This window comes from Phaseolus vulgaris, chromosome 7 (assembly GCF_051622355.1).
Source record: "Phaseolus vulgaris cultivar YP4 chromosome 7, ASM5162235v1, whole genome shotgun sequence".
Classification (NCBI taxonomy): domain Eukaryota; kingdom Viridiplantae; phylum Streptophyta; class Magnoliopsida; order Fabales; family Fabaceae; genus Phaseolus; species Phaseolus vulgaris.
In genome coordinates this window covers 6,852,254-6,996,432 of record NC_143504.1, presented here as the reverse complement: position 1 = coordinate 6,996,432, position 144,179 = coordinate 6,852,254, and the positions used below count along the sequence as shown (strand labels likewise).

At 31.2% G+C, this 144,179-nt stretch overlaps 11 protein-coding genes and 1 long non-coding RNA gene across 15 annotated transcripts; 6 read left to right on the top strand and 6 right to left on the bottom strand.

The window, feature by feature from the left end:
- Positions 1-12,334: 12,334 nt before the first annotated feature.
- LOC150025756 (uncharacterized) lies at positions 12,335-14,798 on the bottom strand. The gene is made up of 5 exons (XM_090304377.1): positions 14,646-14,798; positions 14,495-14,575; positions 14,025-14,098; positions 12,416-13,748; positions 12,335-12,340 (listed from the first exon to the last, which is right to left on the bottom strand). Exons 1-5 carry the CDS (start codon positions 14,796-14,798, stop codon positions 12,335-12,337), a joined length of 1,647 nt encoding a protein of 548 aa, XP_090160503.1.
- A 10,408-nt stretch (positions 14,799-25,206) lies between these two features.
- On the bottom strand, positions 25,207-27,448 carry LOC137829486 (cytokinin hydroxylase). Its single transcript, XM_068636292.2, has 4 exons — positions 27,099-27,448; positions 26,758-26,987; positions 25,962-26,576; positions 25,207-25,863 (listed from the first exon to the last, which is right to left on the bottom strand). The coding sequence occupies exons 1-4, from the start codon at positions 27,379-27,381 to the stop codon at positions 25,429-25,431; spliced, it is 1,563 nt and encodes a 520-aa protein (XP_068492393.1). The 5' UTR covers positions 27,382-27,448; the 3' UTR covers positions 25,207-25,428.
- A 7,295-nt stretch (positions 27,449-34,743) lies between these two features.
- On the bottom strand, positions 34,744-46,230 carry LOC137828381 (RNA polymerase III subunit RPC82 family protein). Its single transcript, XM_068634917.2, has 15 exons — positions 46,109-46,230; positions 45,905-45,976; positions 45,679-45,832; positions 45,324-45,442; positions 45,158-45,239; positions 44,445-44,593; positions 43,641-43,797; positions 43,470-43,534; positions 42,533-42,644; positions 40,180-40,320; positions 39,992-40,029; positions 39,801-39,893; positions 36,512-36,595; positions 36,267-36,416; positions 34,744-35,051 (listed from the first exon to the last, which is right to left on the bottom strand). The coding sequence occupies exons 2-15, from the start codon at positions 45,971-45,973 to the stop codon at positions 34,911-34,913; spliced, it is 1,554 nt and encodes a 517-aa protein (XP_068491018.1). The 5' UTR covers positions 45,974-45,976; positions 46,109-46,230; the 3' UTR covers positions 34,744-34,910.
- A 23,858-nt stretch (positions 46,231-70,088) lies between these two features.
- Positions 70,089-70,541, bottom strand: LOC137830128 (uncharacterized). Its single transcript, XR_011084159.2, has 3 exons — positions 70,472-70,541; positions 70,302-70,397; positions 70,089-70,224 (listed from the first exon to the last, which is right to left on the bottom strand). It is a non-coding gene; the product is annotated as an uncharacterized LOC137830128 (long non-coding RNA).
- A 9,989-nt stretch (positions 70,542-80,530) lies between these two features.
- Positions 80,531-81,677, top strand: LOC137828903 (PAR1 protein). The gene is made up of 3 exons (XM_068635650.2): positions 80,531-80,687; positions 80,798-81,124; positions 81,255-81,677. The coding sequence occupies exons 1-3, from the start codon at positions 80,612-80,614 to the stop codon at positions 81,425-81,427; spliced, it is 576 nt and encodes a 191-aa protein (XP_068491751.1). The 5' UTR covers positions 80,531-80,611; the 3' UTR covers positions 81,428-81,677.
- A 3,713-nt stretch (positions 81,678-85,390) lies between these two features.
- Positions 85,391-89,844, top strand: AAE3 (AMP-dependent synthetase and ligase family protein). The gene is made up of 4 exons (XM_068633619.2): positions 85,391-85,687; positions 85,802-86,852; positions 87,533-87,636; positions 89,326-89,844. The coding sequence occupies exons 1-4, from the start codon at positions 85,484-85,486 to the stop codon at positions 89,512-89,514; spliced, it is 1,548 nt and encodes a 515-aa protein (XP_068489720.1). The 5' UTR covers positions 85,391-85,483; the 3' UTR covers positions 89,515-89,844.
- Positions 89,845-91,699: 1,855 nt separating this feature from the next.
- Positions 91,700-98,114, bottom strand: LOC137827464 (pescadillo-like protein). The gene is made up of 13 exons (XM_068633617.1): positions 97,976-98,114; positions 97,353-97,438; positions 96,837-97,085; positions 96,626-96,751; positions 96,339-96,423; positions 96,154-96,264; positions 95,824-95,917; positions 95,442-95,731; positions 94,227-94,334; positions 94,007-94,128; positions 92,513-92,735; positions 92,208-92,408; positions 91,700-92,011 (listed from the first exon to the last, which is right to left on the bottom strand). The coding sequence occupies exons 1-13, from the start codon at positions 97,997-97,999 to the stop codon at positions 91,925-91,927; spliced, it is 1,806 nt and encodes a 601-aa protein (XP_068489718.1). The 5' UTR covers positions 98,000-98,114; the 3' UTR covers positions 91,700-91,924.
- Positions 98,115-106,578: 8,464 nt separating this feature from the next.
- Positions 106,579-109,330, bottom strand: TUB8 (tubulin beta 8). The gene is made up of 3 exons (XM_068635632.2): positions 108,315-109,330; positions 107,622-107,891; positions 106,579-107,511 (listed from the first exon to the last, which is right to left on the bottom strand). The coding sequence occupies exons 1-3, from the start codon at positions 108,706-108,708 to the stop codon at positions 106,826-106,828; spliced, it is 1,350 nt and encodes a 449-aa protein (XP_068491733.1). The 5' UTR covers positions 108,709-109,330; the 3' UTR covers positions 106,579-106,825.
- A 7,588-nt stretch (positions 109,331-116,918) lies between these two features.
- LOC137828906 (uncharacterized) lies at positions 116,919-120,325 on the top strand. Its single transcript, XM_068635658.1, has 5 exons — positions 116,919-117,290; positions 117,383-117,524; positions 118,662-118,753; positions 118,874-118,976; positions 119,886-120,325. Exons 1-5 carry the CDS (start codon positions 117,006-117,008, stop codon positions 120,062-120,064), a joined length of 801 nt encoding a protein of 266 aa, XP_068491759.1. The 5' UTR covers positions 116,919-117,005; the 3' UTR covers positions 120,065-120,325.
- A 1,567-nt stretch (positions 120,326-121,892) lies between these two features.
- Positions 121,893-129,221, top strand: LOC137828905 (uncharacterized). Of its 4 annotated transcripts, none has more exons than XM_068635655.2 (7): positions 121,893-126,146; positions 126,312-126,413; positions 126,574-126,712; positions 127,226-127,314; positions 127,576-127,604; positions 127,763-127,802; positions 128,819-129,221. In XM_068635655.2, the coding sequence occupies exons 1-6, from the start codon at positions 122,028-122,030 to the stop codon at positions 127,767-127,769; spliced, it is 4,485 nt and encodes a 1,494-aa protein (XP_068491756.2). In that variant the 5' UTR covers positions 121,893-122,027; the 3' UTR covers positions 127,770-127,802; positions 128,819-129,221. The 4 variants fall into 4 exon arrangements, with proteins under 4 accessions (XP_068491756.2, XP_068491753.2, XP_068491755.2 ...); XM_068635652.2 differs by having other exon boundaries at positions 128,816-129,221; XM_068635654.2 differs by having other exon boundaries at positions 128,813-129,221.
- A 2,351-nt stretch (positions 129,222-131,572) lies between these two features.
- Positions 131,573-133,554, top strand: LOC137828907 (actin-depolymerizing factor 7). Its single transcript, XM_068635659.2, has 3 exons — positions 131,573-131,704; positions 132,578-132,837; positions 133,192-133,554. The coding sequence occupies exons 1-3, from the start codon at positions 131,702-131,704 to the stop codon at positions 133,343-133,345; spliced, it is 417 nt and encodes a 138-aa protein (XP_068491760.1). The 5' UTR covers positions 131,573-131,701; the 3' UTR covers positions 133,346-133,554.
- A 3,250-nt stretch (positions 133,555-136,804) lies between these two features.
- On the top strand, positions 136,805-139,770 carry LOC137828846 (receptor-like protein EIX2). Its single transcript, XM_068635583.2, has one exon. The coding sequence runs from the start codon at positions 136,886-136,888 to the stop codon at positions 139,715-139,717; it is 2,832 nt and encodes a 943-aa protein (XP_068491684.1). The 5' UTR covers positions 136,805-136,885; the 3' UTR covers positions 139,718-139,770.
- The last annotated feature ends 4,409 nt before the right edge of the window (positions 139,771-144,179 follow it).

Here is a 144,179-nt window from a genome sequence, read left to right as displayed (position 1 = left end):
TCGTGTATTGAAATTAGCATCCAGAGACCTGCACCTGTCATACTACTGCTGTGAAACCCACACAGCCATGCACATAATTATCTCAATATCTCATCATCTCATCATCTTCATATGACAGGGTAAATCCATTTGATATGCTCTGATCAGTTCTTTCAAACCTCAGAATCAGCCAAATGGACCTCCTTCGACTCTCACCAACTGAATAACTTCATCTATTTGATTCCATTATATCAGTAGAGTCAGGATCGTCTCATTCACAGGACACTCACAAATCAATACACCCTAATATGTATTTCCTTTCCTGAAAATACTACGTCTTGATCACACTTTAACCTCATTAAATACATCATTTAACATATCAATGCACCAATCAATCACTTCATATATATATATATACTTTCTAAACAATCCAAATATATCTCAAACTTTACTTAAAACACATAATTAATTCCAAATATATGCTCTTTAAATCAATCATCATCTGAAATCACACAACCACTTCTCATCAAACATCTCACTTAAGTAATTCAACCAAAATATTCAAAAAGAATAGTTCAACTCATTTATATTATCATTCAAACACTTTCAATTCTCAATCACAAACAGTTTCAACAAATTATTCCCAGATTCAAAATCAACCATTCCAGTCAATATATTACTTTACTCTTCAAGAGAGACAATTCTGCAAGCAAAAACAATTAGAATTGGTGACCACGTCACCTCCACGCCCAGAATCTTCTAACCTAGGGTTTTATTGAAAATAATAAGACTAGCTTCCCTTACCTGAACTTTAGTTGATGCTCATAAGAGCTCCAAATCTACCCAAAAGCTTAAAGGTAATTAACAGAGATTAACCCTAAAGCTAAAAGAGTCACATGTAAAACTCATGTAGACAACCTATCAAGTTCAAAATTTGACTCAAAGAAAAGGCCAAAAATGAACTTACTCTATTTAGGATTTTGATCGGGCAATCTTGTAGAGTTCATTGGCAGGAGTTCAATGGCAGACTCCGATCGTCAAACAGATGAACAAGGAGATCAGAATCTTAGAGAGAAGGGAGAGAAAGGAAAAGGGAAACTTTTTTAGAGAGATGGTGGTTATTTTAAAATGAAACCTGGATAACTGAATTTTCTATTTATATGTCATTTTCATTTTAATAATAAAATATTCAGGTATCATTTAAAATATATCACTTCTACTCTAAGGTTATTTTCTAGATCCTTACATTGTCAACCTCTTCTCCAAATTCGCCTCCAAAGCCCAAAACGACAACAATAAATGAGTATTGGACATCAACATCGTATTGCTTGACGAACCAAAAGACGAGAACCAAAAAAAGTTGAACCTGCACAAACTGTGATTTCGGTTATGAGTTTGGGATTAGGGTTTGTATGGATGGAAAGGTCATATTTAATTGTGAGTTTGGGATTATGGTTTGTGTAGATAGAGAAATAATATTCAAAAGTTAAAAATAAATATAATTAATAATTAATTATAAATGTGGCATAGTACATGAAAAAACCTATACATAAATATACATAAGAAAGCAAATTACATTTTTTTTATCAACAATAAATAAATAAATTGAAAGAAACTCTTCATAGATTCAGAGATGTTCCAACTCTTATACAAAACTCATATCCACAACTACAATCCAAAAAAATCACATTCATAAAAGGCATGGGCTTTTGCTTTACCAAAAACAAAGAGAAAAAACTCTACGTGCTCTAACTTATGAAGACACAATTTCTAATTTAATAAAGCAAAGATTAATGATATATTAACAATCCTACTTTTTTATATAACTACATTATAATTCTCAATATTATTATTTTAATATTTTTTATATCATTTAATTATAAAATTATCTTTTAATATATATTTATATATAAATCAATCCCATCATATATATATATAAGTCTTACAATTGCCAAAAATTTCTCTCAAAGCAAATATGCAACCCAATAATGCAAAAAGAGGGGCTGCATCAGAGAGTTTGGCTGACGTCTTGTGCCCAAATCTGTTTTTGGTTTTCCTTGATATTAGTAAAAGCTGCCACACCATTTATGTATGCTATGTAGCTTGCCCAAACCACAAGGACAATGATATATGGACAACCTCAATTTTCTATACAATCACATTATAACTTCCAATATTATTATTTTAATATTTTTTTATATTATTTAATTACAAATTTATCCTTTACTATATATATTTATTTCTATACCTATCACATCAAGGATTGTATACAACTTCAAGAATTGTTAACCTATTATTTTCTTTCTGAGAAATAACGTCCTTTTAAAGTTACTCCTTCGTAAAAGCATTCACTACACCCATCTACCTCTCATGTTATAGGAGCTCCAGATTTAAGACCTAGAAAAATTTGGGATCAAATTGATTTTTTTGTTAAAATCAGTATAGTAAATTAAATATTAGTAAAGATAATTATAAAAAAAAAATATTGTTAGTTGTTTTAAGAGTTAAAATATGTTTTTGTAACTTTAGGAATTAAACTAAAAAAAAAAGTATACATAGAGCATAGGTTTTTGTCCTAAAGGGAAGGAAAAACAAGAAAAATTTGCAAGAAAAATTGTAGGAAATAATAATTATAGGACGAGGTTTTGTATGGGCGGTTTGAATTGAAATATCATCCTATTGTTATATATACTCTATAACATACTAGCGAAAACATTATATTAAAAAATATATATTTAGATAGTTTTCTTATTTTTATAATTTTCTTATTTTCATAAATTATTAATATATATATATTTAATATTTTTTTAAAATAGTATTTAAAAAATTATATAAACGTTATTTTTAAAAAAAAATATTTAATTATTTATTGTATCAAATAAATAAATTATTTGTATTTATTAGAATATAATTATCAGATAATTTTTTTATTATAAATAATTATCGAAATGATAAAAAGATAAAAAAAAATTGTATATACTAAGAACAATCTTCTATTAATTAATCTTATAAATATATAAATTAAAGATTATATTAAAAAATAAACAAGTTAGTTATATTATTCTAGAAAAATGTCCAGGTTATATTATATTTTGTACAATGAGTTAAAGGTTATTAATGAAATTATTCTTTTCTACAGTGGGAAATAACATGAACCTTTTTAAACTATCTTTAAGTCTCCCAATAAAACTTGAATACATTTAAGTAAAATTAAATGAGAGTTAGAAAAGAATTGATAAATAAAATATAATGTTTGAGTTGACGAATAATGAAATATTTAAATATTTGTTTTGTAGTAAGTAGAAATATAGGGTGTATATAGTATGGTTATAGAGCAGTAAAGTAGAGTGATAATGTGGTCGGCCAAATCACCTATTTTATCGGAGTGGCGTAGAAACGTTTCTATTTAGGAACTACTTCAGATCAACCACTATCTATTACAAAACATTGCAAACGTGTTTCTTCTTCACACGGTTATATATTATATATTACCTTTTATATATATATTAAAGTTAAATATGATTTTTATCCTTATATTTATATATAAATTTTTTTTTATTTTTAGTTCAAATTTTAAATTTTTTATATGACAAACAGATTTATAACATATGTTAAAATATTTTATATTAATTCATAATTAATACAATTTAAATTAAAAATTCATTTATTATATAAAAATAATAAAAATAAATTTTAATAAAAAGTCTAAAATTTAGATTAAAGAAATAAATATTTTTACAAAAAAAAAACATACCATTCACCAGTATCCTTATTTTTATATTGTTTCCCTAGCATCAGATTAATTGCATTTATTAGATTTTATGCATTCTATACAGAGGTCCACACCTCATATTTCAAATACTATATTTCATAAACGATTCGCACCAGACAAAACAACGTGCTAAATTTTTTCATTCGATTTTCTAATGGTATAATATTTCATAAGATAAATTAATTTGTATTTTCTGTTTACCAAATAAGGCATAAACTAATTTAGCTGATATATCTTTGCATGTAAGTTCCTTTACTTTTGTTGTTATTATTATTTAGAGAGCACTTAAACCTTTTGCAACAAACAAATTTGTTGAAGCAAAAATTTTGGCAGTACAATAGACTTTTTTGTTCTTTTATTTTTATTTTTTTTCATACACAAATTCTAATTATTGGATTGAAAAGACATCAAACACAAATCACCAAAATCAACCATAGTGATGACAAAAAAATTTAATATTAAATATAGGGGTGTCTATGATTTATGGATGTCAACATTTAAGTGAAATTTTGAATTTATATTTTTCAAATAATTTTTAAATTCAAATTTTGTGAATAAAAAAAAATATATAAAAGATGATCCGCCAACTCTTTACAAACATTAATTATTTGAAAATTTAATAGATATAATCCAATGATAAAAAAAAGTATATTTACGAATCAATAAGCTCTAAGAAAGATCAAACCGCGACTAAAACGTGTTTGTATAGTTTTTTTTTTTAAATTCTGCCAAATCTACAGTCATTTAGATTGTTTTATTTTTTTCATTTTACCAGATTTTGATTTATATTTTTTTTAATGGTGTAGCTTAAAGTCACTACTTTGAACTATAATATTTTTAAAAAAAATAAATTTGTGTTGTCCATATAAATAAAAATTAAATTAAATTAAATTAAAAAAACTAATAGAATCACTATTACAAGAAAATCACTAAATAGAAATCAATTTTAGAAATAAAAAATAATTAGTTGTTATAGTGACTAAATTAGAAATAATTTTATAAACTAAAAAAATTATTGGTTTCTAAATTAATTTATATTATTGATGAATAGTTTCTAAATTAGTATCTAATTAGTAATCAAGAATTTTGCCACCAAATTTAGAATCTAAATATTTGAACATTAAAATTTCTAATTAAATAAAAAAAAATTATATATCAATATTATAAACTAATTTATAAACCAATAATTTTTTTAGTCTCTAAAATTTTCTCTAATTTAGTCACTATAATAACTAATTTTTTTTTTCTAAAATTGATTTCTATTTAATTATTTTTTTAATGTATTATAATTTTTAGTAATTATAATACATTAAAAAATTATTTTTCTCTTGTATTCATCTATAAAATTAGGGTTTTAACCATTAATTTGTCCATCAATTTATAAATACGTTTAGATAATTTTTTTATTCTTCATAAATTTGAATATTTTATATGAAGATTTTATACATGATGATGGATATACTTGATACCTTTTTTATTATTAGTAAAAATTTAATTTTCTTTTAGATTTATCAATATCATAGTATATTTGTTAACTAAGGTGTTGAAAGCTAAGTAGAATTAATATATATATATATATATATATATATATATATATTTATTTTCTTTTTATTTCTAATAAATTTTTACATTATACTTTTGATCCCCAATAAAAAAATTTATTGTGGTAATTTAAAAAAGAAATATTTCTATTTTGATCTTTATCCATTATTTACATCTTTAAGTAATGAATTGTTGCTTATGTAACTATGCCAGTATCCGAATTAATCATTTGAAGGAAGAATTAATCAATGTGATGCAAATTATATTATTTGCCTTTGGTTAAGATTTGCATATTTTTTTTAACATTTAAAGATGGTGAAGAATTTGAGAGACATAAAATCTCCACTATAACGACAAATTAAATTAAAAAGTAATACAAATTATTTAAAAGACGACTCATTTAATAAGTACTCTATTTTATTGTTTTGAAAAATACAAATAATGTATTGAATCTCTCACCAGCCAGTTTTGAAATGAGAACTGCAGCTGAAATTTTTTCCAGATTACTAAAAGCTATTATTTTAATAAAGCATTTCTTCATTTTATTTTTTAACAAATTCATATAAATAAAATCTTTGAAACAACGTTGGCGTTTCTGTGTAAATTTTTCAAAATAAAATCAACATTATGCGAAATTTTATAATTTTATAATAAAAAAATAAAACTAATTAAGCATGCTCTAAAACGCTCACGTATTTTTGTAATCGATCACCGTTGATGGTGTTAAATAAAATAATTGTTTGTTTCACAAGAAACCCTTTAATTAAGCAAAAGCTTTTATTAGCAACACAAGTGCTCCAACTTTATTATCCAATCTTTATTTTACGAAGTCTGCGGAATAGGTCGTGTTTGTCATGATTAAAATACCATAATTGTTACAACATTGATGAGACCCCAAAATCACACACTTAAATTATCATATTCAAAGATTTTTTGTAATTAGCAATAATGGAATTAATCTGTTAGAGCTTAACTTCCTTTCTGTCCGATTTTCACCTTCTCCCTCTGTCTCGTTAACGCATTTTTTTTTCCATGTCTTGCTTTGAATCGCAAGCGTTTTTGTTGGGCCTTTTCTTTTTTCTGTTTCCTGTTATGGGTTTTTTTTTTAAATCCTTTTTTTTTTCATGTACGTAAAATAACTCTTTCATGCAATAAGAGAGTTATGTGCCTTTTCTTCTACACTTTTCATCTTCTTCTTCTTTTAACATATGCAGAGACTGGGTTAATCCTGCTTTATTGCGCTAATTCTTTTTTTTTTATTTTTATTTTTCTCTTTTATTTTATGTTCTCCTTCTTTTTGGTCTTTCTCAGTTCATCATTGTTTTTTTTCATGGAAAGTCACAAAATCCATCAATTCCATTTTACTTGCATCTTAGTGAGAATATAGAGATTATTCTCGTACTCCTAAGTCAAACGGAGAAAATAAGATTTTTGAATGTATTCTCTTATGCTCATATCTATGAAAATGCATGAATTCAAGAGTTTGTAAATGTATTTTTTGGTTGAAACTTTTTGAATCGTATTTCATAGTCACAAACACGTTCTAAACCTAATTTTTTTTTTAATTTCTCTTGTTTAGCTTACGCATGGAATGCTAAACTTTTTTGGTTGATTTCTTTGTAATTTCTCATTGAGTTCTCAAGTTCTTATCAATAAAAGTTTAGTTTTTCAATTTTCTATAAAAAAATGTATTTTTGTTGATTACAAAACTAAAACTAAAAGATATTTAGTCCTAGATGTTAATACCAGGAAAGTTTGCACATCTTGAAATGTTATCTTTCATGAATTGCGACTTGTTTGCTTACATTCTTCCCCGTTAAAATAAATTAACAATAATTAAGAGAAAGAAATCTTTAACTTCTTTTTGGATTTTCCACATCATCAAAACACTAAGAGTATGCAAGACATTGAACAAGTCGAAAACACATAAGTTAAAAATCTACACAAATCTAATAGAGAATGTAGAGCTCTAGCATTTTTGAATGACTATCACCATTAAATTTACATTTCTACATAAGGTAATTCCATTGAAGACTCTAACAAGATTCAATTTCCTATAAATTTTGTTTTGTCTTGTGAAAAAATATCTTTAAAACATTTGCATTACACTCCTTCCATATCTTAAAAAAGGGAGTCACGATCCTGTAACACCCTTTCTTTTGAATGGAATACGATCATGCAAGCTAAATAAGTGTTTGAAACTAACAATGTGTGGAAAATAACTAATCTTTCCCATGGTAAAATTCTCAATGGATGTAAATGGGTTTACAAGATCAAATATAAAGTCAATGGTGGCATAGAAAGATATAAAGGTCACCTCATAACAAAAGAGTACACTCAACTCGAATAATTGAATTACTTGGATACCTATTGCCCAATTGCTAAACTTATTATAGTGCGACTTCTTCTTGCTCTTGTAGCTGCTGAAGGTTGGTATTTATAACAACTCAACTTGAATAATGCCTTTTTACATGGAGACATTAATGAAGAAGTCTATATGATTCTCCCACAAGGTTTGACATCTCCTAAACCAAATCAAGTCTATCATCTTACTAAATCTTTGTAAGGGTTGAAGCAAGCTAGTAGGTAATGGTTTGCCAAATTTACTTTTCATTTACAAACTATTACCTTCGTTCAAACTAATTTAGATCACTCTCTCTTTGTTAAGAAAACTTATTCTTCTTTTACGGCCTTGCTTATTTATATTAATGACATAATCTTAACTCAAGATAATATGAATGGCATAAAAGTAATTAAAGATCAAAGATCTTGGACATGCTAAATATTTTATTGGTTTAGAAATAGCCCTCGATCACGCAATAAAATACATATATGTCAAAGAAAGTATGTTTTGGATGTGTTTGCAGATACATGTGTGCTTTTTGCAAAACCCTATTTTATTCCTATGGTGAAGAATGTGAAGATGATATTGAACAAGATTTTTATATATAAGATGTTGAGTCCTTTAGGAGACTTATTGGATGCCTTTTATATCTTACCAACACTAGACCATATATATATTTTGTCATGCCATTCCTAAGTCAATTTCTACGAAAACCATCAAGATATTATCACCAAGTTAGTCATCATATATTGAGGTATATCAAATCTTCTCTTCACAAGGTATCTTCTTTCTCAGAAGCTGAATATAGAGCTCTAGCTGCTACTACATGTTAGGTTAGAGTAACTGACATATCTTCTACATGAGTATATGTCAATGATCATCTCCCACTACAAAATACAAAAAGATTATTAAATAGAAATCAATTTTTAGAGATAAAAAATAATTAGTTGTTATATGAACTAAATTAGAGACCATTTTAGATACTAAATAAATTATTGATTTCTAAATTAGTTTCTATTATTGATAAAAAGTTTCTAAATTGGTATCTAATTAGCTATCAAAGTTTTAACTACCAATTATTTAGTTTCTAAATTTGGTAGCAAAAACCTTGATAGCTAATTAGATACTAATTTAGAAACTATTTATCGATAATAGAAACTAATAATTTTTTTAGCCTCTAAAATGATTTTTAATTTAGTCATTATAGTAACTAATTATTTTTATCTCTAAAATTAGTTTTTATTTAATTATTTTTTTGTAGTGTCCCTACCAATCTTTATGTGACAACTAGGCCGCTAGACACATTGCACTTAATTCTACCAATCACTTCAATTATGGAAGTTTCAAATTAGGCACATTCTCCCTGCACCCAACACATTATAACTGGCACCCAATCATCTAATAGTAAAAGACAAATATACCCTTAATGAAATTCTGAAAAGTATAATTATGATATGCACCCAATTTCCTGCACCAACCAATTCTTCTCTTCTTCCATTCCATTGTGCCTAAAGCAGTGCCGCAACCACCGAGCCACCGTAAGCCACCGTGTTGTCTAGCCACCGTGAGCAAGCTTGTTGTCCAACCACCGTGAGCGACGTTCTTCTCCATTCTTCTGCACCCACCGTGACCTTCATTATCACAGGCAGAGCACCAGAGTCGAAGGTACGTCATGGTTCTGGATATTTTTATCCGTAAGTGAGTGAGAGTTGCGAATATTTTTATCCGCAAGTGACTTTTGAGAGTTGCGGATATTTTTATCCGTAAGGGAGGTTGGGGTTGGGGTTTGGATATTTTTATCTGTAAATGAGGTTGGGGTCCAGATATTTTTATCCATAAGTGTGTTTTGACTTACGGATATTTTTATCCGAAATATAGTTTAGGGTTGCGGATATTTTTATCCGTAATAGGGTTATGTGTTGTGGATATTTTTATCCGAAATTTGTTGTTGTCTTGTGGATATTAATATCCGTATTAGTGTTGTTGTTTTGCTTGTATGGATTAATTTATATGTTCTTTTATGCTATATGTGTTATAAATATTTATATATGTTGGATTAAATGTTAGATGATGAGGACTAGAGGTGGAGAAAGTTCTAATTTGGACCGTGTGCGACCAACTGCATCGGTGAGAAGAAAACGGGGTGGCCCAAGTACGTCAATTCTAAATGAATAGTTTGAAGATTATATTGAACAAGAAGAAGTTGAAGTGGATGATGAAGGCTATCCAGGAGGGCCATTGGATAAGTCCTTACTCGTTAATTATGAACATCATGTAGCCAGACAGTTGTGGAATGGTTTGGTAAGTAACAAAAGATAATTTTTTGAATTTAGTATGTATCTATTTATTGATGATAAATGTTGATTATTGTAGGATCGTGGTGAGTTGAAGGTGGTTTCACATGGAAGGAAGATAAATAAGTTAGGAGAACCTCATGAACGCATACAAGCTGTTGTAGAATTGTCTGGCTTAGGTGGTTTGCTTCATGCTAGTTATGAGAGTTTAGACCGAGGACTGTTGTGTGCTTTTGTAGAGAGGTGGCATGCAGAGACAAACAGTTTTCACTTACCAGTTGGGGAGATGACCATCACTCTTGATGATGTGTCAAATTTGTTGCATTTACCCATTGTCGGACAATTTTACACGCAGGAAACCTTAGATTCAGACTCGGCGAATGATTTATTGGTAGAATCCCTCCGTGTTGATCGTGCACTTGTATCTGAAGAAACAAGACACTGCCAGGGAGCTCATGTGCGCTTGAGTTGGCTAAGAGATGTGTATGGAGACGCATGCTCAAGGAGGTAGTGGGCTGTGGCTGCCAGAGCATATTTACTTCACCTTCTCGGTTGCACTATTTTTGCGGACAAGAGTGCTACATCAGTCAGTGTCTTTTATCTTGGATTTTTTGTTGATTTGAGGCTTACCGGGGGATATTCTTGGGCAGCAGCTGCCCTAACTCACATGTATGAGCAGCTAGGAGATTGTAGTTATGCAAACACCAAGCAACTAGCTGGTTATGCGACATTGCTGCAGGGGTGGATTTATGAGCACTTCCCGTCTATAGGGATGAGACGTATGCAAGCATTGTATTCTGAAGACCAACCTCGGTGTAGGTTGTATGATGCTGGAAAAGGTACTTCAATTGTTGTTCAATCACAGTTGGATACATTGACACCAGCTTCCATTCGGTTTTGTCCATACAACGAGCATAGGGAAGAACGTCCATTCGAGTGGATTTCCTTATTCTGTGGTTATTTGAGGCTTGGAAATTGGACACAGTTGCACATGCCAGAACGTGTTTTGCGTCAGTATGGCTATACACAGATCATCCCTCGCAACCCATCTGTACTTGGACATGGTCATCCAGATACAAATGAAATTGACCGTCGATGGTTACATTTCAATGATTATGTCATAAATGACTATGCCATAGCACCTCATCCTGACGCTTGCATTCAAGAGTACATGGCTTGGTTTAGGGCTGTATCACATTTATATGTGATTAATACGGATGAGGATGACTGTTCTGTACCGATACCCTCATATGCACGTGATCACGAAGCAGTGCCAAGTCATCCTGAGGAGTCACATCTTGCTCTGGTATGCTTTCTAACCTTGTTAACGTATTAATTTGTATTATTTTTTACTAATAGTATGTCATTCATGCTTGTAGGGTATTTGTCGTAGAATTACAGAGACATTGCAGCCATTACTCGATCATGACGATGTCGTGGAGGGCAACCCTGTTTGGGAAGGCATACAAGCAGCCATTATGTTAGCACGAGGAGCGACTGATGAAAGAGTTGTTTATGTCAGGAGACATGCACGTAGGAATGATTGATTAGGATTTCTTTTTATGTAATATTTTTATCCATGACAATGTATCTGAACCTTATCTTTATGTTTCAATATGATCCTTATCGGTACTTGCTTCACGTTACTTCTATTTTAGTACACAAATCACTGGCTTACGCATATTTTTATCCGTAGACAATTTACACACTTCCGGATTTTTTTATCCGTATGCAAAAATGTGGGTTCCGAATATTTTTATCCATAGGCACAAATGTGGCTTCTGGATATTTTTATCCGTAGGCATAACTGTGGCTTCCGGATATTTTTATCCGTAGGCACAACTGTGGCTTCTGGATATTTTTATCCGTAAGCAACGAGCAGTTCTGGATATTTTTATCCGTATTCACAAACTTCCTTGAATTCAACATTGTGTGTAGGACAACTGCAAATGTACTAAACATCCATAAATCTAAATTATGCTATTACAAATGTTATAATTACAAATATCGTCTAATGGACATTAGTTGGGTATAAACTTATATCCGGCTAGTGTAGTATGTTGACCAAGTTTGGGCTATCGGATAACGATGTGATGCCCACAATATATCCGTAGGTGGAATTGGACAACCATCTTTGAGTTTGACCTATAAAGGTAATAAATATAAGGTACACAAATCTTGATTTACCACATCAATCTTGATTGGTTTAGTTTATACCTGCACAAAATGATTTCCGTGGACATGTCCAATTGCAATGATTCGGTGTTGACGGAAGTTACTTGGTGCTTGGGTTCTTAAAGGAAAAATACTCAATGATTGTAACATGGACAAATAAACAAGAATGACATTATACCGATTTGCAATAACATATCCCATGTATGGAATTGTCATCCACTTATCTGTTCATGCCTGCAAGTACAATTGAGAAACAAAGTTAAATAAAGAAATGCAATGTAAAAATGAAATGGTGTTAGTGGTTGGTACCATAGACATGTGTTCCACTAGAAGTGACTTCTTCAAGTATTCATATCTATCATCACCACCAAAGAGTTGAACATATTCTTGTCTCCATTCACTTAGTTCTTTTAACAAGTTCATTCGAACAACAACCCATGACTCCTCTCCCATTCCCAATTGGGCAGCAACAGCACGGTAGCCACAATGGCCATCAGCCTTAACATCAACAACATCAACAATATATGGATGATACCCTACAGGGAACTGATCAAGGAAAGGAATACATTTTGCTGGTACAATTTCTGGTAAGCTTTCTTCATTAGATTTTTTGCTCGCACAACTATCATGTTGTGAGTGTAAGAAATCCACATGTTCAAAATAAGAAGGGATTTGCTTAGTTGATCTCATGAATTTGGTAAGACGAGACATCTTTACAGCACCTTTTGTTTTTACCTTATGATCTGGTGCGTAAATAGATGTCTTCTCTAGAAAGGCAATATCCTGCAATTTACTTTTGATGTTAACCTTACCTGCAACATCCAACTCTTTAAACCGCTTCGCGATGACCTCAAACTCTTTATCAATTGACAACTCATATGAAGATTGTTCAGTTGCAATGTCTTCAAAGCTTAAACGAGTCCACATCACATGTACTGATTTAAGTGGTATGCTACCAACACCAAATGAAGCCAATTGACACGCACAAGGAAGACCATGAGTACATGTAAGACTACATCCACACCTACTTTTATCAAACCCCACTGATTTAACCTTATCAAGCTCTTCCGAAATAAAGTTCAAAGCATATTTAGACACAAAACCTAACAATTTTTTGTAAGCTGTAACCTTAAACCGATGTCCAACCACATGCAAACTATTTTGGAATGAAGCTTTGATTGCATTATGTTGTAAAATAATCATCTTATTGATAGAATCCCAGCAGAAACATAAATCCCCCATCGAATTCTGAAGAACTCTCTTTAGGCTCCAGTGTGCCGCCTCAACTCTGTTACTTGTTGTGTTTCCTAAGTGCATCACCTTATCTATCCATGCCTTGACAAATTTTTCTTTATGTGGACGTAACCATGTATCCATCACATAATCAACAAATATAGGCCATGGAGAACAGACAACTCGAAGAGCATTGACACGATCTTCAAAGGCCTCAACAATATCACAATCCACAACAGATCCCCACACTTCCATTACTTGATCCCATGCCTCTCTTGGATGCACCAACATTTTACATTTTGCTCTCACATTTTTATCAATGTGGAACCGACAGAGCAAATTATAAGATTCAGGAAACACCATTCTAATTGCATTCATTAAGGCAACATCTCTATCACATACCACCACCCTAGGGCATGAATCAACTCTCAAAAACAACCCTTTAGGTCTGTCAAGGGCCCAAAAAAATTATTTTCCTTTTCTGCTGCTAGTAAACAAAATGCAACGAAGAAAGTCAAATCTGTAGACGTAATCCCAACAACCTCAAGTAACGGCATCCTATACTTGTTCGTCTTGTACGTACTATCCATTAATATGACAATATTAAATGAGTTCACCAATTTTACTGAATCTGGGTGTGTCCAAAATATATCTTGCACAATATTCGAGACCTCATCACACCTACACCAATGCAAATACGTGTCTCGTTCCAGTAACAACATCAGTTGCTGCATTTCTGTTCTGTGACCTCGTTGTGATCTTCAGTGAACAGTGATTGCATTATAAACCTGCTTAATCATTATCACATTCTTTTCATTTCTCTCTTTCATGGTTAGTAAAATATTTCTTGGCTTCACCGCAGTTTTACTCATATCCTCAACCATAACATTTTCCTCTATACTTAACCTTCCAGCATACGGATGACCCACCATTGTCTCTGCCAAGTCATGATTGTGAGAACCACAAATTAATTCAACCATCCACCCTTGACCACCTTTGACTGGTTTGCCTCGCAATCTGAAAGGACACTCACATTTCCTACTTCCAGTTCGACTAACATCTACTTCTTTTTTATACCGTCTGTATTTACCTCCTCTCTCACAACCTAACAATACATAGGTCATCCTTCCTCGTTGGCCCGTCCATGTATCTAACCTTAATATAACAATGACAAACCCCATAACTATAGCCAACACTTCTCGCCCATTCTAACAGCTCATCTCGATCACGAAATACCTACAATAACATATGTCAAATTTAAAAATAATTCATAAAAAAAACATTCACAACCCAACATTGACCATACCTCATTTGTAGAAAATGCCTCACTACATTCATGTGCCCTGTGTTCATTATCTAATGCGTTATAACTTGTTGACTGCTCCATATCAACATCATCTAATCCATCCCACACATCAATCTCCCCGAAAACTCCCATGTATGACTCTGTTGTATCCATTCGGCTGTTGAAAAAAATGAACACTTCACTTCCGGATAAATTAATTCATAACCAAAAAAATATCAACAGTTAACTTCTGGATATATATATCTGGATTGCAAATACTAGTTCTGGATATTTTCATTCGTAAGGCAATTATGAACTACGGATATCAGCGTCCGGAAGCAACGAGCAGTTCCAGATATTAATATCCGTATTGAAAAATTTGACTTCCGGATATTAATATCCGTAGGCAAAAAAAAAAAAGAATTCTGGATTCCGATATTCGGGACCAGCTGAGCTCGAGAAAAAAACCAAAAACGAACGAAAATGGATTACTTACCTCATTAACTTGGCAAACGAAGCTTACACTCAACTTAGCAACAATGAACGAAGCACAACCTTCTCTTTTGCAGCTCAAAGCAAAGCTTCACACATTCATGAACTTCCTCTTCCTCACCATTCAATGTTTTCATAAATGAAGAAGACAAGGGCATTTTAGGATTTTTAAAAGTGTGTCGGGTGTCAGTCACAATTGATCGGGTGCAGGGAGCAATTGCCTTCAAATTAAATATCCGCATTCCAACTTGAGGGAATGTGTTGACACCTTTTTCTTCCATGTGTTGCTTTGGAACGCAAGCCTTTTTGTTGAGCCTTTTTCTGTTTCCTGTTATGGGTTTCTTTTTAAACCCTCTTTTTTTGCTTTTCTTTCATGTACTTAAAATAAAACTTTCATATAATAAGAAATTTATATGCCTTTTCTTTCGTACCGTTCATCTTTTTCTTCTTTCAGCTTATGCATACCATAAATAGTAATATATCCTGTGTAAAAATACCTCATCACTACCACTTTTGTGCCAATTTTATTATCTAATCGTAGAATTAATCTTAGTAATTGTAATCCATTCTCTATTTCTTCTTTTCTTTTTCAGTTTGTTCATCTTCTCCTACTATCTCATTCTTAACTTCTTTCAATTTGTCTCTGATACATGATTCTTTGGAGTCAATAATAACGTTCCTTATTTGATTTATTCCAAACCTTTCAAGAAAGACTCCATACTTTTGAAAATGTGACTGACAAACTTGAATGCATTGAGAGATGGCATTCTCCAAAGTATTGGTGAGTCTTGCTTTTGAGAAAGGGAATATGCAAGTTACCCATTAATCATAGATATTTTATTTTAATAATTCCATGGTCAAGATTGATCACCAGACTCCAAAAGTATTGCCTTTGACATGGGGAATGTCTAAGATGGAGAACTGAAAACTTTCTCAACAATGGACAAACTACCTATTAATCATAATTATCATTAATAAATAATTTAATGGTCAAAAATGATTACCAGTAAAAATGTAAAGGTTTTAAGTAGGAGTTTTTATAATTACACAGGGTATGCATGAATTCTGTATTTAAAGTATTTTTAATAAATTGTTTTCAAAATACATGTTTTCATTTGTTTATTTTATTTATATCTTGTTTTAATTAATGGTGAATGCAAAATATAATATATATATATATTATTTTTGTCATTAATTCACATAAAATGAGTATATAATTCAATATAGTTATAAAAGAAGCTTCTTTAATAATTCACTACAAGAATTGTCTTTTATTTTTTTAATTTTTTGGACTCTTAATAATTCACTATAAGAAAATCATTAAATATAAACCAATTTTAGAGATAAAAAGTAACTAGTTGTTATAGTGACTAAATTAGAGACCATTTTAGAGACTAAAAAATATTAGTTTCTATTATTGATAAATAGTTTCTAAATTGGTATCTAATTAGCTACCAAGTTTTTGCTACCAAATTTAGAAACTAACTAATTGGTAGTTAAAACCTTGATAGCTACTTAGATACTAATTTAAAAACTATTTATCAATATTAAAAACTAATTTAGAAAATAATAATATTTTGTTAATATATAAAATGATCTCTAAATATAACAACTAATTATTTTTTGTCTCTAAAATTAATTTCTATTTAATGATTTTTTTAGTGATTGAATTACAACTATTTTTTTTGAGAGACATAATTATGAAAAGGAACGTCTATAATAAATAAGTTACACTTAAAATCTGGTTATAAAAAATATAACAATTTAGATTTTCATTTTATGTTCCTTAAAATCTAGTTATAAAAATATAACAATTTAGATTTTCATTTTATGTTCCTAAAAAGATAATTTTCATATAAAAATATTTTTAAAACATAAGAACACTGAAATTAGTTAAAGTGTAAAAACTTGAAAATAGGAGATATAACTATTGAAATTCTTATATTCCACCTATTTCTTCACACATACAAACAAATTCTTTTTGCATGTGAAACAAAATACACATAAATATTATATTGTACACTACAAGAAAAAATGGTTTTAACGAGGGTTTATTTTTACATTATCTAGGGTTAAAACCTCCATTAAGTCATTTACCCAAGGTTGTAGTTTCCCCCGCTAAACCATCTCTGGGGAATGTGTTCCCCAGGGTTTTTTTAAACCTCAGGAAAAGCCTTTCAAAACTCTTGTTAAATACCATGAGTTTAAGAACCTCCATAAAATACCATGGGTTTCAAAACCTCCGTAAAATACCACGGGTTTCAAAACCTCCGTAAAATACCACATGTTTCAAAACCTCCGTAAAATACCACAGGTTTTAAAACCTCCGTAAAATACCATGGGTTTCAAAACCTCCGTAAAATACCACAGGTTTCAAAACATCCGTAAAATACCACAGGTTTTAGAACCTCCGTAAAATACCATGGGTTTCAAAACCTCCGTAAAATACCATAGGTTTCAAAACCTCCGTAAAATATAAGGTTTATATAAGGTTTATGAGAAAATTCATATTCAATATTCTTCTTATTATTATTTAATAAAAATGAAAATTTTCATTATTATTTGAAATTTGTGGAGTGAATATGAAATTGGACATGATTTGTGGAGTGAATATGAAGTTCACATGATTTGTGGAGTGAATTTTAGCATAATCAAAGGCATCTGCTAACAACTCCAATATCATTGACATTGCCTTGTCAGTCATTCTACATAGACATTTGATGTGGTACAATTTAAGCAAGAAAGAAAGTTTAGAATACTTGCCACACTAGTGCAGATATGTAAAACAAATGCGGCTATTTTAAATTTACAAATGCGGTCATAGAACCGCATTTGATCAGCACGCATTCGTAAATCTGGCATTTACAAATGCGGTCATAGGACCGCATTCATAAATCACATTTACAAATGCGGTTACCTAAAATAACCGCATTTGTATATTATTCTGAATGAGGGAGTGGGTTTGAGGTTTAGGATTTATGAATGCGGTCTTGGTAAAAACCGCATTCATAAATCACTATTTACAAATGCGGTCTTGGTAAATGACCGCATTTGTAAATAGTGTTTTTTTTTTAAAGTTCACTTTGTTTTGTGCAGAAACCATATATTTTAATAACCTGCATAATGATCAAACCCAGCCAGACAAATACAGAAATATAGTAATCAATTGAAATCATCAAAATGTACATTTACAAGTGATCAAATTACATATAATAAAACCACTATTGTTTACCTATGCTAGAGTTATAAAAATTAATGAAATATGTGGACCAAGAATCTCTAATATATGAAATGCCTTCCTCATTCATTGGTGTTTCTTCATTGGTGTTTCTTCTGTGAATAACTGCATTGCAAAGTTGACATAAATTAGTTTTTAGATATATATATGTTTAAGAATTATAAAAATGATTTAACATATATAGTACCTTTTTCCAACCAGTTTTAACACCTAGTCTTATAATGGTAATCATCCATTGCATAATGTAATAGCCACACTCATAGCTTCCTGGTTGTTTATTACACTATAATTCAATAAAAAGTAATATGTTAGTATACTGATAAACAATGATAATAGAGAAAGAAAAAAATTACAAACCTTTACTCTTATGTAGTTCAAATTATTTGAACTGGATCGACCTTTTAGGATGTTATATCCACGCCATGAACTGGTTAATACAAAAAACCTCGTTAGTAGATGGTTAATTAGTAACATACAAAGTTAAGTTTATACTATACTTACGTATCAATGATATCCTTAAATTTTGTGGGCATCTTCTTGTGTAGGGAACAGAACCACACAGTAGTCTTATCAACCATTGATAAGACAAGTAACTGCCAATGATGCCTATATGATCAATGAAAAGAGTTAGTAAATATTTAAAACATGAAATAATAATAATTGATGACATATAATTAAACTTACTCATTAATATAAGGGCATAAATAAATTTGTTTTTCCTCTTTTTCCAGGATGTTAGTGATGTATGCTTGAGTCTCAGTTGAGTTTGGTCCAACGGGATTAGTATATGCAGGATCTAAGAATCCATACATATTTTCCTTCCCCTCAGTGATACAGACTCTATGCAAAAACCTACAAGTTTTTAGTTAAAGCATAATCAATAATAATTTAACATAAAGTAAATTGAATAATAGGTAAAGATACTTACATGATAAAAAATTGAATTATACTTATATTGAGCTCCTGTTTCCCAGATATAAATTCTGATAAATCTGTGTTGTAAATCATCAGTGGCAGTTCAGTGTTTATTTGAAAAAATGTATTATCCCACGGAACTGGAAAAGGATCATTGCCAATCTGACTAGCAATGAGACGTAGGGAAGCCATAGGATCGTCAACTGGAACCTCACGCTTCTTTTTCGGACTTGGTGGCTGAAAAGGTTTCTACAAGATAAACAACATTTGTATTAAATTATATGTAATATATAAATATAAATAAAAAATAATATAATGAAACGAAATTATTACATGAGGTTCGGGCATAGATCGAATGAGCTCTTTGGGCCAGGCAACGAATGTCTGAAATGCATTGGCCACAGTGGTTACCTCATCTGAAGGTAGTGGAACACGAGCATCAGGAAATCGTACTTTTTCAACTGTTACCTTCGCCACATCAGGGGAGAGAGGAACGTTATGTATGGTGGTGGCGTTTTTATAGACTTTTCCAAGTGCCACCACCCGAGGAAGTTTGCCGCCCACTACCAGTAGCTCACAATCCTCTGTCTGCCCATTGATATCATCCCCTGATGTTGGAGGAGCCGCACAATGAAGCTACGGGGAGAAAAAAAAAACAAGAATGAGTGCTGCAATGTCAATGTAACAGTGAACCAAAACGTGAACGAAAACGAAAACGAAAACAAAAGCGAAAACGAATCGGTGCAACGAAATGGAAAACGAAAACGAAAGAGTTTTGCCAAATGTGAATGAGAAGAACGCCAACGGAAATGAATGCAAGCGCGAACTGGAAGCAGCAGAGCAACAGTGAAAACGAAAACGAAAAGCGGTGAAGAGAAACTGTTGAGGCGCGTTCAAAATTTTTAGGGTAAAAAATGATTTACAAATGCGGTCATTGGGTAAGACCGCATTGGTAAATCAAAGCGCATTGATTTACAAATGCGGTCTTACCCAATGATCGCATTTGTAAATCAAAATAATTTCAAAAATGCCACTGTTTTTTTAACGAATGCGTTTAAGCGCTGAGCCGCGTTTAATAATGAGCACTCTTTTCTTATTTTTGTACTAGTGCCACATCCTTCATACAAACTTTGTTGCCCATCATGCATAAACTTCAGATACTCAGCAATTTCATCAGGCATCATTTCGCTTGATCTAGGACGCATATCCTCATCATCCTCCACGTTATCATCATAGAAAAAATTTCTGAATGCGTCATTAACCATGACACGTATGAGATCATTACCAGAAACTTTATGCTCATTTGATTGGAAAACTGGAGGTGTTTCAGTCGTATTTTGTACAAAACTTGTCTCGCCATGTAGAAGCCAGAATGTATAACCTTTTGGAAAAGGATGAAGAATCAAGTGCTCATGTGTTGCTTCTCGAGTTTGCCATTTTTTAAGATTGCATTTCGGACATGGGCAAATTATCTTACCCTCAACGCTCTTATTAGCAAATGCAAAGTCCAAAAATTTATTCAATCCATCCATGTACTGACATGTATTTCGAGGCATGTTAATCCAAGACTTATCCATATCTAAATGGAATTGTTTGATAAAAATAAAGCAAACCTAGCATGAAAGTTTTAAAAAAAAACATGTGTCAACAAGAGTATTAGAATGCGTAAAAGAATAGAAGTGAAATAAGTGTATAAAGAAGTTGTACATGTATTGTAAGAATCCACAAACTTATTATTATGCATATATTGTAATTAAATAAACATGTATTTCATTTAGTTATATACACTGTCACTTGAGTGAACTACTTGTAAAACATTTAGGATAATGAACACTTATAAAGGACTAAATGCATGTTTCTGCTAGAATCTTACAAAAGAGAAAGCAAAACTCTTATTTCAAAAGAGACACTTACAACAGCAAGCATGGCCCATCTGCAGTGAATGAGTTCTGACTCTTTGAACCTCTCAAGATTCTCTGGTACTTCACCAAGACCAAGAGGATCGAATCCAAAGTCACTGAAACAAATGAAAGAGCATACAACTTGCATTATGCACAAATCAACATCCAAACAAAAACCATTCAAAATCACTAATGTGTCTTTGGCACACCAGGGTGATCTTTTTCACCATCAATCTGTATTTAATTTTCTTACTTTCAACTTTTGCATTTAATAAAATCAATGTACTTTTAAATCTTTCACTTAAAAATATACCAGTTTTAATTTGTAAATAAAATTTATTTTAGAGTAAATTCTTTAGGAGTTCGTATAGTTTATGAGTGTCTGAGAACAAAGTCCCCTTCCATGCTTCAGCATCACCAGAACTACATCATCCAGGGGTCCTTGCACAAACCAGCAGTTCACCACATGCATAAGAAATCTGCCCTGCAATTTCCTCCATTAGACGCTATGATTAACAACTAACCAGGACCTCCAACACACATGGTAACCATCACCCCCAAAACCATCCAGTAACTCCAACATAAACAGCCAACAGAACCAGCCAACCAGTGTTATCAGCTTCAGCGAATCACTTTTTCTACTACCCTTAATTCTACTAACATGTGCCTTCAACAATGGGGTTATGACTTCATCAAGCAGTAATAAATGGATATGGCTTTAAGAGCATGGAAACCCCCACCTATACTCTGGTATGGTTCAACCACAACTTCAGACATGGAAACCAATTGATAGCAAAGAAGAATCTTTTTGGTTCCATCTCAGCTTCTCCCATACTATGCACACACCTACAACTGTTTTGCTTCCATATACCCTGCAAACAGCTAGTCATCCGACACCCTCTTGGTACCTTTAAATCTTGGACGGAACCGTGACACTCCAGCTCTGTCCAATACTTATCCAACCCCTGCATTCCCCGACCCTTCATCCTTATTCCCTCTTCACCTTCTATTAGATCACAAGTTTGCTCATATTTCTTTGAAAAAGAAGACTTAACAGATTTTCCTAATTGACATGACTCTCACTAAGATTTGAAGTTTGTTAAGCCTAGGAACAATTTTCTTCAATTTTGACCAGAGTGGATAACCCAATCGATCATGCAAAAGTTTAAGTAACGGAAGTGCAGGAAAGGATATGGAAAAGTTGGTATTAAGATAATATATCCTCATGATACATGTCCAACATCAATTAGTCAACCCATACAACACTCCTATATGACATAAGAGTTAGCATCAAATGTTATAGAGCAACTTAATGAGTCTGTTAATTGACTCCGAAATTACATTAAAAAGACAATTAGTAACACAAAGAATAAATTATAAGTTCAAGGAAGGAGATAGATATATTTGTCTAACTAACAAAGTAGCTGAAAAGAAAGGAGCAGAACCTATTGAAGCCCTTCTAGAGAGGGAGAATAATGATCAAACCAAAAAACAGAGAAAAGAAACCCTAAAATCATGAGAGAGCATGTGTTCCAACACAAAGGTACATTGGAACAATAAAATGAGGTTAGAAATGAAGACAAAAGAGTTCGGCAAGTAAGACAAAGGTTTTGCCAAGTGGTTCTAACAACAAGAAGGTAGCATGTGGATGACAGCACCACAAATGACAGTGCGTGGCTAATCAATTGGTCCACACGCTCCTTGAGGCACACCCAACCCTAATGTTTTTTAAAATCAATGTCAACTGAAGAAATTGACAATGGAAACAGAGAAAGGATACTTGTGTTGACAATGGAAACTGAAAAAAAGAGCAAAATCGATGGTGATGACGGTGGTGTTGCGTTCGCCGGAGAGAACAATGGTGGTGGAGCGTATAGGGGCGTGAGAGAGAGAATATGTACTGAGAAAAGGAAGAAGAAACCAATTATCGTGGTGGAGCAGCAGAAGCAGGTCCGTGGTGGAGGAGGAGAAGCTCTATGGTAGAGGATGAGAAGTAGCTCTACCATGGAAGAGGAGAATAGCTCTATTGTGGAAGAGGAGAACAATAATGAACTTTTTAGTCAAAAGTTGGAAAAAGTGTGAGTATTTTCCTGATGTTTGAAAATACATTTTTGGAAAAGTTAAAAAAAAGATAATTTTTCTTTTTTTATTAAAATTATTTATATAAAATAAATAAAAATTAATTAATTTTAATTAAATAAATATTTAAAATTAAAAATATTTTTAACAAAATTTATATGTTTAAACTTACGCTTTCAAAAACTTTAAGAATTTAGTTATCAAATATATTAAAATTTTTTTTTAAATTTTTTTTTTTTTTAAATTAATTATATTTATTTATTGAAATTTGAGAAAATTTAAAATATTTTATTAATGTTTTACAATAAACATTTCAAACTTAATGAAAATTTAAAAAACTCCATTATTTTGATGAGATTTTAAAATAAATTAATGAAACTTAACAAAGGTTAAAAAACCTCAACTATTTTGCAGAGGTTTTAAAGTAAACCTTTGAAAATTAACTAAGGTTAAAAAACCTCCATTATTTTGCGGAGGTTTTGAAATAAACCTGTGGAAATTAATGAAGGTTAAAAAAACCTCAGTTATTTTACGGAGATTTTAAAATAAACCTTTGGAAATTAATGAAGGTTAAAAAAACCTCCGTCATTTTGCTGAGGTTTTAGAATAAACCTTTGGAATTTAAATAAGGTTAAAAAACCTCCGTTATTTTATTGAGGTTTTAGAAAAAAACCTCCATTAATTAAATCAATTCCTAAGGTTCTTGTAGTGGTAAAACTAATATTTCATTGTTAAATGGGTTAAGAGAGAGTTACTTTGTTTTAAGTATGAAACAAAACAGGTCATAAATGAGAAGAAACAATGAGTTTATGTTTTAATAATGAGAAGATAATGGACCGACTGAATATGAAATAACAAGCACCAACTTCTAGTGTCATGTCTCTTGTTATTTTGTAACATCATAGTGTCAACTCTAATGTAATATATGAGTATTACAATTAATAAACACAACAAAATAGAAAGTCAAAGTTTTTTTTTTTTAAATTCATGTATATTATAAAAACATATATATCACATTTTATTTCATTCACATCTCATTGACATCAAACACCATAAACATTTGACTCTAGTTCTATAAGACACATGCGTTGAATTAAATGTTGGAGATCCAAATTAATATAGACTCGAATCCAAGTCCTTTCAGTGAACAAGTAAGCATTAACCACTAGATCAGACAAGTTCTTTGGTCATATTATCATTTTTATTATACTTATTATTATTAATATAATTTATACATATTATTATTAATAATAATAATTATATAAATAATAATGATAATACTAAAGAATTTGTCTGTGGTAGTAGTTAAATTTTCTTTGGTTACGGAAGGAACCTGGTTTTGAATCCCATCTAATGCAAATTTTATTTTAGTTAAATTTTACATATGGAATTTAATTCTCGCTTCATGTAATGTTAATTTTACATACGAATTTTGATCCGTATATAATTCGGTCAGTTTTATAAGATTAAATTAAACTTAAAATTCTTTTATGACCTACTAGATAGAGTTCTTTTTCAAACTACGAACTAGGTCCCAGGAACCTCCTACAAGTCGCAATCTTATTTTTCTCTATATATAAATTCAATATTAGTAAAGTCACAATTATCTATTTTCGAATCCATTTCAATACATCACCTACATCCAAACATACTCATCCGTATACATTTCATCTCAATTCACATACTAATTAATTTCAAATTCATTATTCATCCAATTATAATAATATGTTGATAAAATGTTTTTTTAAGTGCTCTATTCTCTTTTTAAAGTTCATGGCGTAAACTGAGTTAAATATTAATGTTTCAAATATCGTGTTATACAGTGGTTTATAAGTCATTTGGTTTTATTTTACTTTGAAGCCCACACTATACTATTCCAAAAACATAAGTAATTTACTTTAAAGTAATCCTCAAATATTGCTGAACTTAAGACAGAGATTGAAGTACATGAGCGACGTTGATGCAAACATTACAGAACTTCACCATCACCACCTGAAAATTTCTTACAGTGTTTTCCCCAGTGACAAACGCATACCTTGTATATCAACAACTGAAGGAGCCGAACTATGATCAATGTCTACACATCTCTATAAAATTGAGTTGAATAAACATACTCCTGAACTTTTAATATCTACAAGGCTGAATAAACTATCAGTGTGAGAGTGTACAAAGAATTGGGTTAAATTTTCTGAAGGGGCTGAACTATGAGTGGAAGTCCATGAGTTGGCCTTAGGGAGAGCATAATAGATGGTGAATGTTTGTAATGAGGAGAAACCTTAAAAGTAAACCTAGAGAGAAGAAGGGTTAACACAATCTTGTACTCCATAAAGGTCAAATTCCTACCAACACACATTCTCCCTCCAAACCCAAAAGGCAAATACCCCATCTTGTGCTTGCATCCACCATTCACATCATCCATGAACCTCTCTGGTCTGAACTCATTCGCATCCTTTCCCCATAGTTCAGGATCGTGGTGCATGGCCACCACATCTATCCACATGTTCGTTCCATTAGGCACTGTTATATCATCAACCTTAATGTCTTCTCTAGCTTGCCTTTGCACATTTGGTGCTGGTGGGTACAGTCTTAGAACTTCATTCATCACGCACTTCATCTGCATGTTTGGTCAAGACATTTTTAGTTTACATGCAAGATCTTAATGTAGGGAGAGCATAGATGGACAAATATTATAAATACATCAACGAACGTTACCTTCTTTAAACCAGAGAGCAATGTGATATCAAGCTTGTCACCACCACCCACCACTTCTCGTATCTCATCTCTCAACTGATCTTGCCAATCTTGGTGCATGGCTAGAAGCAACAAGGTCCATGTAATAGCAAGTGCTGTGGTTTCATGGCCTCCGAAGAAGAAGGTCTTGCATTCATCAACAACTTCTCGCGATGTTAACGTCTTCCCTAACCGTCCATCAACCTGATTATTTGCTTTCAGCAACAAACCTAACAAATCTTGTTGAGAATTTTTGGTGGGTGAATTCTTCCGAGCTTCTATGATGGACAACAAGAGCTCGTCGAGTTCTTTCCCAAGTTTATTGGCCTCTAACGTTTTCTTCACATTGAAATACTTGCCAAAGGGAACCCCTACATACCGATTGCTCTTGAAGAGTGTCATTTGCAAGGCTCGTAACTTAACAATCGCGTCTCTTGCATTATCGTCTTTCATGCCAAAACTTGTTCTTGCTATGATCTCTCCAGCTGTTGCTACAATCTCGCTCTCCACGTCGATTTCAGGGTTGAAAGAGTTTATTTGGGTAACCCATCTATCTATCATTTGATTCGTAGATTCAACCATCATATTTGCCATTCCCTATATAACAAAAGATAATGCCAAACAATTAGATGTATGCTTATGGCCATTAACTATTGAACCCACAAGAATAACAGAATCATCAAAGCTACTCCAACTAAATTTCAAGTTGAACCGGATTCAATGAGTGCAGGAAATTGTGAGCAACTAAATCAAATGTAACTTAATAATGGAAAGATACCTTCAAGTTAATGGGATTGAATGCGGGAGCAACAATGTGCCTCTGACGAACCCAATCATTACCCTCAACCATGACCAAACCACTCCCAAACATAGGGTCTCTGTCATTTCTAAACACACTTGGCTTGCCCCATCTCTTGGCCATCACCACTGTCGACATTTTCTTCAGAAACTCTGCCTCTGCAATGTACAAAAATGGCTCCGTGCCCAACCAGTACACGAACACTTTACCTACACGAACAAAAAAATGCAAAAATGCATACTTAACAAGACTTCCATATCATGACGGATACGAGTTATTCAATAAAATGGACATAAATGTCCATGACATGGGAGACTTACCATAAGATTTCTGCCAGCTAGAGAAGTAAGGGAAAACGGAAGAGTGTATATCGTGTGAGAGATTTGAGGAAACAACTGAAGATTGAATGATACTGTTTTTTTTCATCTCTTCAATGTTCCCAAGTGGAAAACTTGGGGTTGGCCCTCCCAACCCACATTTCTTAAGCATCTTAAGCTTTTGGTTAGGGAAAACCCACCAAGAAAAAGTTAGTATGAAGAAGAAGAAGAGGCAAAGTAGTACATAGAAGGCAACAAGAACCCCACATAGCCCTACAAACTCCATCTCTCTCTCTCTTTGTATCTATGTAACACTTAAGCTTCTAAGATTATGGTTGTGTTGTGGAGAGGATATGGTAATGTATGTTAGTATTTATATAAGAAGGTTTTGGATAGGAGAATCAATGGGTGGCTTTGGAGTACTGTGAAAGGAAGGAGTTATTACACTTGTGCTTTTATTTTTATTATTATTATTTTTGCTGCGGTTGACCTTTTTGACCCTCTGATATGTTTGAATATTGTCCCTTTTTGGGTCCACATGTCTTTGTGTTTCAAAGGTTTTGGTCGGTTTTGTTTTGCAGGTTTTGTCAACACAGCTTAATTATGTTCGGAAGTGAAAATTTGCAGAGTGAGGAAGAATACAGAAAAGGAGTGGGAAAAAAAATGTTCCTCGTCCATCTTTGTTGGTAGTCAACGCGCTATGCAAAAGAAACAAAGATCACGTCTCTACCGTGTTTGGCTTATAATAAGCCAAACGTAGTACATGCTTTGTGAATCCGCGGTGTACGTAAATACTTAACCGTACACAGTATAGCAAACAAGAGCATCACACTTTATTTTTTGGAAAATTATGCTTTCATACCATTCTTTCACTTTACACTCCGCTAAATATTAATATTTTAATTTTTTTAATTTTAAAAATTATTTTAATATTTTACCTTTTATCTAATATTTCACTAAAAACATTTCTTTATTTTTAATTTTTTTTTATTATAAATATTAATATTTTATTGTAAAGAGTGGAATGTCAAAATATAATCATCCTTATTTTTTCTCACTATCTTTTTCCGTTAATTAACTTTTTTGTCACTACTACAATAGACACATGAGCTAGAAACATAATGTCAACTTCTAATTTATTTATTTTAAAGCAATTTTTAATTTTTTTTACTTGTAATATATTTATTATTATTATTATTTAATTTTAATAGTAATTTTTTTTAATTTTTCAATAATTTACACTACTACCTTTAAGGTAATTGTTTTAAAACATATTTTTAAGAGTCTTTTGAAGTTATATTTACGTCATTAGTTTCGGTATTTTAGACAAGAAAGAATCTTTTTAAAGTTTCATAGAAAAATCAAATATAAAAGAAATAAAAGTGAGTGATTTGGAATAAATTGATGAACATTTTACTTTGAAATAAAGTCTATACTAAGATGAACCAAATTTACATAAGTTATTTAGGTTTAATTAATAGTTTAATTACCTCGTAAATTTAAAATATTTTTAACTTTGTTTTTATTAAAAGCTTATTTTATTGAGTATTCAAAATACTTTTTATTTTATTTTATTTTTATTTAATTTTTTCATATGTTACTTTTATATTCCATTTTCAACTTGTCCGACTATTCTTAAAAAGGAAAAAAAATTGATGGACAAATTAAAAAGATAACAGAATTGATCAAAGAGTTCAAAAAAAAATTACACTATAATGATAAAAATTAAATACAATAGGTTTAATTAAAAATATAAATATTTTAAATACTTACTAAAATAAAAAATTTAATGAAAATTTATTTAAAAATATTTAAATTTATAAGATAATTTTAATTATCCATGCATATAATTGTAAGTCAGATATGTTACAATCATAGATCACTTAAATATATATATATATATATATATATATATATATATATATTATGAAAATAAAATATACTAAATAGAGAATGAAAATACCATATACTAAATAATATTAATAAATGAGATTTTTTTTACATAAATTCTTATTATTTATTTTTTAAGTAATCGTTTTTTAAACTAAAATAATTATATATAAAGAAACTACTTACAAAATAAGAAACAAATTTAAAAATTATAAAATTATTTATATTTATTTTTAATTGAAAATTTTTATTTCTAATAAATAAAAATAATTTTTTATTTTTAATAAATAAATAGTTAAATATATTTTCTTTATTCAAAATAATTCTTTTTTTAAAAATAACAGCTATATAATTTTTAATACTACTTTTAAAAATTATATAGCTGTTATATATATATATATTATATTTTAATTAATTATCTATAAAAAATAATAAAACTATAAAAATTGCAAAATTACATATATTTTAATTTAATAATGTTTCACTAGTATTATTATCATGCCTAAAAATATATTTTTTTAATAGACGGCGGAGAAAGAGGAATAACAACCAAAGTGCAAAATGATAGTCTATGGATGAAATTTAAAACACGTGAGGCACGATGAGCATAAGAGAAAGTGTTACTTTACTTACTGCAACAAATAATGAACACTTGTTTATATAAATACTATTGTGATATTTTTTTTATTGATAAATTAATTATATGTACTATTGGGAAAATAAATTACTATGTTATTTTCGGGAAAAATATTTAATTAATGAACTAGACAAAATATAATGGATAATCTTAATAATTTGTTTCAAAATGTGAGGAAAATTAAATTCAATAAAATTCCAAACAAACAAAATATGAACCGAACAAGATTTAATTAAAAGTGTAATTCTTTATCTTTTGCTACAAATATCAACGAACGTCAACTTAAATATTATAATAATAAACTTTGATTATCTCATCCTTCACATCTTTTTTTCATTTTTTAACAACCTCTCAAAGCACGCGTGCCAAAAGGGGATATCTTGACCAAAAATCTTAGAAATTAAAATAATATATTAAAAGTTTATATATATTATTAATATAATAAAAATAAGTATATAATTTAATATAAATATGATTAAAAAATCATATAGATTTAAGGAAATATTCAAGAGGATGTAAGATGTGTGAGGGATATTTGAGTGAATTTGTGAAAATGATTTATTAAAATTTGTGAGTGGTGGTTGAGAGGGAATTTCAAATAATTTTTAAATATGTAAAATGTTTACCTTGTATTTTAAAATATTTAAATAATGAAATATGAGGTATTTTTTTTTAGATTTGGGTTTCAGTTAAAAAATAAAATGATAATATCCATAATGTAATAATTTTTAGATGGAAAAAAATTTATATATTACATTGAAATGAATTATTGAAATATTCATAATTTTAAAAAATAAAATATAAAATAAATTTTCATTAAATTTAAATAATAGTAATAATTTTATAATAATTTATGAAAATAATAATAATTATTGTATACATTTTTTTTATTATATATAACTATATATGTTTTTTTATATTATAATTTTATTTTATTATTATGTAATGTTTAATAATTTTATTTATATTTTTGAAAATTATTTAATTTTTTATTATATTATATTATATTATATAATAGAATATATTGTGTATATATAATAAGATTAATAATAATAATAATAAAATAGTTATTATTATTAATTAAGAACTGATTTTGGCTTCATAATAACTTCTTCCTTTGTTATAACAGCTATGAAAATCGATTCTCCTTTCGTTGTAACAGTTATGAAAATCGGTTTCCTCTTTTAACAATAATATAAATCGATTTTCCTTTCATTATAATAACTATGAAAATCGATTCTCTCTTCACTATTATGTTTACAAAAATCAATTTTGTTCAACAACAAAGCAAATTTATTTCATTCATTTGTTGTACTTCTCCTATGATTTATTCTTCATCTTCCTCAACCTCATAACCTTCAACAAATATAAGAACCTCTCACATGCATCCACGCCCATCCTCTCAATACCATTGTCGAGATATTGAGATGGTGAATAGACTTTATATAATAAGTTATGAAGATTATTAAATTAGATTATGACTATGATGTTTTATGAGAATAGTTATTTTTCCTATAACTAATATAGATTAGTTTATGAGTTCACCAAGAGTGCAAGTTATAATTGAGCATATTAAAGTAATGGAGCAAAGTAAAGTCATGCTGACCTTTTGAGTTATCCAAAAGTTGCAAATTATTGGTTTTGGGTAAATGTTTGGTATTTTTTCTCAAGCAAAAATATAGTAGGCAAACATCATTTGCTCTTAACTCCATTTTATCTCAAGCACAAGATTTTTGCACTAGCGAAAATGGAGTAGAAAATCAATCTTACTCTTAATCCTATTTTCGCTCAATTAAAAATAGAGCATAAATTCAACCTTGTTCTCAAGTAGATTTTCGTTCAAGTAAAAAAAAAATCGTTCAGGCTAAAAATAATCATGTGAATGAATTGTAAGCATAATTATTTCAAGGATGAAATATTATGTTAAGATATTTAGATTGTGTATTGAATTTTGGAATTTTGTATGAAATATCCTAACTCTACATATATTGGACTCGCATATAACAAAATATTGGATGGTGAGATTTGAATGAGGTTTATATGACTAGTATGCGATGTGAAAAAAATTATGTCGGGTAGATAATAATGATTTACCCTATCATGTGAGTGGATTGTGTTCCTCTCATGTAACTTTATTGTGGTAACAACTTAGTGAAGATAGTATGACACTACAAAAAAATCATGAAATAGAAACCAATTTCTAAAAACCAAAATAATTAGTTGCAATAGTAACTAAATTAGAGACCATTTTAGAAACTAAAAAGAAATTTAGTTTGTAAATTAGTTTCTATTATTTTCTATTATTGTTAAATAGTTTCTAAATTGGTATTTAATTAGCAACCAAGGTTTTAGAGACTAAATTTAGAAACTAAATAATTGGTATCTAAAACCTTAGTTGCTAATTAGATATCAATTTAGAAACTATTTAACAATAATAGAAACTAATTTAGAAACCAATTTTTTTGTTAGTTTCTAAAATGGTCTATATTTTAGTTCCTATTGTAACTAATTATTTTGGTCTCTAAAAATTGGTTTCTATTTCATGACTTTCTTGTAGTGTGAGAGATATAGATCTCTGAGTCTAATTCAATGTACGTGTCTTTCGAGTAGAGTCAAATGTCTATGGTTTACGACATGAGAGATAATGAGTTGGACTTAGAGTTAGATACTTTATTTTCATAATTTTTTTTATAAATTTATGAAATGTGTATCCTTGAGATTATATGAAGGAGATTTGAATGGGTTGTATAAATTTTTAAAATTTTTAAATATATGATTTAATAAATGTATGTCAAACCCTAAAACACTAACCTACCTTGTATAGTGTGTTTGTGTGGTTATTTTTCTTAAACTATAATGATGTTATATTGGAACAACTAATAAGATGAAAAGTCTAAAAAAAGACCGAGAAGGAATATAATATATATATATATAAAGATTTATGAAATTTGTATTTTGTTGATTATTTTCTTCTCTGGCTTATGTATATGTCATAATTCTCCGGTGAGAAGAGAAGTTACTTTTAAAAACTTTAAAGTATTATGTATCAAGATGTTTATGTATCGTATAATGATTAGTATTAATATAATGGTTATTAAAATCTTACATGATTTTTTTTTTAAAGATTACTTTGCATGTTACTTCTCATAATAATACATGTAATACTTTAGTTTTAATGAAAAAAAAAAATCAACAAAGTAGGAAATATATGTTTCTATCTATCTGCAGGATTGAATCTTCTCTGGCGACAGGCCACAAGAAATTAATTTATAGTTCTATACATATCATTAAAAGTTAATTAATTTTTTCTTTCAATTAAGCGCTTTTTCTTTAGCAAATAATAAAGCTTTATTCAATTTAATCAGAAAAAGGTCGTAGATTTTCATGTAAAGAGAGAATACTCGAAATTACACTTGTGAGCATATAAAACATATATGAATGGTTCTCCTATTTGTCCGCTTATTAGTCACTTAGCCTATGTTTGGATGGTGGTCCTATAGTGCGGACGGATTATAGGGTGGCCACCCCGTTTGGTTCTGTGGGAAGGAGAGGGTGAGGGTGAATGGAAATGAGAGTGTTTTTTGTGTCATTTGAAATATGAGGAGAAAGGAGAGTGGAAAGCATGGAAAGTCACGTAGGATTGGTTGAATGACCATGCTGCTCTTATTCACGTTACACAATAGTAACCTATTTTACTTTGCATCGGAAACTAATGAAGCAAATACCACATCTGTCTAGCCTCCACACAAAGAGTTGCATTAATACAGGGTCTTTGGAGAGGGTCTTCAGTGAGCATAGAAGTAGGAGAGTGAGTTTGGTAGTTCATGTTTGTCCTAGAGTTACGTTATTTTCATTTTAGTTTGAAGCATAATCGATTATCATTGAAAAATAACACACTACATAATCGATTACGTAGTTAAAAGCAGTTGATAATCGATTATAGTCATGACATAATCGGTTATATGAGAATTTTTGGCAAGCATAATCAATTATGGGACCTTTGTTATTTTGACCATAATCGATTATCTGTTACCATAATCGATTATGTTAGCTTTTGAACTATAAGAATAGTCGATTATGACTGTGGATAATCGATTATGTGGCTTTTTTAAGGAAAGTGATAATCGATTGTGTTCATGGTTTTACCGATTTTTGATTTTTTGATTTTTTTTTTAATATTCTAAATATCTATTTTTTTTAAATATATTCATTTTGTTATTCATAATAATGAAAATCATTATTAAAATTAATTATATTTATATATATATATATATAACATAACATAATTTAAAAAATCATAAATAATATTAAAATTATGTAAGTAAATTAACTTAAGTAAAAAATAAATTTAAATTAATAAAATGTTAAATAACAAAATTATACTTAAATTTAAAATTATAATTTATTATTTCTTTTAATTTTATATTTTATATTTATAAATGAAATTTAAAATTATTTTAATTAACTAAAATATGTAAAAAAATTAATCATTATTTATTCTTCTTTTATATACAAAGGTAAATTTGTAATCTTACAAATTTTACTATTCAAAATAATTTATAATATTCTTACCACCATCACATCACTCACCAATTTTAATAAACTTTCTTTACCAATTCAAACAACCTCAACTTTCTTCACACTTCCACTCCTTCGCACCCTCAACTTTACACTACCCCACATCCTCTAATCCAAACAAAACCTTAGAAGTCGTTACATTTTCCAACCAACTTTTTCATCTATGAAACATTTCTCATTTGCTATAATCAAATTGAAAGCATATCACCTCAATTACTTCATAACCATATTGGATCAAATTATTTGATTGACTAATTAAAAATTATAATTATTTGAAACAGAAGCAACTTTGGCGGATTATTGTAAAATTAAAATTTGAAACTACAAATTTTGTATTCGTGATGATTTTCTATTTAAAGCGTTATTTTAATATTCTCACATTAACAAAAGAAATAATGAAGAAAGGATTGGATTTCATATCCATGGAATTAGCTGGAAAGCCTTTATTTAAAATATGTACGATTTTATACATAAAAAATGTGTACTGTTACCAAATTAGTAGTTTTGTTTTAAAACATCGTACTGTGGCTTTGAGAAAAAAAATTACCAACATTGTGAGTGGTACTTTCGTTCGTGTGATTTCCTTTTGGTATCTGCAAGTTAGTTAATTGCAGTGAAAGTTAAGTTTCTGGCTGACAGGAGCAGTTAAAATATCAAATTTGTCATTCTTTTAATAAAAAAATCATTATAATTATCCTAAAAATTTGTATTCAGAAGTCATGGAAGAGCATGAGAGCTTCATCGAGCTTCATCAATGATGACCCCAGGAGTAACCAGACATTTAGTAGCCGTTTGTATTTCTTCTGCAGTGGCCCTGGCTCCTTAAGCTTGTCTTTGGGAACATTCAAAAGCTGAGACAAGTAGCAACAACAACACTTTAGCACGAACCAAGACACAGATAATAAAACTTGACGCAGGAAATGTAGTAAAAATGCAAAGCATTGCTTGCTGTACAACATGCCATTACCACCAAAAAATACCAACCCATTATACAGTTTTTTTCCGAGTATCAGATGAAGTGCAAGAGCTCAGAGCACCTGGGACTACTTACTGAAAACTGTCCTTTTCTAATAGTAATAGTAGGTAGACTACCATAACTATTACTTCAGACTGGAACATTTGATAATGGGCAAAAACAATATAAATGCAAACCTTACAGGCATTTGCACCTAAAAGATTTAGAAAGATATGATTATCAGTGAAGTTGTAATATATGTATATTTTATATAGACGACAAATCCATATGGCTGTCCACAAATCAGAAACTTGACTGACTTATCTTCAACAGTTTGAGTATGTTTGGAATAATTTAAATTGTTGATTTTTAGCTGGTGTTGTTGGAAAAAATGTTTTTGGAGAATTATTGATGTTTTTGGGGACATTTGATTAAATTTACAAAAAAAATATAAAAAGCTGATTTTATGTATATAAGAATTGGTTAACTTATGATAATTTTCAATGCTTATTATTCTCAAATATGTTATCTCCAAACTACCCTTAAAATTTTCAAAAAAAGTTCTTTCAGCTTCATACATACCCTTTTTTATAATTACTATGTAAAAACTGATATTTTTTGTTGTATTTAAAACAAATAATCATCTTAACATTTAAGAAAATCAACCTCAACAAAAACCAATTCCGACTATAATCGATTATACACATAATCAATAATGAAATATTTTAATTTTCACAGCTATCTCACACATCCTTAATGTGTCCTTTTTAACAGATAATAGGAACATTATCATTACTTGAATATAACATTTTATTAATTCAGCTATGATTTTTTTTTCAATAATTTTTGCAAGACATTGATGGCCAACAAAAATACAGTGATGATGGTAAATCAATATAAATATCAACTATATAATGAATAAAAATAAAGAGACGAAAGACTCCCTAAAAAAAACCCTATGGAGGATGGGGAACTACAACAACCACATCCGCGTCACAATGGGGTTTACACAAAAACCAACACTTGCTTAAGATATTATAAAATAATCTTATTAACATATTTTTATTTAACGGAGATCAATCAATTTATGAACAATTTTAGATTTACTAACCTCTTCATCCTTTTCCTGCTCAAAAGCCATTCTTAGGCTCAAATTTAAGGCAGCGTGGTACATCTCGTCCAGTACATGTTCCCAAACCAGAGGTTTATTGACTTTCCACATCAAAATAGTCGTTTGCTTGACTCCCGTCGCAATTACTTTCTGTAAGGACGATTAAGTTATGGAAAGATTAAATATCAAGACACAAATGTAGACCGATTTCTAAAATGTTTATAAATATTGAATAGATAGACCACCTCCATATACAAGTAATTGTCCTTCCATAACCTATATAGCAACTTTGGAGCCTCCTTTTTCTCAACCAGAGTAGATGCTGCTATCTACAAATTCAAGAGAAACACTTAAAGGTCACAATAGCGTTATGAACGAGTCCATTGAATTTCTTTATTAACAGATTTGAAAAAAAAATGGAGGATTATGTAATCCCTGGCAGAAAACAGTTTAGAAATCTTTCATTGGATTTCCGTATATGTGAAGCATCATGGAAGACTGTCAACGTGGATGAAGTTATTACACATCCTAATCTAACAGCTTTTGTATGAGATAATTGGTTATTTAGATGTCTTTCTTTCCCTCAATGGTCTCATACGGGGAATTGTATCTCAAATGGAACTGGTCCATGTCTAGGGGTCAATAATGGAATCTCTAATTATTTCAATAATATTTGCTTGTTCATTGTAGAATATTAGCTTTCCCGATTTCGAATAAATTAGGAAAGAGAATTATTATGTCTTAATTACTGTGAATGGGTATGTAATATTTATATATATATATATAGAGAGAGAGAGAGAGATGAGCAGAAGGAAGGAAATCATCAAAGAGAAATATTTTGAAATGGTATCATCCCCTGCGAAATAGTCACTCTTGTCTTCGTCTTCTTGGTGGCTCCTAGTTCCTGTGTTTGTGGGTTTCCTGCTCTGGTTCGTGATGGTAGGTTTCAAGCTCGTTGATTCTAGTTCATGGGTTTCTCTCTTCTTTCTCGGTTATTTGTCTTGTGGCTACTAAAAATTTTATGGTTAGCTTTAACAAGACAAATTATCCCCCTTGGGCATTTAAATTCCAGATGTTTGTGAAAGGGAAAAGATTCTTGGGTCATCTTGATGGGTCTTCTACTGTACCCGAGGCCCAACCTGCGCTGATTACTTAGGAAACCAGGGACACACTATTTCATGGATTCTTGCCTTCATTGAGCCTCATATGGCTAATAATTTGTGCTCCTTTTCATATGGGATTACTTGAAGCAAATTTACAACCAGAACAAGAACGTCAAACGCTTTCAACTTGAGATTGACAGTGCCGATTATCAACAGGGATCTATGTCTTCAATAGATTTATAGATAAACACAATCAGTTTCTTACGAAACTTCGACCATATTTTTAAGTTTCTCATGCTGCATTAGTCTGAATCACAGCCTGGCTCCTTTGGAGGCCTGCGTTGGGGAAATTCCTGGCGAGGAGCAACGTTTACTCACTCAAGGCAGTGACTCGCTTGACCATAGTGATTCCACTGCCATTACAATTTCCTGTTCGGCTAAAGGTACAAGCAAAAGTTGTGAAATGAGACAAGTCCAACGTTATTAATAATTATTGTTAACAATTTGGTCATATTGCTCATAATTGATTGCAATTATTGCAATCAATCTGGCCATATTATCACCCAGTGCCCCACATAACCTGCAGGATGACCAATGCAAGCCTTTCATGCCCACTGTTGGTTCTACTCCAATTTACTTCTCCTGGCTTTTCCTCCTTTTCTTGTACTAGTGTTCCGTCCTCATTTGAGGATAGGCATAATAAACTAGGATATCCAAATTCAGTTGTTTTTGTCTCATTTAATAAAAAATGGTATGTTGGGGAATACAATCCTTATTTCTGAACCATCCTTTAAATGTTTTGTAAACTTGCTAAAAGCAAAACTCTCCCTTTTCTCATCATGCTACTCATCCTGACAAATGTGTTGCAATAATTCACAGAGATGTTTGGGATATGTCTCTTGTTTTGTCACATGCCAACTATAAATATTAAGATATTTATTGATGAATATAGTCAATTTACTTGGATCTACTTTCTTCATTCTAAATCTGAAGTTTTTCATATGTTTAAAATGTCTTGCACCCTAACTCTGGTGGTGGAGAGTACATGTGTCATGCCTTTCAGGAATACCTGCAACAAAAAGATATCTTTTCTCAACGTTCTTGTCCTTGTACACCTTAGCAAAATGCCATGACAAAAATATCAACATTTGCTTGATATCACACAACCCTTACTTCTTGCAGCCTCTTTCTCCACTAAATTTTGGGTTGAGGCTCAATCAAAGGTTGTCTTTCTGATAATTTGTCTTCCTTCCCAGGTTCTCTGGTTTGATTCTCCTTTTTTTTTCACCTCTTTCAAGTTTATCTTCATTATACTGATCTGCACCCCTTTGGTTGGGTTTTGTTTTGACCACTTTCTGCCTACTACATCATAAGCTTGGAGCCTATATCATGTGTGGATTCTTAGGTTATAGTACCACTCACAAATGGATTTTTTGTTATGATGCAACCTCTTAATGCTTTCACGTCTCTAGGAATGTGGTTTCCTTAGACCACTAATTTCACATATTTTAGCTTTCTTCTAACGATTTTATTATGATCCCTAATTTTTCTAATGCTTCTCATCCTATAGAACGTTTCAAACCAGAACATGTTTATGTTAGACTATTCTAGCCACTTATCCACCCACTTATACCTCCACCACTACGCCGCTCATGTCAGGTATCTCATCCTCTAGATAGGTATGAATTTGGGCCTATTTTCTCTTGCTGCTACTCTATCTCGCACATCTACTCCAAGTTGTAACTCCAAGGTTGTTAAAGATATGGGTTGGGTCAAGGAACTGGATAAGAAGCATTAGCTAACAAGATATTGAGGTGAATTGTCATTCCATTTGAGAAGTACACAAAAGATATTGAGATCTATTGTCATTCTATGCGAGAAGCATCGGACACTCATTTATTTCTCTTCGTCGTGTCACATCCCAACTTCAGCTTGTAGACATCTTTACCAAGGTTGTACTTCGACCTCAAAATCAGTTTCTTGTTAGCAAATTGATGTTTTTTATCAGCCACATCAATTTGAGGGGAGATGTCAATAAGGGATTCGGTTATGATTTTGTTTGCTGATATACATTGTATATATTGGGAATAAATAACTGCTTATTCATGGTAGAATATTAGCTTTCCTAATTTTGATTAAATAAATAAGGAAATAGAATTATTGCATTTTTATTACTATCTATGTGTATGTATTATTTAAAGAAATGAGCAGAATAAATGAAATCACCAAAGAGAGAAATTCTGACACTAGGTGCACAATGTTGACGTAGGAGGTTTGATCCTCCATCCATATTGCATTAATATGGGTACAGTACTAGAATCCAGTACAAATACGAGTACAGAATAGAGCAATTTTTAAAACTAAAGGTATGGGACAGAATCACTATATTTATTACCAAATTTAATTTTAACTTCATTAATGAGTAAATCACCTGATCTGTGTCATGAAAACAGCAATCCTTTGACAGTAGCCTGAACATTCTGTACGCATCCCTTCCATACCTTTTCAACACAATTGACTCAACCTGCAACATGGAACACAAAATTAGACAGTTTTACACAACCCATATATATACATATATGTGTGTGTAGTGCAGTTACTAAACAACACAAAGATTAAAACCTCTTCATTTTGAGCTCGTTCAATAATTTTCTTCAAATCTGAAAAGGGAAGAGTTCTAAATTACAAAGTATTAAAGGAATCATGAACCAGGACTATGAAAGAGTTCTTCGACATTAACAAATAAGAAAATAAAATGATAGATATTTTATATCACAAGTAGTCTTCCATGAGGAAAATATCAATTTTACCAATACTATATGCATCATCTACAATCATCCTCTGTGAACAGCCCAACTGGCTAAGGGAAGCTCTGATACGATCTATGGTCATCGTTCGTCCTGTATCGGTCTTCATCACCTCTGCGGTAATTGTATCGAGTGACAAAGGAACTGAAACAAAGGATAATATAACATAAGTAAATAGATACCCATGAGATAACAATGGTGCCATGGACGTCTTTTCTCAACACAGTGAAACAAAAATCCATTACAACAGAAAAGTTACAAAAGTGAAGGAAGGTATAAAATAGAATCCTTCTTAACAAAGAATAAAACAGAGAACTAGAGAGAGAGAATAAAGGAAACAAGCTGCATGATCCAACATATCTACTAGGGAAACAGGCATATGCCTCTATATATCTACAACAGAAAAATTACAAAAAGAGAAGTAAGGATAGAGAATCCTTCTTAATAAAAGAACAAAATAGAGAACTAGAGGGAGGGAACAAACGGAACAAACGGCACGATCCAACAAATCTACAATGGAAACCCCTTTAAAGAGGCTAGGTCACATGCCTCTATCCATCTGTTCATCCATCCATGTACACATCTATCTATCCATCTATCTATAGCCTCATTATTCCCACCAAAATCCTAGGAAAGTGAAAAACGCGAATTAGTTGAGACAGGTCACACACAAAAGCAACCTTGTCACACTGGGTGGGTCAGCTACATAGATTGGGTTCAGTTAAAAACCAAATTATCAAATATATGTAACCATGAGATCCCTTTTAATAATTTCCTCAAAGGTCTTTCGTGTTTTCCCTCTATTCTTTTTCACAGGAAAAAGAAAACAATCTATTCACAGTGGCTACAATTCAACTAGAAGTGGACACACCCAACATCCACCAAGAATGTTGAATAAGAAAATGAAAATGAGAAGGAAATGAAAAGGAATGAGATGAGATGATAATACCAAATGTCCATTATTTATTTGAGAGGAATGTTATGTATTTTATTTGTTTGTTTTACATTTTCTAAAAATTAAATAACTTATTGCAACATAAAAATTATGTTAAGTAAAAAGTTAAAAAAATTCAGTTAATTTATTTTTTAAATTAGTATAAAATCTTATTTATATAAATTATTTATTTATTTTCACTCATCCAAACAAGGTTAGCCACGGAGAGGTTTCTCCATTTCTTTCCTTCTTATTCTATGCATCCAAAAAACATATATTTTGTACAGCATTTCTCTTTTATCTCTATCCATAATTTTCTTTCTCATTATTTCACTTCTAATCCAAACAAACCCTAAAATATCCACAATAAGACCGCGCAACAACAGATAAGGAACTGATTTTGAGCTAGTACCATACATTACACATATATCAAGGGAAAGAGCCTTATATAGTGTATGAATCAGCAACATGTTTTTTATTAAGTAATGCAGCCTAAATATAAGACTTGGCTTTATGGGAAGCTTTGGATTTCTACAAGGGTTTATCAAGAACAAAAGTGGCTCATTCAAAGAATTAGAACTTGAAAATAGGAGATTATGCTAGCTCAGCAATTGATAGAAGATTAACCAAGGAAATGAACTTCTCTTGGGGAAAATCTCATGACTTGGCGTTGTTAAAAAAATTGAATGTGATGTGAACTAGTATGGTTAAAAATCATTTTTGAAGATTTGAAGATCAAGAGGAATGGACCAATGAGACTTTACCACAACAAGTGTATAATCATCACAATATAAGATGATCAAATAAAGCACATTGTGGTTGACAGACAGTTAATGAAAGAAAAATTAGAATGTACATTAATCTATACACTGTGTCTAAACAAGTCAGCAGACAGATGATATACTTAATGAAGTGTTGAGCATTACAACATTTTAGAACATTGTGAAAATGGCTATTCACCATATTGAGAGGGAGTGTGGAAAAACTGCTTTAGTAATTTTACGAAGAGGAATGCTTGCAAGACCCTTTTCAACACACTTTTACTCTTGTTTAAAAATCATTAACAGCTACAAAAATCAGGAGAAAAACTCATTAAATAAGATGCGGAACCTACTTTTTTTTTAACTTTTAGTAAATTTAAACCAATAGTTAAGAGATTGTGATAGAGTGTTTGTTGTTTGTTGGCATTTCTCTTTTATGAAATGAAAAATTGTATCCAAAGAAATAGGCCATTTTTTTTACTATTATTTTTTAATTTAATATGAAATCCTACAAATCTAAATTAAACTCTAGTTTCTTTCCTTTTTTGTTAAGGTCATGGCTGTATTATTACTAGCCCATGTGTATACCATCTTAATATACTCCACATTCTAAAATCTCTAACAGATTCTAAATTCATATAAAGCAAGGAATCTGGTTCACCTGAATTCTCCATTTTCACTTTTTTCTCTACAGTTTTTGTTGCCTCCAATACTGCACTTAAGACAGTAGCAGTTCCATCATCATGCTGAGTTCTTATATTCTCAATCAATGCCTACAATATGCATAGAATATTTAATTGTGAGCTTCTGATATCAATATCCACACAAAAGATTAAAAAATCATCTCAATCAATTTAACACAACAGCTTACAAATGTGATATCCATGAAACCTTTACAATCGTTACCTAGAACAATTAAAAAGAAAACGAAGAGCACATAAATGATATTACAAAATCTCTGCTGCCACATTTATCACACAAGCAACAGAAAATATGGTAGCATCAACAAGGAAAAATAACCAAATGTCCAGCTGCTTTACAGGAAACAATACATATGATCCAGTCATGTAAATATAGCCCCCACCCAAAACGATGAGTTTCTTCCTTTAGCTGAATCCATAAATTCAGAAGTTAGAAAGGTAACATGTGATTCAGATTAATGCTAGCTTATGGCAAAGATGACTATTGAACATACTTAAAAAATATTGCCAACTTAAATTTGACCAAGCCAAATGTTAAAGTGCAGTTTCAATCAACAAGCAATCTGTGTGATTTCATGCTGTGTTTATCCAGATTGACATTTATTATTACTAGTATAAATTTAACTAATTTTAGACAGAATTTTTACCCTTCGAAAGACAAGGAGATTTCAAATTTAACTTTCATGACTTGTATAATCTAGAAAATAGCATCTGTGCAAATAAAATATCTGTGATTTTTATTATTACTTGCTTGCTTTTACAACTCTGAAGCTCAATAAACCTTTCACAGTAAGTTAAATAAAAGGAATGTACAAAAAAGGTCAAAACTCAAGGAAAACAAGTAGACTGGGCAGTGATAGCACAATGTTCAGATAAGAAATCTATTGTAATACCTACCTTATGCCTAATATGACGAATGAACTCCTCAAAATTTGCACGCCAAAGAATTTCCTCCTCTTTTGCTGCACCAAATTTTGTATAACTTAAAAAAATTATACTTGTATGAAAAATTTTGTCAACTGAAAACTACTAAGTTGATCTGGTCACATTAGATGACAATAGTCTTACCATCATTCTGTTCAACACTAGTAATTTGATCATCATCTGAATTTGTTTCTCCGTCAACATTAGATCTCATATCAGCAGTGAATGAAAATCTGATTGCATTCCCAGGCACTGCTGCTTCTAGAACGCGTTGTTCTAATGTCTCAGGTGCTTCAAATATCTAAAAGGAATACATTACAAAAAATAAAGTGTTTTGAGAAAACTCTTCTATCCAGCTTACAAGAGTGAACGCATTGCTGTTGCAACTTCAATAAAATGATAACATAGAATATTCATGAATCTTCCACTTTAGAGCACTTATTTGACTACAAACATCTTAAATAGGAAGTAATAAATGAAGAATCATCGTGCATACAAAAAACAACAATTAACTAATAAATTGATCTAGTTGTATGTTAAAAATTCCACATCAACTAGGGATATAGCTAAATCATAATATATAAGTGGTGTAAATCTCATTTTATAAGTTAGTTTTGTAAGGTTAAGCATAAACTGTTAGATCTTTTACAAGTATCTAATCTCATGCTCGATTTAAATAATAATAACAACAATAATGATGGAGAAATATAAAAATAATAATTGAAAAAATTACAAAAGAGGAGGACAGGGAATCCTTCTGAACAAAAGAGAAAAATAGATAATCAAAGAAAAAAAGCTTCACTATTCCTCAACATAGCTGTTAGTGGAACCCCATTAGAAAGCTCACGTGTTTACACCCAACAGACAGAAAATGCCTCTTACCCCAAACCATTAACTGAAGATCACCCAACTTCCTAAAGAAATTGACCTGGGTGAGCAATTAATTACCTTGGCAGACTTAGCACCCCGCTTCCTAGTAGTAGTTTCTTTAAATGAGGTAGAAACAACTGGCTCAGGGGCAGGGCAGCGTTCAACAAGTCGAGCTGTTAAAAGTTTACTCAGTATCTCTCGTACAACTTTTGTATCCACGGCATTTTCTGCAAGTATATCATTTGAAATAAAATAATTTGAACGGATTCATGATTTTGCGATATCCAGGAGAGCTCAACCATGTTTTAAATCCAGTGATATCAACATATTATTGAGAGTAAATTATATGTTTTATTAAAATGAATATACTGTTCAATTATAGGCCCATAAATATATCTCCCTTTAACGTAATTTTGAAAGACTCGTATTGTTCTTTCTGTGTCATTACCTCCAATTGTAAACCAACTAAGCCCTCTCTTCATGTACCACAAATTTAGTTAACTTGTGTACGATGTACCATTCTTATAACCCAACCCAAAGCAAAGCACACTCCTAGTAGATGTACCTTGATCCACTCCAAACATACTTTTTGTTTTCATAGTTTTAAAAGTTATCTATAGTTCCCTCATCTTATTCACAAAAAGGAATTATGACTAAACCACATATGATTTAGTCGTTAGGTTACACAAATCTTATGTGCAAATTTGTGTAAAAATACTTTTTTTATAATTAAACAAACTAATATAAGAAAAACAGCACTCGACCTATCAAGTGCATCATAAAACACTTGCCTTTCCCTTGACTTGCTCTGTCAACCATTTGTTTCAGGGTAAGCCTACCATCTCGAAGCAAACCATCAAGAAGCTCCACACACTGAAAAACAAGTGGAAAAAACTCATGAGCATTTTAAGCCATAAAACGTAAAGCTTCAAAGAAACCAATAAGGATCAAACCGACTTCTTCATCAAGCTTCCGCGACACAGTCTCCAAGAATTTGGGAAATCTCAATCGGTGGATTATGTTATCAAACAATACCAAGTACTGAGTTCTAACTCTCAATCTGTCTGCATCATCATCTGCATTCATAGTAATTTAGAACATCATAATCAACCAATCACGCCCTAATGGAGTGGTATTCATTGCAAACATTAAATTTATCTATCAAAACGCCACAACCACTACAGCTAGGAAGTCCGTTTTTTTAAAAAATCTTTTCCTCCAACACGTTTATTGCAAGTAGAAAATGATAATTAAAAAGAAGCAAAAAAAAAACATAACAAAGGGATTAAACAAAATAATAGTGTTATGGTACCGTCATCTTCAGGTGCAGAAATAAATGCTTGGCAACAATTGTGTTGAACTAAGACAAGTAGGGAGTTCTTGACTTGGTCCTTAGTAAGCTCCGAGTATCGAACCAATTGATCCAAAGTGAGTGATCCATGACTAAATAGATTTTCACATACCTTCTGCACACACAAGCCTTCAATATCAATACCGATGCAAAATAAATCAGAGAGACGAGAAAGAGAGAGAATTACAGCGACGAGATTGCCGAAGTGGTTGGTGATGAGGTGGACGGCGAATTTGATGCCGAACTGTGTAACCATTTTCTTGAGAGAGAAAACGGCGAAGAAGCGAGGAATTTGAGAATAATACGAAGAAGAAAGGCGCGGGAAAGAGGGGATTAGGGATTTTTAGAGTTCGCAAGTATACTGTGAATGTAACAATTATTTTCAGCATACCTCAGTGATTTATGAATATCATGCAGCTGCGTGGTTAAAATCTTCGGAATCTGTTCAAGGGATCACAACTTCGATTCTCTTCTCTAGGGCTTTTTTCTTTTTAAATTGGTATTATTTTGGATTTTTCTTGGGATTATGAATGTGTGTCAATTTTAATAATAACGAATGAAAAAGTGTCTTGTATTTTTAAAATTTAAAAGAATAATCGAAATTACTATTAAATAATTATAAAAATTTGTGTGAATATAATCAATTTACAAATTTCATGTAATATTATAATATATATTTTTATACACATAATAATATGTTTACAGGTTTATTTATGATAAATTTATTTTAATAAATAAAATAATATTTAATATATAATAACACTATAAACATATTATGTAACCATTTATCTATTTTAGGTAGTTAATTAATTTTTAAAAATTTTACAGAGTAAGTATATATTTATTCTTTAAATATATATTAATAGATACACATATTTATGATAAAATAAAATAAAATAAGGTGGAACTTTATTATTTATTATCACAATAAAATTTATGTGTTGAAAATACATATAAAATTAATGTGATGTATTTAACTCGTAGATAATACAAATAAAAATATCATTAGATACTAATTAAGCTATAATGATTTTATATTATGATAATGATATATTATATTATGTTGAAGATCTCAATAGTTCAGGTTTATCGTTTGTAAATTTGTTTTATTGGATTGGGCGCTACGACCAACAACAAATAAAACTCAAGTACTAAATTTGGTAAAAAAAATAATTATTCTCTAAAAAAATAAACATGCAATATATATAATAATATATGCATTTTCTAAATTATTTTAATTATTCAAAATAATATATTTATTCTAATTGATTATTCTTCCATTAACTGAATAGAAGATAATTTCATATCAAGTTATAACCTGCGAAACAAGGGGTTTTTTTTTAATATTCTGTTATAGACGTGTTCTATATAAAATTATGTAAGTTCATTCAAAGGTAAATTATTTTCTCTACCTAACTAATATAATTTTACTGATTATTGTTATAATTTAACTAATAATAAATGTACTCATTAACAAAAACTTATTTTAAATTTATCATATATGTGTGTTTCTCATTTTTTAAATATTATGATAAAATATTGGTCATGGCTGAAACATAGGTACAAAATCATGACATTATAAATTAGTCTTTTCTTCCGTAGAACATATGTATATTGAAATATGTTATAATTTTGGATGACATTTGTAAATTTATCATATATAAGTACTATATTGGTTATGTTTCGATTACAACATATCAATACATGCACTAAGAAGATTTTTGTGCATTCATATTCGTATTTATTAAAATGAACTATAAATTTATATTGTCAATATAAGTATATGAATAATAACATCATTTATTCGATTTTTAATATTAAACATAATTATATGTAAATGATAAAAATAAAATTTGCAGAAACACATATGTTGTCGCCATGTATTTCTGCTAGTTAAAATAATTCCTCTTCAAATTATTCCATTTGATTAATTTTGTGCGTCAAAATAGGTATAGGTGATAATGACTTATGGATTCCTGCATCCGTAATCATACATGCAGGCTTGCGAATATCAGAATCCGGTGACATCTAAGCTAAAAAAATAAAAACAAATATGGTGGCTGGTTTTTTATCTCAAAACAATTTGCACCGCAATTAAGTGTGTGTTTGGATTGAGGATTGGATTTGAGGGGTGGATGTGTGAGGATTTGAGGGAGTGTATATGTGAGGATGTGAGAAGAAAGTGAGGTTGTTTGCATTGAGGTATGTTAGAGTGGATGTGTGAGCAAAGTTTATGGAAGTTTATGAGATATGATCGTTGTGAAACAGTTTTATTTTTTTTTTAAATTGTTAGATGATACTTTACAAATTTATCCATGCCTATTAATTTTTTTTAATAATAAAATGAGTTATTTTTTTAGAAATAAACAACTTTCACATATTTCATAGATTTAAAAATTAAAATTAGAAAATATATATATATTAAATATATATATATATATAATTTAAAAATTATAATTAGAAAAAAAATGTATTCAACAAATTAAATAAAAATAAAACTTTAAATAATTTCTTAAAATATTAAACATGCATTATAAAATTAAAAAATAAATCAGATCTTACATAAATAAAATATAATATTTTTTATTATTAAAAACCATATAGTAATAAAATATAAAAAAAAATATGACGTAATTAACAATAGAAAATAATTTCATAAAAAACTATTATCAAATAAATTACAAACTCATAAACATAATAATTATAAAAAATATATTAATATAAACGCAACAACAAATTAAATAAAAAGAGAACTTCAAATAATTTCTTAAAATATTAAATATATACTATAAAATTAGAAAAAAAAATCACATCTTATATAAATAAATAAAATACTGTTTTTTAATATTAAAAATCGTTGTAGATGAATGAGGGTAAATTCGTAAATAGCTCATGTTGATGTGGTTTTCCCTCTACCTCTCTTCGTTTTGAGGGAGAGGATATTTATTGTTCGCATATATATCATCTCCTCTTCTTTCCTGCAAAACCCTGAATCCAAATCAGTGATATTCTCTCACTTCTTTTCTTGTGAACAATACATCTATGAAAGCAAACAGAGTCTGAGAGTGAAAACTTCACTCCACCACCACAACAACCCACTACACCATCACCAGCTCCGTTCAAAATGCACACCAGACACTCTAGCTCCTTTTCAAAAAAAACAAGACAAGGGCAATGTTGAGTTTAAAAATTTATACTAGATACATATAAAAAATGATATGGTAGAGGAAGAAACTGCCTTTATTTAAGAATTACTATGTGTACTATTTTCTGACATAGTTTAGAGTGTGACACTCCTATAAAAAAAATTATGATTTTTAACTGTATATTAACAAGAAAAGATTTTGTCTTATGGTTACATTTTTTTTTAACATGATAGGTTAACGATATTACTTAACTTAAATACATATTGTAAAACAATGTTAATTTATAAACTATTTATTTATAATTTTGAAATAAGAAATTTAAAATAGAGCATTGAGAGATAGGAAACTAACTCTATATGCCAATTTCAAGGTTAAATAGACGATGGTGTAATTTGGTTGCTTTAAGTTTGGAGTTTCATTGGTGTATAAATAAGGTATATTCCATACATGTTAAAGATTTTTAAATTAAATTATACTTGTTAGTTAGTGGTATTTTTGTCATAAAAGTTTGTTAAATTACTCTATTATTTAATTTATGACAGATAGTTATTTCAATAAAAATGTTGAATATTTATTGTATGTTAATGGAGAGTCGCAGGACCATTTAATTAACTCAGATGCTCTCATTGTTCCTTGGAATTGTGATTGGAGAACAACAAAAGTTTTGTAAATTTCAGGTCATTTGCTTAGAATAAAAAAAAGAGTTGTGGTTGGTGTGAGAAGTGATTACATATTATCTAATGTATAGGTGAAGAAAATGAAATTGATTGATAAATTGAGGTGACAAAGAAAGGAATTTAGGGTGAAGGATTTTGTTGTATGTCTTTTTTTTTGGTGAGACAAACATTATCTTTTTTTTATGTTATATTGTTAAACTCATTTAAGTTTAAGTCTTTTGCCTCATACAACAATTCAAACTACTTCACATAATAAAAAAAAATAACTCTTAAATTCAATTCAAAAAAATCTAATTATGTTTAAAATGTAAGTAAATATTGAGTATACGTTTGTCTACTTACAAATATTTGATTTAATTAAAATTTAGTTAGCAAAATTATTGAAATATTGTTAAAATATTCAATGGTTAAATAAAAAAATATATAACTAAAATTATTAAATGAGTGACTCTTTCTGAAATACGTACATTATATATAATTTTATTGATCAAAATTTAAATTAATGTGGTGGATCTGGTATTCACATTTTTTAAATATTATTATAAATTTATACGGTAATTTTTTTTTAAAAATATAATCATATAATTATAATCATAATAATATACACTACAAGTTTATTATCCACACTTTTTATTTTTATCATTAATATATGTGTATCCACATTTTTCAATTAAAATCAAACTATATGCATATCATTACAAGAAAAAATGGTTTTAACGAAAGTTTTTTTTACGCTACACAAGGTTAAAACTTTCATTAAGTCATTTATCCAGGGTTACAGTTTTCCTAGCTAAATCATCCTGAGGAATGTGTTTCCCGGGTTTCTTTAAACCACAGGAAAGGTCTTTTAAAACCCATGTTAATTATCATGGGTTTAAGAACCTCCGTAAGATACCGTAGGTTTCAAAACCTCCGTAAAATATCATGGGTTTCAAAACCTTCATACAATACCGCAGGTTTTAGAACTTCCATAAAATATCATGGGTTTCAAAACCTCCGTAAAATATTTTAGGTTTCAAAACCTTTGTAAAATCTTTCAGAACCTCCGTGAAATATCACAGTTTCCAGAACTTTCGTGAAAAAAAAACCATAGGTTTCAAAACTATGAAAATTTGTTATTTTTATTCATTTATCATTTAGGCATTCATGTGTTTTTTAAACCATAATTATTTATCTTCTATTGTATTTATTTATCTATGTTTGTTAACAAATAAAACAAATAAATGGATATAACATTCATCAATTGACAAAATATTGATAAAAATATACCAAAATATATCAAATAAATACATTGAAATTCAAACTCAAACACAAAATATGAGTTAAAAAAATTACGAGAAAGCGATATAAGACGAATAGTACTATGAAGTACTACAAATGAAAACATAACAAAACACAAAATAGGTCAAAAATCATTTCCATATTATACTATATTCTTCAACAATCACATATCTCTCGATGTCCAGAATTTGTTGGCACACTTTCTTATTCAGAAAACTACAATATAAACATGCATCACACTTAGAAACGTAAATATGAAAAATAAACAAGTTATTTAACGTTTTAACATTATCGATGAAGGATTGAACATAGTCAACTCAGGAGACAATTGACCTTGAAAATTTTGAAAGAAATAATTCATCATTGCCTCAAATATTTTTTTAGTTCTTCATATATTTTATTTTGTTCATCCAATTGTGAATTTAATATAATAACATATATTAAAACACAATTTATCATGAAAATGAGTGAAAAAACCATAGACATTAAAAAATAACCAATCTATCAACAAAAGTTATACTACATTTGCTATAATTTTTAATGTTGACCAAATAATATTCAACATAACATTTCCAATATTGGCATGATAATCTAAAGTAAACAACACCAAATTGCTACATAAAAAATGCATGTTCAATAGCCTGATTGTCCAATTCTCTATAAGAAGAAGTTGAAGATATCCCAATGCGAGAATTCTTAATTAGTATATCCAAACACGAGAAGGGCAAGGTTCCAATCCCATCCCTTGAACACGACCACAATGTTCTTGACTTTCAAAAGCATGAGCTAGTGAATCTTCAATTGATATATCTTGTGAGAGGGGATATGTATTTGACTCATATGCTTGATTTTTTTCCTACAAATAATGAAAAAAAGTTATAAATGAAGCTCACATCCAATTTGATTGAGTTTTCATCTTTACAAAAATTATACTTACCCTAGTCTCTCTTATCACAAATTCTCCATTAACATGTTTATGTGTTGCTACCCAAACTTCTCCCCTACTAACTTTGTGACCAAGCTCTTTCTCCTATAAAATATAACAAGGTATATGAATGATATATGATATAACAAAAATTATTAGAGAATCAAGTTACCTCATATTTTTTTCATGCAATGATCTTGAATCCACTAATATGAAGAATTGTTTGCTTCTTTTTATTATCCTGGTTAATTTTGACAATTTCCTAAGCATAGTAAAATAATTAAATATGAGTAAATCAACACTTCAAAGAATAAATTAATTTTGACAACAATGTTCTTTCCAACAAAACAAAAGACCACAAGCAGGTGGTTTATATTCAATATGGTGTATTCAATATGGTGTTGGTATAGGTGTTGATAATGTTCATGAGCATCGAAAGTGTGACAATAAAGCTGCAACTCTTGGTGAATGACTAAATTTTTTTTTATGTTGTATTGTTGAATTCATTCAAGTTAAAGTCTTTTGCTTCACACAACTCCCTCGTGTCGCTCGCATAACGAATGGAGAGCGAAACGCGAGCGAGATTATCAGAGATGTGAGCGCGATGACGTGAGTGGTGGAGACCGGAGCCATGAACGATGAAGATGTGAGACGCGAGCGACACGAGTTGCAGAGACCGGAGTTGTGAGCAGCGCAAATCACCCTGAATGTTGTGAGCGAATGAATTTTGTAAATGAGAGGGAAGAGGAAATAGGGAAATGGTAGGTTTATGGAAAAGAAAAGAAGAAAGAAATAAAAGATGAGAAAAAAATTAAATATAAAATAAAATTTAAAAATAATTTAGTTATTAAATATATTAAATTATTATTTTTAAAAAAATTGAAATATTGTTAAAATGTAATACATAATGAATATTTTTTTATACGTACAATATATATATATATATATATAACTAGCAAAAACACATACGTGACACATATAGTTGGTTCGGGCCGAAATTGAGTCAAGTTGGCTCGGGCTAATGTCGAGTTGAGGCGGTTCGAGTCGATGTCGAACTGAGTCAGTCCGAGTCGATGTCGAATCGAGTCGGTCCGGGCCGATGTCGAGCTCACATCGGTAGCCAAGGCTCTTGTCAAGCCGAGTTGGTCCCAACTGATGTTGAGCCATTATCGTGCTTAGTCAGTCCTGATTGATGTCGAACCGAGTCAGTTCGGGACGAAGTCGAGCTGAGTTAGTTCGAGTCCATGTCAAGATGAGGCGACCTGGGCCCATATCCAACCGAGACGGTCCTAGCCAATATCGAACCGAATCGGTCCTGATTGATGTCGAGTTGAGTGAGTCCGAGTTTACGCACTTCTCATAATCAATTATGAACAAAAATTGAACCCTTTATTGTTCACTCTGACCACCAAATTATATTAACCATGCACATATACATCAAGATGAAAAATGTAAAAGTACCACTTTATCCCAACTTTCTACTCTCTTCTTCTCGGTTTAAGGAGGTGTTTCTTCCCTCTCCCTCTCCTTTCTTTTCATGCATTTCATAGTAAAAACACCCAACCAAACTTGAATAGTAGCACCAATATATATGAGCCTGAAAATCTAGTGCAAGAGTACATACACCCAACAAACATAGCACAAATAATAAGGGATTCAAAGGAGTTGTTGGTAGGCAATTAGTAGTGTCTAATGAGTAGCAGACAACCAACTTTTTTAGAAGGAGACTTTAAAGGGTAGGTTGTAAGGGAAATCTCCGGAATTGCGCCAAGAGTAGGTTAAGTGGGTCATGCCAAAAAGTCTCTTGAGTTGGCGCTGGACCTGTCTTCAAAGAAAAACAGACCTCATGAGGAATGCTTATTTTAATTTTCAGGAAAGAGGACATTCACACACACTAAACTTTATCACACTCTCAAGCTTTTAATTTGTCCTCTTCAGTTTTCTATTCTCTTAACATGAATCAAATGACTAATAGTGAAATCACTTCTTGATATTTCTTTAGTGTAAACCAACGGAAAAATGGGTGTCAGTAGAAACCATCTTCTATTTCTTCATACATATCCCTATTTAGCTTCCCAAGTAACGATGTGTTATGGTGGAAGTTTTAAATATCCAATGTTTTTCACAATCCATCATCATCAACTAAATCTTCAGTACTATTTCTTTAGGCTCCTGATTCCTAGGATTCCCGATTTTGACCAATTGTCCTGTGTACTTTCAAAAGGTACCTACCTGCTATGTGCTGCAGTTCTTTCTTCTTTCCTCTGAGAAATGCCCCATTTGGTCACTCTAGTATCCACTTTGTAAAGATTCACACCTTTGTTTTGTTACCTACGAGAGGTTTCAACTTTTTCAGGTATGTCATTGTGTTTTTATCAAAACAAATTCTTAAGTTTCAATCAACTTTTTCAGGTATGTCATTGTGCTTTTAGCAAAACAAATTCTTATTATCTGTTATGTTTTAAGTGAGATGGTAGACTTTCTTCTTCATATTTATAAAAAGAGTTAAAGATATTTCTAAAGTGTTTTTTTTTAAGTAAGTTATTTTTTATTGATAAAAAAAGTTTCTTTTTAAGTTTGTCATTCAAATTATTGGCACAACCACGTTCTCTAAGAAAATCACGTTCTTTTGTTGAACTGAGGCATAGTCTATTTTTGTGTAATGCAGAAGCTACCAAGTTTTATATTGGTTAGTTTTTTCTCTTTCAAGGAATTTATATAACACAAATTTTCATATATCTCAAAAGTATAGGTTCAAAGTAGGTAATAACGCATGAAATTGTAGATTTCATTTAAATTTTATGTGCACTATAAGTACACTTTATTGGAAGTTAATTTTAACAGAGTGTCAAGTTTTGTATATTATTAACGGATTAGAAATCATTTAAAATATGAATTTTAATGTAACTATAGTATAAATGTTTCTTTTATATCTAAGAGATCATTAAAAGGTAAACTAGTTTATGTTATTAATTAGGGTTAACTTCAAATGGTTAAAGAATATAAACAACACTATAATAAAAAGAAACGATAAAACTTTGCATGGAAATGATCACTTGAGGTAAGTTCTTTCTGCATCTTATAAATTTTGTGACCTGAATCCAATGCATCTCAAAATTAAAACATATATTCTGAAAAAATAAATCTAAAATAGATTTTTGTGTTATGAAAATGAAATTTCAAAATAAAATTGGAAAATCAAAATTTCATTCTAAAAAACAATTTTAAAATACAAAAATTACAATCCAAAAAAAAGTCAAAAAATTTCTTTTAAAAGTAAATTCAAAAAATTCTGAAAACTAGAAAAATATTCCGAAAATTAAAATCCAATGTTCCAAGAAGGAAATTCATAATGTATATTGGTTAGTATCCTTCTATTTAAGAGATTTTTGTAATTTCAAATCAAATTGGTTACAGAAAGAAGTAATTGTCTGATTGCGTTTGTAGCACCAAATATTGTGATTATTTTGGTTCCTTGATTGGTAAGTTGTTTGAATTCAGCTACAATGTTAAATTCATTCCAAACATTGAAGAAAAAAAAAGTCCTTTAAACAATTCACTTTAAATAAATAATTTTAATAGTTGACCAAAAAATTGCAATGACATGTGCATGTGTAATCACTCATTCATCAAACATAAAAAAAAAACAATAAAATAATTAAAAACGGTTAATATATTGAATTCTAATTATTTAAACACGGCGGGAATTAATTTAATGCTTGATAAAAAATATTTTTTCTTTTATTCTTTACTTTTTTCATTAAGTCAAATTATTTTTGTACGAAATCTTAAAACATTATAGATGATGTTGGTAAAAAATAATATCAAAGAATGAAAGAAAAAGAAAGATAGTGTTATTAATTTTATAATAGGTTAAATAAAAAGAGAGAAATAGTAAAATAGTAGCTACCATTTCCCCATCTTTCTTCCTTATTAATAATAATGATAAATAAATGGGCATGTTCTTTCTTGTCCTCCATTCCCACTCATCTAATAATTTATTGTTTTTGAACTCTTATGGTTTGGGGAAATACAAACTCTTTTTCATGTCCATGACCATGATCATTAGTCTGACTTTTTAAAAAAGAAAAAAAAAATGTATTGCCAAACAGTTCTTAAGTATGGTGGTGTATATATAAGGTGATTCACAAACATTGAGTCCATTTAATCAGCAGTGAATTGTGTTAATAATTACAAGACCGACAATATAATGCAAGATTATTTGGCTTTTAAGGATGGTGAAGGTTGCTATCAAACAGCTAATGTTGTTGGAAAGAAGCTAGGCATAGTCTTTTTTGATAATGACACATATTGCTCCAACCATTAGAATTTTCCTTCATTATATATGCTTTTGCTTTATGTCCTCTATGTTTCATCCAAAACCTAATACAACATTTAATCAATGCCATACATGCATTGGAACCTCACTCATATTGTTTTCACTTACCTACCCATAAAAAAAAAATTGTTTTCACTTTCCCTTACAATTAAATTTGAAAAATATCATAACTTTTACCAAATTCCATATAAATTACTCAAATAATTTTTACTTCATTCAGTATATAATTTTAAGATTAAAAATATGAAATCACAATCATCGAATAAAAATCAATTTTAAAAACAAAAAATAATTAGTTGTTATATTGACTAAATTAGATACTATTTTAAAAAGTAAAAAAAAATATTGGTATCTAAATTAATTTTTATAATTGATAAATAGTTTCTAAATTAGTATCTAATTAGTTATCAAATATCTGATTAATTGGTAAAGAAAACTTTAGTAGCTAATTATATATCAATTTAGAAATATTTATCAATAATAAAAACTAATTTAGATAACAATAAAATTTTTAATCTCTAAAATAGTATCTAATATTTTTTATTTTTAAGATTGATTTCTATTTACAAATTTTCTAACATTGTATGTAATATTTTGTATAAGATTTGACACATTCTGGAGTATCTCTTTTTATTTAAATTATTTATTATTGATAAAAAAAACTAATTTAATTAATATAGTAATTATTATTATTTTTTAAATTAATTTTTATTTACTAATTTTTTTTGTAGTGGTTAGATCTATATATTAAAAGTATATATAAATACATAAAGTAATTATTAAAGGTGGTTGAGTAATTTCATTATTTCAAGCATTTTGTTTGGCACCTTGATTTGAGGTGAGTCAAGTGCATGTGAGAATTGAAACAAATAGAGGATGCATGAAGGCATGAAAAGCCCCACCATTATTTTACTTTCCATTTACCCTCATGAACATGAAGGAGCCCACAGTTTCGTTTTTGAGCACCATATATAGAAATTGAAGCTGTGTTCTGGTCCAGATTTAAACATCTTTGGATGAACAACAACGACAAAAACCTTATTGTTGGTGGAGACTTCCAAAGGGATCGCATTGATCTAATTCTTGCATTCCCATGCAGTTCTGGTTTTTTTAACCCTTTTTACTGCTTCACTGATTTGGATCATGCGATCCCTTAGGAATTTTCCATCACCCTTAAATTCTTTTTCTCCATCCAATCTATGCATGCATGTATCATCATCCACAACATAACATGCATCTTCCTCTCTCAATCTACTCCAGGTAATTTGTTCATCTTCTTCTCCTTCTCTATCAGTTGGAATTTTACTTCCTTATCTCTCTTCAGAGCAAGTTTTTAATGATGCTGTGTTTCAAATACTTTCATCTTATCTTTATCATTTAATTTCAAACAGTGTTAACTCTGAATTTCTTAAGATTCGTTTTGTGGTAAAAGTGAATGCTGGATTCGAATTAATTTAATTACCAACAAAAGTTAATATATGAACTATTAATATTTATCCATAAAAAATATATAATATTTACCCAGAAAAAATATGCATATACTTTAAGAGAAAAGATCTTTTAACAAATAATTTTTTTTGTGAGATTTGGAATCAATTATCCATTATTAGTTCTTTTTAGTTAAAGGAACAACGCTGTGTTTTTAACTTAAACCAAGTTAACATCTCATTTTCTTTGTGATCAATATTCTGATATAGTGTGTAAGATGATTAATTTGATTTGTGAAAATTAAATTGAAGAACAGTGTTGACTTTGTTAATTTGAAGAAATAAATAGATTTGAAAACACAGCATTGAAAAAATAACCGAGATGAAATTTGACAAGAAAAAATGAGAAAAAGAGCTTTTTTAGTAAATGGTGCATGAAGTTGACAAAAAGCTTTGAAAGTAAAGTTTGTAGAAACGTAATGACCTGAAATGTTGTGGGGAATGTAAATGGAAAACTTGAAAATATGCAATAGGTCAAAAGCAATTGAAAAGTAAAGTACAAAAAGTAAATGACTTAGATCATGAATCAAAAGTAAGTGTAAATGAAACCGAATAAAGTGTGTAAAATGTAGATTGTTGACAAAGTAAATCAAAATTTAAAGAAAAGATATAGAAAGAATTATTTTGGGATTTAAGAGAAGATAAGATAAACAAAAAAAATTGAAGAAAAAATCGAACATTTGAAAGAAAGTAGTTTAAAAGAAAACGGTAAAAATCGAAACACAGAGACGAAATGACAACAAAGTAAAGAAATTGTTTAAAAAGTGGGTTGAGAAATGTTAGTTTTTCTATGAGCAATCGACCTAATGAGTATGAATAAGATTTAGTGTAGTATCTTCTTTCAATGTATTTATTAAGTGTTTGGATAGCAAATTTATGACATTTATCCTGCCTTTTTTTTATAAACGTTTAATATAGGAATATTTTAGACATTTATTTTATTTTTGAGAAAGGCTACGGTATTTGTGTGAATAAAAAATAAAAAGACAAAGAAGAGGGTTAGATATTAGGTTTTTTACTTAAAATATCTCACATATTTAAGGGAAAAAAGGTATATACAAATTGTTATTTACTTCAAATCCTAAGCTATATAAGATTGTTGGGTGCATCAAAAAATAATATACACACTATACAAAAAAAAAAACATTTTGGCATTAGTTATTTTTTACATTCTATATCTTTAGAATATTCATATGAATCCCACCAATTTAAAAAGTAGGATATGGTGTATATCGGTTTAAAAATTGATTTAATTAGTGTAAATAATAACATGTTTGTGAATCATTACTAAAATCAATAAAATCAATAAATAGAGATCAATTTTAGAAAAAAAAATAATTAGTTACTATATTGATTAAATTAGATATTATTTTATAAATTAAAAAATTATTGGTATTTAAAGTGATTTTTAAATTGACATCTAATTAGTTAATTGGTATCTAAACTAAGATTTTAACTATCAATTTTAGAATTTAAAGTAATTGATAACTAAAGCCTTAATTAGATATCAATCTATAAACTAATTTATAAATTTTAATAATAATAGAAATTACTTTAGATACCAATAATTTGTTTAATGTATAAAAAAGTATCTAATTTATTCAATATAGTGACCAACTATTTTTGGTCTATAAATGTAGTTTCTATTTGATAGTTTTCTTGTAGTAAATGTTGATCGATGTTACAATCCTTTGATCAAAACTAAATGCAGGAAATGACTTATTTCATCGATTATAGACAATAATTGATATAATATGTTTATCTGTGCAACCAAAAAATGCAAAAATTGATGCAACATAAATTATTAACATAGAACCTGATGAGGTTGTTTGTTTCACAATGGCACGATCAACGACTGTGATGGAAAAACACGGTCTATACAAAGAGGATTGTTAGATGACATACGACATAGGAGATTTGCAACGACATGGAGAACAAAATTTGTTAGGCGCGAACACTAAAGAAGGAAAGCTTTCAAAGGAGTTGTGGAGGCGACGACACAACTTGTCGTGTTGCAGCACCCGGGACGTTATTCAAGTTGCTAAGTCAATAATTAGACTTCTTATAGCCCATAAAACATAAGAGCTCACATAGCACACCATCTCCTAACTCATAACACATGTAAGTCCATTAACAAAAAAAGTTTAAAACACATTATATAGCACAAATCTCATCAATATTGCAAATAAGAAATGTCTTTACACCCATCTAGTGTAACTAATGATCGAAATGTGTCACTAGGGTTATTATTGTCCCTTTTCCTGTGGATTTCCTTAATGACATACATTCTTGAGGAGGAAAAAAAATTCTGTTCAAACAACTTCCTTTATTGAAGGTTCTACATTTTCTTATTTTGTTGTATCTTGAACAAAGTGGGGGAAAATGATCACGAGTAATGTCAATAACACATGTGGAAATACATAATCCTCTTTAAAAGAAAAAAAAAAATCTTAACTATATATCCCTTTTCAAAATCGACATCTTCAAAGAACCAAACATTTCTTGATTCAAAAATCAACTTAGTTATGGAATAAAAAATGTGTAGCCCCTAAAGCTCCACAAAAGAAACAACTATTGCCTTCTTATTCATTTTATTTCTTTTGTTGTTTCCTTTTATGTGCAATTGCAACTTCCTTATATTTTTTTAGTCTTTTGCCCTTATTAATGGAAGTAGATACAAATGAATATTTTCTATTCCATTTTTTTTCAATCTTTCCTCTTCCTCCTATACATAATGTGAGACGAGCTTTATGGAAATTATAACTCACCTTAAATTGGCCAAATTGTGTCAAAAGAGAAATCATGACTAAATGAACCAACAATTTCAATAAAGTTCTGCTTTAAGTGCATTTAGTTTTGAAGCAATATTATACATCTCCATGATGTACTTCCTGACATTGCTATTACATATATATTTATCTGAAAGTAGGCTTATCAAGAGTGTACTTATCTCAAACTTTTCATTCTTAACAAATCACTTTTCAATTTTTGCAAGGAACTCCTTAGTTGTATCTATGTTGTGCCCCAAAATGCTTATGGAATGACCTTTTCCATAATCATTAGACTTATGCAATTTGACTTCTACCACAGTCCCATCTTCGTTTTATTTTCATATGTAGTCTCATGTGCAAGAGGTTGGATGAGTTAGTTTATCTTTAATACAAAATTAATATCCATTACTCCAAAAACTATTAAAACATTGTCTTTCGAGGATTCTAAATTAGGAATAAAGTTGATATTAGTAGTAATATTATCATAATCATTCATCACTGAATTGAGATTACCAAACACAAAATACATTTACCCTAAACTAAAAAACAAATAAATCTCAACTCAAAACATTGATAATGCTTTAATATTTTATCTTTAAATAAAAAATTTAATTATTCAATTATGTCTTGACATAATGATAAAATGTTACTGAATATTTTAATAAAAAATACATACAAATATTTAAATATCATTATATTACATCAAAATGTGTATGAAAAAACATGGTAATGCCCCAATTATAAAATGTTAATATATAGCAGACATTTATTATTAATATTTTTAATATGTAATATAATTATTTATTATTAATATATAGCGGACAAATGTTAGATTAAGGTTGTGTTTGCTTTTAGTCATGGTCTCTATACGCGGATTGATGAGTGGGTGGGTTGTCTGTTTGGATCAAGTAATTTGAAGGTGGATACATGAATGGACGAGTGAGTGAAATTACTTTTTTGTTCTTCTCTCATATGCATTGATTTAAGATGGTCTCGATGTAAATCGAAGTTATTTATTGGCATACCCTTAACTACATTACATTGAACCATAACTCTAAGACACTAAGGTTGCATGAGGAATAAAATTTGATTTTCATACATTAAACATAATCACAAAAATCGGTGTATGTTTGTTGGTACAAAATTGATTTGACCCCTTTTAAATTACATGCAAAATCGATTTTGGTGGATGTGAACTAAGAAATAAAATCGATTTTATTTCTCTTCATCAAACAAGCAAAATTGATTTTGCCCTAACCTTACTAACAACTAAAATAGATTTTCTTCCATGTTTATTAACAAGCAAAATCGATTTTTTTAGTAACTTGTTATGTTTAATATTTAAAAAGTTATTTTTGTTATGTTTTATTTCTCTTCCTGCAATGTTTTTTAAACTTGAAAAATATTGTGTTTTGTATTTATATAAAATTTTATTTATTTTGCAATTTTATATTATATGTTTTAAATTTTAACAAATTACTTGAACTTTTCTTTTTTATTTAATTTGTTGTTGAGTTTATATTAATATATTTTGTGTATAATTATTATGTTTAGAGTTATAATTTACTTTATTATATTTTTTTATTTTGTTTATATTTTATGGTTGTATATTATTTTGTACTGTTTGCATTTTTTTTATTGTTATGTTTAATATTTTAAAAAAATTAAAAAATACTGTTGTTATGTTTTATTTCCCTTACTACAATGTTTTTTAAACTTGAAAAATGTTGTGATTTGTATTTATATAAAATCTCATTTATTTTACAATTTTATATTATAAGTTTCAAACTTTAACATATTACTTGGAATTTTTTTATTTTTTTATTTATATAATATTAGATTTACTTTTCAATTTTATAGTATATGTTTAATATTTGAAAAAAATGCTTGATATTCTGTTTTTATGTATTTTATTGTTGTGATTATATTAATATATTTTTTATATAATTATTATGTTATGAGTTAAAATTTATTTGATAATATTTTTTTATGAAATTCTTTTCTAATGTTAGTTAGATTATATTTTTTATATTTTTTTTTATTATTACATGCTTTTTAGTATTAAAAAAATAATATTTTTATTTATTTTTCAATTTTATAATACATGTTTAATATTTTAATAAATTACTTGAATTTTTTATTTTATTTTATTGAATACATATTTTTTTTAATTATAATTTTTAAATTATACTTATTTATATTTAATATATATTTATTTTCTAATTATAATTTTTAAATCTACAAATATTTAAAATTTATTTATTTTTAAATAAAAATAACTCATTTTATTATTAAATATTTTTAAAATCCAAATTTAAATTTATAAAATAACATGAGTCACAAACTAAATTTAAATCCAAATTTAAAAAAAAAAAATTCTCTCACGATCATCACATCACTCACAAACCCTCATCAATTTTTCTCACACATCTAGTTTAACATATCTCAATCTAAATAACATGACTTTTCTTCGCACTTTCTTCTCACACAATCTAAATAACATGACTTTTTTCTCACACATCCACCCTATCAAATTCTTACGCATCCTTCCCAATCCAAACACACCATTATCATCAAAATTTATTAAAAGTAAATTTGTATTTTTACATTATCTTTTCATGTATGCATATGTAGGAAGGTGGAGATATACGTGTGTGACATCAATTTTTGAGCACGAGTTACCCATATGACATAGGTAAACCCATCAATCAAACATGTCGGTTAATCAGATTTTTGTTCGCACGGTTCTCTTCTGTTCATTCTTCATTATTATCCTGTCTCCACTCTCTACTTCACACTTGTACCTTTCAACCACAGAGACCATGCACGTGTGCTGCTGCCACTTAATTTCATGCCCCATAATTTCCACAACAAAAAAACAACGGAGAAGAAAGCTCGAAAAACTATTCCAATTCAATAATATACATTTTCCTGTTTGTTTTATTTTTATCACATTTTTTAGGATATTTATTATACTCTTTTTCTTTCTGACTACATTATCTCATTCTTATCTCAATGATGGGTAGGTGTTAAAAATTACATGCACGATGTGCTGGAACAGATATTGCACAGTGAGAAAGCATAGTTAAGCACAGTAGTAGGGCTCTGTGTGTGTGTGCAGTAACGTGAAAATCTACCTCATCTTTTTCTCCTCTCTCCTTCAATTTGTGCAATTTCACTTGTCATTTCTCTGATTTGTTTCCTTATGTAGTCACAGGTCAAATCCAACCCTAGCAAAAAGTAATCAAAATCTTTATTTTACAAATGTATGTTTATGTTTGGATTGAGTTTACAAAAGTAATCAAAATCTTTATTTTACAAAATATTTTTTGGAAAAGTGGTTAATAAATATCCTTTAGAAGTGGATTACAAAAGTTAAACATAGTTACATTAACATTTACTTTTAAAAGTTAAAGTTCAAAGTCTTTATTGTGGTGTGTGACTGGTAGGAATTTGATTGCAAAGGTCAGTTCACAGGTATATTACTGTGTGCTAAGTTTTATATTCAATGTAGTTAATTTGCATACATATAATTTTATTTGGTTTTATCCTGTTGTTTCTTATATTGAATAATAAAAGATATATAAGAAAAATTCACAGGCTAATTATAAATGGTTTGATTGGTGGAAACATTTTACAAGGGAGATTTAAAATAATAAAAAAATAAGTATTAATAACATTTTTTTTTTTATATTTAGTGTTTTTTTAACCCGGTTTATAATTTAAAAGAAAGAGGATAGAAGGTAGAGAAAAGGGAGAAACTATTGGTTGAGAACAATTATACATGGGAGAAGGAGACCAATAGTGGTGTGGAACCTACTTTTATGCAACCACCTGTTTGACTACTTTTGTGTTCTATCTTTTATATTATGAATGACTAAATATTTCCTAGCTATAGCTATAGTGTTTTAAATGAAATCATTTGATTTTTTTTGTTAATTTGATTGTTTTATCTATGTTATAATTGTTTATTTATTTATGAATATCACATTTGGAAAATTAGAGATTAATTTCACATTTGATTAGTTTTAATTTGAGATGATTATTGCTAATTAATTCTATCAAATTTATAAAATTATATAAAGGATTTATTACTTAGGGTTCAATAATAGTGTCTAAAAAATTATGAGTAAACAACTCTTGAAGGATATTTGGAATACTTGTACCAATTAACAATAATAAGAGCATATAATAAAAGAATACAAAATCAATTCTCTAACTCTTTATAGTATTTGAATTTGTTCTCTATAATTGTAGTTATTTTTAATTTTGTTAATTTTATGATTAATCATTCTTATTATGATTAATGTTACCAACAAACTAATACTCAATAATTTCAACTCTGAGTGAACAATATTTTTATTAAAGTTTAGGGTTTAAGATTTTTATTATTATTAAATATTTTTATTACTAAAAAGAAATTATTAGTACACTTGTCAGTCTCTAGTTAATTAGATAAAAAGAAAAATAATATTAGTTTGACTTTTCATGTTAACTCACATGTACATAACCCTCTAATATCGAGTCAATTTGAAGAAAATACTAAAATAGTATTGATCCCATCTCTTAGGTTAGTGCATGGTTTAATGCCTTTTTCTAATATAAATGTAATTTCATTTTAATAGTCAATATTTTATATTATTTTTTTATCATACATCATTATTCATTGTCATACACATACATATTTTCCAATAGAAAGAAAAGGAGGAGTTTCATTTATTTATTATCCTTCTCTTTCTCTATACTGCTAATACATTTATATTTGGAAGAACATGTTGATTAAATGATTGGTGTGGATCACGGGTGACAAATAAAAAAGTAACCACTATCATAAAAATAATTAAATAAAAAATATTTTTAAAAATAAAAAATAATTAATTATTATATTGATTAAATTATATTTTACTGTAAAGACAAAAAAAAATTATTAGTATTATCAATAAATTAAATATTAATAATGTTTTTAGTCTTTAAAATATTATTTAATTTAGTTAATATAGTAATTAATTATTTTTATTTTTAAAATTTGTTTTTATTTAATTTTTTTTTAGTGATATATGAAACAAAAGGAACAGTTAATGTCGGTGTCTAAAAAAAATTACCAAATAAATACTTAGAATGAATTTGGAAATTTTGGTACATCCATCTATTTAAATTGATATTTTTATCTAACATTAAAATTAAAACAATATTATATATATATATCACCTTTACAATTTTATCAATATATTCTATTTTATTATATATTTAAAATATTTAAATTAATTTTATAAAGACTAATTTGGATAAATGAGTTTTACTATAATTAATATAATAACACGAAATTATATCATCGAGTAATATCTCATTATTTAAATCTTCAATCTCAAGGTTAAACCTTACTACAATTTCAAATCTTAAATCTTTATTAAAAATAATTAGTAAGAAAATTGTATATGTAATAATTATTTTTATATAGATGAAAGTATAAAAAATAAGAAAACTATGAGAAGAATAAAATATTTATTTCCTTAGTATTGTTGCTTCTTTGGGGTTGGGAAAGAGAGACTATTGGAGGAGGTTATTATGGGTTCCTTCTCTTCTGTATTTCAGATGCTCATTGTTTTTTAAAAGTACACAAGCGTCTTAAGAAAGAAGAAGAAGTAATCTAATAAAATAAAATTTGACAACAAAAAATAGTGCAATTTTGCATTAGACTTCAACAAAAATGTGAATAAATAAACACCATTTCGTATATTGCAATTACAAACATATTGTAGGCCCGAGAATAGGTAATAAACAGACATCAAAGTGACTGAAGTGGCTAAAATCAAAACAAGTTATATAGTGTGAACATTATTAGTAGCCTTCTTATTATAAGGGATGAAAAAAATAATTGGTATTGACTGATAAAATTTGTAATGGATTAGTATTTTTAATGCATATATCGAGTAATGAATATGCGAGTTTTAATCATTTCTTTCACGATGATATGGATTTAAATATTATGGTGTTAAACTATCAAGCTATAGTTACTTTTATTTGGTTATTTTAAAAAAAATCGAATTAAAGTTATTGATGATAAAAATATTATTATTGAAGAAATTTTTAAAATTTAATATATATATATATATATATATTCCATCATAGGGTCCATAACTAACACTATAAATAAAACCCTCTGCGGAGGTGTAAGATACGTTTTTCACATTCTACTATAATACACTTAAATTATAACACTGACTTGAGCGTCAGAGTGCAATCGCAAGTACCCCTTCAATCGACTGAGTATCAGCCTTAAAGAGAGGAGACTTGAAGTAAGAAACCAAAGGATTAACGACACGTTAGTAATTGTAAAACCAGTTTCAGGTACTATATGGACCCTCTTTGTCCATACAGGTACAAAACTTATTTAATTTTATTTTTTAAAGATTAAATTTATTTGTATTAATATTCTTCATGTAAGTTGATTTGAACTATACTTTATAATTATATTTACTTGAGTTTATATTTTTTTAAAAATTAAAATAATTTTAATTAAAAATTTAAAATAAATCTAGGAATATTTTTCAGGGATATAGGACGAGTTGCGAAAAAAGTAGGGAGAAGACTTTTTAAGACGGATTGGATAGTATATTCATCCCTATTTATTATCAATATTTGAAAGAAATATATTTAAATGTTTTTTTTCAAAATATTAAATATAAGAAAATAAAGTATTAAATAAAAATAAACACACAATAAAATACGTAAAGAAATTATCACGAATAATATGACTCCACTGAATAAGTAAATCAAATTATATATATAAACTTTCGGTTAATTGGAAAGCATGAATTTAAGTTTTGGATACAAATTTGGCTACAACAAAATTATCAAATAGAAAATTAATTTTTAAATACCAAAATAATTAGTTGAAATAATAACTAAATTAAAGATCATTTAAAAAAAATGGTTTCTAAATTAGTTTCTATTTTGTTAAATAATTTTTAAATTGATATCTAATTAGCTACCAAGGTTTTAACTACCAATTATTTATATTCTAAATTTGGTAGCAAAATTTTTTATTGTTAATTAGATACTAATTTAAAAATCATTTAACAATAATAGAAACTAATTTAGAAACCAAAAATTTATTTAGTCTCTAAAATGGATTCCAATTTAGTCATTATAGTAACTAATTATTTATTTTTCTAAAATTGATTTCTATTTCATGCATTTATCATGGAATATCCATACATAAATTTTATAAATCATATTTATTAAAATATATTTATAGAACATAATATTTTTATTTTAAAATATCAACAATTAAATAAAATATAAATTAAAATAAATAAAAGTTATAAGAAAAACTCAAAAATATAAATATCTAGAAACAAAGACTTTGTTTAGATTGGAAGAGAGAGTAGAGAGAAGAAGAAAAAAAAAGAAAAAAATGGAAAATGAGAATTTCTAGATAGAAAAAAATTAGTAAAATTAACTGAAAATTTTATAGATATTTGATTTACGAAAAAATTAAAAATTAAAAAATATTTTAATATAAAAAATAATTTTATAAATAAAATATTTTTTAAAATTTTATAAAATTTTAGTAAAAATTATAGTTAAAATAAATTTTACATAAAAAAATGTTATAAAATTTATATTTAATTGTTTATTTTAATTGTTTATTTAAAAAATGAAATTAGAATAAAATATTAAATATATAATCAATTATATTTATTTATAATTAATTATATACCCAATTGTTTGTAAACTGTGGAAAGTATAGACTGATTATAACTTAAAAAATACTCTTTCTTTTTGCTTGTTTTTTAGTTGTGGAAGAATCGTTATAATAAAGTTGGAGCATTCTAAAATATTTTATATTTTTTTAGTAATGATAAAAGAAATTATATACCTAATTCATCATAAATCTCCTCAACATTGAAAAAAAAAATAAAAAAAAGTTTCAAGCATGTTTATTCTCTCTTGATGTTCTTATAGTAAACCTCCTCCTTTGAACACAAACACAGTGAAAGTGATAGTTCCACGTGTTGAGAAAGTGATAGTTCCACGTGTTGAGACTTGAGAGCATGGAGAAAGAGGAAGTTTGAAGAAGGTAGTTACAAGCACACTAATTTTTGTCTTAGTCAACTCATAACTATGCCATGTCTTCCAAATTCTTCCGCAGACAGCGCTGCCAAATTCATTTCAAAATTTTCTTATGTTTCAAACATCATCTATTCTCACCTTCATAACATCGCTTGCTTCATGAGTTATGATCCACTTTTACAACTTTAGTTAAGCCTCCTTAATTGCAACTAAATAAAATGTAACATACCCTATAATTTTAAGTTTACAGCATATAATGTTTGAGACACACATATTTTATAAGGATTATGTTGTCAGTATAATTAGTTTTTCATTATGGAAAGAAACAACAATGGAAATTTACTTGATGAAAATTTTTAAATTCAAGTATTAATTAAGTATATGGATGATTTATTTTTGTTTTGTTTTGAAAATTTTCTTTAATATTTTAATGTTGGTTGTTCTTTAAGTATATGAATAAATTATTTTTTAATGTTAAAAATACTTTACTTAAGTCATTTATATTTTGATACCCAAAAAACGTGTTTTGCAGTTGTTTCTTTAATCATAATAATTTTATATTAAAAGGGTTTTATAGTATTATATTAATGATACAAAATTATTTATGTATAATCATTTAGGTATAGAACTTATTTTGTGCATCGCAATGTTGAAAATATTTTTGTGTGATTATATTAATATTATAAATTATATCATTAATATACATTTATAATTCTTAAATTAAAAACATACTTGAGGAGGAAAGATTCTACTAAAACGTAGTGAATTAGATTTTCAATAAAAATTAATCATCTACAAAGTCATTAAATATATAATATCAATAACACAATTAGTATTAAAAAATATTAAAATTTTAATTTCTGTTAAATTAAATTAAGAAAATAATGAAAATAAATGGTAATATTCCACATTTTTCAATTAAGAAATAATATTTCTTTTAATGACCATGAATTCTACTTTATATTTTAGCATTAGTCTCGAGGATATATGCATGCGCACCATTTTTTAATTTTAAAAATAATCTCTTGATACTCAAACTATTACTTAAAAAATATGATAATTAAAAAAATAATTATAAAGAGAACTAGAAGAAGAATAAAATAGTATGTATTAATTGGTTGTATGAATTTGTTGAAGTATATACTACTAAGTTAAAATCGTAGTTGGTTATGAACAAGATCAAACAAACACACTGAGACTTAATACTTAAAATGATAAATTTTTCTATATTGCGGGACATCCACTAGTGCAGATATGTAAAACAAATGCGGCTATTTTCAATTTACAAATGCGGTTATAGAACCGCATTTGATCAGCACGCATTCGTAAATCTGGAATTTACAAATGCGGTCCTATGACCGCATTCATAAATCACATTTACAAATGCGGTCATTTCAGGTAACCGCATTTGTATATTATTCTGAATTAGGGAGTGGGTTTGGGGTTTAGGATTTATGAATGCGGTCTTGGTAAAAACCGCATTCATAAATCACTATTTACAAATGCGGTCATTTACCAAGACCGCATTTGTAAATAGTGATTTTTTTTTAAAATACACTATGTTTTGTGCAGAAACCATATATTTATATAACCTGCATAATGATCAAACCCAGTCAGACAAATACATAAATGTAGTGATCAATTGAAATCATCAAAATGTACATTTACAAGTGATCAAATTACATATAATAAAACCACTATTGTTTACCTATGCTAGAGTTATAAAAATTAATGAAATATGTGGACCAAGAATCTCTAACATATGAAATGCCTTCCTCACTCATTGGTGTTTCTTCTGTGAATAACTGCATTGCAAAGTTGACATAAATTAGTTTCTAGATATATATATGTTCAAGAATTATAAAAATGATTTAACATATACCTCTTTCCAACCAGTTTTAACACCTAGTCTTATAATGGTAATCATCCATTGCATAATGTAATAGCCACACTCATAGCTTCCTGGTTGTTTATTACACTATAATTCAATAAAAAGTAATATGTTAGTATATTGATAAACAATGATAATAGAGAAAGAAAAAAATTACAAACCTTTACTCTTATGTAGTTCAAATTATTTGAACTGGATCGACCTTTTAGGATGTTATATCCACGCCATGAACTGGTTAATACAAAAAACCTCGTTAGTAGATGGTTAATTAGTAACATACAAAGTTAAGTTTATACTATACTTACGTATCAATGATATCCTTAAATTTTGTGGGCATCTTCTTGTGTAGGGAACAAAACCACACAGCAGTCTTATCAATGGTTGATAAGACAAGTAACTGTCAATGATGCCTATATGATCATTGAAAAGAGTTAGTAAATATTTAAAACATGAAATAATAATAATTGATGACATATAATTAAACTTACTCATTAATATAAGGGCATAAATAAATTTGTTTTCCCTCTTTTTCCAGGATGTTAGTGATGTAGGCTTGAGTCTCAGTTGAGTTTGGTCCAACGGGATTAGTATATGCAGGATCTAAGAATCCATACATATTTTCCTTCCCCTCAGTGATACAGACTATATGCAAAAACCTACAAGTTTTTAGTTAAAGCATAATCAATAATAATTTAACATAAAGTAAATTGAATAATAGGTAAAGATACTTACATCATAAAAAATTGAATTATACTTATATTGAGCTCCTGTTTCCCAGATATAAATTCTGATAAATCTTTGTTGTAAATCATCAGTGGCAGTTCAGTGTTGATTTGAAAAAATGTATTATCCCACGGAACTGGAAAAGGATCATTGCCAATCTGACTAGCAATGAGACGTAGGGAAGCCATAGGATCGTCAACTGGAACCTCACGCTTCTTTTTCGGACTTGGTGGCTGAAAAGGTTTCTACAAGATAAACAACATTTGTATTAAATTATATGTAATATATAAATATAAATAAAAAATAATATAATGAAACGAAATTATTACATGAGGTTCGGGCATAGATCGAATGAGCTCTCTGGGCCAGGCAACGAATGTCTGAAATGCATCGGCCACAGTGGTTACCTCATCTGAAGGTTGTGGAACACGAGCATCAGGAAATCGTACTTTTTCAACTGTTACCTTCGCCACATCAGGGGAGAGAGGAACGTTATGTAAGGTGGTGGCGTTTTTATAGACTTTTCCAAGTGCCACCACCCGAGGAAGTTTGCCGCCCACTACCAGTAGCTCACAATCCTCTGTCTGCCCATTGATATCATCCCCTGATGTTGGAGGAGCCGCACAACTCCCCTTTGTGCTCTTGGGAGTGGGACTAACAAGGGGTTCAATCGGCTCAGCACAAACTTGTTGCGATAGAAACTCTTGTCGCATTCTATCATTCTCCTTTTTCATCTCCAGCCACATCAAATCAGTCTCCTTTCTCATCTCCTCCATTATTTCTTCACGTAACTTACTCTTCTTGGAGGAGGAGGATGGTTGTCGTTCTGAAACTCCAAAATAAAGTTTAATTCCGACCCCTTGTCCAGCGGCACGAACACGACCAGAGTGTTCAGGTCGTCCAATTGCTTCAACCAGGATATCGTGACGACCTTCAGCAACAAATTTACCGTCGGATTCCAAGGAATCCTGCAAGAGTACACAAAAACCATATTTTCAATCATTAATATAATTAATGCTTTAAAAAAATTGAAAATAACAAAAATAACTTACAATTTTTTCGATTATAACCCCGGATTGCTCAGAACTTGGTGCACCCGACTTCTTAATTCGGGTCCTCTTCCATTTTACATGGCGAAAAGGTGGTGATGGAGGAGAAGTGACCCCTGTTTCCACATTCTCAGACAACGTCCCCTGTTGAGATTTCTCCTTTTCCACCATCAGTGTTTGCTCAAGTTTTCTATACCCCGAACGAGACATAACGTGCGGGGTAAGATTCTTCAAAGCTATCTCTTGAGCTTTCTTCCGACGATCCTGTCATAATTGAAATAAACAAACTGAAGTAAATAAGATAAACTTATTAATGTTATATAAACAAAAAAGTTACTTCACTTACCATCAAAGCCTCATTTTCACGGCTTTCTCTAAAAAGACGCCATGTCTCTTCATCAATATGTTGGTACTTTAAACATGGATTTTCGTCTTTAAGGTCGCCAAAAATGTATCTCGAAGTCAGTCTTGACTTAAAGGTACGAAATTTAAGTGCGATATTGGATAATATCTTTGATTGAAGCGGTTCCACATCAGGAAAGTCAAAGTTTGCCTGGAAAATAACATCATCAAATTAAAATTAATTAATCAATATTAAAAAGCATTATATGATAACAATAATAATGTAAAGCTTACCAGAACATCCTCCCATAGCATGTTCCGATCAACCTCTGAAACCTCATCCCATGAATTAATCAAAATGGAGAGCCTCTCACGAGAAATAACTCCAAGATAGCTCATAAACTCATCTGCCTTAGGACCAAAAGCCACTCCAGTGTTGACATCAATGTCAACATGTGTCTTCTCACCAGCAGCACGTCTCAATGCAAGACGCTTCAATCTAGTAGGTCCTTTATTGCCTGATAAGTGTCTAATTTCAGTAATATTTCATATTAAAATATAGGCACTTATGAGGATTTATTGCTAATTTACATATAAAATAATCCCTAATTTATGAATTTATACCTTTTTACATTTTTTATGATCTTTATTTGAATAAGAGTATTTTATTTCCAAATTTGGTGTTAATTGCAGATTTCTAAGGAAGATTGGAGATTTGGATTAAAGATGAATGATTTGAGCCAAAAAGATAAAGATAGAAGGTCCCAGAATGAAAGAAAAAAAGAAAGAAAGAAAGATTGGGCCTTTTTATGTTTTATCATTTAGCCCATTAGCGCGACACAATAAACAACCTAACCCTAGAAAACTAGGATAAATAGAGGGCTAGAGGCTCAACCTTGGTGTGCCAGATTGAGAGGAAAACACCATAGAATGAATTGTAACCCAATTGGGAGAATGGAAGGTGATAGAAGTATGTGTGGCTAATTCTACCCTTTGGGATTGGGAGTAATCTGCTCAAACTCTTATGTATTGAGGTGATATTTTATATATTAATATTCAGTTCTTGATTGATTATTGGTATTGTTGTTTTACTTTTAATTCTCCGTGACAAATTGAGAATCTTAAATCTGACCGGGAGGTATTTTTAGGGTTCGGACCTAAACAACAATACTTAACATATTTGAGTGCTAGGAATAGACTTGAAATGTTAATTGCTATTAAACGTCTGAGCTTCGTTCTAAGTTGTTCTTATAAGTATGCGAGGGATCGATAGTTAGGGAACATTCTTAAGGATTTTATATGCGAGGAATCGATATAAATGATTTTTATACGGGCATCAATTTCAATTAAAGAACTTAATATTAACATGCTAATCAAAATACATGAGAGTGAGAGAGATGAAACTTAATCCCAATTTTTCCAATTGAAGCAACTAATTCTTTGTTTGTTTTCTTATTGATCAGTGCCAACATAATCACTTCAAACTCTTTTTTATTGTTCTGTTGTTATATTTAGCGAATATTGTACTCGATAATTCACTGTTCTTTGTGGGATCGATATCCGTCCTTAGGGACAATTATTACTTCTGACAAAAGCCACTCCAGTGTTGACGTCAATGTCAACATGTGTCTTCTCACCAGCAGCACGTCTCAATGCAAGACGCTTCAATCTAGTAGGTCCTTTATTGCCTCGTCCAGATCGAGGTCTGTTTGGAGTCTGGTCGTCATCCATGTCTCTGTTAAAAAAATTAGGTAACAAACATTAGTTAATGTGAATCAAATTAAAATCATATAAAAATAATACAAAAAATTCTAAATGTTTATTTACATGTTGCATGTGGGTTGAATGTTTATATGTAAATTCCTTCACTGTGGTCTTTACGGGTTGCATGTACATCATCAAGTACATCGTCATCTTTATTAGTTATCATTGGTGTGAATGAACGAGTTTCACCATATTCAATATCATCTATGGCTTCCCCTTGTTTTTTCCCGTGTAAAACGACATACCAATGTTCTGACGTAGGATCTTTCACATAGAAAACCTGAGATGCTTGTTGAACCATTGTAAATGGCTCATCTCGATACCCTATCTTTCGAAAGTCCACTAGTGTGAATCCTAATTCATCAATTTTAACCCCACTTTTATTGTCAACCCATTTACACTTGAAAACTGGAACGGAAAACTTAGTGTAGTCAATCTCCCATATCTCTTCTATAAACCCATAGTATGCCATTGATCCAAGTACTGGATTTGTATCTTTCGAAGTCGAAAACTGCATTGACTCGGCTTCAAGAGTAACACCAGAATTTTGAACTGTACTCTTTTCATCCATGGACTTCGTGTAAAATATACAATTATTCACTTCGTACGCTGTACATGAGATGACATCAAACTTCAATCCAGCAGCCAACCAAGTCAAGGTCTCTGATGCCGTTGAATCCTTGAACACCTCATCTTTAAACCAAGGCATGAAAGTTCTATTATGTTCCATCAAGACTCATTTCTCTGCTTGTCTTGGGTTATTTGCCTTCACAATGGCTTTATGAGCTTCTATGTAAGGTACAACTTCATCTGTGTTATTCAATATATACAAATGTGCTTGCAAGACTTTTGATCGAGATTTGCTTACAATATTCACACCACGTAAACATTTAGTTGTAGAACGCATGTGGTGCCATGAATTAGCTGGAACACCTATTGGATTTGCTTTTGTCATGTACTCTGAACAAAATTCAATACTTTCTTCAGCTATGTACCTTTCAATCATTGAAGCCTCTGGACGATAATGATTTTTCACATAACCTTTCAAAATTTTCATATACCGCTCAACAGGATACATCCATCTTAAGTACACTGGTCCACACAATCTAACCTCTCTTACCAGATGCACCACTAGATGAACCATGATGTCAAAAAAAGACGGAGGAAAAAACATTTCCAATTCACACAAGATAACAACAATTTCATTTTGAAGTTCATCTAGTTTTGAGGGATCAATGACTTTACAACAGATGGAAGAGAAGAATGAGCACAAACGGGTTATGGTGTGTCTAACATTTTTTGGTAAGATCCCACGGATAGCTACCGGCAACAACTGTTGCATCAAGATGTGACAATCATGAGACTTCAACCCAATTAACTTCAAATCTTGCATTGACACTAGGCTCTTCACATTTGAGGAATGTCCTTGTGGCACTTTCACACCCTTTAGACATTGACAAAAACTAATTTTTCATCTTTTGACATTGTGTAACAGGCTGGGGGCAAATATGTACGCTTACCCATTTCTATGGGTGCCAACTCGCCGCGTATGTTCATCTCAATCAAATCTAAACGAGCATTTAGACCATCCTTCGTCTTCCTGTTAATGTTAAGAAGTGTACCAATTAAGCTATCATACACATTCTTCTCAACATGCATTACATCTATACAATGTCTGACTTCTAACCTCGACCAGTACGGAAGATCAAAGAAGATTGATTTCTTCTTCCAAATATTTGTCACAGATGACTTTTTTTTGGACTTACCGAAGGTGTGGTCTATGTTATTTACCTTTTCGTAAACCTCAACACCGGTTAATCGAGTTGGTGGACCACTACCCTCTTGGTGTCCATTAAAGGCTTTTTTCAACCTCCGGTAAGGATGATGACTTTTAAGAAACCTCCGATGCCGAAGATATACTGTTTTCTTTCCTTGTTTCAATTGTTGAGAAGCAGTGTCTTCTTCGCATATTGGACACGCTTTGTGACCCTTAACACTATAACCTGATAAGTTACCATATGCCGGAAAGTCATTGATGGTGCAAAATAACATGGCATGAAGCTTGAAAGTTTCATTAGCAAATCCGTCAAATACTTCGACACCCTGGTCCCACATTAACTTCAAATCTTCAATTAGGGGACTTAGATAAACATCAATATCATTCCCTGGTTGTTTCGGACCGGATATCATCATAGACAACATCATGTATTTTCGCTTCATGCACAATCCAGGAGGTAAGTTGTAAATAACTAGTAATACAGGCCATGAACTGTGATTTGTACTCATATTACCAAACGGATTCATTCCGTCTGTAGCTAAACCAAGTCGGATATTTCTTGATTCTTTACCAAATTCTGGAAAGTCATCATCAAATTTCTTCCATTGAATAGAATCAGCTGGATGTCGGTACATGCCATCACATTTCCTCTCATCTGCATGCCATCTAAGATTCTTAGCATCGTCTGGGTTTGCAAACAAACGCTTCATCCTTGGAATGATGGGAAGATACCACATAACCTTCATTGGGGGTCCATGCTTTTCCATGTCATCAATAGAATCATCATCTTTTTGTTTCAACTTATAACGTGATAACCCACACCTCGGACAACTTTTCAACAATTCAAAATTTTTCCGGTATAATATACAATCATTAGGACATGCATGTATCTTTTTGTACTCCATACCCATTGGACAAAGAATCTTTTTGGCCTCGTAATTACGATTAGGTAGACTATTTCCCTCTGGAAGCATATCCTTCAACAGCTGGAGCAATTTCGTGAAGCTTTTATCAGTCCATCCGTTTATTGCCTTCAAATTCATCAATCTTAACACCGCCGACAACCGTGTGAAGTTAGTTGATCCAGGATACAAAGGAGTTTCTGCATCTTTTGACATACTTTCATATCCATGCGCTTTTGCAAAACACTCAGCTCCCACATCACGAATCATGTCCTCCAATCGATCATCATCTCCATCATCGTGTACTGCTTCATCCATGGTAGAACCCACATATTCCTCAGTTACGGAAACACGTGGTAAATTTAATAATTCACCATGCCATGTCCAAGTTGTATAAGATCGAAGAAATCCATCACACAGCAGGTGTTCCCTCATGATATTCACATCCAGTATCCTTCCATTCAAACAGTTAACGCACGGACACCTGATCTTTGCTCCATCATGACCACTAATAATCGCGTTACGCTGCGCAAATTGTATAAATTCCTCTACTCCCCTTTCGTACTCATCACTTATACGAACAACATTAATCCAACTTCGATCCATTATATATTCTGGAATATAGTTAGGATTTTCTAATAATTAGTATTCTATTCAATCTCACACATTTGCCGAGGGTCGAACACCCCCGGACTCAATCCAAACACGATATTTCTATTCTAAAAGTAACAATAACTAACATAACATAAAACTTTTATTAAAATGTAATTAACAACTAACTAAATATATAATATAAATTTAAGAAAATAGAAATTATATAATACAAAAATTCAAAATACACACAAATATATAAATTATTAGTTATTAGTTATAAATTTCAAGTTGTATTAGTTATTAATTAAATATATATTATAATACAGAAAAATAACAATTCAAAATATTAAATATAAATTCAAAATATTAAATATAAATTAAATACAACACCAACCTTTAGGTTGATGGTGATCGGAGTGGCAGAGGCACAAGACGAAGACGAAGACGAAGGCGCAGGCAGTGGCGGAAGTTTTCGACTATGACAGTGGCAGTGACGGAGCAGAAAAAACCGGCGAACCCAATAGAACAGTAACCACCTATATGACAAAAACGAGTTAGGAAACGAAATGACAATGCCAAGGAAATGAATAATGACAATGACAAAAACGAAAACAAACGTTGAAGCGGAGAGAGCTGAAACTTACAATGCAAAGGGAGAGCTGAAACAGAACGTTGAAACGAAGAGCGGAGAAGACGAAAGTGAAAGTGAAAACTAGTGGCGCGCTTCAATTCAGAATGATTTACAAATGCGGTCATAGTAAAGACCGCATTTGTAAATCATTCGAATTGATTTACAAATGCGGTCTTACCATAGAACCGCATTTGTAAATCAATTTAATTACAAAAATGCCACCGCATTTTTTACAAATGCGTTTAAGCGCAAAGCCGCACTAAATAAAGGGTCGTTGTTTCCATATTTTGTACTAGTGATCTAAGATTCTCTTGGTCAATTTCCTTCACATTATAAATTAAGTTAATAAATTAGATATTGTACTGTTTAATTTGATTTAATAAGAACTTCAAAATATATTTTTAATATAAATTATTTTTTCAAATTTATTTATATAATTAAAAAAAATCATTAAATAAAAACTATTTTTAAGAGACAAAAAGTAATTAATCATTATATTGAATAAATCATTAAATAAATAGAAACTTGTACTCCAAGATTAAAGAAAAGAGTTTTAGATTCCCATGAACGATGTCAATATTTCGACCTTAACTATGTTGAGATGACATTACTAGGATCAATTATCACATTCAAGATATTGTTTGTTGTAGAGCACTACAAGAAAATCATAAAATAGAAACTAATATTTAGAGACCAAAATAATTAGTTGCAATAGTAACTAAATTAGAGACCATTTTAGGGACTAAATAAATTTTCAATTTCTAAATTAGTTTTTATTATTGTTAAATGGTTTCTAAATTGATATCTAATTAGCAACTATTGGTAGCAAAAACCTTAGTTGCTAATTAGATATCAATTTAGAAACCATTTAACAATAATAGAAACTAATTTAGAAACCAGAAATTTATTTAGTCCCTAAAATGGTCTCTAGTTTAATCACTATAACAACTAATTATATTTGGTTTCTAAAATTAGTTTCGATTTCATGATTTTATTGTAGTGAGTTCGAAACTCTGTAATGGTTTTATCCTTAAAAGCGACTCGATGAATTAAAGAAGAAAGTGTATGTAAATTGTTATTAACCTTGAACTTCTAAGTAAGATGTGAGACTATATTGAACCAGAAAAAAATTAAAAAATTAAAAAAAAAATATATATATATATATATAAAATTTGTTGATATGTTTTTAATGTATTGATGACATATACATATGTTACCGAGAAGGTGGGGAAGGTGTTTTCTTTTGATGCAGGAAAAGGGAGGACAACAACTAATATCTTTAGATATTAGAGGAGCATGAGGAGTGGTAGTGATAAGTTAGTTGATGGAAGGTGGGGGCATTGGGAGAACAAGCTCTTATCAATTCTAATTGATGTATCCAGTGTGTGGTGTCCTGTGTGTGCTCATCGTTAGTTGTTAGATTTTTGGAAACCAAATCTACTTTGTGCAGTAGGCGAAGTTCCTTTTTATGTTGCATTGTAATGTCAGATTGTAATAGTGGTTTTAGGGGTGTGTTTTTTATGTTGTTGTATGATTCTAAGGTTGTGGGGTTGCATAGTTTTGTTAGCTTGCTGTCAGGTTTTTTATAAGTTGCTGTAAGAGGGCAAGTTCTCTTTTGTTTGTTTTTTCTTCTTTCTTTTTATAGCCCATTTTTAGTGGGTTTTGTATAAGGGTTGGGACACCCCTAAAGTGTTCCTTTAATTTATTAATTCTTTGCTGGAAAAAAAAACATATAATTAAAACAAGTGAAATGATAAAAGAAGGAGCAGAAGAAAATAAATAGTATATCAAACTTTCATTTATTTAGCAAGTATACTATGTCCGAATCAACATGCTAGTAATATATTTTTTAGTTAAGTGATAATATAGAAGAAGTGATATTGAAAGAAAAATTAGGTTAAAAAAGAGTGTGAACCGAATTACTAGAAAATTGTAATTTTGATGGTGATAGCGTTGATAGTTGGAAGGAAATAGTTGGAAGGAAGTTGTAGGTTAGATGTGATGTGACAGATGATGGTGGAAGAAGGTAATTGTGGAAGCTCCGCCACTGATGGCGCTATTCTTTGACTCTTCTTCAAACTTCATTCCTTCAAAATGAATCATTCATCAATATGCAAGAAGTTTAATGAGTTTTTAAACACTTGGAAACAAATTACTTTTCAAATTTCAGACATAGAATATAACTCTTACGTTTTTTTTACTTCATATCTGTATTTGGTAGGTTTTAGTCTTATAAAATTTCTGTTTCTAATTGTATTTTGAACTAAAAAACAAGAATGAAACAAAAACGATGGAAAGCATATAGATGCATCAGTGGTTTGAAAGTTTGAAAACAGTTAAAGTAGTCTTCATTTGATGGTTCCTTTCTTTCCGTCAAAACCCACAATTCCTATTAAAAAATCCGATAATTCCGGCACAAAACCCCATTATAAAATGCACTACCCATCAACCCTCATAATAACATTCCTCCAACCTTCATTTCCCACACAGTTTTGGCCACGCTTCTCCCTTAACCCATAATGGCCTCTAACTTCAGCTTCAGAACTTTCATGGTATTTTTCCTTGCATTTTCTCTCACCCTTGAAGCCACTCTTGGTAAGTGAATACCTTAATTCTCATATTTCTTTCCACGTGATTGTTTTTATCTACATGCATAGTATTGGGCAGAAACTTGATACTGTAGAGTATGTGATGGAAAAATGCAGGAGGAACAGAATGTGAGAATCTGAGCCATGAGACGTGCTCGTTTGCTGTGTCATCTGGTGGGAAACGGTGTGTGCTTGAGAAGCGCGTGAAGAGGAGTGGTGAGGAGGAATACACATGCAAGACATCAGATATTGAAGCTGAGAATCTGAAGGATCACATTGAAACAGACCAATGCATAAAGGCCTGTGGATTGGACAGAAACTCCCTTGGAATCTCATCAGATTCTCTTCTTGAGTCTACCTTCACACACAAACTCTGTTCCCCTCACTGCTACCACTTTTGCCCCAACGTTGTTGACTTGTACTTCAATCTTGCAGCTGGTGAAGGTATACAAATGAATATATAACATTATTCATAAGGTTTTATAATGCTGTGGAAAATTACAATAAAATTATGTTACGATATATATGGTCACAAAACTAATGTCTGATGAGGTTGAGGAAATTTATGTTGTAGGTGTGTTTCTTCCGAAGTTGTGTGAGGTAGAAGGTGTGAATGCTCGTCGAGGAATGGCTGAACTGAGAAGCTCTGGCATTGTGGCACCAGGACCTGTGCACTCTGTGGAGTTAGCAGCTTCTCCTCCAATTAACCCTGTGGAACTCTCTGCGGTTGCCCCATCACCAAACTAAAAAGTGTAGTTTCTTGGAAGATGCAAAGAAATTGAGAGTAACTCAGGTTACTGTTGTAGTGTATGAATTGAGAATGTCACACTATGTTTTGATTGTAATAATGAAGTTGCACCTAAAAATGTAGGACTTTTCGAATGTAAGAGAAAAGTGATGGTGTTAAACTATCCCGTATTAATAAGGTGTAGCTTTCACTATATTATAAATTATTCATATAAATTATAAGCAGTTATGCATCAGTTTTACCCTTTAACGATCTCTGAATCAGAATTAAATAGAAAAGGGATGTGATCTTGTGTGGTTGGGGAAACGCGCTTTTGCAATTTTCAAATTTCTTAATTTTTAAAGGACTTTTGAAAATGTCACATATTCATGCTTGCATATCCTCCTCCACTTTCGTAAATTCTCGTGGCAAATCACAGTGAGGGAAAAAATATTTAATTTAAAAAATATATATATATATATTCTGAAAATTTTAGACTTTGTATTTATTTTTTTTCTACTCACACCCTTGATGACAGAATTTAAATTTTAAAACATATATATATTCCAAATTACAGAATTTGCAATATTTTAGAATACAAAAATACCTTATAGATTCTATAATAATAAAAAATTGGATCATTCATTCTAAAATGAAAAACATCAATAAAATAAATGATATCTTAAGAAGTATGGGTGTTACAAGAAATTATGGAAATGTAGAAAGAAGCAGTCTTGCACCCAATATGTTTCAGGCCCATTAGTGAAAGCCCTAAGTAATCAAAATAATTTATACATTAATAAAGTTAACTTTTGGGTATATGTTTTTTTATTTATATATCTTTTTTGTTAACAAGTCTTAAACGTATTGTATTTCATAAGTTAAAAAACTTATCATATTTAATATCTGTATCTATCATATCCTATTGGAATCATGTTGAGTATTGGGGCTTTACAGACAAATACTAAATTAAACCTTCGTATTGTTGACTGTAGTGTAACTTTTAGTATTCTTATAATTACTTGTTTAAAAATGTTACTGTGTATTCACAGCACGAAACAATTTAGAAGTGTACGAATTTTTGTACTACGAGGACGAAAAATATTTTAAAAGTTTCTAATTTCTATATAATTTTTTTTGATTAATCCTGTTTAACAACTTTTAGAAGATATTGAGTTTAGACGGTTGAATGATGCGTTTGATTGAAATGATAAAAGTAATACAAAGTTATTTATTTGATGAAAAAAAGTAGAGAATATGTAGTTTTTTAAAATGGTAAAATTGCATCCCAAATATTTTTATTTATCTTTTCTTTAAACTGATCTTCCGCAAAATACTGATAACTTTTACTTTATTTTTTACTATTTTTGTTTATTATTTTATTTTCAGCCAACTAATGATTTATCTTTTATATACTAATAAAAATTATTTGATCTCGCAACTTTTCGTTAAGAAGATAAATGAGGAGTACAAATAAAAATGTTGGCAAAGGCATAAGACTTCACATGTCATTTTTTCAATGGAGAAAATTTTACTCCAATGAAGGCATGCCACTTGTCACTCTCCCAATGAAGAGATTTGCACCAATAAAGTGGTGACACGTCACACTCTAATTGGAGAAGTTTTGATAGACTTTCACCTATAAATAAGAGTCTCATGCACATGATTTTTAACTTTAATTTGTGTAATTAAATGTCTAATTTGATACACTTTTACTTGCTCAAAGTTCTCTCTCAAGTTGTTTTCTTACTAGACAATTTTCTAGACTCCTTATATTAGTGTTGGCTCAACCTTACTCTAGAAACTAAGTGTTGACCTAATCTTACTTCAATTCACGTTCATAATTTTTATCTCTTTCAAATTTATACAATTTTTCATACTTTCACAATAGTGTTCATCATTCGTAAAAGATATTCAAATCAAAACAATAAAAAAGAAGACGTATAAATAAATATGTAGGTTAGGATTTGATCTTATACCGAAGACAGTAGAAGAATGAATTTATTAGTATTTTTTTGGCTTTGTTTAAAAAGGAATTTAATAAGTATGGAATCTATTTAAATGGTAAAAATAAGCCACTTCCTCTATCTTTCCTTGTTCCTGCTTTTGTGTCCACATATTTATTTCATTCCCAAGTATTTTACCTTTTTTTTATACTCTTTCCAACAATGTCCAAATTCCTTTATGGAAATTCTTCCTCACCCCATAATTTCTTCTAGCAGCCCATAATTATAATTATGTAAACTCCAAAATACTTTTATGAATTCATGTTTTTTTTTAAGAATATAAAAATTTGGATTTTATGTATTTTAGATTATACAATTTGAAGTACAAAATTTTATTTGGATTCTAAACCCGAAATAAAATTGTGTATTTTAAATTCTAGAATTCAAAAAGCTTATCTAGATTTAGGAATACGTTTTTTTTTTTTTATGTTGGATCATACAATCCATAAACTAATTCTGGTTTAAAAAGTTGTATGTATTATAGCGTCTAACATGATGCATTATGGATCGAAATTTGTTTAGGATTTTTTTTTCTTAGTGTAGGTTTTTCTTGAAATCTCTCACAATAGACCGTAAAAGCTTGATGACTAACAAGTGGTATCTCTCTACTAGACGATCATCGTTATCGAATTAGACGTTCAATCTTGTTGCGTAGACGTTGACAAAAATAACAAACACTCTTCTTATTCACTATAGATGCCCCATCTTATCATGATGTGTATACTTTTTATATGGTTATTCAGGATTTTCAAAATGAGAAGATGGAGATAATTGGAAAATTATTTTTTGTTATGGAGTTGAGGTGAATGAGAGAGCTTACCTGACCATTGACATATAGTGAAAGATGAAAAAGGGGTGCTATGAGTTTATTTATTTATTTTTGTAAAGATAAAATGGAAATTTTAGCACTCCTGTAAAGGTGCAGGAAGAAATCTCATGTGGGAAAGAATCCCTTCCTTTCTAACCAAAACCTATCAAATCCACGTCCTATTATTCGTTTTTAAGGAATGTCCTAATATTCGTATTAATTTATATCTCCTACTTCTTTACTTTCTTTTTCTTTTAATAGTTACTGTGGAGAACGAAAAGGATTGATGTTCCGTTTTGGTACAGTCTCTACATAATCTCTTTTTGTTGTGCACCTCACTTTATAATTATTCTCTCGTTACTAATCAAAAGAATAAACATAACTAAAGTATTTATTTTCCTTCAATATCATACATCAGATTATTAAATAGAAAGATGTAATAGTTACTACTCCAAAGGAACTTTTCTGGATGAAACATAGGTTTTTAGTCAAGTGGCTAATAATATTATTGAAAACGAAAAACAAAAAGAGAAGTTATTTTTTTAAAAAAAATTGGAGATTTATTTGACTTCTTGAACATATGTTATTCCTCACTTGAGTAAATTTCTTCGTAATCCTTTTTTATTTATTTGTTATATGTCTATTTTTAACTATGGAACAAGATAGATGTGACAAAGAAACCACAATAAATTTTAAGATGGAAATATCAAAACGTGAGAATTATAAAGATAGGTCAGTGTTAGAATACTTTTAGTTATAATCTAAAATAAGTGATATATATATATATATATATATATATATATATATATATGTATATACTTTAATTAAATCAAATCAGTACAGAATTTGTATTAATTTTTATAGAGTATTTTACCATATAAAAGTAATAACTTAAAATCAATAAAAGTAAACATTATTAATTTAAATCACAAATTTATTTCTAAAAGAATTATACAAATATATCTTTTATATTATTTTATAGAATAAATTACACTAATAGCTTTCGAGATTTTTTTTAAAAATTACACTTGTACACTAGTTTTTTTTAATTCTTACATAAACTTATCATTTCTTTTAAAAACATATACTTACACATTCTTTTATATTAGAATTCGCATCCTTACGTGCTCTAAAAATAATTACAAAAGTATGGTATGGGAACTCTTCACGTTCACGGAACAGCCACCTCCTCCTATATATATATATATATACTCTCAGGTTTCCAATGCGAATCTATCACATCATAACCACACCACACCACAATGCCAGCTCCAACAACACTCACCGGATTGCTCCACCGCGTCGCCGAAATATTCCATTCCCACCGTGCCGTCTCCGTCTCAGGCAAATTCCACCTCACACACTCCCGCCTCCACCACCTTGTCGAACGCGCTGCCGCACGCCTCCTATCCACCGGCATCAAACCCGGCGATGTCGTCGCACTCACCTTCCCCAACACCGTCGAGGTCCTCTCCTCCCTCACTGTTTCATTGCGAACACAAAGAAAACAAAAACTATTTGATCTTTCATTTACATTTATTTACTCTTATTGTTTCTAATTCCTTTTTTAATGTTTTCAGTTTATAATAACGTTTCTTGCCATCATTCGGGCGCGAGCTACGGCGGCGCCGTTGAACGCGGCTTACACAGCGGAAGAGTTCGAGTTTTATTTATCTGACTCCGAGTCAAAGCTGTTAGTAACGTCCAAAGAAGGGAACGAGCCGGCTCAAGCTGCGGCTTCCAAGCTTAGCATTCCGGTATCAACAGCTTCGCTCGACGAAGCCGAAGCCGAAGAGCTCAGTCTCTCTCTGAGTTACACCGAGTCATCGACCGACTCGATTTCCGGACTCGTTAACGACGCGTCCGACGTGGCACTGTTCCTCCATACTTCCGGCACCACAAGCCGTCCCAAGGGCGTGCCGTTGACGCAGCACAACTTGGCCTCATCGGTGGAGAACATCAAGTCCGTGTACAGACTCACTGAGTCTGACTCGACTGTCATCGTTCTCCCATTGTTCCACGTCCACGGGTTACTCGCCGCGTTGCTGAGTTCACTCGCCGCCGGAGCATCCGTGGCGCTCCCGGCGGCGGGGAGGTTCTCCGCCTCCTCGTTTTGGAGCGACATGTTGACGTACAACGCCACGTGGTACACCGCAGTTCCTACGGTGCACCAAATCGTTTTGGAGCGTCATTTGAAAACCCCGGAACCGGTTTACCCGAAGCTCCGGTTTATTCGGAGCTGTAGTGCCTCGCTTGCACCGGTTATATTGGAGCGGTTGGAGGAGGCGTTTGGGGCACCGGTTTTGGAGGCTTATGCTATGACGGAAGCGTCGCATTTGATGTCGACGAATCCGTTACCCGAAGATGGGCCTCATCGGGCCGGGTCAGTTGGAAAGCCCGTGGGCCAGGAAATGGCAATATTAGACGAGAAGGGTGAGATTCTAAAGAATGATGTGAAAGGTGAGGTTTGTATCAGGGGACCCAATGTGACCAAAGGGTATAAAAACAACCCTGATGCGAATCTTTCTGCCTTTCAATATGGGTGGTTCCACACAGGTGATATCGGGTTTTTTGATTCGGATGGGTATTTGCACCTCGTGGGTCGCATCAAGGAGCTTATTAACCGTGGAGGTAATATTTTTAATTTTATCAACTGCTCACTTTCCATGCCACATATTAACAAATATACATGGCCATAAGAAAAATCGTTATAATATTTTTTTCCTTTTTTTTTAAAGAAATAATGCATTTGTTGTGTGTAATTTGTATTGGAACGTAAAAAGGATGGCAAATTGTTATTTGAGTCATAAGCTATGAGCTTCAGACACTTATCTTAAATAACATATTCGTGTTCAAGTGTTCAATTCAAAAAAATATTTGTTGGAATTTTTAAAATTCTAGCACGGTTCTAACACAATTTTAAAAGGTATAAATACAATAATTTTCTAAAAAATCAAATTTATTGTATAAATTTTTATTATAATTATAAAAATAAGCAATAAATTCTTTTGATCCGGTAATGAAAAATATCTTTCTTCTTCCAAAAGAATCTGAAATATACTTTTGCACATAAATATTTATTTTTAATTTATATAATTCAAAATTATATAATATATAAATCCATGTCTCTGTTTCCTACATTTTAAATATTATATATATCCATATACGTGTCGGACATATACGTGTCGGGTCGTATCAGTGTTAGTGTTAGTGTTCGTATTCCGCACTTTGGAGCATGCAAGTATGAGTAATATATGGGTAGCGTTCTCCTATTTATGCATTTTTAACATGCAAATTATTTTTTTTTTAAGGGGAGAAAATATCACCAATAGAGGTGGATGCTGTCCTTCTATCTCATCCAGACATCGCCCAAGCAGTTGCATTCGGAGTTCCAGATGATAAATACGGCGAAGAGGTATGTGTTCTTTGAAAGAGACTAAGAAAAAACTTCTATAAAACCAGTTTATTTCTTAATCAGTCTAGTAAAAAGTACTTTTGTGTTAATGAGTTTATGACACATTTTAAACTAAATCAGTTGATACCCTTAACTGCTAATTTTAATGGAAAAAAATCATTTAAGAATTGTTCTCTTTATTCCTTTATCTTTTTCAAAGTTTGGTCTTAATAAACCTTTCTTATAGAGAATGGTTATAAACTCATAACAATTAATCTAGCTGGGTCTACAAAATACACCTTACAAACAAAGAAAGGTGGCATGAACTCATGAGCATATGTTGTATACAACGAAGAAAACAAAATTCAGTTCCATTGTACTTACTAAAGATGGATTTAAATAAATATTTATAAGATACAAAAAATGATGGAAATTTTCTTATCAATGTTATATTTATGGAACTTTTATTCATTTAAAGTAATTCATTACTTCTTCTTCTCGTGTCACCCAAAATTATGTCCATAGAATGTAAGTTACATGATGCAGTAGCATAACTGCTGTCTGAAAGCCAAGTGGAACACTTCTATGGTACTGATTTTTATCTTCTTTAAACCCCGATCCAGGAAAACTTTGTTGGTTTGTTCACAACAACTTCTTGCGTACAAGAAAACACATGCCATCATTTTTCTTGTCTCTTTGTGTTACACTCTAAAAATACGCACACAAATATTCTTCAATATTCACATGTTTTATCAACAAACTATACTAATTTTGAGGTTTCATATTTTATTCAAAGTGCAAAATTAACTTTTATTGGCTGAAAAGGCCAAACATTACGTAAACATCTTCACACGTGTGACCGTTGCATTTGCCATCTTTTTGTTTGCAACTACTAGAGTATATCAAACAAATGCATCTTAATGTCACAAATTATTTTCTAAATTTTATATAAAGAAATTAGCATTTTGGAAAGTCCTGGGAAGTACGACATCACAATAGAAAAGTAATACTTTCATATACACTTTTAGTACTTTTTTTTAGAACTTGTGGAAGTCTCGTATATCAAATTTTTTCTAAAAGTATATCCATTTTTAAATAGTGAAAAATAGTTCAATTCTCGATGTGCCTACTCCCACTTATGAAAAAGAGTCGAAATTCAATTTTGGAGGAGCTGAATTTGTCGTGATTTTCTTCAAATTTGTGTGAAAATTGGAAAAATAAGGGAAGTGAGAGACTCTTTCACGCTGAGAATAGACATGTCTAAACCCTAAATCCGATCAGATATTTTTTTTAAATTAAAGTAAAAATAATTTTATTTAGATAAAAATATATATATAAGCTTGGAGAAAAAAATCACATATACTATTTTATAGTTTTATTTTATTAATTGATTGAAAGTGACTAGATTACTAAACACGATTTTATTTACTTTTAATTATATATGTGTATGTATGAGTAAAAAAATTAAAATTAAAAATATATTTGTAATTACGACTTCTTATATCGTAATTCTTAATATTACCTATATTTCTTTTCAAAAACAAAATACCTCTTTCAATTAAAAAAGTCGTCAAATAAAAAAAAAGCAAGGGAATGGATAGTACAAGCATGTGAATTAAGGTAGCTCAGAATTTTGGAAACTTACTACATCTGCAAGGTTTGTTGAAAATTTGTGCTGAAATCTACTCACTGCATCTAACATTTTAACAGATAAATTGTGCGATCATCCCAAAAGAAGGATCAAACATTGATGAGGCAGAGGTGCAGAGTTTTAGCAAGAAGAACCTTGCAACCTTCAAAGTCCCTAAAAAGGTCTTCATCACTGATTCTTTGCCCAAGACCGCCACTGGGAAGATTCTTAGGCGTCTTGTTGCAGAACACTTCGTTTCTCAAACTTGAGCGGCTGAATACTATGTGGAGCCCAAATACACATATCTTGCCAATAAAGTTTTAAATATTATTCTGGAAGTACACCAACCATAAATTTTAAACATTGGGTAAGTTCCACGTTCCTTCCAAATAAAGATTTACAGATTAGTATAATATCCATACATTTCTCATCCCTATTTCATATGGATATCAATAGGAATAGTTAGAAAAAAACTGTAGTTTCTCAAAGCAAATGTGAGATAATGAATTAGGGTTGAGCACCAGTCAATTATGACGACATTCAAGTTCAAAATTTTCAAATTGAAACAGACTCATATATTTAAAATTTGGATTTATATTTCTGCTGTTTCGTCTTTCGGTTAAAAGGGTGATGGATTGATTGGTGCGTAAATGTATTGGATGGATTATTTGCTAATGCTTTTAATCGCAAATTATCATATTCACTAAAGAAAAATTATCAGAACACTCTTCCCAACAATATCACACTCTTATGTAGTCCCCAACCAGACTTGAAATCACTCTTCCCATTGTTTCTTCCTGCACCTCCCTCCTTATGTTACCCCATATAAAACATAGAAATATTTTTTTTCCTTTTTGTGTCACCTCCATATTTTGGATTACATAATCCAAAATTATATTCTGAATTATATAATTTGGAAGTTTAGATTTAATAGTAGCTTCCGGATTATGTAATATAGACATACATTTAAAAAAAACTTTTAAATTATATAATCTAAAAACTAATCATACATCGAAAAAAGATTTTTGGATTATGTAATCTAAAAGTCAATTACAAATTTGAAAAATAACTTTAGGATTACATAATCTAGAGTATTATATAAGGATATTTTTATAAATATAAAAATTTATGAAGGTGAAATAAGAATATGATTAATTGATTAATTGAGTCAAAGTGGAATGTGCACAAACAAATATCAACTTGTACTATTCCTCTCCTACAGAGATTAATTTTTGTTGTTATCTCTCCTTAAGTACGCGCCCAAAAAAAAATGGCACTAGATAGAGACTTAGTATTTCACAAATATGAGAAAACTTCATTCATTCCTAACAGTACCTTCAATACCTTTACAATTCGTATGGCATATCACAATTTACGTATAGAGGTTAATGATAAGTAGGACTCCAACCTAATTTAAGCAAGTCTTCACTCAAACTTGGGGTTGTGTAGTGATAAGATAAGTAGAATTTTAATCTACCCAGTTGTTCAAGATTAATTAGGAAAATTAGGATATGGTTACTAACAAATAAGTTGGAAAATATCCCTCTCACATAAATATAGAGAAATTTTATCACAATCAAACCAAAATAAACATGGAACATGGAACAAATTTGTTGAGCAATATAATAAATTCTAATATAATAACTAGGACCAAAATAATAATTAATTCAAGAAATTAACGATAATATAAGAAAAAAAACTAGGTGGATCTTGCTTTTACCTAAAGAATTATAAAGTCCAAGAATATATGTAATTATAAATAAGGTTGGTAAGATCTACGAAAGAAGACACATTTAGTGCTCTAGCAAAAGAGGTTACCATGTCTATCATGAGACTGATAAAACTAGTTTTGCGTCACTTTAAATTATGACGAGGGATGCGTGAAAAATGGAATGCAGTTGTTAAAGTGGAGGAGTTTTCACAACAAACTCTCTTCAAAATTAATTAGTCCATATTGAATTAGAGGGGTGACAGAACAAGCATATCGCTTGAATTCAATTGGAGAATCATTATAAGGAATTAGCATATATACGATTTCATTACATTTAAGTTTAGGATTTAGGTTTAGCTTTTAAGTTATTGTTTAAAATAACATCCCTTTAATAATGCATAAATCGGGGAACGGTGGTCACATTGGAGATTGGACATTGCATCTATCAGTGAGAGTAAAAGGATAGAATTTGGAACGGAAACCAATTTTCAGGAGAAGTGTATGCATATGGGAGAGAAAACGAAAGTTGACAGAAGTAGAAACTCATTTCTTCCATATTTTCATGAAGTTTGTCTGGATCTTCATAAATAATTTTAAAAAATTAAAAAGATTACTTAGTAAACTAAATGGATTTTAGTTGCGAAGTTTGTAATTACCCTTATCCTGTGTAAAAGAAACTATACCCTAACACATTAAGTTTTCAGTTTCTTGGTATTTGAGTTCCATGTTCTCCCATCGAAAAATTCAACAAGACACCATTTCAATATTTAAACAAAACCTTATCCCAACATTAAATAGTCCCGGTGGCTTAACCCTAGTTAACCATGTTAAGGCTCAAACCAGATATATCTGTTACAAAAACAAAGGAGACTAGAATGAGTTCAACTAAAAATACTGCAAACAAAAATGAGCTACCCTTTTAAACCAGCAGCAGCTATAACACATAATAAAGTCAATGCAGCATCTCTTCAACTCCTTTGACTCTTAGCTTCATCTATTTTCTTTTTCCGTTGTTTAATGAGATCAGACTGAGCTTGCTTGCGTTTATTAGATATCTGAATGACATTTTTCAGAAACAAAAAAGGGGTGAGAAAACAGAATTCAAAACACAGACCTTCCAAGTCTACAGATTAAATTTAAACACAATCTGTCACTTTGCAATTAGGTCGTTACTTAAGAGAAAATAATGATACTATAATTGGAAAAGAGAACAAAAATATATTGTGCACGAGGAAAAAGAACAAAACTCACATGCATGGCTTCCAAGAGCTTCCTCTTTTTACGTGACATCATAAGTTTACCCATGTCATCATCAGCATTTTCTTCAACATGGACAACTGATTCTCCAGTCTGTACCTCTCCAGAAGTTTCTTTAGAATCTGCTGAAGTGTATGTAACGCCTTTAAGTTCCTTTTTCAAATCATCGTGGTATTGCTGCTCCAGAATCATCATCTGCATTGCATTCATTCAAAATTTTAAATACTTCAGTGTCAGTAAACAAAAAAGGATCACCGTTACGATGCAATGCAACCTTTTTCTTCTCAGAACATCCATACCTTTTGCTTTCTTTGAGCTGCATCATTAGCCTCCGCTCGGCCTTTAATACCTTCAACCAGAAGATTTTGAGGATCTTCCAGATCTTCATTCCCAACACCTGGAAGTGGAAGGACGTCCTTTTTAGCAGCAGCTTGCAAGTGTTTAATTGTCTTTGCATAATCTGGAATGTATGCTCCTTCTTCGTCATAATTAATAAAAGGTGACAAGTGTGGTGGAGGGATCCTGTTACCAAAAGAAACACATTAGCCATGAAAGATAAGAAAATCAAATAGGCTTTCTTTAGCATACATATACTTTTCTTTAAATTTAACACGTGTCTGCAGAAGTGTATGAAGTTTTAAACTAATTTTATACTTTACATAAACCCAGCAGATAGAGGCTTCATTATTAATTAATTAACGCTCATACATCAAATGAGAATTAATTTTACTAAACTACACAATACACCCCTATCATTTTAATACAAATCACTCTTTCATTGTATACAATAAGTTATTCATCCAAGTTCCAATATCACATCAAATAAGAATTAACATAGATCAGTTTTCTAACTTAAAAGTAATTTTATCACTTTTTTTTTGGTACATCAGGGGAAAAACACTACATAGCTAAGCTGAGCCCAACTTCCTACTAAAGGTAATCAAGGCTTTCATCATGAGGATTCTGACTAAAAAGATCCCAAATCTGATTTGTAGACCCCCACCCAACAAGAACATCAGTCAGAGCATTATCATCCTGAAAAATATGCATCAAAGGACAACTCTAGTCTCTAAACATGAGATCTTTGACACTTTTTAATTATCTACTTTAGCAAAATATAATTCAAATAATAAACATAATGCTAGCATATAGACACTCTTACAAGCTAGTAAATTCATTTTTTAGTATACTCCTATTAAATAGAGGCTAAAATGCAATCCTGCCCATAATTTCTTCTAGCAGAAGAATAATTTTGAAACTTCAAAGTAACTATTCACTCGTAAATATGTTGGGACCTATCTATTTAAAGAAAATAAAACACTACAAATTGCAAAATCCACAAGGTTTATGGCAGAAACTGGGAGTGTGACTACACATTAGAAAGACGCATATGTGGTTTCTATCTTCTTCAAATTTAGATAATAAATATTTTAATTAGGATCAAATTCATCAGACAGATAATAGATGGAATGCCAACATAGATAAACATGGTTCCGCAGAAAGATATCATGATCCCTTGTAGAGAAAACTTAATTTCCAGAGACAGATAAAATAGCACATTCCTACCAAGACCATTACTACAACCAATAAGGGTTCCACTATGGACCAAAAAACAAAAAGATGCAGAGATAACACAACTTCGATTACTGAAGCATAAAGACACAGAAACTCGTTTTCTGACGGGTAATAATATTAAAGTTGTATACATTGTTAGAGAGAAGTTGTATTTGTAAATTACTACCATCACCACCAAACAAAAGCTTTATAAGAAACAAAACTGGATTAGAAATTACCTTCCCACCAAATAATTATCAGTTGGCAAAATAATTTGTGCATTCACACAGTCATATACCCACTGTGGTTGAACGTAATCTCTTGAGAGGAACCTATGTCCTTGTGTTTCCCTGTCAACAATCTAAACATATGAAAGTAGTAGCTTAGCAAACCTAAAAATAGGAAGGCAAGAAATATAAAACATAAGGACGCCTAGAAGATGGCAGCTTAATCACAAACCTGATGAGTGATGCTCTGATCGGATTCCCCAAAAGGTGCACCTTCTCCCTCCCAAGAAACTATGCCCCCAAAAGCAGGAATAACAAAAAGCAATGATTCCCTTGGTACCTGAATAATTAGACCAAAACAAAATGCAGGCAACGTCAAAACTACACAACCACTTCCAAACACTCAAACCGGAAGTTAAAAATCAAGCAATCTAGAACCAAAGTCCAATAAGAAGTATTGTGCTATATGCATATACATGGATCATATGAGATCAATCTAAAAAATATTAATAAGAAAAAATATTATATAAATTGTCCAAGAAGCAACACAGCACACAAATTCACATTATAAATCGTAACAAATGTCAAAGTATTTAAGAAATAGCTCCTTTGTTTCCAGCAAAAATAAAGCGAATTCTTTAAGAGAATCTCTGTCTTGGTAAGTTTAGGAGAGAGGAGACGCTCTAGCAAGGGTTTGAAATGGGTACAAACATATAACTTTCGTCCACTGAAAGTCCACTAGTAAGAACCAAACCAAGGAACTTGAGAACAAAATTTCAATCTTAAAGATTGAGACAGTTTGAGCCAACAACCTTACTGTCCTAATTAAGACAAGATTTACCCATCATACTGTCATCTAATAAAAAACAATAGCCATTTAAGTTCTAAGACAAACTTCTATTTGATGAGGCAATATTCCCCAACTGTTTTACGAAAAGTGAATATATGCATGTCTGTGTGGAATTACTCGAGTGAGAAACTTGGTTGTTGCAAGAAAAGAGAATAATGGATATATTTGATGTTATTAGAGCCTCTTTTAAATGATCATGTTATTCCAACTTTTAATCTTGACCATTGGCACAAAGTTCTAAGGTCCTATAGTGTATGTATGGTAACACAGAACTCAGTGATTTTCTGAAGCAACAAATTGTTGCTTTTGTGATGATTTCAACATGATTTATCCTAACTCCAATCCAAACACATCAATAGTTCTTACGTTCTTAAAGTGAAAATACATTATGTGTTACATGTTATTAGCTTAGTTTAACTGCTCAAGACATGCTCCCAATTATTACCATCACTAATTTCTATCTCTTGGGTACTATTTATTTTATTTATTTTTTGGGAAAAAAAATTGAAATGTTATTTAGTACTATGAGCACAAATTCCCAGCTATTGACCGAATGTACATTTAAATAGTGGTGCTAAATCCATCACAAGGTCTTACCTCCCTGCTTAGGAAGAATTTCACATTTTTAAAGAGCTTTTTACATTCTTTTGTATTTTGATCCTCCTCGTCTTCACCAGTAACTTCCTCAACAAGGTGCATTAGAGCACCAGGTTCATTAGAAGGAAGTTGATGCTGAAGTTGAGCAAGTCTTAGTTCAGATTTTTCCTTTCCAGTCTCTGCCTCTTTTTGCTTGGTCTCCAACTGTTCTGATTCAGCTTGAGAAGCTTCAGAATTCACAACAGAAGGTCCAGTATTGGCACTGACATACCTTGACAGAGCATATAGATCTGCATGATTTGAAGAGAAATTTGATTACCAGATACAATAAATAACTAATTAAAATTTTCCATAATTCCATTTAAGTTGAGAAAAATGGTACCTGCAGCCAGAGCTTCCAGCCGAGGATCAAGTATTGGGGGGTACTTCAAATTTATAGAATGATAGAGGCGAAAATTGACAAAACTAAGAAGAGGCTGCGTCGATATAGAAGATTAAGAAATTAATAAAAGTCAGTATAACAAATATATGGATGACTATAAAGGCTTACGAGAAGCATGTCCAGATAGCTAAATTTGGTTTTGGTTAGCGCATGATGCTGACACAACACCAAAACTTATTTAAATTAAATATTACATGATTAAAATATACAGACCTTTAATCCTGTTAATTGGAATGACAAGAAATATGTAAAAAAGAATATGTAACTAACCTCATATAATTGCAGAAAGTTTAGCATGGTAACGACGTCAACATCATCAGTTACAACCTGTTGTAGTGAATGAGGAGTTAACCATGTTATCATCTGACCCTCGACCTCAGCCTGCACAAATAACAACATCAATACATAACATACAATTAAGACTAATGAACATTGATAACTGCCAAAATTGGTACCTGGTAGTATATGCCTTTCACAGATACAAATGTTTTTCTTAACTTATGAGTTCGAGATATGAATGCTTGCCATTCATGTGCCAATCTGCCAAACCAGTAAGCAATGAGAATAAACACAGAAGATAAAAATCCTGTAAGCATAAAATGCAAGAACACACTGAAGACATTTAGCAGAATCTATTCCTCGTATCTTTTAACTGCTTATTTTCAAAGGAAAAATAAAGCCACAGAGGCTGCTTTCCTCATTATATATTAATCCTTTGCTTTTCAATATTCCAAGTTCGTACCTTCGACATTTATGGACACACTCAACATCAATTTTTTTACTCTCCGATGCAGGTAGTGCTGCAAAAAGGTGCACCATTGTAAGGCAATCATCCAATTCTCCAAGGGCATCCACAAACCTCGGGTACCTATAATTCACAAAAAAAATTAATTAAGAAGGAAATTCATCACCAGTTACCATATATAAATTAAAATTAACAAAATCAAACAAACCTCTGCCGTATAATCCTATCTATCTTGGGTTTGGGCGTTTTCTCCCGCAGCCTGTTTGCACGTTCAAGGTTTTTCTTTGCCTCAGCTTTCTTTATCTTTCTCTCATGCACTCTTATAGCTCTATGTATTTCAACCAAAGGCTCATGATGAAGGAAGGCAATATCTTTCACATGGTAATAAGTCTGATGAGTTCCCTTGAACTTCTTCTTAGGCTCTCGGGGGGTTACACCTTTCAAAATACATAGTTTCCTAAAATTTATAAAAGCCAGTATTAGAATCAAAGTCTTTATCAAATCTTCTTTTCCAAAATGTTTCACAATTACTAAAGATGCAAATTCCAATGATATCAGATCTGTAAGGATAGAAGATATAAATTATCCAGACAAGATCCAGACAAGTGATTTTCATCTGAAAGGCAGCATCCTTCTCCTCCAAAGTATTGAAGGACAAAGTTCATCCAACAAGAGCAAGTTAAATTAATATACACAAGGGCATGTTTTTCTTTCTGTATAGTACCTGAAAAGGGGTAGACTGATTTGAAGCTGCTTGAGTGCCTGTGACCTGATGACAAACTTAGCAGCATTTCCCTCCTTTTTCTTCCCCTGCAAGACAAAACAACAACAATAAGCTTTTACCGCTGCTACATTCTTGATTTTGATACAAGTTTTGGATAAATATTCTCAGGAATTGTTGATTCCTGGGAATATAAAATGTTCATGCTTTCCTTGCTTCTTATTCTTAAGGAAAAAACGTATATGTATTATATTTTTCGGGGAATGAAAGTTATTTTGTACAGCAACTATCTACTACCACTCATTCATCGAAATACGAGTCCTGATATTACATCTCGAAACAAAGGCCCTTAACCAGAAAAACAAGAAAAATGTTAACTTTTTTACATAAATTTGTTACTGTAAATGAATAGCTACAACTGAAGTATTACGGATTCCAAATTTTCTCACACCGAAACAACAATCACATCATGGGTATCACCGAAAAAGAAAAAAAACACAAGCCACGAAACAAATTACGAAACGAGAAGCAAATTAAGAAAGTTATGCTAAAAAGGAGAAGAATACATTAGATGAAGGCATAAACAAATAGAGAAAGCGAAAGCGAAACGCGCAAGCAGTACTCACCGGGGGTCTGTAGTGTTTCACCATTGTTGTAGCTGCTGCGGTTGAGAGGTTGAGAGAGGAGCTGAGTGCACAAAACAAGGATGCAGCGCTCACACAATCTTAAGAATTAGGGTTTAACAAATAAATATTTGAAATATACAAATATATATAATTAGATTTTAAAATAGACACCTATTTGTTTGTGTATATAAATTATAATTTATATTTGGGAATAAAGATTTATATTGCGATACTATATTCCTTTAATCATTGGTAAAGTATTTAAATTTTAAAATAGAGAAAAACTGATTGTAAGAGATAAACCATGCTTAATTTAAAATAAATAAATACATGAATAAAGATAAAAAAGAAAAGGTCACTCTTTATGGTTAATTTTTTTAATATTATTATTTATAAAAAAAAATTATGACAGTAAAAATAAAAGAGTAAATAGAAAATAGAAAAACTTTATGAAACCTTTTTTATAAATTAATTTCTATATAAGAAAATTATAAATAATGAAGAAATTTATTTAATTTGTTTTCTCTCCCAAAGTTTGTATGACTGAAAAAATATTGTGTTTACAAAATAAGAATTGCAGTTAAAAAATAATTAACAAAAATTAGGTGATTCTACATGAAATTTTAGTAATATACACCATTCACAAGCACACTTCTTGGTTTTTAAATAAAATTTAAAATTATTTCATTTTACTTAATAGAATTATTTTAATTAAATTTTTTATTTGTTATTCAAATAATGCATCATAAAAACATTTCAAAACATTTAAAAAAAATATTTATCCAAACGTAATATAAATTTATTCTTTACAAATTTGAAATTAATACCAAATTGATTTCAAAAATAATTGTTATACTGCATCAAAAGAATAGTTAAAATCAACATAAAAATAAAGCGAATGTTTCAAGGTAATAATAAATAAACTCTTGAATTTTAAGTTTTAAGCTAATGAACTAATTTGACAGATTATAAGTTTTTAATAAAAAATGGTCTTTTAAAATAAAAATATATTATTGCATAATTGTAAATTTTAGATATTTCAAATATTAATTAACTTAGTATTTATATTTATATTTTTAGAAAATTTTGTATATGTATATGTATTAATTTTATTTCTTATTTAAATTATTTAAACTGATTATTATTATTTAGATTTAATTATTATTTATTTAAATTTAATTTTTATTTATAATTACATTAAATTTTTTACCAATTTTATTATATGTAATTTCTTATAGTATCATGTAATAAAATATTAGTTACTTGAATTTGTAATGTTAATTATTTTTTAATTTATATAAAAAATATAAAGTATACTAATAAATTCTAAAAGTAGTATAATAATTAAATAAATATTAATATTTTTTATATTAACTTTGAAAAAAATAATATAAAAAATGTATTAAAATATAAAATAATAGTGGTAGAAAATTAAGCAATTTACAAATTCTTTGAAATATACTTCGTAAATTGTAATGGTGAACCCTACACTAAGTTATAATATAGTTAAAAATAGTTAATAACTGTAAAAATTATGTATTGTTTTCTTGAATATTTAATCCACATTATTAAATATTTGAAAAGTTTTCCACTTAAATTGATTAGACTTATATATATTATTTTATTGGTTTAAATGATTTAAAGAATGCGAAATCGTCTCCCTAAATATGACTTTTGTATAAAGAAAATAGTATTTATATGACTATTAAGACTATAAATGAATATGTCAAATCTTCTGAAAAATCCTTTAAAAAATCCATGAACAATGATATATTTTTAAAACTAATATTCTTGCTACCTTTGTCTAGATTTTTAGAGGTAGTATATGAGAGAGTTTGTTGGTGAGTCTTTTTTTTTTCATGGGTGTTCAATTAGAATTTTTGCTAAATTTATGGTCATTGTTATTAAACAAACTCAACAAGTTTGGTATTGTTGTTTATGATTAGATAGTAATTCTATCCTAATATGTCTAGCTTTTTCTTACATGTATTTATATCTGATTTCTTGGACTATACGTAATAGATAGAATACATGTTTGTTTTTCTATAAAATGATTGAGTTTAAAGTCTCATGCGTTTGTAGGAAGGATAATCATTATGTTGATAAGTTTGTCACTATAGATTTGCTTAACCAGCTTTGAGTTTGTTTGATATTCTAGTTTGTCACAAGTCTTTACTTATATTTTTTCCATAATAGGTGTTAAATCCCGATGTATAGTTTTTTCTAGGTTATAGGAAGTTATTTTGTATTATTTTTTGTATGAGTTTGGTCTAATTTCGATGTTTGTTTATTTTCCTTTTCTATCTAATGGATTGTTTCATGTGATTACAAATGATTGCTGATCTTTGGAGTGTTACCCTAGGTTTCATAGTGATGTTTAACATCAATTTTAAAAATAAACTATAGAAATTATGTTATTATGTTATAAGTAATTATTATAAATTTTAAATATTATTTATATGGTAATGTAATGATGGGAGCCCGACGAACCACTTTATCCCAGAGACCGTCTAATCGCATAGAATGAATGCACAAGGTACATTAAGAAGATGTGCGACAAATCAGGTAATTTCATTTAAGTAATGGTACACATTAAATTCGATCCATCGAGATAGTCCATACATTATAAATAAGCATGATTATACAAACATAAGGTACATTTTTATCATTATATTAACCATACTCATACATAGTACTTACTTGATCGTCAAATAGAGCCTTTTGCAAGTGCACTCTTGACCGAGAGCTAAAGAATTAACACAAGAAGAGGAGAGGAAAGGCACGGCAATAGAGTGTTAATTTTTCAGTCAATGGTAAATACTATATAGACCTTATACAAGTACAATTAATAATATTTATTTATCATAATTTATACATAAAATTTAATATTTACCATTGTATATTACTTAATCATCCAAGTCTTCTAGCATTAATACAACTTACAACGAAAAAAAATATCTTTAATTTTTTAAATTTTTTTTTGTGTGATTAAAAACAAATATATATATATATATATTTGAAATATTTAAGAAAAAATAACTAAAACAAATTGATAAGAGATTATAATGTTAATTTAATCTTTAAGGTAGAAAGGGTATAAACAAATCAAGATTAAGTTTAGTTTGAATAGAAAAACTCAAATACGTGCCACTTCATTTAACCTAATACTTGAATTTAACTACTTAAATATTTAACAAATACTGTGTTGAAATATGCAAATACTATTTCTACAACAATACGTTCCGTCTTAATTTTCATCTTTCGACTTTGATCTTGGAAATTTATTCTCATTTCTTCATCCATTATATACTACTCTCACATTTTTTTATTTCGCTTACATAAAAAAATCTTTTATTTATTTTTAATATTGTCAATGAAGTATTTAATAAAATACAAACTATTAAAGTTTTCATAATTTTTAATCAATATAACGTTCTTCAATTATAAAAAATGCTTTAGAATTGAAACCCGTTTTCTAAATCATACAAATGTAACATGGGGTAATGAAGGTTGTTCCCCGCACCTCCATAATTTCTCTTGCCATAGGTAGCAAAAAGACCATTTTATAAATTATATCATCTGAAAATATTTTATATTTACACATTCTTAATTGTATAATCTAAATAGTATTTATAGATCCAAAAATACACCATAATCAAGAAATAATTCAGAAAGACCATTGAAATAGAATAAATCGGCGTCCATCGTGGAACAAGTAAAAATTAGTCTTGTATCCACAATATATAAGCAAGCATACTTTTGAAGAAAAAAGCAAACAACGTTATGAGGAATTTGAGACAAGGCACTCTGGAAAAGGAAGGAAGCAACACACCTTCCTTGCAACAAATCATGAAAACCATGTGGGAACTTCAACGTGAAAACATGGAAACGAGAAGGCAAGTAGACGAACTTCAGGTTGAACAAGAGTTTTTGTGCAAAGAATCATGACAGAGGAGGAGAGACTATGAGGCAAGGTCGAAATGTCCCATCGATTAATGGAGGAAGCCATGAAAGCACTATAGGATTTGCATAAGGTTAGCGAGGAATTGAGACAATCCTCCCGAGATCAAACAACGCGACAGGCAGTGGTTGACCCATGTCCAGTACACACACAAGAAGACCCCAAACCTTTATCCCAGACGATTATGGAAGAGAAAGTTCCCTCCCATTTTATGGTGCCCAAAATTACCCCCTCCTCGAGAACTAGAGACTTGGAGAGTCACCTCAAGGCGTTTCGCCCCCAAATATCATCTTTGGTGGCTTGAATTTCATTCGATGCAAGATGTTTGTAGGTACATTCATAGGAATGAACTTGCAATGGTTCATTGGAATTTCTAACGAGTCTATCACTTTGTTTTGAACCTTTGCTAAGATGTTTGTGGAGTAGTTTGCTGCAAATAAGGTGAAACCACTGCGAATAGCTGACCTTTTTGACATTATGCAACAAGAGGGAAAACCCCTCAAAGCCTATCTCAACCATTTTTGTCATATACCGGTACACATCCAACAATCAAACGAGTAGACTATTTTTTATGCTTTTGTGAAAAGACTTTGTGTGAATCCCTTCTACGAGTCCTTACTTTGTAACAATGTCGAGTCCATGACAGTGGTATGAAATTGTGCCTCTACTCACATTGAGGCTCAAAAAGTCACAAACAATTAAAATACAAGGGTAACATTCAAGAGGTCGGGTCGAAGGTCGTCGAAACCCTTAACGAAAAGCGATACATCTCATACGTGACTCAGCGAAGCAGCAAAAAAAAGGGAGAAACCTACTTACCCATCGTTTATCGTTCCTCAAAGACATCTCTTGGCCCACCTAAAGATATCTAACAAGTTAAAATTCCCTCAAATGATTGATCCCGCCTTGGTACATCATTGGGATGATTGGTGCGAATTTCATCAAGCGCACGAACATGACACAAAAAGTTGTTGTGTGCTGGTTGCCCAACTTACCAAACTAGCGAGGAACATATTCTTGAAGTATTATGTGAGCTCGACTAAAGAGGGAGAATATACTTCGAACACCCATCTTGGGAAACTTCACATGTCTCTGAGCATAAGACTCCCCATCTTGGGAAGTTTCAATACTATATCGAGAGACTTTTCGAGTGGGGGAATGACCACCTCGAGCCAAAAGTGTCATGCTTGATCGATGTTATCTTTGAGACTCGCAAATTCGACCCGACTCTAGCCGTTTGCTTTTCATTGACAAACTTGGAAGATGTTGTCCCAAACGAAGATGAACCAATAATCTTATATGTCATCACCATGGGACAATGTGCATCGGGTTATGATAGAGCAAGGGAGCTCAGTCGATGTCATGTTCTAGGAAACTTTCATGGGCCTCCAAATCCCACAAGACCAGCTAAAATTGTCTGATAATATTTTGGTAGGATTTTCAAGAGAACATGTAGAAGTCTAAGGATATGTAGAGTTGTGGACTACTTTATCGGGTGGGGAGGCAACGATAACAATTGTGGTCAACTATATCGTTGTAAGTGTCCCATCCTCCTACAACATGTTATTGGGTCAACCTTCACTAAATCGATTAGGCAAAGTTATCTATATCGTACATCTTAAAATAAAGCTTCCCACCCCAGACAAGAAGGTCATTTACCATGAAAGTTAATAAAAAAGTAGCAAGAAAGTATTATAAGAATAACATGAGAACATGTCGAGGAAGTTACACCATAGTAATTGTAGTTGAAGTTCCTAACATTGAGACTGACCCCGAGTAGCATGCAGTGAAAGATACCCTCGAGCTTGTGGAGATACTCAGGAGATAGTGTTGGAATGAAAAGAATTTCAATGTTGGTGCCTCCTCGAGTGAAGCGCTTAAAGAAATACTAATAAGAAATATGAATGCTTTTGCATGGTCAGCGGTCGACATGTCAGAGATTGATCCCAACTTCATATGTCAGCACTTGACCATTAACCCAAATGCAAAATTGGTTGTCCAATAGAGACGAAAGTTCAACAAGGATAAGCGATTGGCGATCCATGAGGAAACTAAGAAGCTTGTAAGTGTCACCACATTAGGGAATCCAATACCCTGATTGCCTGCCAACGTGGTGGTGATGGTTAAGAAGGCAAACGAAAAATGGAGAATGTGTGTCGATTTCACATATTTGAACAATATTTGCTACAAGGATTCATATCCATTGTCCACAATAAATGTTTTGGTTAATAATGCTTTAGGGTGTGATCTTCTCAATTTCATGGACATTTTTTCGAGTTATAACCAAATACAAATGCACCATGTGGAGGAGGATAAAATGGTGTTCATGGCTGAGAGTCCCCACAACTATTGTTACAAGGTGATGTTGTTTGGTCATAAGAACGTAAAAGTGATCTATCAATGTCTAATGGATTGGATACTAGGTCGGAGTATGCAGGCTTATATAAATGACATGGTAGTCACTTTTGTGACGCCTGAAAACCAGTGCTTTAATCTCAAAGAATTGTTCAAAACGATCGGGCAATATCAACTTAATCCTAACTCATAAAAAATGTATGTTTGACATCCGAGCAGGTAAGTTCATTGGCTCTTTACTAATGTAGAGGGGGATAGAGGCAAACCCGAACAAGTGTTCGACCATCATCAACATGCGATGACTTGCTAATGTGAAGGAGGAGCAACGACTTATTGGAGGATAATTACTTTATCGTGATTCCTTTCGGCAAGTGGTGAGAAGGGATTCCCTTATTTCCAATGCTTTCAGAGAAATGATCATTTCGTTTGGACAGAGTAATGTGAAGAAGCATTTCTAGGGCTGAAGCAATATTATCAAATTTGTCAGTCCTTGACAAATCCATGCCAAACCTCCCCATATACCTCTATATCATGGTCATTGAGCCATCAATTCGATGATAGTCCAAGACATTGACAAATGTCAAAAGTCAATCTACTTTGTGAGCAAAGGTGTTGAAACACGTTACTGGATGATTGAATAGGTGCTCTAGTCGTTGTCTTCACCACTCGACCACTTTAACACTATTTTTAGAGTTTCATAGTAGTAATAATGATTGATCTTCCTAGCAGGCAGGTCCTCAACAAGCTAGATATTGTAGGAAGAATGGTTAAATGAGTGGTGGAGAACCTTGGGGACCAATAAATAAAAGGATAAACATTGACCGACTTTGTTGACAAGTTAACTTTCGCACATACCCCAACTCTACAAAAAAATACAAGATGGATATTTGAAAGGGAGTAGAGCTATATAATTTTAGAAAGATTCGACGAAGTTCTACTTGAACCGTCTCTCTGCTTCTCCTTTAAGGCGAGCAACAACTAAGAATGAAGATTTGATACTAAGAATGTCACTCACAAGAAAAATGGATTTTCACCATTTGACGCCTAAAAGTGACTCGCAACTAGTGATAGGACAGAGTCATCAATGGTTTTCAAGTAAAAGACCCTAATTTGGCCTCATATCTCAAATATGTGAAGTGTGTGGCCAAGTTGTTCTCCACTTTTAAGCTCGTTCACATGTCGAGTGAGCCAATTCGATGGTTGATATGCTATTTAAGCTTGTGAGTTACCAAAGGAGGCTCGTATCATTGTCATACAAAGACGTTAAGGGCCTTGTGGGTAACCATTAGTGACTCAGAAGGGAAACATGTCAACGTTATGCAGGTTTCAGGTTAAGTACATGGATGATCGTATCATAGATGAAGAGTGTTGTCGGCAATCTCGACCTTACACATTGGTTCATCTAACTCATACACTTGTACCCTCACATCTTCCTCATCAGTCTTACTCAAGGCATGTAAATTCTCGCAATGACCTAAGCTTCTTCGCATAAGTGTACCCAAAAGTTTTCCTCAAGAAGTCCATTTTGACCCAAGGATATTCGGTATTATAAGCTCTGACCATCAAAAATGACAATAAAGACACAAGCTTTATTCAAACAACAAATAGCCCACAAAACTTCAAGGAAAACAGAGTCCACAATCACAGAATACGAAAGGTCTCCTCGTAGAGTTCTCGCTCGAAGTAATAATCAAGACCAAATGAAGAGAAGATTTGACGTACTTTCAAGAGTGAGTAAAAGATGAAGTCATTGAGAGTTACATCGTTTCCCACACTAGGAAAATGTGGCGACGAGCTTGGAAAGTTTTAGAATGTGCCTAAACATTTCATATGAGAAGTTAAGGAGGTTACGAGACATTACATAGACATCTCGTGTAAAAACAAATGAAATATATCCTTTCAAAGAAAGGCTCATGAAGCAAAGCGGTACTCAAATGACAATTCTGAAATATATCCATAGATCTGTATGGAAAGATGTTTTCTCTCAATACCCCCAGATCGATCCAGTCTGGGATCTTCAGAAATATTTTTTTATCATTCTGCTTTACTTGGAAAATCTGAGCCTAAAAATAAAGAAAAAGTTTAACGTGCAAGGGATCAAAATTTTATTTTATTTTTTTATTTGTGACTGCCTCAAAAACAGAACAAAGAATTTCATCGCACTATCCACAATAGTGCAATAAACCTTACACAGAAGGTTTGTAAAATTTGGACCACAGAAAAACGGTGCCACCACCCTTTACACAAATTTACAAGTGTAACATACCAATTCCATCGATACAAGTGATGCAATATCCAAATATTTCAAGAATTATATATCATCTAGGTTTTCAATCTTCCAGAAATTAAAGGGCACCATGTTAATAATGAGAAAACATGCAGACATAAAATTCCTAAACTACAATAGCCACAAAGACGCAAGCGCCGCAAAACAAGCCAAAACCCCGAAAAAGGTATTCAGGACAAATCACAACATTACATAACATCACAACAAACACAAACAAGATCACCCACCAAGACAGTACAGCTACTGCTTAAGATTCCTCCTCTTCCTGAGCATCTTCTTCGTCTTCATATTCAAAACCCTCGTCGTCAGCAGTTGCATCTTGGTATTGCTGGTACTCCGAGACAAGGTCATTCATGTTGCTCTCAGCCTCAGTAAACTCCATTTCATCCATACCCTCTCCAGTGTACCAGTGCAAGAAAGCCTTTCTACGGAACATAGCCGTGAATTGCTCACTCACCCTCCTGAACATTTCCTGTATAGAAGTAGAATTCCCAATGAAGGTTGATGCCATTTTGAGACCAGTTGGGGGGATATCACAAACAGTGGATTTCACATTGTTGGGGATCCACTCCACAAAATAGGATGAGTTCTTGTTCTGAACATTGATCATCTGCTCGTCGACCTCCTTGGTGCTCATCTTACCACGGAACATTGCAGAAGCTGTCAAGTAACGACCATGACGAGGATCGGCTGCACACATCATGTTCTTGGCATCCCACATTTGTTGGGTCAATTCGGGTACGGTGAGAGCCCTGTACTGTTGGGATCCACGGGAAGTGAGAGGAGCAAATCCTACCATGAAGAAGTGCAAACGAGGGAAGGGAATGAGATTCACGGCGAGTTTGCGAAGATCTGAGTTGAGTTGACCAGGGAATCGAAGACAACATGTTACACCACTCATGGTGGCTGAAATTAGGTGATTCAGATCTCCAACTGTTGCAAAACAACGACAAATGCCCAACGTCAATCATAAAAAAAATCAGAGTGAAACCCTGTATGTAACATAACACAAAATAACAACAACAAAATTGAAATGAACTCACAGCTTGGAGTGGTGAGCTTAAGGGTACGGAAGCAGATGTCATAGAGAGCTTCGTTATCCAAAACCATGCACTCGTCTGCATTCTCAACGAGCTGGTGCACTGATAGAGTTGCATTGTATGGCTCAACAACTGTGTCAGAAACCTTCGGGGATGGGAACACGGAGAATGTGAGCATCATTCGATCAGGGTACTCTTCCCTGATCTTCGAGATCAAAAGTGTTCCCATTCCAGAACCAGTTCCACCACCGAGAGAGTGGCAAACCTGGAATCCTGAAAATACAAGCAAAAATAAAATTAGCAACCTAATAACCAAATGACACACATTCACAAAATTCAGCTCTAGACAAAAATTGCTGAAAAATTTAGTTCTCAATGCACACATATCATAACAAACAATTAAATATACGATATACTGAACAGCATTCATAGCTCACCATTTCCACTAATTTCACTCTCAAAAAGTAAAACAGAGAGAAAAACACAGCCAAAATCTTCAGCAATTGGCGCAGTCAATTAAGCTAAGCAATAGTACACTTCCAAATCATCAAAAGAAACACACGAGTTTTCAGATCAAGACACATACAGCATACACTAGCTTCACTTCTTCGTTAAAAAACAGAAACCATTGAATTTAACTCAAAATCATACAGAATCAACAACACAAAACCCTAAAGGAAGTTTGAGTAAAAATACCTTGAAGGCAGTCGCAGTTTTCTGCCTCCTTCCTGACAACATCAAGAACGGAATCAATTAACTCAGCCCCCTCGGTATAGTGACCCTTGGCCCAGTTGTTTCCGGCACCGGACTGTCCGAAGACGAAGTTATCTGGGCGGAAAATCTGGCCGTAGGGACCAGATCTGACGCTGTCCATGGTCCCTGGCTCCAGATCCATGAGCACCGCCCTAGGGACGAATCTCCCGCAACTCGCCTCATTGTAGTACACGTTCACTCGCTCCAGTTGCAACTCATTGTTCCCCTGGTACCTCCCGGTCGAATCAATCCCGTGCTCAGCGCACACCACCTCCCAGAACTTCGCTCCGATCTGGTTCCCGCACTGCCCTCCCTGGATATGAAGAATCTCACGCATCTTCGCTGAAAAACACGAGTTCCGGAATACACCAACGAGGAGAAAGAGAGAAGTGGAGCGCAGAAAGTAAAGTGAACACGTTAAGCCTCGTCTGTGACGAAGAAGAAGACGAAGAGCGTTTTATAGGACGGATTCGTGACGCCGTTAAGTGGGCCTGAGCAGTTAACGGGAGATTTGACGAGGCCGTTGGATTTAAGGGGGAATTTAAAATTTGAAAAGCGTACAGAAATTTTGAATCTTCTGAAGAAATGTTCCTCTGCGGTAAAGCTTATTTGTTCGTTGTATTTATCACCGTTAGATCCGTTTTAATTCATTTTGATCCGGCCACGTGGCGAATTTTTGATTCTGTGATGCTCCTTCCTGCCGTTAAGCGTGGAGGAGTGTGCCTGCTCTGACACGCTTCGGTTCGAGACAGAGAGGTTTTAAACGGAAGAGTAACGCTCTTTGCTGGCGCGTGATGTGACGCGCAGTGTGCATGTGGGAGCAAGTGGGGTATTGTTTTGGGTTTTTCGGCTTTGGGCCAGAGTGGCACGTGATTGCGGACTGCTTCATGTGATTCGCTCTTCTTTCTTCTAATTCTGTCTAGCCCTCTCAGGTAAACATTTATTCTTAATTTAAATATAAATATTTAAAGTGGCTTCAATTGAAATATATATTCACATATAATTTCTATTCAATTACGTATGAAACATGTCTATTTGCCATGTGAGTGCTTCTTCATCTTCACCCTTCACTGGTTTATCTCTAACACTAACTTTACTTTCTTTATCGTTTTTAAATTGCTTGCTTGGTGATGAAGCAAATAATCTTCTTCGCTTTCAAAATGCTTAAAAAATTGCCCTTAGTTGCCAAGTTTCTGTTTACTGTGTCTAGTTATGTCAATCAATTTTAGGTTTATTTGCTCTGTAACACTTCTTCTGAAATTAATATTCAAAACTGGTTTCAAATTTCTTAACTGGTCAAACATAAACGTTACTCATTTCAGGTTAATTAAGAGGCAGGTTTGACTCTATAATTAATTAATAACTTTATTTTAAGTCTGTTCAGATAATATTATTAAGATTAATGATTTGAGATATTATTTTTTTGGAGTTTCAAATTCTGTGAAACAGATTTTGTTTTGACCTTTATTATTATATTGTGATTCAGAATGAGACACACAGATTGAAATTATCTGTCTGAAAAATGCAGATAAGTGATGCTATTAATTTAGAAGAAGAAAAAAACAGAGCAAGATTTTGTAATGAGAGGTGTGGCTGATCATGTGTAGGGATTGAGAACTAATATTGATGCATTCTTTCAACCAAAATGTACTTTCATGTCTGCTTATGCAGCACTGCACTAAAAATTTGGATTAGCATTTCACATATGACACAGTGAAGTTTATGACAGAAATGGACCATGTTTGGATTGACATGCTTTTTAATATTGTCCTTTGATTCCAGCTATGATAAAAATGGCAGTTAGTGTACTGGAAGTTCCACCAGGGTGTGCAAACGTTTCTTTCACTCTAGCCAAAGATTGATGGTGGAGCCATTGAGAAAACCATGTAGGGTCCTTTTTGTGTGGATTTATAAGAATGGAAGCAAAGGAGTGATCCAACAGTAACATTAAGTGAGAGCAGAGGTAGTAATCACAAAACCCTTCATCACAAAGTCACCAACTTTTGCAAACTTTTTAAATGGATCCAATGCCCAACTACAAAACAATCATTATAAGACCAAGTTGGAGTGGTTTCATAACTTTATTATGCTACTAAATTGCTTAATTGAGTCTTCCTTCTTATAATTATTTTCTATGGTTATCTTTGGCAGATACATGTGGAAGCAAAGGCAAATGAGTGATGAGACATTAATTTGAGAATCTGGTTGCACTTTCTCATCAACTCGTACGTGACATAATAACTTACTATAGACATTTTCTGTGAGCATGCATGCTTTAATAACAAGCAATGTTTCCACATTCGTTTTCAATATATGTGAAATATGGCGCTATGTCTTAGTTCCTAAATCCAATCTTGGGTCAATTATATTCAAAATTTAGTTCACATTAAATAAAATTAAATTGTATTTTTTAATAAGAATAATCTAATTTCGTTTTGATCCAAATATTATATATCTTGGATACTTAACTTGAGATTGAGGTTTGTATCTCACCATCACATCATTCTCAATTTATTGGTTTGAAAGAGTTGACTCAATGATTTCTTGACTTAAAAATTGATTTTTTTTATGTTTATAGTGTATTTTAACTTTAAAATAATAATAATCATATTTTTATATAAAAAAATGATGTTTTAGAATTGTTTTTACTTAACTACAAATATTAGATGATATATATTTCTCAAACTTATTTCTTGATATTTAAGTAACACAATCCTGTATATTAGGGAAAGGTAATAACAACTAAAAACGAATTTAAGTATTTGGATTTTTGATGCTTTTTTCTATAAATAAATATTGAGTGATTGTATTTGGATAATTCATTTTTAATGTTTTGATTTATAGTTATTTTATAAACTTTCAACTATAACATTTTGGTATTTATGGTATGATAAGTAAAATTCATCCTATAAAAAGATGATAATAATGTTCTCACCTTACAAAATATCACGAAATCATGGACAATAATGAAAAAATAATGAAAAAGTAAGTCTAAATAAAAATGAGGTCCAACTATACAGAATATGTGAAGTGAAATACTACTGTTTTTACATTAAAAAAAATACAAGTAACTTCAACACATAAATAATGAAGAGCAACAACAAAATTTAAAAAACTTAAAAGATTTATGTATCTCGTTCGCAATTATTCAAATTTAAATTCAACATGGTACAACGAAATTACAACTTTTATTTTAGATAAATCATATATAACTCAATTTCACTATGTTGCACAATCCTAAAACTTGAAAGTTTGGCAAACTCACACAAATCATTTAAAAATATGTTAGAAAAAGTAGAAGTGCTAACATATTACACTAATTCAATAGTTTGAATGATAAGTTGTTCTTATAAGATCGAATTTTTTACAGATCGATTATTTGACTCTTCGACTTTTTTATTTAATTTCTAAATTGTTGTGCGTGGATAACATATAGATATGTTCTGACGTTCAAGTAAGACAAAGTTCAATTTGTAAACACGGGGTTATATTTTACATACCGTTTGACTTTGGGTGCTTCTATATTTATAGAGTTGTCTTAGATACTAAATGTTACAAAGAAGCATGTTGGGCTAAAAAAAAACTTGGTCATAACATATTTAAATATTTCGCAAAATCTTATATGAAACTTACCAAGTTGTAGAGGTGTAATGTCCGTTAAGCAAACACTCAGTATTCTAATAATAAAAATGTGAAATATAAAAGTGTCCATATTTAAAAAAAAAACACCTTAAATAATTTTCCAGCATTATAATAATTTCACAAACTTTAAGTGTTCGAGTTAAAGATTAATTCATAAATATGCATACTACATAGATAGCATGTTTTTACATGGAAGAAAATCGTTATTATAGGTTAATAGTAAAGATTTAAAGAAATTGACTATTGAGGAAATATATTGAACGGGTTAGTATTGACGTAACTGTTTCTAGACATATATTTAATTTAACGCTTAAAAAAATGGTATTCTTTTGATACTTAACAGATACCTAAATTGTTAGTTATTCTACCATTTAATTCTCAAAATTACATGACAATTTTGTTAAACGTGTCCCTATACTTTATTAGTCTACAACTATTAATTAGTGGTCTATAATGAAAATGTGAATATATAATTCATATACTTAAGATGAAATTACTCTAAATAGTTTTTTTTTAATTTTTTTATTTCTAAAAGGTGACTTTGAGACTTTAAAATTAATCCAACTTAAGTTAAATGTAAATATTTTGAACAGTTTTGAATTTTTAAATCCAAAACTCTTCAAACATAATCCAATAATGTTATCTCTAAACCCGGTCAATTTGTTTCCAATTAGTATAGAAGATTCATTAAATAATAACTAAATTTATAGATAAAAAATAATTAGTTATTATATTAATTAAATTATATATTATTTTAGAGACTACAAAATTATTAGTATATAAAGTGGTCTCTATTATTAATAATAATTTATAAAATAGTTTTTAAATTGGTATTCAAATTAGCTACTAAAGTTTTAACTACTAATATTTTAGTTTCTAAATTGGTTTCAATTAGTCTTTTAGAGACTAATTTGGAATCTAAGATACTAAATAAAACTTTGGTAGTTAATGGTTAGATACTAATTTAAAAAAAATTACTTTATAAATTTTTATTAGTAATAGAAACTACTTTAGATACCAAAATTTTTTGTAGTCTCTAAAATGGTTTATAATTTAATCCAATAGTAACTAATTATTTTGGTCTCTAAAATTAGTTGCAATTTGATAATTTTCTTGTAGTGTATGATTAACAAATTTATTTATTTTTATTTGTGACTTCATTATATAAGCACATGTTTGTGTTTATCCGAACAGAGATCATGCCACTTTTTGTCCAATCAAAAAAATAATTTTAGTATATTTTTATTCATCCTTTTTTTTTCTTTTTTCTTTTATCTTTGTTGCATGTCTATGTTATGGTGTTTGCATGTGTGGTTTATCAGGACAAAGATGAATATATGCTAGTTAGAGTATGATGATATGTTTAGATTATAGATTGTGTATTCTTTATACAAGTTTAATTTTGTTGTGAAAATAAAAGAGTTGGGAGTTTAACCTTGAGTAAACAAGTCTTAACGTATAAGTGAGCTAGTTAAGCTTTTTTTTATAGTACCTCGTGATAGATTATCTATATGTGAAGGTGACGTGATCACACAATTTAATTTTAGGCAATCAAGGTAAATACGTGTCTAATCATAATCGATTATGTAGCCAAACATATTTGGTAAGAGCTCAACTCAAATAATTGTATGTAACTTGTTATTAAACTTTTAATTTGGTACACATTATGTTTTTATGCATACATTGTCAACTTAGTATTAACATATTCACCTTTTGATTTAATTTATGTAACATAACATACGTTTTCTAATGTTGTTTGGTTTAACAAATTGCATAATTTTATGTTGTTTTATGTGTAACCTATTTTTTTACATGTAAATTAATATTCAACAACATTATATATATTTTTTAAAATTGTTGGAGGTTTCAATCAATGTCTTGGTCGTCTTCGAAACCTAAGTGATAAAGTGATTTAACACAACAAAAGAGTAAAGAACCCGTTTAATGTGATAATCCACCGTCTCTTCCAAAATTGTCTCATTTCCCACATTTGTTGAACCATACACGCTATTTCAACAATGAAAGCACATGACAAAGTAATATGGTGATATTGAGAATAAAGTGATTGTCCAATCGAAGGTTATGTCTTTTCCATTTTTTTGTTAAGGCTCAATTTCAATTTACTCAACACTTGACATCTCATAATTTATAAATATTTCTATTGTGGAAGGTAGGTGGTATGATGACCTCATTAGAGTCTTTTATATGAATATGAAACTTTTGGACGTAAAAGATATAGTCAATGAGATTTCGAAGAAGAAAATCATAACAAAGTTTGATGACTGAGTGTATATTGGCAACTTAAAATATGAGGGACATAAGTTCGATCTAACCAAAATCCTTGAAATGATAAGATTGAAGTTTCATGGACGTAGTTGTATGAATGAAACAAATTTAACCATTGAGGACAAATTAATACATTACGTGTATGTTCATACTCCAAGTCTTTGTGGTAGTAATTAAGCAAAGCTCCTACACGAGGATATGTTAATGACGTGAGAAATCAAACATAATGTTGTCATTAATTGACCACATCATATTATCCAACACATGTGAAAATGCAATATAAATTGCATGCCCTTGTCTTATGCTTTTGTTATTACTACTATTCTCATGCATGTGGATTTCAATTTGACTTGTCAGGACGTATGCAAGTTAGTTTATACTAATTTCGTCAATGTATAAATGGTGCATGACAACATGTTCGGAGTCACCACACTGAACCTCATAATGACCCTAATGAAAAACACCTTGAAAATAAAGATGAACATTTCGACCTTGAAGCATGTTAATTTTATGTTACCCAGTACAATAGTATGTTAAACTAAATTTAGAGTGGTATTCAAGGACTCCAATAAGATATCGAGTCTCCAAATAGGTTTGATTACCTTCTCCCTATACATTCATTATGATATAAAACATGTGCATCAATTCACTTACCAAAATTATCAAAAGAAAACCCACTGATATTTTCAACCAATCAAACATCTATTGCTTTCATATAAATCTAAAATTTAATGTAAAATTAAAAATTAGCTCTCCTTAATTTAATTTGTTCTTAATCTAAAATATTTATGGTTTTTAAGAAGGCAATGAAACAAATGTATTTAAAGAACTTTTTTGTTGTCACCTACTCACTAACACATTTTTAAATAGCTTTGAACTTCAACTTTGTTTTTTTAATAACTCCGTGAAACATACACAGTGAATCCTTTAGAAGAAAAATGAAAATAAACCAAAATAAAAATTGCTATAAAAGTTCCACACCAGCTTAAAAGTTAGTTTATAAGGATGAAGTAGGTGAAGTAAGTTTTAGATTTCCTGGAGAAGAAGAATAAGTTTCAAAGAGGTGTAAAAGTATTGTTGTTTTAGAAAAAAAAAATAGTTGATTCACTAGAAGAAGTATTCATATATTTAATCTTTTTAGTATAACAGACACAAATTACAATTTTAGTACAATTTTTTAAAAATTTTGTTTAAATTCTATTAATTGAATAAATGTTGTATTTAATAATTATAATGCGTATTTTTTAAAAATAACATTAATATATAATTAATCTTCCAGAAAAATATTTTATTCTTTATTTATTTTTTATAAATTTAAAATCATTTGTCGTTCTCTTAAAGTTAATTACATATTAATGTTGTTTTTCATATAATAAATAAATACATCAATAGAGATGTGCTCAATTATATTAATTATTAACAAAATTCAAATAAAATTAACACAATTAAAATTATTATATCAAAATTGTAGTTTTTTTATTATAGTAAACGTAAAATATATTAATATTTGTTATTTTGAATCGAAAATTTATTAAAAGAAATTGATCCCTTACCCATTAAGATCTCAGTCTCATCCCTTTTGTTTCGAGATACACTTCGAAAAAAAAAGTTTTAAGGAACAAGTTAACGTAACTGGCTAATGCATAAACAATTGGAATACAATATTAGTTTCAATTATATAGTGATAATTTGTTTGCAAATATATATAAGTAGAGTATTAACTAATTTCTATTGAAATATGCTAACCTTTTAAAATATAGTAATACTAATAGTGTGGAGAATATTTAAATTATAGATTTAAAATTTATATAGATATATTTAATGTATGGTTAATATTTATTTTCTGTTTTTATGCTCAGGATAATTGTATATAAACCTAAAACAATAAATAATAATCTAAAAAAATCCTCCTCAAGAAATAAATAATAGAGAAAAATCAACTCAGCCATAATTTAAAACAACATTCATGCTAAATAAATATTAGCTAATATTTATGTTAAGAAAAGTAAAAGAGAAAGAAAACATAATTTACTTGATATATCTTTATAAATTAAGAATAAAACTAGAAAATAAAAATAAGACATTTAATCATTTTTGAGGACTGAAACTTATATAATATTATAAAAAATAAAATTATGTATGTCTTAATTTTGTATACACAGTTATAACTGATTTTTTTTTTCTCTAAACGACAAGATTAAAACTAACAAATCTGACGTAAATTACCAAGTATATTCAACAAGCTTCATAGATAAAATCCGATGTAAATATTTTTAATATTAATAATAATTTATCTCATGAGATAATAAAATAATTTGTATAAAAATTCATAAAATTTGTGAATTTGACTTTTCTAAAATAAAAAAAAATTCATTGATAGAAAACAGATTAGACTTACAAAAATAGATTAAAAATTAAAATTAATTTAAATTTTAACTATTATTTTTCTTATTAAAAATTACAAATAAATTCCAGATTTATGTCTCAAATAAACTAAATCCAAATTACTTGACAGTATACTGTGACAGTATATTAGATAAAGTATTAACGTTTATTATTTGACAAGGAAAAACTAAAACTAAAATATAAAATCTAAGCAAATAAATAAATAAATAAAACGGGAAAAATAAAAACCCTTCCCTGGAGCAAATTGTTGAAGAGTGGTAACATTGCGGCAGCGGCAGCGGCAGCGGCGAAAGGTTAGAGATGGTTAGCCAAAGGCAGCGACTGGCTCGGAAGCGATTCAAATCGGAGAACCCTGAACTGTTTCCGAAGGCCGAGCCCACACCCCCCAAAGACCCTAACAAGAAGAAGAAGAAGAAGAAGAAGAGTAGCGCGTTCAAGCGCAAAGCCGAGTCAAAACCCGGCTCCAGGAACAGACACCCTCTTAGAGTTCCCGGCATGAAGCCCGGCGAGAGCTGCTTCATCTGCAGGGCCAAAGACCACATCGCCAAGCTCTGTCCGGAAAAGACCGAATGGGAAAAAAACAAGGTATTCTCTTCCTTCGCGCTCTACGTCTCATTAACCCTATTACCACGCATTCTTCATCGTCGATTAACGTGATTTGTGTTAGGGTTTTGCAGATATGTTTGCGGTGTCGTCGACGCGGTCATAGGGCTAAGAACTGCCCCGAGGTCCAAGATGCCGCTAAGGATGTCAAATATTGTTATAACTGTGGGGAAACTGGCCACTCTCTCTCGCTTTGTCCGCACCCTCTTCAGGAAGGTTTGTCAATGTGTATCCACTTTTTTGTGTTTCTTCATCATATAAGCGTGATAGGTTGATACCTGATAATATATAGCATCGTCATTGTAAGTTTTAGAGCTTTTACTTGTGGTCTATCTGCATAACAGTTTTGTACAAACTTGAAATAGGTCAAACAACTTAAGCAGAAATCATATAAAGCAAAACTAGTAGTTATGCATTGAACAAGTGAGTGTCAAATAAAAAAGGAATAACTAAATAGAATAAGTTCACAAGTTTTCTTTCAATTCCCTTTAATTTTCGAATTTAAGCTCTCATGACCTTTTAATTTTTTTTCATGAGAACTGGTGAAAAAGTATAGAAAAAGACACAATATTTGAATCGTATTGATGATGATATGGAATTACACATTCACTCATGTATTGTAGGATACAAAGTATTTAAAATTCATCTTATGCTACGAATCAATAGATAGCCAAAGAAACTTAAGGGTTTTGTCCTCTAGGGCTTTTTACTTTACACCTTAAGATCTTATAGAATAAGTACATGTCATTTAAGTACTTACATGTAAGTTGTTTTTTTGGTTGGAGGAGAAATTTCGCAAAATAGTATTCTATACAAGTGGGAAGCTGTTTTCATAAGCTATCTTAGAGAACTTGTTAAAGTAAGGTATCTGTGAAGACTTTGTGGTTTGTTTGCTTAGTGTGTAACAGTATATTTCTGCAGCCTGTTAATTAGCTCTTTTTTGTGAATCAAATACATGAAGTTTTGTGGCAAATGATGGGATTTGCTTTAGTTAAGTATAAAAAATTAGAGTGCTTCAGTGCTCCTTAGTCAATGTTAGTTCTAAAAGTCTAGTAATATTCTTGTTTGTTTTCTCTTAAGACACAGGAAAAGTATACAGGCTCACATCATTATTTTCTCGTAATCTATACTTTTTTGTGTTGTTTTATTAGATTTTATGCTATCTTATTATGTGTTTTTACTATTGGGTGATGACCGGCTTCTCTACTATATTTTTGCTTGTAAATATGTCCCTAATTGTTTCCTTTGATAAAATCTTATCTTCTCAATTTTGATTTTGATGGTGTGCTTACTTACGGGTTCATTAATTTCTTTTCTCATGATATAATGTACATCATTGCATTGGTGATGCAGGAGGGACACAGTTTGCCGAGTGCTTTGTCTGTAATCAGCAGGGACACTTGAGTAAAAACTGTCCTCAAAATACTCATGGCATTTATCCAAAGGTATTGCTATTTTCTTTAGCATTAGACTTTGTAAGAGCTATATAGCAATATTAGTTGAATCAACAGAACTTGTCTCCTGTACGTTTTTTCTAATCTGTTGCAACTATTCTTTTATACAAGGGTGGTTGCTGTAAAATATGTGGTGGTGTGACACATTTGGCAAAAGATTGTCCTGACAAAGGAAGGCAGGGATCTGTTGCTGCTAATGGCCCTTTTGGTAGATGTAAGTTTTTTGGGAAGAAGCTTGAATGGATTTTCTACTACTATATTCCTGGTTTTCATATCATGTGCTTTATTTTTGTTTATTCTGCTTGGAATCCATTTTCATGTATTTGCTTATCTAAAAGAGGCTAATACTAGTCCTGTTTTGCTGCTATTATGTAGTTAAATTCAATATAAGTACAGTAGTTTTTTACTGTAACGTCAACTAATTACAAGTAGTGAAAGTGCACTATTTTTGTTCCTTTGTCACCTTAGGATAAATTAGAACAATTTCAATGCACAACAGCTTCTCTAAAATTAGTGATATTTTGGCTCTTTAATATATTATTCTTGTCCTAAAATAGATTTTGAACATGTGTTCTTCATACCTGACTCTGTGGTTACATAAATTTGTTGCTGGTAGACTGTACGACTTTTCTTGATTTCACATAAAAAATGTTAAAATTTATTGTGTAGGATATTAGTGGAAATAGTGTCAGTTGTGATAGGCTTGAAATTTGATTGTCATGAGGACATGGGACACTGGACAGTCCTACCTTTTTCATTTTATTGGATGCTGATCTTCAATTATTTTATCTAATTTAACTGTGCAGTGTTCTTATTAGAAGTGATCACTGCCTTTTCTGCAATCCTTGTTTGAGTTTCTCCCATTAATAGACATTGTCCTAACAAAGGGACTAATATTTGCGACTATTTAATGTCTGGCGGTGGGTTGAAGTATATTTTTAAGAAAAAAATTCTCCACCATAGAAATATAAATGAACTCTAATTTTTGCAGTGATCATGTGAACTCGTTTTGCATACTTATAGCATTCAGTTATAATTTATTTTGTTGTATTTGATTGCTATACATTTACATGGAAGAAAGGTGCATGTCTAAAATGTGGCTGATGACTATTCCTTCTTTCAGCAATGAGAATTGAAGAGAGGCCCAGGGGCAAGGTTACCAAATTTATTAGCGGGGATGATATCGATGATGACTTCATGGCAGATGACACACATAGTGCCGACAATAACAAGTCAGCAAATTCAAAAGATGGCAATGTAAAACCAAAGAAGAAGGAACCTAAAGTTGTGATCTTTAACTAACGATACTTATAATGTATTGTGTGGACATTGGTTTCCACTATCCATTTTGTTTCCTATTCTGCAAATATGCAGAATTTCTTCTAGAATGAATGTAATCGCTTCTGCAAAGTCTACGCTTCCCTAGAAGTTTGAAGAATTGAAATGAAAACAAAGAGTATCGCTTCTCATTTGCGGGTCATAAATTTTACAGTGATTTATGAGAGGTAACTGAAAATGTAACAATATTTTTTGGTACAATTGCTAGTTTATTATTTGTCTTTACTTGTTGATTGACTTTCGTTGCAATGTTTTCACCCTTACCCTTGACATTTTATATGGGTTAATGTTACTATATAACAATAACTTCATCTCACTAAATTTAGAGAAATTTTCTGTGGGACATGGGTTAATGTCATTATGTAACATTTTAATATACAAAACCTCACCTACACATGTTTTTAAAAGGACTTTGGGTGCACTCAAGCAAATAGTTTGATTAATCTTTTGTCATGTATGTATATTGGTGGCAAAACGGGTGGACCAGAACTGGTTAAAGGGCCTTTGCATCTTACTAGCGTTAGTTTTACTTTTAAATTCTTATATATATATATATATAAATTAAGATTATAATTAATTATATAAATATCTTTTGAGTTTTTAACAAATTAAGTAACCTCTTTAATCACATAAATTAAGAGATTACCATTATGATTTGATAAATTTATAATTGTAATGAAGTAGTAGAACTTAATTTATAATTTAAATTATAATATTATTTTTTAAACAATATGATTTAAAATTTATAATATTTTGACATGTGGTGAATTTGATATTGGTTGAGAACCGCAATTGCACTTTTCGATATCCTTCTTAATAAGGATTCACTAAGGTGAATTTGATCTGGTTGACAATGTTATTTCGTTTTTTAGTTCTCGATAACGATTTACTTAGATGAATTCAACTTTAGTTGATAATGTTATTGTGCTTTCTTAATTTCGTTTTTGGTAAATTTCAATCGTAATCAATAATGTTGTCGCACTTTTTAGATGTTGTTCTCGATAGGTATTCACTTAGGTGAATTCGACCTTGTTCGATAACATTGTTGCACTTTCTATTGTTGCACTTTCTAGATATCGTTCTCAACATAAGGATTTACTTGGATGAATATGGCCTTGACAAAGAAAGTTGTCGCATTTTTCAGATGTTGTTTTTGGCATGAATTCACTTGGATGAATTTAACTTTGACAAAAAACAATGTCTTGTTAAAGATTCAAAGTTAATTCACTTGAGTTATATATAATAATTTTTACGTTTTAATATATATAGTTTATCTTTTAAAAAAAAGTAATATACTTTATTGTTGTTATAATTTAGCAAATAAATCCATTAATAAAAATTTAACTTCTTATAAATTACAGGTAAACTCAAGTAGACTCACCAAAACAAATTCTTTGTTTGATATTCTATTTATTGAAGAATTTAACATTGATGATAAAAATATTATATTTTAAATTAGTGTTTTTATTTTTATATATAGTATAATTTGTAATGACATTTTTAAATTTACGTTATATATTAATTAAATAAAACAATAATTATTTTAAATTTATAATGTAATATATATACATATATATATATATATATATATATATATATTAAAAAGAACACAATAAAATTTTAAAAATAATTAAAAATACCGACAAACCTTATATTTTTTTACTTATAAATTGTAAGTAAAGTGATCCATGAACACTAATCTTTATAATATAATATCTACAATAAAGAGTATGCAACAAAATATTAAAAACAAATATATAACATGTGTTTTGAGTTTAACTTGCATAATGTTATACGTTTGAAAAATTTGATTCCTGAAAAAGAAAACCCCTGAATTAAACCCTAATTTGACCCGGTTGCTTTAGCTAAGCAACTTCGCCGCATCGCGTCTGCAGTCTGCAGAGTTTCAATTCATCAATCTGATGCAATGGCTGTAACCGACAGCCATGGCGACACGCTGAACGAGTTCTCCGTCAGAGAGGAGGAGAATCCTCAAAAACTCGCTTCTCCGGAACCTGGCGCCACTGCAAAGAGGAAGAAAAAGAGAAAGAAGATAAACGAGGAATCAAACGAACAGTCCCAGGTTGAGGTATTCCCTAAACCCTCAGTAGACTCGCAATTTTCTCAAGAGGGAAATGTTGACACCGCTGCAGATAATCCTCAACCAACCCCCAAGAAGAAGAAGATTAAGAATGTGCGTGGTGAACAACAGCTTCAGACATCTGACCCTTCAATTGCGGTTTGCGTGGAATCCGATGATACGAGGGGAGAAGGAGCTCGACTAGATGATGCTAATGGGAATGGAGGTTTGTTTCCTGAATCCTTATTAGATACACCGGTCCCAATTGTTTCGCATGAGGAAAATGCTGAAGGAACTGCACTGAACCCTGGCGCAACCGCAAAGAAGAAGAGGAAGAAGAAGATTTTGCAAGGTGAACAGCAAATATGTGACCCTTCAATCCAGATAGGTGTGGAACGTGATGATACGAAGGATGAAGTATCACGAGAAGGTAATGTTAATGAGAATGGGGGTTTGTGCCCTCAAGCTTTATCAGACACACCAGTCCTAATTGTATCCCATGAGGAAAAGGCTGAAGGAACTGCGCTGGACCCTAGCCCAACCCCTAATAATAAAAACAAGAAGGTTTTGCAAGGTGCAGAGCAAATATGTGACCCTTCAATCAGAATAGGTGTGAAACCTGATGTTGCGAAAGATGAAGGATCACGAGAAGGTAATGTTAATGAGAATGGGGGTCTCTTCCCTCAACCCTTATTGGATACACCAGTCCCAATTCTGTCCCATGAGGAAAATGCTGAAGGAACTGCACTGAACCCTAGCCCAACCCACAAGAAGAAGAGGAAGAAGAAGATTTTGCAAGGCGAAGGTCAAATATATGACCCTTCAATCCGGATAGGTTTGCAACCTGATGTTGCGAAGGATGAAGGATCACGAGAAGGTGATGTTAATGAGAATGGGAGTTTGTGTCCTAAACCCTTATTAGATACTCTAGTCCCAATTGTTTCACACGAGGAAAATGTTGAAGGAACTGCACTGAACCCTAGCTCAACCCCCAAGAAGAAGAGAAACAAAAAGATTTTGCTAGGTGCAGAGCAAATATGTGACCCTTCAATCCAGATAGGTGTGGAACCTGATGTTGGGAAGGATGAAGGATCACGAGAAGGTGATGTTAATGAGAATGGGGGTCTTTGCCATGCACCCTTATTAGATACACCAGTCCCAATTGTTTCCCATGAGGAAAATGCTGAAGGAACTGCACTGAACCATAGTTCAACCCCCAAGAAGAAGAAGAGGAGGAAGAAGATTTTGCAAAGTGGAGAGCAAATATCTGACCTTTCAATCCAGATAGGTGTGGAACGTGATGTTGCGAAGGATGAAGGATCACGAGAAGGTGATGTTAATGAGAATGGGGGTGTGTGCCCTAAATCCTTCTTAGACGCACCAGTCCCAATTGTTTCCCATGAGGAAAATGCCGAAGGAACTGCACTGAATCCTAGCTCAACCCCCAAGAAGAAGAGAAACAAAAAGATTTTGCAAGGTGCAGAGCAAATATGTGACCCTTCAATCCGGATAGGTGTGGAACCTGATGTTGGGAAGGATGAAGGATCACAAGAAGGTGATGTTAAAGAGAATGGGGGTCTCTGCCCTGCACCTTTATTAGATACACCAGTCCCAATTGTTTCGCTTGAGGAAAATGCTGAAGGAACTGCACTGAACCCTAGTTCAACCCCCAAGAAGAAGAGGAGGAAGAAGATTTTGCAAAGCGAAGGGCAAATATCTGACCCTTCAATCCAGATAGGTGTGGAAGGTGATGTTGCGAAGGATGAAGGATCACGAGAAGGTGATGTTAATGAGAATGGGGGTGTGTGCCCTAAACCCTTCTTAGATGCACCAGTCCCAATTGTTTACCATGAGGAAAATGCTGAAGGAACTGCACTGAATCCTAGCCCAACCCCCAAGAAGAAGAGAAACAAGAAGATTTTGCAAGGTGCAGAGCAAATATGTGACCCTTCAATCCGGATAGGTGTGGAACCTGATGTTGGGAAGGATGAAGGATCACGAGAAGGTAATGTTAATAAGAATGAGGATCTCTGTCCTAAACCGTTATTAGATAAACCAATCCCAATTGTTTCCCTTGAGGAAAAGGTGGAAGCAACTGCACAGAACCCTAGCCCACCCCCCAAGGAGAAGAGTTTGCAAGGTGCTGAACAAATATGTGACCCTTCAATTCGGATAGGCGTGGAACCTGATGTTACGAACGAAGAAGGATCACAAAGAGGTGATGCTATTGGGAATGGGGGTTTGTGCCCTAAAACCTTATTAGATGCACCACCCCCAATTGTTCCCCGTGAGGAAAATGCTCAAGCAGCACAGAACCCTAGTCCAAAACCCAAGAAGAAGAAAGAGAATTTGCAAGGTGCAGAGCAAATATGTGACCCTTCAATCCGGATAGGTATGGAATCTGATGTGCCGAAGGAAGGAGGACAACAAGGTTCTGAAAAAGCTGAAACAAGTACACAGAATCCTATCCCAACTCCCAAGAGAAAAAGGAGGAAGAATGTGCAAGGTGAACAACAACAACAACTTCAGATTTGCAACCCCTCAATCTCGATAGGTGTGGAACCTGATGTTAAGAAGGAAAGAGCACAACAAGTTAATGCTAATGAAGTTGGGGTATCTGGAATAAGTGAAGAACGCCCTGGACCTGATTCCACAGCCCCAGAAGACCGGCACCAGAAAATGGATTCTGTGAGGAAAAAGAAGAAAGCCCTTAAGTCTCCAGGGGCTGAAGCAGAACCAGAACTAAAGGAGTCCTATAAGACAGAGAACCCTCAAATGTGCATCCTGGACCTGAAACAGAAAGAGGCAGGAGCCAATGCTGAGAACTCTGGAGTATGTTCTAAACCTGAAGTGGCACCCCAATTATACATAGCAGACTTAGAACTTAAAGAAAAGGCAGAAGTAATTGAAGTTAACAAAGAGCATCCTCAAGCAGGTTCTAAACCTGAATTAGAGTCTCCAGTAGACATGCCAACTCAAACGGAGCCTCGAAAGAAAAAAAAAAAGAAGGTAAAAAAGAAAAAAGAGACAAAACCGACTGAAGTACATGCACAACATCCTCAACCTCAACCTTGTTCTAACCATGCACCCACAGTTCAAGGAATAATTGAAGAATGCCCTGCACCTGAGGGGGCAAAATCCTCAACAGGTTCTAAAGCCCTTAAGCCTCCAGGGGCTGAAGCAGAACCAGAACTAAAGGAGTCCTATAAGACAGAGAACCCTCAACAGTGCACCCTGGACCTGAAACAGAAAGAGGCAGGAGCCAATGCTGAGAACTCTGGAGTATTTTCTAAACCTGAAGTGGCACCCCAATTATACATAGCAGACTTAGAACTTAAAGAAAAGGCAGAAGTAATTGAAGTTAACAAAGAGCATCCTCAAGCAGGTTCTAAACCTGAATTAGAGTCTCCAGTAGACATGCCAACTCAAATGGAGCCTCGAAAGAAAAAAAAAAAGAAGGTAAAAAAGAAAAAAGAGACAAAACCGACTGAAGTACATGCACAACATCCTCAACCTCAACCTTGTTCTAACCATGCACCCACAGTTCAAGGAATAATTGAAGAATGCCCTGCACCTGAGGGGGCAAAATCCAATGAAGCAGATGGCAAGCCACCTGAAACCCCAGTCCAGGGATTTTTATATCCTGTAGTAGCACACCCAATAGACCCAACAATCCCAGTCCAAGCTTCCCCAAAAGACACAGCAACCGCAAAAGACCAAGATCTGAAGATGAGTGGGAAAAAGAGGAAGCGTAATCCTATAGCTGCTCCCTCAATAGAGCCGACAATTCAAACAGGCCAAGATCCCCCAGTAGACCCAGGACAGATGACCAAGAAGAAGAAGAAGAAGAAAAGTAAGAGTGCACAGAAAAACAAACTGTTAGAATCTGAGAAACACAATGCTCATCCTACTGCAGAAGCCCCAGTTCAGAAAACTGAAGGACCCACCACAACTAAAAAATCGACGGTATGTAGAAGGATCCACGTAGTTTCATCAGTTGTTGTATTCTATGTATCTGAAATCTCTAAAATCATTAACAGATTCCAAGGAACAATGTTCTTCTGTTTTTTGAGATTGATACAATTAGAATTTGCCCGTAGTTGTGTATAAATGGTACTTTGGTATTTTCAGGGCAGATGCAATGCTGAACAAGCTGCTAACACCCTGGTTCATGGAACTGAGCGTCTCACAGTCACTAAATCTCCCGTTAAAAATCATGTTCAAAGTTCCTTGGTATGTAGTGGCATCTACAAATGTAGTTTCAGTAGTGACTGAATTCTTTGTTTGCTCTTGCCTGGAATAATTATGCACAATTCTGAAAGCTTGTTTCTTCTTCTGTAATTAATATGATTAGCCCATTTGTAGTATATAAACTGTAACTTGATTTGTGCAGAGTTGTGGGGCGTGCCAAAAGACTGGTCACAGATTAGAACAATGCAAGAGGTTGAGAAGTCTTTCCAAGTTTAAAGAAGTCTGCTTCTTTTGTGGGGAAATTGGCCATTCACTTGGAAAATGTGGTGTGTCTCAAGCGGGTATGCTAAAATTTGAATGCTTTTCGTGGGGATGTTTTTTAATTTTGCGTACATGAATTGTTGATTTTTATGTGTCAAAACTGTGTGTTGCATGCAAAATGTTAATTTTGCAGTTTTTGATTAAAATTCATGATGTTTCAAATCTTAGTTGTACATGTACGGGCTTGCCTGGATAAATTTGATGCATATTATTGCGGGTAATTGGCGAGATCTTATTTGAGTGATAAGTATTTTTATTTTCCTTCATTAGCTCAGATTTTTAGCCATTCTCTTCGAATAGATAATTAGACACTTTACCTTATTGAAGGTGTTTAGAATTTTGAATAACACAACTAGGGATTTTCATTCTGTTGTTGGACTCGCTATCTGCTGGTCTGAAACTTGCATTATATACGTGCTATCTCTGTTAAATACAATCTTCACATATCTGAAATTCTGAAATGTAATAGGTTTCTTTTTACTTTCTTTAATCTGCTTATCTGATGATATAAAATTATTTAATTGCTGATGCAGGGGGAAGGTTTGCTAAGTGCTTACTCTGTTACGAACATGGACACTTTGGCTATGACTGTCCTCAAAGTGATAATAAAAAAAAGCAAAAGGTGTGATTCTCTTTTATTTGGACACAATGTTTTCCGTTTTCCCGGAATCTTTTGATTTGTTATCCTAACTTTTCTCGTCGTGTCAAGTCTAATCTTTTGATTTGATTTTACACAATTGTCACGTTGTTGTTGTTTTTTTTTTTTTTTTTTCATTTTTAACCGTAATCTTTGTAAATTGTCATGTTGGATATTGTTAATTAGTCATCATAAATTTTCCGGTCATTCTAAGTCTGTTTTTTTCATACAATTTGTATTCCTTAGGTGCTCGCAGCCAATGGCCATCAACATAAGTAAGTCTTTCAACGAGAAACTGGATTTAATTTCCTTTTTCGTTTTTTTCATGATATTAGCTGTATCTCATGTATATGTATTATGTTTTCAAAATTCATTGGAATTTCGTAACCCTGTTTTAATATTTATATATAATTTTTGTGTGTATATTTTTCAGGTCATGAAACATCTTGATATAGACAACTAATTTGGTCAAGGTAGGTGTTGTTCTTATTTTTAGTTTATGATTGAGCCTTTCCAATTGGGATGTACATTGCATCATTTTTTTGTTAGTCGTATATTAATAATAGGAACCTATTCTTTATTTAGAGAATATCTGGGGAAAAGATAACTCACTTTTATAGTTGGAAATGGATAACTCACTTTTATAGTTGGAAATGGATAACTCACTTACATATATTTTCTACTGTTCCAAATATTAATTATTTTTTTTATAAAAATAAAAACACAGCAAATGAAACATGTTATCAAGTATTCAATATTAAAAGAATATATATTTGCTTTTCTTTAATGTCAATTATCAAGAAGAAAATTATAATTGTATAAATATCAAATGAGAATATCAAATAACAATTAGATAAATGTCAAATAATTGTAGAAAAGAATAAAAATGATCAACTGTATGACCTAGAAATCCTTACTTAACTAAGGACTAAAGAAAAGTTAATATAAGATTTTTAGGGTACCTAATAAATTAAAAGTGTTTTAGTAATTTAAAACAGGAAAGAGGATGAGTTTTGGGAATGGGAACAGGACTAATATGAGAACGAATATACATATCTATCTTCTCATACCTAATTTAAAAAATTTAGTATTGCCTATCCTGGAATTCCCATTCAAAATTGGGACGTATTTAAAGAATACCAACAAAGACTTCATTTGCCATTCCTACTTACAACGTGTCATCATTAGTGCAAGTGTTCTTAGTTGCTGTTTTAGATTTTAGTCTAGGGTTTGGTCCACTTAACTCAATATGAAGGATACTTTGTCATGATTGTCAATATTTTGGACTTGCGACAAAGGTTCCTATTCGCTTTTTTGGATGTAGTTTGGTACAAATGATTCATTGCATCCTTTAATCCTGAATAATCTGTTTATAATTTTTCTATTCATGTGTCTTCAGCCATCAGTTTCTTCTGATATATCTTGCTAAGCAAGAAAGGGTTATCATAATTATGCCTGACAACTTGCATTCCATAATTGGTAGCAGCAGTGAAAACTAAAGGACAACCTCTTCGCGAAGTTTAATATGAGTGATGACCACAAGTCAATTTACACCTACTCCCGCACGCATGGATCCCAGTTCCTTTGCCTTAAGATTTGATAATTATATCATGTCTGTTAGACATGATTTCCCAATTTTGTTTAATTTCGAATTCTCTCTATGTAGCATAAACGATAATATTTTTGTGTTTTTCTTACCCAATTCGTGTTTACTTCTCTACGATGGAGTTAGTTGTGGCATTTACAAGGTAAATGTCACAGAGGGTTGCTTAAGATAGTGAAGTAATAAGTTCAACACAAGAAATGACTCCAATATTTTTGAATTCAGTTGATGACACTTGTTGAGACAATTTGGTTGCAGCTACAGAATGGATTGCCCCTTTTTGGAGATACTATATTGATCCTTTTAATTAGAAGAGTCTTGTGAACTCTTTTTGAAACTTTTTATCATGATTTTTCAAGTCAGACGGTCAAAATTCAGGGAGTTACTCATATGGCAAGCGATGACCATACACAATGAAAATATGTGCACGAATGTCGCGAGCGAGCTACAATTTTAAAAATTTATGAATGAGAACTTGTGAAATTTGATGACAAATAAATTGAAATAATAAGACAATGATATTATATTTTTATGGACTACATGTGTTAAGGAGCTGCCTATTATCTAGTTCTACCACTAAAAATTACAAAGGAAAGTGATTTAATATTAAGCTAAAATTTCTTCATCCCTGCGTACAGTATGAAGTAGAATGTATTAAAATCGCATTGCAGAGCTTTTAGTTCACAGGCCAGGAGATTCATTCCTTCTTGGCTTTGTAGTCGCTTTACTTTGACCATTGCTAAAAATAAATGAATTTTCAAGTCCCATATAGATAAAAGAATAATTTTTGAAGACTAATTTGTTGATCTCTTCCAATTCACTGTTTGGACGAGGGAGTGGAAATGAAGGAGTAAAAAAGGAGATGATTTGATGAGAAAGTGTAAAGAAAGTTATGGTGTTTGGATTAAGGTAAATAAAGTGAAAAGTGTAAGGAAAGTTTATAAAAATTTATAAGTGATGTGATAGATGTGATTGAAATTGCATTTTTTTTAATTGATAAAAATATAACTTTATATATTTGCCCTTGTAGCTACATGCAACTGTTATGGCACATGGTGGCGAAGGTAATAAGGTAAAATGTAAAACTTTATCACAAAATCTTCACAACTCAGCAAAGATCAATTTTTCACTTTCTTTGCCTTTTCCCTCCCTCTATTACCCGCAATTAGTGTCTATTACCCGCAATTAGTGTCTGGATACAAGCACAAAATTTTTTCGCTTTTCAATCCGAGTGGACAGTGTTCACTCGCATCCAAATATTACCTTAAGGAACATGAAGGAATGAGACAAAAATACATTTGCCAAAAAATTCATTAAATGAAATAAATTTATTGAGTGAAATTTAATTAAATAACGTTGGAGTAATATTAGAGTCAATTTATTTGAGCAATATTCAATTTATTTATAGAAAAAATGGTAGAGAATGAATATGGAGAAAATCATTAAGCTAATAAGATTCGCTTGAAAAATCTAAAGAAGAGGAATTTGGAGAAATTTTAATTGAAGATTTGTTCAATGCATTATATCCACTAATCAAAAGCCATTGAAAAAGAGTTCCCTTGTTTTGGGAACTTGTCCATATGAATATGATTTTAAAAAGAAATAAAAACTTCATGTTGCAGGAAGATCTTTCCAAAAAGGGAAATGGGAAAAACTCCATAAAGACACTGAAAGCTTGAAAAGAAATAATCATGAGTAGATACTTAATGTATTTAAACATAAGATATATCAAACAAAGTTTAAAAACTAAAACTAAACCATAAAAACATTATCTCTCTCCATAGGTTGTCTTATAATGGTCTAAGAATATGATTCAATTAATTAGACAATATAAATCTAATAAGATCACATTAACATAGAAATGAGTAGGAAATCCATTTTTAACAAGTGATGAAATTAACACAAAACAAACCATAAAATTGTAAGGTCAAAGGATAATATTTTGTAGAATTATAATAAAAACACTAAAGAAGTAAAAAATTAAGAGGAACTCATAGATAAACTTTGATGATAGAAATTGCGAAAAGTCTATTTTAGTTTCATATGAGAATTTTCATAAACAAACAACTAATGAAAACCAAAATATGGAAATGATTAGAAGATGATGAACATACCACTTGCAGAATTAGGACGAATATAAAGAAAGATGTTTACATATATAAAGAGAGACTCTTAACCAATTTGAGAAAAACAAAACTTATTTTTATTAATTTCTTTAATGAATGAGTTTACAGGAGGCAAGAAATTATTTAAAATTTTTTTGTTTCAAAGCTTAGGTTATGTTTAGCCAAAACACTTTCCTAACTTATTCTAGGAGCAAACATTCTTATTCCTACTAGTATTATCCAACAAATTAAAAATATCAATATTTTATAATAATTAGATATATTTCGGAAATAAAAAAAGTTGCTTCCACACTACTATACAAATTATAAATAGTAGTTTAAAACATATATGTAAATTAATTTTTTTGATGAGAAGCTAGTATAAAATGAAAGAAAATGTGCATATACACATGCAATGAATGCATGGGTTTAACACGGTAACGTTCTTCCTTGGTGGATATTATCACCCATAAAAGTTTTGAGGGATTTCAACCTCTGTTTCCTTCCTCAAAATTCTCCCACTCTCCGTTTTTGTCTCAAAGCTCTCATTTCCATTTGCCTCCCCCAAAAATAAGGATCTCTTCCTCACTCTCATTTCTCTGTTTCTTTCTCCAACCCTTTCTTTCTCACTTCTCCGTACCCTTTCTCTATCAACTGCGACAACATGGTACCTTCTCTCTCTTTCTCGCTAACCCTCCACTTCTTCATGGAAATTGCTGCTTACATAGACTTATATGCATAATACATTCATCATTCATGGACAAATGTTCATTTATATATATGTTAGAGTAGGTTATTGCCATTACTGTACATATCAAATGTCATTACATTCGATGCATGCATGCATCTAAATTATGAATATTGTTAAATCTTTTTGCCAATTTTGTGATTTTGGAAAGCATATTGATTCATTGGATTAGTTGGTGCGGAACTAGAAAATTGTAGCATGCCTTGCATGTTACACTTAAGAACTTTTAAACTTCTGGGGGAACCGTGGCTATAGACTAACACGAACAATACAACATGTTCATCATTTTCATCTGAATAGGCGTGCCAATGAGTTTTCCCCAACCCCTATAGTTTTTTTTGTGTTCATCCATTTCTTAAAGTGGTGGACTTGACAATGAATTGGTTGAGTAAGTGGGTGATTCTGGCTGAGTTTTCCTGGATTGAGATAGAACAGATTGCTTTTGTCTTTTAGAATAGATGTATGATAGATCACTTCTCATCAGTTGCAAAAAGAGGCTATTTAAACACTTATTCCTAGGCACAGTACTCTGTTCCTCCCTGCTCAAAAAGACTTAAAGCCTATCAACTAGTTGTGATTTGGTCCCTAAAGAAAGATCCTAGGATTGAAAAGAATCCAGAATTAGATTGAAAGGGAAGACTCTATTAAGATGTTCAGCCAGATTCTTTGATGGGATACTCCGTGCCAATAACATGGTTAATAAAAAAACTTAAGTCTGGTTGTTATCATCATCAAATTTGTATATGAACTTATACTAATGTATTCCTTTCTGTTTCTTAAAACGAATTGTAGGCCAACGCGGCATCTGGAATGGCTGTTCTTGATGAGTGTAAATTAAAGTTCCTGGAACTAAAGGCAAAGAGGAACTTCCGTTTCATTGTGTTTAAGATTGAGAACTACGAAGTGGTAGTGGAGAAACTTGGAAGCCCAACAGAAACCTATGAGGACTTCACTGCATCTCTTCCTGCTAATGAGTGCCGCTACGCTGTCTTTGATTTTGATTTCACAACAAATGAAAACTGCCAGAAAAGCAAGATTTTCTTCATTGCATGGTAATATGATATCACTCAGTTCTTGAGCGCGTTTGTTCCTTCTGGAACTTTTCTTTTATCATCAAGTTCTCTAAAAGAAACTCATTTAATCTTAAAGAAACTAATTCAAAGGTGCACCTGGAAATACGAAGAATGACAGAAAAGCTATTAACATATTTCACTTATAGGATTCTTAGTCTATAAATGAATGTTTGTGATGTTGAAATATAGTTATCTACGGTTACCATTACAGGTACACATTTTATCATTCCATCGTGTATTGTATGACACTCTCATATTGGAAATGAGAACTATGTTTAAATACTGAGTTTGGTATGATGTATTTATCTTTACTTTCTTGTTTGTCATATTCAGGGCTCCGGATACATCAAAGGTGAGAGAGAAGATGGTGTATGCGAGCTCCAAGGACAGATTCAAGAGGGAACTTGATGGCATTCAGGTTGAGTTGCAAGCAACGGATCCCAGTGAGATGAGCTTTGATATCATAAAAGCAAGGGCAAATATATAATAATGTCATCCAATTATATATTAAGATTACAGCTAGCTTTGGCGGCACTATTAATTTCTTTATTTGCTTGACTTTTGCTGTTTTTTGTTCTTTTTGTCAACTGGCCTACATTGTAAACCAGTAGTTTAATATGATACCTAGAAAAACACTGCCATGCATTACAGGCTATATCCAACAACTTTATTATTGTATACACTACATTCTTTGAAGCTACAACTCCATTCCACTGCAACTCTATTATGATCTCGTGTTTCTTCTCCACACTTTTCCCCCTTATAAATTTGCAAAGGGTTAGAAAAGAACCCTTTGACCACTGTGTAATTTGATGAATAATTGGTATAAGCATATAATGATAAACTTATGTTATTAACTGAAGGTAGAAACTGAACTTATTTTGTCACGCAATCTAAATAAAAAGGCGATTAGAAAACTGTGGGTGGTGATATTTTTTTTTATCAGCATGTGGGTGGTGATATGATAGGAGCTCTGATACGATATTAGTAATTAGAAGATGAATTTTAAACTTAACCTTCATTAGCTAAAGAGGGAGAGCTTTTGATTATATTCTAAAATATGATTTGGTCTGAAAACATCTTCTTATACATATATATTTTGGCTTAGTCTAGTAGTGTAAAGACACAAAAACAACTTTACCACTGCACAGATCCAAGAGAGGAATAACAGAACTATCAGCAACAGGCTAAGTAACTTAATATATAGAAACATGAAACTACTAGTCAAAGTTTATTATTGATGCCTCATGTAAACTTTTGGTTGAGATAGCAGGTCCAAGGATGGACATCTAGGTCCTGCAAATTATGACATAGACAATGCAGGGGTAAGTAATGAGTTGATTTTTTCAAAATAGAGAAAAAAAGAAAAAAACAAGGAAAAGCTGAATGAAAGAACTTACTTTGCATACTGCAGTTGCAATTTTTTTTATTTAGAGCACCATGTAGTCGTTGAAGAAATCTAAAATAAGCAAGCCTGCATTTCCTGCTGAATAGAGTAACACCGAAAACTTCCCAAAACCCCACGGCAGATTCACTTCCTAACCCCATAAAGAACCATGACTTTATTGCAGATGTCTCATCATCATCTCCAGTTGATTCACCTTGTGAGCAGATCATTGTAAGTGGAGGTCCACAAAGTTGATGATTACCTATATAGCTAAGATTTGTAAGACCCTGAAGTTGACACCTCTCAGGTTATTGGAACTCAACTGAGCAATTTTGGAGGTTAGCAACACATTTGACATGTCCCCATTGATTGAGGTTGTTTGATAAAGACAAAAATTCAATTTGAGTATGAAAGTTCCAAAACTTGTCAGGTGGTTGAAGCAGTTGAGTCTTTGATACATAGAATTTGGAGAGAAATTTGTGTAAATAGCCATGAAAACCCAGGTATCCTAGCCACACAGGTAGAAGTTGAAACAGATTTGGCGAGCTCACGGAGAAATGCTTTAACTTTGAAAGAGACATTAAATTTGTTTCAAAGACAAATCCTGTTAAGGAATTATCGACAATATAAAGGCTCTCCAAGTTGAAGAGTTGCCCAAGACTTTGCGGAAGATTGTCTTTTAAGTCATTTGATTCAAAACTAAATATGATCAAGGATGAAATATTTGCCAAACTCTTAGGAATTGGGCCACACAATGAAGGATGGTTTTTGTAGTGATTTTGGTCAGTTTATGTTTTTTCAATTTGCAGGTTGAATTCTGGAATGGACAGTCTGGTAACCTTTTTGAATTTTATAATTTGGATGGTGGAAGATTCACGACCTGCTACATTGTTTGTTTGATAGTTATGAATCAGTAGAAACAACTAACGATAAGTTAGGACATGCCCACACTCTTTTGCCAACTTCTACACTACAATGATAACTATTTTACTGACATTGTTGTCTTTGCAAGCTAGTGTGACAAATAGATGATTATGATATATGATTGTTAGGTGATACAATATTGTTTTAGTATTTTATTATTGAAGCAAAATATCTCTATATTTCTATTACGAAGTAAGCCTCTCACATATGTCATTATGCATTGACTCATATGTATAGAACATGAATATGATTCACACTTTGTTCAAGTATTTTCTAATGTCAATTTTAGTGTGTTTACATTTGTATTCCTAATTATGATAAAAACTAGTGCAAGTGAAATTGTAAGTTGATTGTCCCATACCAACTATAGACATATTGTGATTTATATAATCTTATGAATCGGCTAAATTATAGTTTTAATATTATGTTAGTAGAATGAAATGTTTACACATATCATAAGATTATATATACATATGCTAGCTTTATAAATGATTTACTTTATTTATGCGTACTATTTATTTTATTATTTTTTATGACTTTGTTCATGTATATCTAGTTCCTTTATTCATAAGTTTTTTTTTAAAAAAACAAATACATTAATTCTAATTTAGAATGTAGTGGGAAATTCAGAATTTATTATTATATTATCGATTGTACATTTCAAAAGATATTTCCCAATCCAAAAATGTATTATGGATTGATTTGAAATATATTTTTTCAATGACAGGTTTATAATTTCACCCTCTTACTAGGGTGCAGATTTTAAAACATGGGTACAAAATGCAATATGCCCTTCTCAAAGTTGTTCAAATTGTTCATCCAACATGGAATGCGTCCAAATGAGAGCATTATCTAGCAAAATCAAGGATTTCATAACACTAAAGGCAGTTGGCCATGTATGGTTTTTGCTAAGGTCAACGTAAGAAATGCACAACTTAGATTCAATAACCAACTGGAAACTGATGAGATTTTTGAATCTTCAAACTGCATATTGTTGTACATAATGAGTAATGAACTTCCATTATGTGCAGTGAAATTGAGAGCATTACACAAAGACACGGGAAAACAAACAAGCAAACAAATAACATAAAATAGGCTCTTTAGTCCCTCTGAATCTCGATAACGATAACACACTGTTTCTATAAAAAAAAAAAATTCATGAGATTTTAGCCATGTTTAAATTAAATAGTAACTAAGAACATTCGCAGGAATATAAAATTAGTAGTTTATATTAGGGTGCTAATAGTCTTCTTACAAAACTAAAAAACCATGTTTCTTTACCATTTTGTGAAGTGTGCAGTACGAAATTAAATAACTTCTTCTCTCTTTAATTAATTTTTCAATTTCATAAGGGTTTTTTCTTTAATAATATTAGTCAACATTTGTTTTTTTAATCAATGTTAAGTAGGTTTCGTAGCCGGCTTCTTAAATGTGAACATGAAGACCTGGTTCAACAATTCAGTTTTCTTCAGCTACCCCGATGGTGATGATGAATGGTTCAATGATCCAAAATTCTTCTTTTACGACCTTCAAATGCAATCTAGACAAAGTCCTCCACAAAAAGTTAATTTACTATGCGTGTTCACTCGTTTACTTCCCCCACAAAAACTGTTTCTTACGAAAACAACCACAAATTATAACATTATGATTTTCGAATTTCAGTTCTTCTATCCAAGAAAACTGCCCTTATTGGCCAAGAAAAATCCTTAGGCAAACATGAGAGCGAACTCAATTGTGTTCCTTGTTGCTTTGGCTTTGTTGTTCCTTATTGCACTTCCACAGTTGTGCTTGTGTGAGAATTCAACCTCTGGCAACACAATGGAAGAGCGACAAGCTCTTGAAAGACTCAAAGGAAGTTTCTCCAACAGCTCCATGTTTGTTTCTTGGGAAGGAAATGATCAATGCCAGTGGAAAGGAGTGCAATGTGATGGCATCACCGGACACGTTGTCAAGCTTGTTCTCCATTGGCAAAAGTCATGCAGTTGTGGACACCGTTTTATATGCACCTGCTCATCACAAAATTCTAATGGCGTTCACCCTTCTATATTGGAGTTGAAACACTTGAACTATCTCGAACTCACAGGAATCTCTTTTGGCAATGGTCCTATACCAGCATTCCTTGCTTCCATGAATCAATTGACACATCTTAACCTCTCTCACTGTGGTTTCATGGGAAAGGTTCCTCAACAACTTGGTAATCTTTCAAATTTGCAGGTTCTTGATTTCAGTGGAAATCCTTTAGATGTTGATGATCTGGCTTGGCTTTCGAAACTTTCATCACTGAAACACCTAGCAATGAATGGAGTGAACCTTGGGGAAGCATATAATCTATTGCAGGTGCTTGATACCCTTCCTTTCTTGTTGCAAGTAGAGTTTAGTGGATGTGATCTTACCAACATGAACTTTCCTGCTGGCCATGTTAATTCTACGTTTCTTGCCAAAGTTCAAGTGCTGAATCTTGCTCAAAATTTACTCTCTAGCCCTGTTCCTGATGCTTTTCTGAACATGAGTTCAATTGTAGACCTCAACCTTGGTTACAACAATCTCACTTCACTTCCAAATTGGTTGGTTAATCTTGATGCCCTTGTCAATCTTAATCTTTCTGGTAATCCCTTCAAGAGGATTGAAGCCTCCGTGATATCTATCTTGACAAACATGTGCTCTCTCCGATCATTAGACTTGTCATCCAGCATGCCTATTTTTGGAGGGTCTGGGCTTGGTCAGGGAAACTATTCGGGATGTGGGAGATACAATTTGGAAGTTTTAGTCTTGAGAGGAAGTGGAATTAAGGACAGGTTGCCTAGTTGGTTTGGACAACTGTCAAATTTGAATATCCTTGATCTTGCAATGAATTTATTCTATGGTCCAATTCCATCATCCTTTGGAAATTTGTTGGCCTTGACGACATTAGATCTTTCTGATAATCAACTACATGGGTCAATTCCAGCTACCTTGGGACGGTTGTCATCTTTAGGCTTATTAGATCTTTCTAATAATCACTTGAATGGAAGCATTCCTGAAAGCCTTGGACAACTGAGGAATCTAGTGACCTTAAGGATGGTTAACAACTCATTCACAGGTATCATATCAGAGATTCACCTTCGTAACCTCTCAAATTTGGTAGAATTTCAAGTAGGATACAACAATCTTGATGTGAAGACAGAGTCAAATTGGAAACCACCTTTCAAGTATTTACAAGTCCTTGGAATGGCCTACAATAATGTCACACATTTTCCTCAGTGGGTTCAAACACAGGAGCAACTTTTTACATTAGACATCTCCAACAATCAGATTATAGGAAATATTCCACAAGATTTTGGTCATCATCTTCCAAACTTGTATAGGCTAAATCTCCGTACTAACCTTATAGAAGGTTCAATACCAGACTCATTGTGCAAGATGGAAAGCTTGTTCATTCTCGATCTCTCAGAAAACAGATTTTCTGGCACAATTCCTAATTGTTGGGGAAGGCAGTTTTTCTCAGTCTTAAATGTGGCATCAAATCGGTTATCCGGCACCATTCCAAACTCATTTGGGAATCTTACAGTGGGGTGGTTGAATTTGAGCAACAATAGTCTCCACGGAGAGCCTTTTCAAGCCTTGCAAAGCAACGAATGGTTGCAGATTTTGGATCTTGGTGAGAATCAATTTACAGGAAATATACCTTCTTGGTGGGCAGCACAAAGTGTTCTTGAAAATATGAGACTACGGGAGAACTTGTTCAGTGGTGATATTCCAACATCTCTCTGCCGGTTCTTCAATTTAAAAATCCTGGACCTTGCTGACAATAATTTGTCAGGTTCAATCCCTGCCTGCATTGGTGATTTCCGGGGCATGATGATAAAGGGAGTTGAAGCACCACCAGCATTCACATATGATGCAGATGAATGGGCAAAAAGGCATTTCAAGCAATTCCTGAAAGGAAATGAACATGATTACACAAAAAAATTCGCATATCCATACTTGGTAAACTTAGACTTGTCGAGTAACAGTCTGGTGGGATCAATCCCTGACGACTTAACCTCTCTTTCAGGATTGATTGGCTTGAACTTATCACATAATCACTTGTCAGCAAAAATTCCAAACAACATACAGAAAATGAAGTCACTGGAATCTCTCGATTTCTCCAACAATAACCTTTCTGGTCCCATCCCAACCAACATGTCCATCATGGATAATCTAGGTTTCTTAAACTTGTCCTACAATAATTTATCTGGTTCCATTCCAACAAATGATCATTTCCTCACCTTTGATAATCGATCTTTTGCTGGCAATCCACATCTCTGCGGAGAACCCCTTACGAATAAATGTTCCATCAGCAATGGGGTACCTACAAGCGTGAGCCATGAAGAACACAATGAGAACGGTGATAAGAAAGAAAAGGTGTTGTTTTACTTTGTCATTGCACTTGGCTTCATTACAGGGTTTTGGGCATTCTTGGGAACTCTGTTGTTGAAGAGGGATTGGAGACATGCTTACATTGTTTATGTAGATGGGGTTGTAGATAAAATCTATGTAGCAATAATGGTAAGAGTAGCTAAAAACTGAATCACGAGATGAACAACCATATATACATGTAAGAGAATCTTCTCATTGTTCCACAACTTGTGATCATTTCAGCTCTTTATTGCTTCATTTTCAAATCAAGCTTTATAATCCCACTCAACTCGATCAGAGATTTTCTTTCGATCCCAGTCAATACAACTGAATACACTTATGTATTCTCAACTATGGTTAACATTATATTGATATTTTTTGAAGTTTAAATATATATACATAAGCTATCTTGATTTAAAAGAAATAATTGATTCATTTATAAAAATATTTCATAATTACCTTCTTCTTAAACCTACTCTTTAAAAATAAATCTCACATCTCAACAACAAGAACACAATATACTCCACATGACATATTAATAATCATCATGAAATGCGTTGGTTATTTTTTCCCAAATAATCCAATCAATTTAAAGGGTACAATAAATTCTTACTCTGTATTAGTTTTCCCTAATAATGTCTTATAAATTAAAAGTGACAATACATAAATATTTCCCAATTCATTAATTATCTCTCATTGTAATTGATCAAAATTCAAATTTATTCATGAGACCTTTGGAATGTCTCATCAATTTCAACAATTGTTTTGTATTATTGAGAATAAAAGGTGACACTGAAAATTATTTTTAATTTGTTTTCTAATTAAACTGATTAATTAAATCAAAGTTGTTGTCTCTAAAATCAAAGTTTAAATAAACTGATTAAAGATTTTAAATACATGAACATATACTTGACTAATAGAATCAATCAAGTTCAAATCAAGAGTATACACAACCTCCTTACTTCCTTTTTCTTTTCTCCACGGCAACACCTTCATTGTCCAGCCAGAGTGAATTTAAGAAAACATTTGAAACACACTCAAGGACTGGGTTAAAGAAAGTATTTGCACAATACTAGGAAAGTTAAGCTTTTGTTTTTTGAATTCCATTTTTCTCCACCATTTTTGGATCTTTGGTAAAAAAAATTATAAATTATGTTGAAGTCGGATGGTATAAACTAAAAATAAAACTCTGTTGAATTACATACTGGTTTGCACATTTTCTCTAAACAAACCATATTATATACCTCATTTTTTGAAACATTTTTTGAAACACATGTCAGATCGGTTCTTTAGGTATACAAAATCGGATATGGTATTGTATACCAAATAACACAATTCAGTATGTAAATTTATAGCACATATCGAATTGATCTATCCGTTATACAATACCAGATATGATATTTTGTATTCTAAATAGGTAAATCAAGTATGTATTTCAAAAATAAGGTCGACATCTGCAGTATACAATAATAAAACAAAAATAAAAAAGCAAATGAAGATGTTAACTCACCTTCACCTCTGATAACCACCTCCAACCACCAAGAACCATCCACAAACCCTAAAATCTACTATGAATGGTACATTTGACATTTCAAAAATTTATGAAGAAGCCATTGAGGTGCAAGGAGAATTTGCCATACATTTGTGTTAAATGTTGATGGTGATGGATGAGCTAACGAAGGTTGTGGCCATGCTTCTATGGGCTTTATGGTAGAAAAAAAAACTAAGAAGCTTTGGGAAGACAAAATTACTCTCTGTGGTTGGACTGCTTCTTCATGCACCTCCGTCACTTCTTTCCCATACTAAAACCAAATTTACCATTATACCTTTTTCACACTCACATTCATTCACTCCCAGCGGCGCCCACCTCCCCTCCAAAGTTCCCACCTCCCTAAAAGCTCTCCTCCCTTTAAAGCTCTTCTCCAAATGTCTCTTTCAAACATTATCCTCCATCATTCACCACAATTGCCCTCTTCATCCACCACAAGGTTAGTAATTTTGATGGTTTGAGCCTTTTTAATTTGAATTTTCAAACGGAATAATGTAATCCATTATTTTTTCTTTGTTTAATTAGGTTTTGGATTACGTAATCTGTAAGATATATTTTAAGTTATAAGATGATATTTGGATTGGGTAATCTGGAATGTTATTCTGGATCTGGAACTAAGTTCTTTATTATGTAATTCGGTACATGATTCCTTCACATTAACCATTACAGATTGTGTAATCCATTAATTCGACAAATTATCCAATCTAGAAAATAAGCATTTAAGGTACCAAATTGAAGAACTTACCTGAGAATGACGAGCCAATGACGAGTCAACCATTGTGAACAACACCACTATAACAACTACTGCGCACCACCTAAGCACTGCCACCACCGCCACCACCACCACCAGCACAACAACAACATCAAGCACCACGACCACCTTCTTCTTCACTTAGCGACAAAGTGCAAAACAAAGCTTCTATTTTTTTTTTTTACTGAAGGGTAATTTTCGAAATTTCAAAATTTATGGAGGTGGTTGAAGAGTGATGGAGGTGCAGGAAGAAGCAATCCTATCGTTTTGGTCTACCTCTACTATTGTTATGGTCCATAAAGTTGTCACTACAATAAAATCATTAAATAAAAATTAAGTTTATAGATAAAAAATAGTTAGTCACTATATTAACTAAATTAGATACTAATTATTCGTATTTAAAGTGATTTATATTATTAATAAAAATTTATAAAATGGTTTCTAAATTGATATCTAAATTAGCTGTTTTAGCTACTAACATTTTAGATTCTAAATTGGTCTCAATTAGTCTTTTAGAGACTCATTTAGAATCTAAGATATTAGTAGATAAAATCTTGGTAGTTAATGGTTAAATACTAATTTAAAAACTACTTTATAAAATTTTATTAATAATAGAAACTAGTTTAAATACTAATGATTTTTTTTAGTTTATAAAATAGTTTCTAATTTAGTCAAATAGTAACTAATTATTTTGATCTCTAAAATTAGTTTTTATTTGATGATTTTCTTGTAGTGTGTGGAAATCCTAAATGCTTATCAGTCTATCTGTAATATTTTTATTTTTACTTTAAATATTAATTAAATAGTTTTTTTTATAAAAAATTATAATTAAGAAATATATTATTATTAAGAATTTGATGTTAATAAATTTATTTTAATATTAAATATTAGAAAAAAAACTATAATTACATAAATATCAAAATAAAATACTACGTAACAGTTAGTTAAATATCAAACAATTATAAAAAGTAGTAAATAATTATATATAATTGAAATTTTATGATAACCGCAATATATTAATTTTGTAAATGTTTAGTAAATTTAGAGTATATTTAATGAGACAAATTATTGAAAAAAATGATTTTTTTAACAAAACAAAAATTCTTTAATTTAAAAAATTTAGAGAAGAAAAAAAGAAGAAGATAAGCATTGAATGTTAATTGTGATCTATGAGACTCGGACACGTTTCTTAAATGGTGTGTCCGTGTTGAAATGGTGTGTCCGTGTTGAAATGGTGTGTCCGTGCTGAACACGTATTGGTGAAGTGTCTAATTTAAAAAAAATTAACACATTCGAATATCATTTAAAAAAAAAAAATACATTAATTTTTTTAAAACTCAAACTTATTGTATAAATTTATATTATAATTACAAAAATAAAAAATAAATATTTTTGAACCAGTCATAAGAAATATCTTTTTGCTATAAAAAAAATTGAAATATAAGTTAAATGTACGGAGATGAATGTGACAGTAGAAGGAAGTTAATGGTGTAGGTGTACTGAGAGTTTGCATCAAAACCTAACTTCTACTGTTAGTCCTAATTACGCAATTAATTCTAGACCCAAGCTATATGCTATGTGCCACATATTACTACTAGGATACTATTTAATATCAATATCACAATTATTTTCTAAATTATTATTAAATATGTCAAAAGTTTATTTTTATTGGAAAAAGATGTTTAAGAAGAGTTTTAAATTATTTATCACACACATATACAAATTTATTTGTAAAATTTCCCTTCTGGAATTACTTATAATTTTTGCATAGTTCAGGATCAAGAAGAAAATCACCCACAAATTTAAAATCAACATAAATGTTACCTGTGAAATTTTCTGGAAATTTAAAATAAAAGGGTTTTAATATGAGACTCGGACACTTCTCTAAAATGGGCATATCCGTGTCGGACATACGTATCAGTGTTGACACTCGTAGGACACTTATCGGTGAAGTGTTCAATTTAATTTTTTTTTTTTTGTATTTTTGAAAATTCTAGCACGGTTTTAACACAATTTTAAAATGTATAAATACAATAATTTTCTAAAAACTCAAATTTATTGTATAAATTTTTATTATGATTATAAAAATAAGGAACAAATTCTTTTGAACCACTGATAAAAAAAATATCTTTCTGCTCCCAAAAGAATCTGAAACATACTTTTGAACATAAATATTTATATTCAATTTATATAATTAAAAATTATATAATATATAGATATGTGTTTGGTGTCTTACATTTTAAAGATTATATGTATTTCCGTATTCATATCCATATCGTGTCAGTGTCCGTATCCATATCCATGTTGTGTCAGTGCTCTTATCCATATCTGTG

What these genes read in the sequence shown, in the direction of transcription:
- LOC150025756 (XM_090304377.1), bottom strand. Translation starts at nt 14,798, where the DNA reads ATGGATACAACAGAGTCATACATGGGAGTTTTCGGGGAGATTGATGTG. An exon ending in TTTGTCATTGTTATATTAAG is followed by an intron (nt 14,099 to 14,494) that starts GTTAGATACATG and finishes TGTTCACTGAAG; the next exon opens with ATCACAACGAGGTCACAGAA. An exon ending in AGACACGTATTTGCATTGGT is followed by an intron (nt 13,749 to 14,024) that starts GTAGGTGTGATG and finishes TTCATGCCCTAG; the next exon opens with GGTGGTGGTATGTGATAGAG.
- LOC137829486 (XM_068636292.2), bottom strand. Translation starts at nt 27,381, where the DNA reads ATGGAGTTTGTAGGGCTATGTGGGGTTCTTGTTGCCTTCTATGTACTA. An exon ending in TAGCTGGCAGAAATCTTATG is followed by an intron (nt 26,988 to 27,098) that starts GTAAGTCTCCCA and finishes TTGTTCGTGTAG; the next exon opens with GTAAAGTGTTCGTGTACTGG. An exon ending in TCAATCCCATTAACTTGAAG is followed by an intron (nt 26,577 to 26,757) that starts GTATCTTTCCAT and finishes TTTGTTATATAG; the next exon opens with GGAATGGCAAATATGATGGT.
- LOC137828381 (XM_068634917.2), bottom strand. Translation starts at nt 45,973, where the DNA reads ATGGTTACACAGTTCGGCATCAAATTCGCCGTCCACCTCATCACCAAC. An exon ending in AGTGAAAATGGAGAATTCAG is followed by an intron (nt 40,321 to 42,532) that starts GTGAACCAGATT and finishes CCTTTGTTTCAG; the next exon opens with TTCCTTTGTCACTCGATACA. An exon ending in AGCAGGAAAAGGATGAAGAG is followed by an intron (nt 35,052 to 36,266) that starts GTTAGTAAATCT and finishes TACTTGTCTCAG; the next exon opens with CTTTTGAATGTTCCCAAAGA.
- LOC137828903 (XM_068635650.2), top strand. Translation starts at nt 80,612, where the DNA reads ATGGCCTCTAACTTCAGCTTCAGAACTTTCATGGTATTTTTCCTTGCA. An exon ending in CACCCTTGAAGCCACTCTTG is followed by an intron (nt 80,688 to 80,797) that starts GTAAGTGAATAC and finishes GGAAAAATGCAG; the next exon opens with GAGGAACAGAATGTGAGAAT. An exon ending in CAATCTTGCAGCTGGTGAAG is followed by an intron (nt 81,125 to 81,254) that starts GTATACAAATGA and finishes TTTATGTTGTAG; the next exon opens with GTGTGTTTCTTCCGAAGTTG.
- AAE3 (XM_068633619.2), top strand. Translation starts at nt 85,484, where the DNA reads ATGCCAGCTCCAACAACACTCACCGGATTGCTCCACCGCGTCGCCGAA. An exon ending in CCTTCCCCAACACCGTCGAG is followed by an intron (nt 85,688 to 85,801) that starts GTCCTCTCCTCC and finishes TAATGTTTTCAG; the next exon opens with TTTATAATAACGTTTCTTGC. An exon ending in GGAGCTTATTAACCGTGGAG is followed by an intron (nt 86,853 to 87,532) that starts GTAATATTTTTA and finishes TTTTTTTTTAAG; the next exon opens with GGGAGAAAATATCACCAATA.
- LOC137827464 (XM_068633617.1), bottom strand. Translation starts at nt 97,999, where the DNA reads ATGGTGAAACACTACAGACCCCCG. An exon ending in GATAGGATTATACGGCAGAG is followed by an intron (nt 96,752 to 96,836) that starts GTTTGTTTGATT and finishes TGTGAATTATAG; the next exon opens with GTACCCGAGGTTTGTGGATG. An exon ending in GATAATTATTTGGTGGGAAG is followed by an intron (nt 92,736 to 94,006) that starts GTAATTTCTAAT and finishes TTTTGGTAACAG; the next exon opens with GATCCCTCCACCACACTTGT.
- TUB8 (XM_068635632.2), bottom strand. Translation starts at nt 108,708, where the DNA reads ATGCGTGAGATTCTTCATATCCAGGGAGGGCAGTGCGGGAACCAGATC. An exon ending in AAACTGCGACTGCCTTCAAG is followed by an intron (nt 107,892 to 108,314) that starts GTATTTTTACTC and finishes TTGTATTTTCAG; the next exon opens with GATTCCAGGTTTGCCACTCT. An exon ending in TAAGCTCACCACTCCAAGCT is followed by an intron (nt 107,512 to 107,621) that starts GTGAGTTCATTT and finishes GTTTTGCAACAG; the next exon opens with TTGGAGATCTGAATCACCTA.
- LOC137828906 (XM_068635658.1), top strand. Translation starts at nt 117,006, where the DNA reads ATGGTTAGCCAAAGGCAGCGACTGGCTCGGAAGCGATTCAAATCGGAG. An exon ending in CCGAATGGGAAAAAAACAAG is followed by an intron (nt 117,291 to 117,382) that starts GTATTCTCTTCC and finishes AGGGTTTTGCAG; the next exon opens with ATATGTTTGCGGTGTCGTCG. An exon ending in CTCATGGCATTTATCCAAAG is followed by an intron (nt 118,754 to 118,873) that starts GTATTGCTATTT and finishes CTTTTATACAAG; the next exon opens with GGTGGTTGCTGTAAAATATG.
- LOC137828905 (XM_068635655.2), top strand. Translation starts at nt 122,028, where the DNA reads ATGGCTGTAACCGACAGCCATGGCGACACGCTGAACGAGTTCTCCGTC. An exon ending in CCACAACTAAAAAATCGACG is followed by an intron (nt 126,147 to 126,311) that starts GTATGTAGAAGG and finishes TGGTATTTTCAG; the next exon opens with GGCAGATGCAATGCTGAACA. An exon ending in ATCATGTTCAAAGTTCCTTG is followed by an intron (nt 126,414 to 126,573) that starts GTATGTAGTGGC and finishes TGATTTGTGCAG; the next exon opens with AGTTGTGGGGCGTGCCAAAA.
- LOC137828907 (XM_068635659.2), top strand. An exon ending in AAGATTTTCTTCATTGCATG is followed by an intron (nt 132,838 to 133,191) that starts GTAATATGATAT and finishes TGTCATATTCAG; the next exon opens with GGCTCCGGATACATCAAAGG.
- LOC137828846 (XM_068635583.2), top strand. Translation starts at nt 136,886, where the DNA reads ATGAGAGCGAACTCAATTGTGTTCCTTGTTGCTTTGGCTTTGTTGTTC.